We start from the raw sequence: 144,179 nt of genomic DNA on the forward strand, positions 1-144,179 counted from the left end.
AAAAATGTTAGTTTTTATTAAATTAAAACTTATAAACAAATTATGGACAAGGTTTCCTCCTGTGTAATATATGTTCTGTTTGAATGATGTTAGGAAACAAATGGGATAGTAAATATAATAGACTCATATAAATAAAAAGGCTCATCAACTTTTAAAAGGGGGAGAGAAACAACAACAACAAAAATAATAGCACTTAAAACATGCCCTTATACTTAAACCATTAACAAAACTACGCAGGATAAAAGAAAATGCAACCCAGGCTTCTTTAAATACAGGTTACGTTTTTACTATGTTGGGTCACCACTTGATGTCCGATGTAAAACTGGGTCCCAAAGCGAATCCAGTTGAGAACCACTGCTCTAAATAGCCTGATTTGTCATTCTTGCTTGCTCCGCTGCATCATCGTATGAAGTTTCCCCTTCAAGACCACTCATATGCTGCTGACTGTAATGACAGGGGAATAAATAGCAACAGTGAAACAAACACTGTCGGGCATGACTTCATAAAATCAAACAGGAACTGCCAGAAGGGGGAAAAAAATAACTGCTAGGAATCCATGTGAATTCCGTGTGAACTTAAAGGGAACCCCCTCTGAGATATTTCTGTAATTATAGCTACTCTCTTCACACTTTCAGTTTAAACTCTGACCTTTTCTCAACAACATTGATCCGATGTCTTTTGTTGCATACAGAAGAATGTCTTTTGGCCTTCAAAACTCAAATAAATGTAATGGTTAAATGACTATTCTTGATAAAGCCTTGGGCTATGAAACCACTGGAATAGTGATGTAAACAAACTGACAACTCCAAGTTTCTGTGATTTAACCGCCAAGCCTCTCATCCTTTCTCATGGATCAGGGTGGTGCCAATGCCAGTCAGCAATCTACATCTGCAAAGTTTAGGAAATTTTATAGTGTAGTTTAGGGGGAGAAAAAAGCCTGACAATGGAAACCTAATCGTTTTATGTGCTGAAACAAAGTTTTTTGACTTTTGTGATAGATTAATGTGAATCAAAGTGCTTGAAGTCCTAGTTATCTCTTCTCTGTTCAGGTTAAGGAAAGATCTAAAAGGGCTTTTTGTGGTTCACCCAGCCTGGTACGTGAGAGCTTTAATTACCGTCATCAAACCATTTATCAGGTAAGCAATCTTTAATCTATAAAGTATTTTTAAAAATCATTATACAGTGTGCCCAAATGACTGTAAAGGTCATGTAAAAGTCACCCTGGGTTTAATTCAGGAAACATTGGTCAAAAAGTCTGTTGTATAGATCATATTTGTTTAAGGAATATTCCGGATTCAATACAAGTTAAGCTCAGTCGACAGCATTTGTGGCATAATATTGATTACCACAAAAATTAATTTGGACTTTTCCCTCCTTTAAAAAGAATAAAGAAAGAAGCAAAAATCTGGGTTACAGTGAGACACTTACAATGGCAGTCAATGGGGCCAATCCGTAAATGTTAAAATACTCACTGTTTCAAAAGTATAGCCACAAGACATAAACAATATGTGTGTTAACATGATTTTAGTGTGATAAAATTGCTTACTGTCTGTGAGACGTTATAGCAAATTTTACAATTTTCTTTGCAATGACAATGTAATGTCACAAACCATAAAATGACTAAATGTGATTTAAACAACTGTACAGCTCAAATAATACATGAGTATGTAATTGATTTTATAAAATTATAAGCTTCACATTTCTGTCTTTAAACCCTCCAAAAACTGGCCCCATTCATTTCCATTGTAAGTGCCTCACTGTAACTTCGAATTTTGCTTTCTTTTTAAAGAAAAGGACAGACGAGTCAAAAGAATTTTAAGGACAGATGAGTCAAAATTATTTTTTGCGGCAAATGCTTTTGAGCTTAACTTGTACTGAACCCGTAAAATTCCTTTTAATATTGATGTTCAGAATAGTGGTTGATCAATACTTTTTAATTATTTTTTTTACTTATACATTTGGTCCCACCAATCTTGTATAATTGGTCACATCTTTGAAATTCATTAAGTCTATAGGTATTGTCTGTCTAAACCCCCTCAGCCTGACCCCTTTCCTTTCCACTTACAGTGAGAAATTTAGCAGGAAGATGCGCTTCATTCACAGCTTGCAGGAACTGGCTGAGTTTGTTCCTGTGGACCAGCTGCAAATCCCAGACTGCATCAGAGAGTAAGTGTCCACATCAGGCAACACTGATGTACTGTCCTAATATCATTATATCAATCAGATGAATCTGGATTTTTAAAAATATCCATGATGTCAGAGCTGCAGTCTAGATGTAAAGTGAACCATTATAGTGTATTGCCAATGTTTATTTTGCTCTTTATCGCTTTTCATGGTTTTTGCTATAATATAATGCAGCTAAAAAGCCTATACATATACATCTGCCATGATAACAGAGGTGATGACTTCTTGTTTTCTGCAGGTATGATGAGCGGATGAACAGGTGAAGGTGTCCAATGGAAACGCAGAGGTGTACATACTGTACAGATGTTACATTGGGGTGATGTGGGAAACTGAACTGACTGAGGTTAAAGGTCAAGTGTTAGGACACATGCTCTAATGACAGAAAAACTGCTTCCTACCCGAATTAGGTGAAATACAAAAAGACAGTGGTCCTTTTGAGAGGCCCATCTGTGGGTCACTGAGGTGAGTTAGGAGACCTCTGCAAGCAACATGAAAGACTGTTTTACGTCATTGTATTTAAACTGTTATACAAAAACATGTAATGTTTTCCTGGACTGTTGGATATATGACAAAGCACCCTTCATGTATTTTTGTTTTTTTAAGCAATATTATGGCATGTTACTAAAGTTAAACTTATTGTTACATGCATAACCAGGCCAAATAGGAGAGGTATTTCAAGGCTACTATCAAAATAAACATTTTAATTTTGAACTTGGCCACACCAGACTAGCATACTAAAATGGTATGGGTAAAACCCATATAGGTTTTACTTTGTTGTTTCATGCCCTAAAAGGTTTTATTACAATGTCCCATTGTAAGTGCAGTGCTTTATCTGACACTGAATTCATGTGAACCATGATAATAATAATAAAAAAAAGTAAAGCTTACTTTTCGTGATTCTCACGAAACCTGTCAAGAAATGTACCTGGTCCTATTTTACTCTAAAATCAAAAGAAACAAATAAGAAATTATATTTTGCATATAGAAGTCATTACCCTTACTTAATTGAATTTGAACTTAATTGAACTTAATAGATTTTACAAGCAATTTAATTTCATTCAAATTAAGTCAGTTTCGTTCAGCCAACATAATTTAATTGAATTAGGTCAAATCAACGTACTATAGTAGTTTTAACTTAATGTATTTTATTAATCATTTGTATATGCCACTTAAGCACAAGCAGCAATCTTTACCACAATGGTAACCCCCAAAAAACTACAGCCTAACAGGCACTTTTTTAAAATACCAATATAACAGAACATTAAACGTTAAGAAATCTCTTGCTATACGCATTTTAAAAAAGAACTCTTAATTACAACATTTGTTCACGCCATCCAGTCCCAATGTAAATCCCCTGCCCAGTTTCATTAATGCCACAAAAAATATTCATGTAGTCCAAACTCAAATGGATTAAGTAAACTTCAATTTTACAAATTTAATTGGATAGATTTTAATTAAGATTTTTCACCTTGCGAGATTATTTTCATAAAAGTTAAGCACATTTTACCTCCAATATGATATTGTCATAAATTAAATGAAATGTTTTTTACATTGCTGTAAAGTATATAAACATCATAGTAATACTCTGTAGGTACTGCCTATTATTTTCACTGATTTTAAGTAAAAAAAATAATCATACAAAAGCATCTTTTTTACTGTAATACTGTAAAAAATGACTTATAGTAATGAGAATCTTCATTGAAAATAATGGGGATTAACTTATATTAACATACATGACTTTAATGTTAAAATGTAGAAAAAATACATTAATAAATATAAAAAAAGTGCACTTAGTTTTAATGTGAAAAAACGAAACAAAAAAACAATGGCAATAGTAAAAGTTAAATGTCTTGACGTGTTATTGTAATGAGAATCGGGGTAAAATGTGCTTAAGTGTCCTGAAAATAATTTCAAAAGGCTAAAAATCTAAATGGTACTAAATTAAGGCTTCATTTTCTTTATGCAAAATTGTATTTCTTTCTCTTTCTTTTTCTCTTTTTTTTTTTTTTTTTTTTTTTTTTTTTTTTGTTATTGATTTAGGGTTAAATATGACCAGGACATTTAAGAAGTTCCATGAGAATCCCCCAATTCTTCAAAGTACTATCTGTCTTTTGTCTTTGTCTTTTGTATGTCCCTCTTTGCAACTTCTCTGAAAAGTTTTATTGAATTGTTTTGTATATTGCATAATGCAGATTATATTTCATACCTGAGCATTTAATCATCCATGAATGTAGTTATAACCGGTTACCAGCATTTAAAAATAATGTTTTCACACCGGAACAATTGAAAATCACTTCTTTACGGTTTTCGGTTACGTTCTGCCCAAAGTTTTGTTCATTTTCGGTTTTTTGTTCCTTTAACTGTTTTTAGTCCCTGATATTAACATATGAAATATATAATGGGTCAGGGTTTTCTTAGGGAACTTGGCAGGGAAATGTTTTCTTTTACTCAGCTGCTGCTGCCTTTAAAGTGCATTTAACAGACTCTCCTATGTGCAAATATTTAAACAACCTGAACTTTCAAAACAGACATATACTACAGGGATGTCTTGTCTATGATATTTATGTCAATAAATGGTTATTAAACACTTGCTGTGATCGACTATTGCTGCTTACCATATTTCCGTAGAACAAATAAGGGGAGGGGAAATTTTTTTTTAACCATCAAGAACATTTTGTGCCTTTCAGGAAACCAGCTTTGGTGAGTAATTGAGGTAGCTGAGAGGTGAAATTTCTTTCTTCATGCATTCAAGTCATAAACAGGAATCGTGACTTAGCTATGGAGGGTTAATAACACTGCTGATGTAACTCTTTCTGCACCAGGTTTGGGTTAAATAATATTCATAAAACAGAAAGCTGTTATGCGAATAACTACCATATTTCCAGTAGATTGGCCTATATTCTTTCTATATGTTTAGTATTATAAGAAAAAAAAATATAACAAAACTGTTTGTAATAAATAGCTCCTCGTGTTATTAGAAATGGCCACATTCATTACATTGACAGTCTGTTTTGCAGTGTTTCATGCCATTGTTAAGAGGAAGGAAATTAAAGCAACGTTTGGTCTGTACCGGTGTGCGGTAACAAAATAGTCTTTACACCCAAGGTCCATTGTTTTTGTTGGTTTCTTGCGCAACCGTTTTAGGCAGTGTTCCATGCACTGTTTGGGTAGCAGATGATAACGATTCAAGGGCCCCACAACAAATTTGAAACTGTATTAATTTAACAGGTAAGGGGCCCAGAATTCCTTGCTATGGCTCTGCTAATGAATGTCACAATGTAAACATGTTACAATTTGCTTTTGGATTTGAGCTTTGATATCTTCACCCAATATTTTAAACTTGACTTGTGAAGGGCAGGTCAAGACCCAATGTAAATAATATGCAATTTATGTTGTAGAACAAAACCTGAAAGTGTCTTAAAGTAATGTAAACCATGTTTCACTCAAAATCGAAACCCGCCATTATAAAAACTCATCGGAAATTCCAGAGGGAACCTATGGCGAATTAGTAAAGTCATACAAATTGGTGTCTTGACTGAGCAGGGACTACGGATATTGTATAGCCACATAAACTTAAAGGGATATTTCACCCAAAAATGAAAATTCTCATCATTTACTCACCCTCATGCCATCTGCTGAACACAAATGAAGATTTTTAGAACAATATTTCAGCTCTGTAGGTCCATACAATGCAAGTGAATGGTGGCCAGAACTTTCAAGCTCCAAAAATCAAATAAAGGCAGCATAACAGTAATACATATGACTCTAGTGGTTTAATCTATGTCTTCTGAAGTGCTGCAATCGCTTTGGGTGAGAAAAAGATCCATAATTAAATCTTTTTTTACTCTAAATCTCCTCTTTTATTTTTAGAATGTGAAAGTGAAGGTGGAGATTTATAGTAAAAAGTACATATTGATCTGTTTCTCACCCACACCTATCATATCGCTTCTAAAGACATAGATTTAACTACTGGAGTCGTATGGATTACTTTTATGCTGCCTTTATGTGATTTTTGGAGCTTGAAAGTTTTGGTCACCATTCACTTGCATTGTATTGATCTACAGAGCTGAAATATTCTTTTAAAATCTTTGTGTTCAGCAGAAGTAAGTCATACACATCTAGGATGGCATGAGAGGGAGTAAATGATGAGAGAATTTTCATTTTTATGTAAACTATCTCTTGTAAACATATGTATTCACATGATTTAGTATTTAAGTTAATATTACAACTTCATTGCCATGACAACATAACCCAAATAAACATTGTCAACGATTTTATCACATTAAAATTACCTATGTAGGACAGATATTTTGTCACTAAAATATTATTTGTATGCCCCATTCACTTCCATTGTAAGTGCATCACTGTTACTGCGATTTTTGCTTTTCAAAATTAGTCGAAATAATTTTCTAGGTTAATCAACACTGTGCTACAACTGCTGTCGATATAACCAGAACTTTCTTTTAAAAGATCGGCTAATATAAACATGTCAATCCCCCTCAAGTAATTCTTTGGACAGCCAGGCTGGTGTAAATCATGGCAATTAAAGAAAAACTTTTTTCCTTTTTCACCAGACCATATCACTAAAGTGTCTTAATAAAAACCAACAGACCTTTCTTTGTGCAACTGTATTGTTACAAATCAAAGCACAACAAAAAGTTAAAAATTACAAGATACAAACAACACAACGTCATTATATTTGATCACAAAATCAAGAGCTGGACTAATTAACTAAAACAAAATTCATTAAAACAAAATATATAAAAGAAAAAATAAAAAGGGGGCAGAGTGAGTGCTTTGCTCTAAAATATTTTGGCTTTAAAAAGTGAAATGACAGATACTTAAAGATGAGTAAACAATCACATACAAACAAAGCCAAGGTGCAAAAATCTGTTGGCAACATTTATAATCAAGTTAACTGAGATATTGAGGTCTCTGGCTGAGATGAAATCTTCTTTGTTTTCTCTACACTGTCTACCAAAAATGAAAAGTGATTCTACAGCAACGCTGGGCAACTCCTTACTAAAAATACAGTAAAACATTGAATTTCTAAACCAAAACTGACAGTGTTCTTAAGTGTTCACTATGCATGTTTTTTTATACCAAAATATATGATATATCCTAACAAATTACAAAAAACAAGTAAATAACAGTTTGGGATCTTAAAAATAAAACATCACAATTACAAGCAAACATCTGTTTGTCAACATGCAGAATTCAGCCCAACACAAACTTAAAGTACAGAGTAAAGTATACGAGGTATGCAAGTCTGTGTGCACAATGGTGCTGTGTGATTACTGGAAACAGAGCATGTGTTCATGCTAGTCTGAGGTGGAGCTCGACGTGTGAAAGTGAGACAAAATGTGATGTTTAAATGGCAAAGGGCAGTGACTTTATATCCGGTGTTCAAAGTCTCAACTTGGATAAACAGTTAATAGCTACTGGAGGTGAAGTTCAAGAACAAACCCTTTTTCTAATACTTGAGGGTTAATCTTTACCGCTAAAAAAGCCATCCTGCTGCGTTTGTTAATGCAATTATCAGACGTGCTGGCATTAAGAACTAAAAAGAAAAAGAAAAAAATCTCTAAGGGATAGTTCACCCAAAAATGAAAATTCTGTCATGTACTCATCCTCATGTTTTTTTCATGTTAGGGACTGAAAGCCTCAGACACCATTCACATTCATTGCATCTTTTTTCCATACAATGAAAGTGAGGCTGTCAGTACCTCACATTTATCCTCCACAGAATAAAGAAAGTTGTACAGACTTGAAATTACACTTGGAATGAGGGTGTTAATCATAACAGAATTTTCATTTTTGGATGAACTATAATGGCACAATAATTTTATACTATATATATATATATATATATATATAAACACCTGCCTAATATTGTGTAGGCCCCCCTCGTGCCACCAAAACAGCGCAAACCCTGAGATGGTATTCTTCTCACCACAATTGTACAGAGCGGTTATCTGAGTTACCGTAGACTCTGGAGAATGGCCAGACTGGTTCAAACTGACATTGACCTCTCTCATCAACAAGGCGTTTCTGTCCACAGAACTGCCGCTCACTGGATGTTTTTTGTTTTTTGGCACCATTCTGAGTAAATTCTAGAGATTGTTGTGTGTGAAAATCCCAGGAGATCAGCAGTTACAGAAATACTCAAACCAGCCCACCTGGCACCAACAATCATCCATGCCATTATCTAATCAGCCAATCGTGTGGCAGCAGTGCAGTGCATAAAACCATTCAGATACAGGTCGGGAGTTTCAGTTAATGTTCACATCAACCATCAGAATGGGGAAAAAATTTGATCTCACTGATTTGGACCGTGGCATGATTTTTGGTACCAGAGGAACTGGTTTGAGTATTTCTGTAACTGCTGATCTCCTGGGATTTTTCTAGAATTTACTCCGACTGGCCAGACTGGTTCGAACTGACAAAGTCTACGGTAACTCAGATAACCGCTCTGTACAAATGTGGTGAGAAGAATATAATCTCAGAATGCTATTCTGAGATGCAGGTTGGCGCCGTTTTGGTGGCACGAGGAGGACCTACACAATAGATTAGGCAGGTGGTTTTAATGTTGTGGCTGATCGGTGTATATCTACTATACACATACTGGAGAGGAATTGGATCATATGCTAAACAACAACTTTTTTTGTGCAACTGTTAATGGCAAGCAGTTAGAGACACTGTAATGCTATAGGTGAAAATTTATTTCCATTACAAAAGAAAAGCAAACACACATTTGCGCACACCCATATCAATGACAGACTATGACAAACATGCCAGTTATACATGTAGGAAGGCAGTCAAATAGTCCCCTGTTTTACCGTGATAAGAGCCTTTCCTCTTCTACAACAAGCACTGCCAGTGTCTAAACACAGTCAAATGCACATTACACACACACACTTTTTTCCACGCATTCTCATACATTCTGGTCCAAATCTACTAAATAAGTCTTTGGGGGGGGCAAATGTTTCCTCTGAAAAGAGGATCCATAACATAAAAAACCCTGCAGAGGTGACATCCATGTTGGAAGCCACAGAAACATGTTCTGTTGATGTAAAGCCAGTATCTGTCTTCCATTCTGGTAAAGTGCTGCTAGCTGGACCAGTTCTGCTGAGGATCTTGGGGTAAAATCAATAAAGCCTGGGGAACAGATGATGGTCTGTGATCAAACTGACTGACTGTGAGATAGAATTAAAAGAATGAGGAAGGCGTGTGTGTGGTCATACTCACAGTAAAGAGGCTATAACAAGCTGTTTCGTCCATTCGCATGTGGCACTTTGGATCGCATTTGCTCCTGGATCGGGCCAGACTGCAAAAGAAAGGGACATAAGCAGGTTACTGCCATGGAAAAGGTGCATAATTACAAACACTACATCTTATGTCCATAAACAGAGGTGCCTGCCACTAACTTTAACAAAACCATAACTATTAGTTAAAGGGATAGTTCGCCCAAAAATGAAAATTCTCTCATCATTTACTCACTTTCATGCCATTCCAGATGTGTATGACTTTTTCTTCTGCTAAACACAAATGAACATTTTTAGAAGAATATTTCATCTCTGTAGGTCCTTATAATGCAAGTGAATGGTGACCAGAAATTTGAAGCTCCAAAAATCACATAAAGATTTTTTTTACTAAAAATCACTGCTTTCCCTTTCAGTTTCAGAATGTGACTTAAATATTGATCTGTTTCTCACCCACACCTATCATATCACTTCTGTAGATATGGATTAAACCACTGAAGTCGTATGCATTACTTTTATGCTGTCTTTATGTGATTTTTGGAGCTTGAAAGGTCTGGTCACCATTCACTTGCATTGTATGGATTTAAACTTTTTTTCTTTTATATATATATATATATATGTATATAATTAAAACAGAATTGGAAACGTTTTTACCATACCTACATAATTTATTTTTGCTATTTTTCAAATGACTTTTATGTATATATTTTAGGCTTTAGCCTTTTCCTAGACTTTCAAAAATAAACTATGAAAATCCATTATATATATAAAAAAAAAACTACATGTTTAAAACTGTGCTAATCTAAACAAAGAGTCAAATAAACAAACCATTGAAATATTTATCATTTAAAAATAATTTCTATCATTAAAAATAATAATAATAATAATAATAATAATAAATAACGACTTTCCCACAGTGATGTCATTTCTACCACACCAAACAATTGTAAACATAAAAAAAGTTAATGTACATGTTTACCAAGTTAACAAAAGTGTCAATGAAGAGCATAATATGAGACAGTGATGTTTAAAGACAACAAAGAAACCTTTCTTTTGAGCAGAGTGGTTTTATTGGGCTTGATTTCCAATCAAGCTGTAATTTTGCCCAAATTATGCAAAACTATTTTTTATTTGTGTGTACTTATGATACATTAAATGTTAACTATGACATTAGCCTTAGAGAGAAAAAAGAAGCAGACGTTTAAAAACATTAAATATGTAATTTCCATCACCATCATTATCACCACAGAATTCTATTGAACACAATACAGATTTTGAGATGGCACTATGGTGGGAATTTTCATGATTTTCAGAGAAAATGACATAAATCTCCTGTGATGCAAGTACATACAATGTTTGACATTGTTAGCAGACAAAGACTTTACAACAAGACTTTACTGAAATAACAGCGCTAAAAGTGTCCAAAGTTTTAGAAGAAACAACCATATTATATATTATACATTATAGTAATATAATTTTTATGAGCACACAAAATAAATGAAATGAAATTCCTTTTACACAATATTTGCTCAAAACAGGCCTAACAGGTACCGTTGTTGGCCAATGCAGATAGTCTGATTCTGGTCTATTATTATTATTATTATTATTATTATTATTATTATCATCACCATTTTTCCTTTTATTAATGCTGTATTGTGCATAAACATGACAGGAATAAAAAAAGTAGTGCTATTCACATACATTATAAGAATTGGAGCTGAAAAACTACATCTGTCATGGATGAACAAGCCTGTTGCACACACAGAGCTCGTCATTGTGACACACCCATTGTTACATCATATTTTGCAGCAACACTAAATCACACAGCAGAATGAGGAGGAAGCCCTTTCTCACTGGCTATTCAATACATAATTTCCCAGCACAACACAAAAAGAACCACAAGTGAAAATCTAGCGGGTCAATCACCTGTTTTAAATGCTCGGCACATCACATGGACATGAAAGGCTGATAATAACCAATACTGCTTATCGCTGGAAGTTTCAGCTATCTGTATTGTAAACAAGTCCAGACTTTGATAAAACTACTAAAGCCACCATTAAACACCATTTAAGAAATTTGTATTGTTTTCACTCAATACATTTTGAAAATGTCTCCTGAAACAATTTATCGCCGTGGCCACTTAAAAGTCAATAATTTAAGTGAAGTCAAACCCTTTCTGGCTTTCAATGACCACTGCAAATACCTTGACGAACAGTTCCTCATTTAAAGAGCTCTATTCTCTCTGACGGGCCACTTGCCAACATTCCTCTGAGCAAGTTGCAGTCTGCTTTTCATCAGCCCAGGTATTCAGTCCCACTCTCTTGAGCTGCAGGATTAGGTAACTCCAAATTATTTTATTTTTGACAACTCAACAGCCCAATGAGCACACAATTAACACATTACACAAGTCTCACTTCATTAACATGTTCTAGACATTCAGCACATTTAGTTCATTTAAGAAGCAAAACAGCAGGTTCATGATTTAGATTAGATGTAAATAATAATCTACTTTGCTACAGCAATCACAAAGCTGCATGATTCGCATCAGGGCATCAATGCATCGCTCAGCGTCAAATGGTTTCACAGGGTAACTCCGTCACTCTTACTCACCACTTTGGAGGGTGTTGTTTTCAGGGTTTTAAAAATACTGTGAATGTCAGGTGACTAGGGCCGCTCTATTTAACACACCCATCCGTGGGAGGTGAATGAAATGTGGTTTCAAGCGACCACTGCAGCGAACACACGAGCGTGCTCGAGAGACAGTGCAAGAGCTCTGGGACAGCGCAAAGCAGAACTTACCCGAGCCAGTCGAACTTCACGATATCGTGGTGGAGATCACAAAACTTATGTGACCCATTTGAATTCTAAAGAGAATGTTCTACTTTAAAGTGCTTAATGGATAGTAAAATCTCTCAAATGGCTAGACAGCCCCGACATTATAAACAACACTAATGAGGTAAAGAGGAGAGACAAATACACATTATTATTTTTTTCAAATACACATCATCCTTACTAAAATGTTTTTTTTTACTGCAGTTATATTCATATTAAAAATATTATGGCAAATCTATTAAGACTTTATTTTTATAACAACTGTGAAAGTTTCAGTTAAAGGTTGTCTTTATGCTATTAGTTTTTTTTCATAATAGTTTATTTTATAGAAAGACTACAGTGATGTGAAAAAGTATTTGCCCCTTCCTGATTTCTTCTATTTGTGTATTTTTCATACTAAATTGTTTTAGATCTTCAAACGAGATATAACATAAAACAAAGGCAATCTAAGTGAACACAAAACACAGTTTTCAAATATCTATCTATCTATCTATCTCTCTCTCTCTCTCTCTCTCTATATATATATATATATACACATATATATATATATAAGTTATCCAACACTTTTATCACCCATGTGAAAAACGAACTGCCCCCTTAAACTTAATAGCTTGTTGTGCCACCATTAGCAGCAGCAACTGCAACCAAAACGCTTCTGATAACTAAAGATCAGTCTTTCACAATGCTGTGGTGGAATTTTGGCCCACTCTTCTTTGCAAAACTGCTTTAGTTCAGCCACATTGGAGGGTTTTCAAACATGAACTGCCTAGTTTAAGGTCCTGCCACAACATCTCAATCGGGTTCAAGTCAGGACTTTGACTAGGCCACTCAAAAACTTTAATTTAGCTTCTTTTGAGCCATTCAGAGGTGGACTTACCCCTATGCTTTGGATCATTATCTTGCTGCATCATCCAGTTGCGCTTGAGCTTCAACTCACGGACTGATGATTGGACGTTCTCCTTTAGGATTTTCTGGTAGAGAGCAGAATTCATGTTTCCCTCAATTGTTGCAAGTCGCCCTGGCCCTGAAGCACCAAAGCATCCCCACAGCATCACACTACCACCACCATGCTTGACCGTAGGTATGATGTTCTTTTTGTGGAATTCTGTGTTTGATTTACGCAATATGTAACGGGACACCGTCTTCCAACAGTTCCACTTTCGACTCATCAGTCCATAGAACATTCTCCTAACTGGTTTGAGCATCATCAAGGTGTGTTTTGGCAAAATTCAGACAAGCCTTAATGTTCTGCATTTGCAGTGATTTTCGCCTTGCCACTCTTCCATGGATGCCATTTTTGGCCAGTGTCTTTCTGATAGTGGAGTCATTAACAGTGACCTTTATTGATACGAGAGAGGCCTGCAGTTCCTTGGATGTTGTCCTTGGCTTTTTTGTGACTTCCTGGATGAGTCGACGCTGTGCTCTTGGTGGAATTTTGAAAGGTCGGCCATTTCTGGGAAGGTTCACTACTGTGCCAAGTTTTATCCGTTTGGAGAAAATGGCTCTCACTGTGGTTCTTTGGAGTCCCAGAGCCTTTGAAAAAGCTTTGTAACCCTTCCCAGACTGCTGTATTTCAATCACCTTTTTCCTCATAATTTCTGGAATTTCTTTCATCCTTTACATAGTGTGCTACTGGGTGAGACCTTTTAGCCAACTTCATGCTGCTGAAAAAGTTCTATTTAGGTGTTGATTTGATTGAACAGGGCTGGCAGTAATCAGGCCTGGGTGTGTCTAGTCCAGCTGAACCCCATTATGAATGCAGTTTCATAGATTTGGGGATTTAGTAACTAAGGGGGCAAATATTTTATCACACAGGCCCAGCTGGTATTGGATAACTTTTTGCTTAAATAAATAACATGTAATAACTGTATTTTGTGATTACTCAGAATGCCTTTGTTTTTTTTTGTTTTTATAATATGGTATGCGATATACTCAAAAACAGAAGAAATCAGGATAGGGGCAAATACTTTTACACACCACTGTATCTACATTAACCTAACCACAGTAATGAGGAGCCATCCATAGTCTTAATTGTGGTTAAGGTTTTATCATTACAAATGCCACTGTTAAACAATAATAGAACAATAGTAAACTTTCATAAAAGCAAGTACAATTTAGAATGAAGGGTTTTAAAACTTCCATGAGTTATGGACAAATTATTTATTTATTTATTTTATTCATTTATTTGTCAGGGACCATGCACAAAAAACATTAATCTCACAAGAGAAGAGATGCTTTGCACCAGATTTAGCTACTACCTAATTTCCATCTGCAATTGACAAAGTTTCCCTCCTGTTCTATCCTACTCCTGTTCTAACTTGCCTTCAGATATTCTAAAGGTGACTTATATAATTAGGCTTTTGTCCTGCAAAACTAATTTCATTCTTGTTCAAATTATATGTCCAAACAAATGCATGCAGTTCCAGTCTCCAGTTACTTTATGTGGTAATCCCAACCCATCCTACTCTTCGGAATGGCATACCAACCCTAACCCTAACTGCTTCTGTCATATGTATGGCAGAAATAGTAAAAGTAGTATCACACAAACTCAAGAGTTTGTCTAAAACTCCAGCCTGATGACCCTACTGTCTCAGCTCGTATCTCTGCCTGCCTCTCAGACATTTCGACATGGATGAAGGAACGACACCTTAAGTTCAACCTTGCCAAGACAGAATTCCTTGTGATCCCAGCCAACCCATCTGTTGACCACAACCTCACTTTTCATCTTGATTCAACTACACTAACACCAACTAGAACAGCCCGGAACCTGGGAGTGGTGGTAGATGGCCAGCTTAACTTCATTGCACACATCTCATCAACCGCCCAGTCTTGCAGATTTGCGCTTTACAACATCAGGATAATCAGACCTTTCCTGTCTGAATATGCTACACAGCTCCTGGTCCAAGCTCTGGTCATTTCAAGACTGGACTACTGCAATGCTCTGTTGGCTGGCCTTCCAGCTAACACAATTAAGCCACTGCAGATGGTCCAGAATGCAGCAGCGCATCTGGCCTTCAATCAGCCAAAAAGGGCTCAAGTCACCCCACTCTTGATTTCACTCCACTGGCTACCTGTAGCTGCATGGTTTTGACTCTGGCTTTCAGGACAGCCAATGGAACCGCACCCTCTTCAGTTCACTTCTTCAGGTGAATGCTCCAACTCGCTCTCTGCAGTCTATGAACGAGCAATGCCTGGTGGTCCCATCACAAAGAGGCTCAAAGTCTATTTCACGATCGTTCACTTTCCATATGTGCAGATATCAGAACATATAATGCAGAAAACAATGCTTTAGAATTGGTGTCATAATGTAGTTTGTCCAGCAGAGCGTGCTCCGACTCCATTGTTTACAGAGCTGACTCTGAACTGACAGTGGTTCTGCAGACGGGGCGGTGTTAAGCGGAGCGGAGTTAGGGATGGGAAGATCAGATAATTTTACTGACTTGAATCTTTGAGTCTTGTTCAGCAAAATGAACGAATCTTTATTCAAGTCATTTTGTTCATTTGAGCAGAATTAAATTAAAATGTTAAATTTTCAATAGCTAAATCTCCCCCCAACACGTCTACTTACACAAACTTTGATTAAAGTCCCAATGAGGAAAAATTGATAATGCAGCTAAGGAAAATTATGAGAAACAGAAATGATTAGTTCACCTCTGGAATCTTCTTGTCCGAGTCGTTCGTTCTTTTGTCATGTAACAGCCGTATGTGCATAGCGTATACGGCTGTCACATGACAAAAGAACGAACAACTCAGACCAGAAGACTCGAGAGGTGAACTAGTCATTTCTGTTTCCTGTGTGAGCAATGCATAGCGTATACGGCTGTCACGTGACAAAAGAACGAACGACTCGGACCAAAAGAGTTGAAAGGTGAACTAATCATTTCTGTTTCCTGTACAGCGCCTATGCGGTTTTCACGAAACAAACGAACGGAGGTTGAGCAATGCACATGCACAAAATGAAATAATCACTCTCTGAGACTACTCGTTCTTCTGAGTTACATAAAAGATTTGTTCAAAATGAACGAATCGTTCATGAACGACCCATCACTATGCAGAGTTGGTTTGTCAGTGCAGTCAGTAATGTAGCAGATTGAAAAGTAAGCAGAGCATCTACTGCAGCTCAGCAGACAACAGTTTGGTGGTGGATTGTGTCTGTTAAGTGCTGATTTCACGCTACATTGTTACCTAGTTGGTGAGACACAATGCTGGAAAGTAAATAAACAACGTCTTTTACTCTCCGTGACATCGAGCTTATAACTAACTAGCTAATCACCTAGCTACTTTCATAGCTTGTCAGCTGAGTGGAAGCTAATGAGTAAACATGTATTCACCAAACTGTTTTGTTCAGGATTCACAGTTTGGTACCCCCTTCAACCAAACAATTCCAGTCATTGCATTTATAAAATGTAATATTTAAAAGTCTGTTTTCCACTGTTGAAAGATTCCCCTGAACTTGTATAGCAGAATACGGTATAACACCGCTGCCGCTGTTTATCTCTTGATTCGGCAGGTGTAAATGCTTCTTGTTTTGCAACCTGCCTCTAAATGACTGGCAGTATTAAAATAGTCAGCATTTGACTGATACTAAACAGTAATACTGATGTTTATTTAGCTATTTATTTTTATTTTTATTTATTCTTTATTTGAATGGTAAGCATTTGACTGATACTAAACATACAGTACTGATGTATATTTAGCTATTCATTTTATTTGTATTTATTCTTTAATGGTCAGCAATTGACTTATACTAAACAGTACTGATGTTTATTTAGCTATTTATTGTATTTTTATTTATTCTTTATTTTCTCAGTTCATTTCTAGAATTTGTTGACAATGTATAATAATAATGTCAAATATTCTTTGATAAAAATATCTGTTTAAGAAAGCAGCCTTCTGAGTACCTTTGCATAGTCATATCGGTGCAAAATCGGTGAACAATCCACATAGAAAACATCTGTTTTCATTCCAGCTCAAAAATTAACTATATTGGCCACCATATCCCCCTCTGAAATCGGTATCAGTATCGGTCTCAAAAATCCCATATCGGTCGGGCTCTAATAATAATAAAAAAGTATAAACAGCAAAACAGTTTATACTATTTTTACTAATAATAACTTTATAAACAGTTTAATACTGTATAATGAAATACAAAATAAATAAAACTTAAACAGAAAAAAAGATTGTAGTTCAACATGTTCATTTGTGTGAATAATGCCCCGTACACACACGCAACAACAAAGTTCTCATTCATTGTCAATGAGAACTGGAGACTTCCGGCGACACGAGCGACAGTGACGGCTGCATCCGAAACCAGGAAAATGCTGCCTTCGGAGGTTGTATATAGAGGCAAGATGAAAATAAGGAGCTTTTCAAACTGTTCAGAGACCAGTTTCCTTAAGAGTTCCACTAATTCAAAACAGCTGTCAGTTAAGCCATTAACTGATTAGGCAGCAAGGAGCAAGTCAGCTCTCTATGTTTTCGGATGCAGCCGACCTCTGGCGACTAGATGTGGGCATGGCCAGCGACATGACAAAGTTGAGAAAAGTTTAACTTGATGCAAATGAGGACAACCAGTAGGAGTGAAGACTGTGTCAGTGGAGCTCACGTCACCCGTCTCTTTTGAGATAATGGAGTCGAGTGCAGGCAAGACCGAAAAGTTGTTAATGTTTCTGTGAGCAATTTCACTGTTCTATATGATTCGTCTGTGACCACATACATGGATATAATAAAATGTGTGGAAAAGAAATTGTCGGCAGTCTGAGTGAGTTTGATTTGTACATTGATAGTTCGTTTGTCTTATTAATGTTATGATGCAGTGAGCACTGCTGCAGTTCATATAAAAACACTCTTCCTGCAGAATGTGCATTTTTAGGGACAAGAAAACAGATTCCTTGTTAAATTAGAATGAAATCTTAGTTTTAAGAGCAAAATGCCTCATCTGTGATCATGTTTTCAAAAGACATGGCAAGATGTGCAGTCCACCAATAATGTTAGAGCAACAGCAGTAGAAACGCCCACTAGTGACTTCACAGTACAGATTAGCAACATCAAGCGATAAAGTTGCTGCATGTGTGTACAGGCTTAAGATTTAGATTTCTAGTTGGTAATATTAAGAATAATATAAACTGAATACATAGTTATGAACTAAGACTAACATAAAAAACATCTATAGATCATGTAACTTTAATTCATTATGATGAAAATGCTTTACATGAAACTGTGAAGTGTATTAACACTGAATGTCTAGAGCCCAAGGGCTTGGCAGCACAGAGAGACCATTCATTAGCAGAACTCCCACATACATGATATAGGCAGTTACACCAGAGACAACAGGAAATGTTTAAACGACTGTCAGGTGCAGTGGTCGTGTGACCGTGTAAAAGTGAAAGGGAAAGGGAGAAAGAATTGGGGATTTTGATGGGGATCATCAATGGGGATTTTAAAAAGATTTAGTAGTTGGTGTCAGTTGTTCTTGTAAATTCCAGTAACAGTAGCCCTGTTTGAGACAAACGTACAGTCAAGACTACAACCTTCACTGTACTAAAACACTGAAATATATCTTACCGGCTGCATGCCATCTGCCATTTCACCTGAGCCTATGTGTGTCAGATGGACGAAGTTTGTGGGTTCTCCGATCATGCTACGGTCAATTCTCCTCCATTTCTTTTTCTGTGAAGATTAAGCTTATATTAATGAGGGTACAGCATAAAGACCCAATGCACTGGATGGGAAAAATGGTAAACAGCATTATATACACCCCCATGAGTTGAAAACATAAGTATGACACTGCTAACTTTCAGCCAATCCTAAATCTAGTTCACAGACTTAGTAGCTTTAAGCCCAAAGTATACATCGGTCAGACGTGAATGCTAGGCATTCAAGGTTAGCATAGCAATGCATCATGCGCGGTCCCATAGACATTCTATGGGCGGTACACTGACGAGGAGACAAAAGGTTGTTTTTTTTAATGGATGTTAATGTAGGAGATGCTTCGGTCACACTTTATATTAGGTGGCCTTAACTACTATGTACAAATATTTAATACATACAAGACTATGAATTTATTGTGTAACTACATGTTGTTCTGCAACATTCCCACATTTGTTGCTACTGAGGTTGAGGTACGGGTTGGTTTAGGAGTAAGGGTAGGGTTAGGGTTAGAATAATGGGTTAGAGTTAGGTTTTGGGGTAAGCGTTAGTTTGGGTTTAGAGGTAAAGTTAACAGTGTAACTACAAATGTAATTAAATGCAAGTACTTTAAATGTAATTACAATGCAACTACATGTATGTACATAATAAGTACATTGTATCAAATGGTTAAGTACAGATTAGTTAAGGCCACCTAACATAAAGTGGGTCCGATTTTTCTAACAGCATGTACTCTGAACGCGCAGTATGCACCTGGAATAATCTGCACTATTTAGTGTGTCCACAAGGTGGCAACACTCACAATTGAGCCATTGCTGTCACAAAGAAGTGCTAGAAAATAGCCGCTTAATATCAGGAGACAAATGTGGAAACAACAACAGTGGATGTGCATGTCACGAGCGCATGTGTGAGGAGGTCAGGAGATACCTGCATTTGTATAACTCGAGTCTGAAGGAATTTAAAGACGTTTTGTTGAGTCTAAACTCTTCAAGATAAATAGTCCAGTATCTCATAGCAGTCATAGCATGCATGCGTTAACGGCCTGTGTATGCGCGGACAGTCAAATGAAGTATACTTTGAAAGGCAAGCGTTTGACTGTACTCAGACACGAAGAATTGCGTCAAAACCGAAGAATACTTTGGGCTTTTAAAGCACTACTATTCTGTGTGTGAACAATTCTTTATATCCATTGTTAATTTTGGTTTTGTATTGCTGTTTTATGCATATGATGATCTATGCACCTGGCTGCTATTGCACTAATTTTCCCTCATAGTATTAATGAAAGCATCTATCCATCTTGGCACACTCAATGTCACCTTGAAGATGTGAAATTCCCAAGAGTGTGATCCACATTTCCCCGAACTCCCATATTTCCCAGACCTTGACTATGTGGTAGAGTTACTGAAAGATTATATAAATAAATCTAAACAGTACCTAAATAAACAACCAGAATATTTTTGATGAGATCATGTTGCCTTAGTAAGGGAGTTGGCATACTTGCCATTACTTGTCTGCAAACAGTGAATGAAGCACATTTAGCATAATAACAGCATAACATGCAATGCACTGCATTAGTCTCAACAATTATATACCTTTACACTAAGTAATTCTCTATACTGAGATCTTTCATCCTAAAGCTACATCTACACCTTCTAAATGAAAAATGAGTATATTACGTAACTCCAAACATACCACAAAGGTGTTTATTTTCGGAATCTTTGTATATTCAATGGCCCATGTCACAGTAAAATGACAGCACATGCTTGAGTCCTTATCACCTTCTCTGATGTAAAGCAACAGTTAATCTAAACCCTAATCATTTTTATCTAAAATGGCTCATGTGCTGGGAAGCAACATTTGTTACTACAGATGCCCACTGCTGTCTGGCCTCTCCCCCAACCCAACAAGAGAACAAACAAGAACCTAAAAATAAAAAAGAGGAAGGAGGGAGGAAAAGAATGAGCCCTCCCAGCTCAGAGGAGCCAGCTTCCCTTCAGAACTCCCTGTCATTGTTACAGGAGCCCATGGTAAACCTGGGTCAGTCATCATTGGCTCAAAACCACAATCCAGATAAAAACAAACCTGCTCACAAAGAGCCACATAATTTTTCAAATATGCAAGCAATTTTAGAAATATAAACATGATTGTTACATGATTGTTTCTACATGCAGGACAAAAGTAGTTACATTTAAAAATGACATTTATGTCACCATTTATTCACCTTGATGTTGTTCCAAACCTGTATGATTTTCTTTCTTCCATAGAACACAGAAGTTTAGCAGAATGCCTAAGCTTGCTCTTCTATACAAAATCAAAGCAGACAGTGTCTAGATGATGCCATCATCAAAAAAGGACCAAAAATTTCCATAAATAGTAGTCAATATGACTCATGTGCTTTATTCCAAGTGTTCTGAAGCAATACAATAACTTTTCACTTTTCATAATTCATCTTTGATTAACATTCAGTGTCCCAGTCGACTGAAATGCATGCAAGCAGCAGTGACTACGTTTACATGGACATCAGTAAGCGGCTTATTGTGAGAAATCGGCGTATTGCGAAAAAGTAGCGTTCTGGTTTACATGCACTGTATAAGCGGAGTATGCTTTACTCCCTAATACATGTGGCTTGGTCAGTAATCAGCTTTCTACACAGCAACGTCATTTCCCCATGACGCTTGTGTAAATAACAAACATGGTATCCGAGGAAGACTTTACGAGTTGTTGCTTTGTTTGTAACCTTAAATTTCTATCGACCTGCAGTGGAATTACATTACAATACTGGGGTTTTCCGCTTACGTAAAACTCCGGGATTCCCCCCAATATACGGGTGCATATACTGTATGCAAGCGTGAGGGACAGTCTATATTTTATATTGGTGTGTATAAATGGGTATAGTTTATAGTGTATATGCTTTTCTGTACTCCCAGAAATGTTGAATTCTTTCTCTTTGTTGACTTGTTGTCAGGCTCCATCCTATGACCCTTGTTATCCGGTCTGTTCACGTACACGCACGCTCCTCAAAAATCTGTTAAAATGGCGCTTATGTGTTTACATGGCCACATTAAGCCATGATCTCTGTGAGAAACCTGGGTGTGTTAAACCGCTTTCTCTTAATCCCTTAAACAGCGTAAGGAAATTTGCGTTCTTGTTTACATAATGTTTCAGAACACCACTTACTGCAAAAACCCTGGAATAAACTGTTTCATTTTTTAAGTGCATGTAAACGTGGTCAATGACTTTTGATGTCTTTGAGGTCAAACCTGGTGTGGCACCTAAATTAAATTTGCACTAGCACGAAAAATATTTAAGAGCTATAGCAGAAGGAATAATTTCTTGGCGAATAACAACTTAAATTTTGGTCTGCTATCGTATTGCTTCAAAGGGGTTGGAACAATTCATATAGAGTTCTTTTATGGCATTTTCGGTCCTTTTTGTAGCTTGGAGGACTGTGGACTTTGGTCACTATATGCTTTCATCGTACGAAAATGAGCAGTGTCAACATTTTGCTGAACATTTTGAAGACTTCAAGTAAGTCTTAGGGGTTTGCAGCAACATGTGGATGAGTTATTTTGACAGATTCATTTTTGGGTGAACCAACCCTTTATGATTGAATATGATACATTTTCAAATGAGATTCATTAGCTTACTGACACACAAAGTCCTGGAGTCCAAGGCTACCACTAACTCTACACATTTACCCGTGGAGCTTCCTATGACAGATCATTCTTTGTACATCTGTGTTTCACGTCTGGCTTTGCTCCCAAAACACATCTGCCCTCCTGACAAACTCCTTAGGATATCTGGGTCACATTCACATCAGCTGAAAGGTTTCTTTTCTGTCTTAAACTGCCGAACCAGCGTGAGTCACTCTTCACGTGATTAGCGCACACTAAACTCCCATAAGGGCCAAATGACTGAGCCATGGGGTAATTGATGAAATTAGTCCAGATATTGACCAAAAGGGAGCCCAGTACCCGTGATACATGCTAATTCTCACAAGCCAACCATTGCTGTGCAAAAACAGTTTACATTCAAATGTTTTGTTTGTATTGTCTCACTAAGAACTAAATAAACTATAACTCTATCAGACAAATCTAGAACATTGATTCCCAACATGGGTATGTGTAATTAAGCAGGTTCCGGGGGTACTTGGACTATTCTGATTTTGCTTTACTAAACGTAGTGTACAAAATGGAAATAACCTTGAACCTGTACATAAGACATAAAAAAAGTTGGAAAATACTGATCCAAATGAGACACTTACCGGAGGAGGTTTGGCTACCACACAGCAGCCGATCTTATGCCAGAATGCACTCATCTCCGGCATGCACCGGTTCGAATCCCCGCTCTCTCTCGCCACCCTGTAGGCCGTTTAGAGACGAGATGGAGAGAGAATCTAATCCTCAGTACTTAGTGATATAAGCCTTGGCTCATCCAAAAACCTCTGTCCTGATCACTAACAGATTCCTTGTTTGTGTCTTTGTCGTAATTATATACAAGTCCCCTTATTCCAACAGCTATATTATTATCCAGTTGATTGTGTTGTTTATGTGAGGCTCTGCTGTTTCATTAGAATCTGTCGAATAAAATATAAAAGAGAAAGATAGATTTTAGTGAAGCATACATGAATCTGTCGTACATGCATACATTCATTTTCCAATATACAAAACAAAAACTGACACAGACTACAACTAAACAAATCCTTGATTTTTTAAATGAGAAACTGTCATCATGTACAGTCAGGGAAAAAATTAATATTTAAAGAGCCCATATTATGCTCATTTACAGGTTCATAATTTTATTATGGGGGTCTACTAGAATACGTTTACATGCTTTAATGTTCAAAAAACATAATTTTTCACATACTGTACATTGCTGCAGCACCTCTTTTCACCCTCTGTCTGAAATGCTCTGTTTTAGCTCCTGTCTCTTTAAAGCCCCCCTTTCCAAACAGCCCAGACTGCTCTGATTGGTCAGCTGGCCCAGTCTGTTGTGATTGGTCAACCGCTTAGAGTGTGTGTCGGAAACGTAACCCCTCTTACCATAACCGAGTTTCAGCTCCTGAGGCTTCCCGAGCAGCTGTAAACACTATTGTATCTACGGTAACAATGCCGTTGGTTTTGCCGTACCAGTTTGAGCATGAGTCCGATAATGAAAGTTTGGAAGAACAAGCTGATCTACTCGAACCACCTTCGCAAGCACGACTTGAGCAGAACCTTTCACAGTGCTACATTTTTATTTTGTAGCTCTCTTACATTTCAGATGTGATGTTATAACTGTGTAATTTCTCTACATCACGGTAACAACAGTAGTGTAACTCGGGACCAAGTACACTGTTGATTATTGTGAACCAACAAAGCTTCAAGTAAAAGACACGAAGTACATCTAAGTTACTAATCTTTTACTGGAATGGGTGTAGCCAAACTTTTGTCGCCAGAGTTATGAACGGAGAACAGAGGCTTACTCCACAGGCTTATTACCGGGGGTATTAGAGAGTTAGTGAGCAAGTTAGCCGTGGACTACCGTGGATAGCGGCCGTAACATTACAGCTTGTAATTATAAGTAAACCTCCTCACTTTACCACTGATAAAGACTCTTGAGATCGACAATCTCATTTTTTTGGTTGTACTGCTGAGGAGTAGTGGTAAAAATTAATTTTAACCACTGATTCTTCAATTCGTCTGCCTTTGGAAGTCGATACAAAGGGGTTTTGCTTTCGCAGTGAAGAAAACAGTGTCTTCTCGACATGGCAACAACACTACCCAACTCATCCTGGCCTCGGCTAAAACTACCTTTGTTTGAGGGTGGGCCAAAGTAGCCCTTAGGTGGAAATTATGCAAATGTCTTACATAGTGACATAGCTATGACACGGAAGTAATGGCAGGACTGCAAACCAGGCGCTTCAGGCAGTTCAGAAGCAGTGTTTTCTGTGGGAGAGAGTAACTCCCTTTGGTGTGGACTTTGTAATTTGTAACTTTGTTGACCTTTTACATGCAAAAACAGCTATATTACACACTAAAGGAAAGGTAAAATCCCAAAATGCATAGTAGGGCCTCTTTAAATGAAGCAAAGAAAGTTTTGCAGTACCATGGTACTGTTATGTTATCAGATGGTAATACCATGGTCCTTATAGACAGGGCTGGGGAGTAACGGAATACAAGTAACGGGATTACGTATTTAAAATACCAAATATAAGTAAACTTTATTCCACTACAGTTCCAATTTAAATCATTGGTAATCAGAATACAGTTACATTCAAAAAGTATTTTGATTATTGAAGAGATTACTTTGCATTTTATTGTCATTTGTTTCATTTAATATTTAGTCCTTTCAGATGGAAAACATTTATACATATAAATGATGCGATACAAAGTGCGTTTGAACAGCGGCGAAACACTTTCTTATGATGTGTTACCTTCATACGAGCAGACAGAGAAGTAAGTTTGGAGCAGAAGAAATAGAAATAAACCTTGCGTAAATTGTCAGCTTTACGCTAAGCTAAAATGCTATTTCTAGCCATTTTACATGCACATTACCAGGCACGATCATAATTTTTTTATCAAGAAATTTCACGTTGGATTATAATTAATTTTTTTCTAGTAAGACCTTTGATATTAGGGCAAAATCTTATTCTTGTTAATAATTTTTTTATTTTTTTCCTGTAAAAATATTTTTAAAAAAAATCATTAAAACAAGATCAGTTTGATTTATCTTGTTTTAGAATCAACACTGCATAAGATATTCAGAGAATGTATTTTTAACATGTTTATTTTGTCTTACTGTACTGGCAGAGTTTTTATAGTCAAAACAAGTGAAAAAATCTACCAGTGCTGAAGAAGTAATCCAAAGTATTTAGAATACGTTACTGACCTTGAGTAATCTAACAGAAATATGTTACAAATTACATTTTACAGCATGTGTTCTGTAATCTGTAGTGGAATACATTTAAAAAGTAACTCTCCCAACCCTTCTTAAAGATTACCATAGTCATGTACCATGATATTTACATAGTACACCAAATGGCTTCATGACATGGTATTGTCATGGCGCCATGTCCAAAAAAAAAAAAAAAAAAAAAAAAAACATGGTAATTTTTGTGAAAGAAAAGAAAAGACAAGTATAAATGTCAACGTAGTGAACGGTCTACTTAGCATTTTGAACATAACAGGCAGCTTATCTAAGTCTTTTTACACAATATTGGGAGTTTACAAGAATTCACTAATATAACTGTTACAGCCAAGACAGTAATGCATGTAATCCATGAAAAATCAACGTAATGATGAAGCAATAGACACATAGCATGTTATATCCCATCATATTAGTCATATTTCCCTAACCCTAACCAGTAAAAATACAGTTTATAAACTTCACAAACAAAACACCTCAGCTGTAAGCAGTAAACCCCAACAGCTCGGAGTAAGTTTTAATGATAAAACACAAGTGTGTGAAAGTTAATATAAGTATTTGAAATGATTTTTTCCCTCCCATCGACTTGTTTAAACATGAAGACCAGTACATCGATGATGTTGTCAGGGAGTCTTTCGGCTAATCTCGCTTGTCTCACATTTCTTTACTGGCAGTGTATTTTATTCAAATTGAACAATAGCTAAAAGTTTAGCAAAAAAAAAAAAAAAACTCGCTCGATACCAGCCATGTTAGCGACTCAAATGAATTGATAAAGTTTAACCGAGACTCGGAAAAGTTTCCTTTTCTTATATAAATATACACAAAAATACGTTACCTTCAATGTAAAATAGAGTCCCGGGCTGAAAGAGAGGAATGAATCGTCTCTTTTATGGAGAGAGCTGAGAGTGTAAATGACTTGCTGTTTCCCAAATCACCGAGGTGTGGTTGAAATTTCCCCCCTTAATATGAGGAAATACTACAATCTCTCCAAACCAGAGATCACCAGCGCCACCAACGGGCTATATTTAAATTCAAGATTTAACTAGAAGAGTAACTTAAGCTTTACATTTCCAAGGCATTAGTAACATTATACATACACATTTAACCATATATATATATATATATATATATATATATATATATATATATTCACCCATACAGTGTGTGTGTGTGTGTACATACACGGTTGGTGCAGCTATTATTACGAGAACTCTCCATAGACATAATGATTTTTATACAGTACAAAATCCCCTAACCTTAACCCTTCCCCTAAACCTAACCCTCACAAAAAACATTTTTACATTTTCAATAAAACATCGTTTAATATGTTTTTTAAGCGGGACGTAAAGGTCATGAAATGTCCTCATAAACACATTTATAGCATAATACCCTTGTAATTACCAGTTTGTAACCTAAAAAAATGTCCTCGCTGGAACAGTCACTGGATCTGCTCCAGCATACCTAAAATCATTCTGCAGAGCGTTCCCATCTGAAGTCTGTGGTCGGCTAAGGAACGGCGCCTTGTTGTACCAACACAAAGAGGCACCAAAACACTTTCCCGGACTTTCGGTTTCATCGTACCACATTGGTGGAATGACCTTCCCAACTCCATCCGTGAAGCTGACTCACTTTCTATCTTCAAAAAACGACTAAAAACACATCTTTTCCATGAGCACTTAACCAGTAACAAAAAAAAAAAAAAAAAAAAAAAAAAAAAAATTCTTGTTGCACTTTAATCTGTCTTGAATACTACTATTCTGATGCTAGTGAAACTTTGTAATATGGCACTTTTCGTACCACTGTCTCCTTAAGATGATTTGCTTATAATGTATTCCTCTTGTGCAAGTCGCTTTGGATAAAAGAGTCTGCCAAATGAATAAATGTAAATGAAAACATAGTACATGAGGGCATTTTTACTTTTGTGCTGTATACAGTATTATACAATATATGTAATATACTGCTCTATAAAACCACATTATGCATTTTACTAGTTGCTGTGTTCATAAGAAAAATAGCAAAAGCTGGAGTAAATCAGATTATTTGATAATAATGGACAGGACCGGTATGCATGTTAATTTCCTCCAACTTGATATTACTCTGTGATTTTCCATTTAAATTTCTCCCTTCTATTGCTGAACTTTAAAATTAGACTTCCACTTGGACTATGTATGTCCAGTGCTCAAAAGAACTGACGATGACTTAAAACTCAAAAATGAAAATTCTCTCATCATTTACTCAGCCACATGCCATCCCAGACATGTATTACTTTCTTTCTTCTGCTGAACACAAACAAAGATTTTTAGAAAATATGGTGGGCCAGAACTTTGAAGGTCCAAAAAGCACATAAAGGCAGCATAAAAGTAATCTATATGACTCCAATAGTTAAATCTTCATATCTTCAGAAGCGATACGATAGGTGTGGGTGAGAAACAGATCAAATTTAAGTCCTTTTTCCAATAAATCTTCACTTTCACTTTCACTTCCACATTCTTCTTCTATTGGTTTTGGTGATTCACATTCTTCGTGCATATCGCCACCTACTGGGCAGGGAGGAGAATTTATAGTAAAAAAAGGATTTAAATATTGATTTGTTTCTCACCCAAACCTATCATATCACCATTGGATTACATTTATGCTACCTTTATATGCTTTTTGGACCTTCAAAGTTCTGGCCACCATTCACTTGCATTGTATGGACGTAAAGAGCTGAGGTATTTCCTCTAAAAATCTTCTTGTGTGTTCAGTAGAAGAAAGTCATTAACATCTGGGATGGCATAAGGGTGAGTAAATGATGAGAGAATCTTCATTTTGGGGTGAACTATCCCTTTAAGGTTCTGTACATGTTTCTACTATAGTACAAAATATGCATAGACCCACCTTTTTCCCACTCCGGGTTTTGAAAAGTTTACAGGGTAAACTTCGACAGTAGTGAATGGGAGATCACAGCAAATATTATTTTCACAACCATTTACTCCAAGACCAAAAGAAAAAATCCACTATTACGTTTGAATAACTTTCCAGAAGAGTAAAAAAAATAGAGAGCGGTGGATTAAGCCAGTCAGATGGGAAAAGATGCCAAATTTATTGTCACTCTGTCAGCAGCTGTAATCGAAAACATATCGCACCTGAGATAATTCGTTTTTAAAAACTAATTCCAGGGTAATATAACAATAAGCATAATGTTATAAATGTACACTCAATATTTAAAAAATGTATAATATAAAAAAAATTGCGAGATTTACGCTGCCAAATAAGGCGGAAACGCGTCATCACAATCTGTGAAAAAGGACTCTTTGAGCCAATCAGTATCAATATTTTTCATGGAAAAAAGTAGCATACACTAGTTTGTTTCTATTGAAAATTTAGGGGGACCTGGACAAAGACAGAGAACGGAAATTGAGAATGTAGTTACTAAAGGAGTCGTTGTGAAATAGGGGCGCTACATACATTACAACTTTCAACACCGCCAAAGAAGAACTGATCAAATATTTCTGTTTCCGGTACCATTCGTGCGCCATCTTTGACGACAAATAGCCCGTCTATGTTATTTTTGTTTTCAGAAAGTATCGAAAAGTATGATAGAAGACTGGATCTCCTAAAATAACCGAAGCATTCATTTGGTATTTGCCTTATTTTACTTGGTATAATACCGTACAAGTCGTCTGGAGAACATTTTTGGCGAGGTGAGCAGCAGAACTTTTGGTTTATTCTGTTTATTAGCAGCTTACTGCAGGAGTTTGATCAGCTGTCATTAAAATAGATTTTAATTACACCGTTTAATTTACACCGTTTTGGTGATTTTATAACTAGAAACGATAACATGACAAGTTGAGTAATTTTGTAACTTAACAACAACTTAAGCATAACTTAAAACTTGTAGAAGAGTTAGTTTACACTTAAGTCATTGTTCCTCACTTAATGGATTATTTATTATGCGCACAAAAAGGTTTTGTAGTTTGAATTTGAGAAAATGCATTTGTTTAAATTTTAGTGGCTAGTATGATATCAACTTCTCCCGGAACTTGACTGTATTATTAAATGATGACTATCTCCCGTCCTGTCATTGATGATGAATTATGTACATACAGTAATGTGCACATCTGGTTCCTGGTATTTAAAATCACTTAATCCCTGAAGATGTATGGTTATTATTTTAACCACAGTCAGTGTTATGTGTAACTTTGATATTATTCGAACTGAGATGTGTGGATTGTAAAGAGTAATTATTTGGTCGGACTCTTGAGTTCATGTGCTAACAGCTTATAGAATTTACAGTACTGTGCAAAAGTCACAAAAAACATTTGTTTTAAGATTATGTATATCTTCAGCTTTAATGTGTCAATAGGAAATATCAATTTTAGACTGCCAAACATTCCTTTTGCAAATAGAATAGAATATAAGAGCCCTACAACAGATGATATGGGCCCCACAGAGCCCGGATCTCAACATCATTGAGTCAGTCTGGGATTACATGAAGAGATGGAAACAATTGAGACAGCAGAAATAGATAGAAGAACTGTGGAAAGTTCTCCAAGAAGCTTGGAACATCCTGTCTGCCAACAACCAAGAAAAACTGTGTCCAGGTGTACCTAGGAGAATTGGTGCTGTTTTAAAGGCAAAGGTTGTCACAACAAACATTGATTTAGCTTTTTAATGTTTACTGGACTTTGTATGGCATTAATTGATAAATGAAAACTATTTATGTCATTATTTTTGAAGACATCCTCACTATGTAACATTTTTCACAAGTGCCTAAAACTTTTGCACAGTACTGTATATTCTGTATCCTTTTTCTACCCATCATTAGATGTCGCTTGTAGATTTGGGAAAGCGGTTGTTGGAGGCAGCTCGTAAAGGACAGGATGATGAAGTGAGGTCGCTAATGGCCAATGGAGCTCCTTTTACAACAGACTGGGTGAGTCCAATTTAATTCTGCTTAAGCACACTACTAATTCAGGTCATTTATCATTTGAAATCTGCCATGTACTGACAGTGGTTTCATGTTCTTATGTTGTAGCTGGGGACCTCACCACTGCATTTAGCAGCACAATATGGGCATTACTCCACTGCTGAGGTTCTTCTCCGTGCTGGGGTGAGTAGAGATGCTCGCACTAAAGTCGATCGGACCCCTCTCCACATGGCTGCTGCAGAGGGCCACTCAAGCATCGTTGAATTACTGGTCAAGGTAAGAACACATGATCTCTCAGCATAGTATTGGATTGTTTTGGCAGAGAAAGAGAATAGTTACATACTATTGTGTCACTCATCTTTTGATCTTTGTTATATTCTGACATGTTTTGTTATATTGTTATACCTCATTTTGGATATCACTGGGTATAGAGTGGAGCAGACATCAGTGCCAAAGACATGTTGAAAATGACTGCCCTACACTGGGCTACAGAACATGGGCACAGAGCGGTCGTAGAGCTGTTGATCAAATACGGTGCTGATACTCACGCCCTGAGCAAGTTTGACAAGACGCCTTTCAACATCGCCGTGGACAGAGGAAACACTGAGTTGATGCTCTTGTTGCAGGTAAAATTAAATTGCAACCATTTTTGATTGTCGATGAGATATTAAGACATGACCTTTACATCCCAGCTGTTGTGCATTTAACATGTTCAACTCTGCGGACCCTCTGGCGGGTCCAAAAGGGGGTGCTCTATCACGAAAAAAGTTTACTCTTAAAATGTTCAAGTCTTCGAATACATAAGTCTGCCGTATGTGGTATTGTTTGAAAGCTTAGAATCTCAACAGAGATAAATCACTTCTGCATTTATGTTACTCCAAAAAAATAAGGCCTGAAAACATTTGCGTCGCAAATCAGCGACCTAGAGGTCATATGATATACAGTACTGTGCAAAAGTTTTAGGCACTTGTGAAAAATGTTGCATAGTGAGGATTTCATCAAAAATAATGCCATAAGTAGTTTTCGTTTATCAATGAACGTCATACAAAGTCCAGTAAACATAAAAATGCTAAATCAATATTTGGTGTGACCACATTTGCCTTTAAAACAGCACAGATTCTCTTAGGTACACCTGGACACAGTGTTTCTTGGTTGTTGGCAGAAAGGATATTCCAAGCTTCTTGGAGAATTTGCTGTCTATCTATGCTGTCTCAATTGCTTTTGTCTCTTCATGTAATCTCAGACTAACTCAATGTTCAGTGGGGGGCTCTGTGGGAGCCATGCAATATGTTGCAGGGATCCCTGTTCTTCTATTCTATTTTTTTTGCCAAAGAAATGTTTGGAAGTCTGCAGTTTATATTTCCTATTGACACACTAAAGCTGAAGATATACAAATCTTAAGACAAATGTTTTTGTAAAACATTTTATGTGCCTAAAACTTTTGCACAGTACTGTATATATTAATATGAATATAAAGTCTTTCAGATAGCACTTAAATAGACAAATCATATATCAAATGATAGCTTTCATTCTCAGGAATGTGACTTTACAGTTAATTTTGTTGCCCTAATACCAGTTTAAAGGATTTTCAAAAGAATCACAAAGTGAAATATGATTTCTATAAGACATCAAATAAAAATGTCTCAAGTTTCCACTTGGTATTAAGATACGTTTCGGGTGATCCAAACGTATTTGACCAGATCACATTTGAGGTGTAAACGCTAATCCATCCTGTATGTGTCCCGGTAGTAGTGAAGCTCCATTCCTCACCTGTCAATCAACCGCTGCACTTAAACAAGAGTTTAAAGTTTGCCGGTTACGAAAGGCTTTAAAAGGAAATAACTGTCCGATCGGAAAATTGTAAAAAAGCGGATACATACACAATCACGAGTGCTTCATGAATCTTCTTTAGTGTGTCTGATATCAACACAGATAACAAGCACGAACACCTGAAGCTCCTTTAATATATGTTGACATGTTGCATTTGTGCTTACATTAAATTTCAATTTGGGAGAAACATCGTGCCGTTTTTTTCGTACTCTTTGCCTTTTCTGACTTTATTGCGCTTTATCATCATGCAGTAGCGCACTGACATAGTAATTGATGTATGTTGTCTTTTGGGATACTCCGATCGATCGGCCACCAATCGGTATCGGCCGATATTCACATTCTATGACTCGATCGGTGATCAGTAATTTGGCCGTTTGCAGAAACCGATTGCTCATGTTGCAAAAGACACGCGGATCCTTTAGTACTTCAGCAGCACTATTATGGCATCATGGAGTGTGGGTAATACTTGCATAGTGTTGTAAGACAACAAACTTGATTCAGCAGTTAAGAACGATGCAGTGGGAGAGGTATGGCGAATATGAAACTTTTGTGTACTGTACTGTTAATGTGCTGTTTCACACGTGACAAGGCAAAGGGAAAACGCGAGCTGTGAACCGGTCCTTATTATCGTACATGGCGGCAGCTTCTCAGTCTCCGCCGGGCATAGGCATCTCAATAATAACGCGAGTTGCAAGATGTGGTGTAATTCAAACATCTTTATTAAATATCTCCCGATTAAACGGCATTAACAATAGTAGCACACGTTGAGTCCAGAAACATGCGCTCTTTCTGCGTTTTCCTTTCATCTCTTGCTCTTATGAGAGAGTGCATGTTCCCCTCATTAAATTTCAAGCAGCAACAAGTGAAAAATTATCATTCAACTAAATGAAAAGGCAGGTAAGGAATTTATAAATATAATAATTCTTTATACAATATTAAGTTACCCTTTTATAATGTATTAAATTGCAAAAATAAAATAGAAATAAAATAAGGAATTATAATAATTATATGAAACAATGAAAATAAATCAGTAATCAAAAATGTCACATTAAGTTTAATTGCACTTCTGAGTTATCAGTTTGTCTTCAGTTTGACACTAAGCTTCATTTTTTACAGGGCTATCTATTTTAATATAGAGAATATTTTGTTAGCGTACACTTATTTTAAAGTCTTATTAAAAAAGCTTTTTTAATAAGCCTTTTAAACTTTTTTTTTTCAGCAAAATATAGGCAAAGAGATATTAAAGGGAAGAAGAAAATTCAATTAAGAGTGACAGTGTGTAGAAAGCTTACATATAGCCAGCTATGACAGAGATCCTGATAAAAGGTGAAATGATCGGGATTGGGATCGGTATTGGTATCGGCCGATCAGGTGACAAGAAGATCGGTATCGGCTGTAAAAATTCTGATCGGAGCATCCCTAGTTGTCATGAAACAGAGACCCTCCCCTCCAAATCCAAACACAAGTAATCACAGGAGACGCATTTAAATGACCAGGTGTAAACAGCGATGTTTCTCACCTGACCACATGTGATCGGATTACCCGAGATGAATCGTAATAACAGGTGGAAATGGGGCCTTTTATGTGCCGATCACTGCTGCTGTAAGCACCAAATAGCAAACATTTTTGTATCTGCATTAACCTTAGACCGTTTAAAAAAAGAATTAGCCATACTTGTCTGAGTTTGCTTGTGTGAATAATCCAATGTTATATCTTAGATGTCTAGAACCAAATATGCTGTCCAGCAGGAAAAGCATGCTAAACAAATAATCGAAAATATATGTTATCGACTATTCATAATAAAATGTCATACATTATCGCAAAGAGGAGGATCTCCGCTTTCTAATGACACCTAGATTGAGCTTCTAGTCTACTTCTAGGCCTAGATATTCAATTAAATAGTGGGGGTGGTGCATGAACTGAAAATTAGACTGAATGTCTATGGACGAGCACGTCTGTGAGGGCTAAAATGCGTTAGAGCGCCATCTCATTTCAGATCGACATTTTGTGACGGAAGGTGATAGAGGGAAAAAACATCTCCAGTACTTGCTGCTATCTAGTGGAATAAAGTAAGACTTTTTAGAGGGAGAGGAGATGAACAGAACCAGAGTTACATGCTTACAAAGTTAGGACGAATTAAAAAAATATATATATTTTTTTTTATATTATTCAATTCATCGTAAGATAGTAAACAAGTACCATACTATCTATGAATATTATTATTTATTTATTGGAGTCTTTGTTTTAATTTTTTAATTATTATTTGGGAGGGTTTCTGAAAAAATGTAATGAATTTTTGGCAATTAGTCCACAGTATGAGCTTTTAAATTTGAATGTGAAAAATTGCAGGTGGCAGCCCAAAAATACACCAGAGATGAAGAGGTTAAACACCTCATCTTTTTCAATGTGATGTTCTAGGATGGAATGCAGAATCAAGTAAACATGAATCCAGAGAGGACTATCCTAAGCAGCCCATCTCCTGCCACTGCCAGCCCTCAGTTCATCATCTCGTCATCAGGAGTGGTTAATCTCTCTGATCTTGTTCTCAGCAATGCTAAAACCAACACAGGTATGAACAGGCATTATAGACACTTGGCAACATACAGTTTTTAGTACTGTTGTTTTTAGGGTAGGGAACCTCATGAGTAATCGGTTTGAATCAGTCAAATGACTCGTTTACAACAGTCGGAGCAGTTCTTGACCTATTCAGTTAACCACAAGGGTCGAACTCGAAATTAACCGAGACCTGTTAATTTGTTACGAGTAAGCCTCTCGAGGCTTGCTAGACCTAAAGTAGTGTTAGTATAATTAATGACTGGTTGTCCTTATAATAAAATGAAGTTACACATTCAGAACAAGTTCTGTTAAATAAATGGTACTTAGGCTATAGGGTTTGTTTCATGTATTTGTTAAGGATATACTAGTTATGACAAATTTTTCCTAATTTTAAAGTATTACAAGAATCGTTAAGCAACCAGAAACATTAAGTGGAATCGGCATCTGAACCTGTATTTGAATTGAATGCAAATAGAAGTTACAGAGCAGGGTTAGATATTTGTATAAAAAAACTGATGCTACATTTCTTTATTTGCTTCAGAGAATGTGATTTCTGCTGACTCGGTGGATTCGGCTATTCAGCATCTTGTAGGGGAAGATGGCCAGAGAGTCATCACCATAGTAACGGACCAACAGGGCAACCTGCAGCCTGGCAACCTTGGACAAAAATTCTTCGTCACAATGCAAGGGCAGCAAAGTGAGTAGATTCCTGTGCCACTCATTTATAACTCTTAAAAGCTTTGATGCAGTATTTTTCACACATGCCTGCATATTTAGTAGTTGCTGTGCCGGCTGGTCAGATTTCTGAGGAAATCGTCACAGAGGAAACCAAACCAGTTACATCACGGAAGAGGAAATTTGAATCAACTATCAACCACACTGATACCAAACCTAAGGTCTGAGCAGCAGGAAATTTCACAATTTTCATTCAAATGATGATTTATTGAATGCACAATCAGTATCAGGACTAGGAGTAGATCAAAATAATCGACTAGTTGTCTAACAACTGGCTTGTCGATTAGCAAGGTCTGCAAGTTTATCTACATTTAAAAAATATATATATATTTAAAATGCATTAAGATGTTGTGTCAAGTTAAAAATATTCTAGTCTTAGCTTCAGACAGCATGCCCACGGACCACCCACAGTCCATGCTCTAACGTCTGGTGCAGAAAGCACACAAAACTGGAAAATTCTTTCTGAAGTTAATCAGTCCTAATCTAATTGGCTGGTTGATGGAATGTCCGCAAATGTGGAAGCACACAGGACTTTTTATCAGTCCGCCAGGAAACAAAGTTGTGTTCACAAAGTTATGCGTTGTTACAGTAAGCACTTTCGAGGAAAAAATAATCCCCAGGTTTGCAGAAGTTTGGCATGTTAGTGACATCAAATCTTTAAAAATATTCAGAGTTTCGTTTTAGGCACATTGCAGAAAGTAAAGTTGAAATCCACAAGCAGAGCTGCATATTCTGCTTTGTTTACTTAGTTATGTATGTGAAATTCTCTGTGATGAGGTTTTTTGTGCTGTACTTAGATTTTCTACACATTTTCTGCTATTTTCCTGTGTGTTTTCAGTGCAGTCACTCACAGTTATTGTCGTGCCATTATATAATGATTTATTTCCCCATGCCGGTCTTTTATTATGGTATGATATATCTCCAATAACCCTGCCCCTAAACTGTGCGTAATGGCAAAACCGACTGTGATGGCTTTACATGTCAGTTAGATGTGGGTGGTTCTTGGCCAATCTAAGGTGCTATATGGTTCAGACCTTTGCTGTTTTAGTCAAAGGTCTGGCTACGTGAGACTAAAAATAGTCCAACTTTTAAAAATGCATCTTGAGACTCCTGCATTCTGTGCTTTTCCATTATGCTCTCTTGAGCTGTTTTTGAATCCTGTCTAATTATACAGGGCTTCCTTAAGACTAATAAGTAGACATGTTTGGCTGTTGCATTGCATCTCTTGCTGTTTTTTGAGCATCACGCAACAAGCGTTGCGTCATTAATATGGCGGGTCAAATTAAAAATAGTCCAACTTCTTTAATGTTTCTTGAGACTATTGCATTCTCTACCACTCTGTAATTGCACTCTGTTAAAGGTATAGATGACCCAAAAATGAAAATTCTCTCATCATTTACTCACCTTCATGCCATCCCAGATGTGTATGACTTTCTTCTTCTGAACACAAACAAAGGTTTTGAAAAGAATATCTCAGCTCTGTAGAAAAGACTAAAATATAACTCCTTTTTTACTATACATGTTGACAGCAGTCTCCTTGGTGATCATGATTTCAAGCTTGATTACACTTCCTACAGCTCCATCTAGAGCTCTGCGCATGCGTCAAGCACTAGGAAGTGTAATCGAGCTTGAAATCATGATCGTGCCTAGAGACCGCAATGACAAGATGTAAAAAGAAAAATGAGTTATATTTTCTCATCCAAAAGCAACAGGATCGCTTCAGAAGACATTGATTAAACCACTGGAGTCTTTCTCCGTATGCCCACCTATCTTTCTTAGGATTTCGCGTATGCCCACCTGAAATAATTGATGATACATATGGCCGCCAGAACAATGAGTAGGCTTTTGACCCGGAACTTTCAATCTACTAATTCGATGCCGCAGCACCATTGAGTGAATTGTGTGTGTATATATCTCCTGTCCTGTGTGTGTGTATGTATGTGTATGTATGTGTGTATGTATTTTTTTTTAAGTGTACAGAGATTCTCTCTAAACGCACACAGAGCTGCGGGAGCGCAACTGATGGCACTGGCAAGACGGACTAAGCTGATCCACCAATTAGAATGGATATTTGCTAATCAATCATATTTTCCGTTTCAGTAAGGGGGCGGGACATTTCCAGCGTCTGATGCACAAGCTTCCGTGGAGTAACCATAATTTGCACTGTAAATTTATTTCCCTGCTAAACGTAAATATATATATACACTACCGGTCAAAAGTTTTGAAACACTTACTCATTCTTTATTATTATTATTTTTTTTTCATATTTTAGAATAATAGTAAAGTCATCAAAACTATGGAATAACATAAGTGGAACTATGGGAATTATGTTGTGACTAAACAAAATCCAAAATAAATCAAAACTGTGTTATATTTTAGCATCTTCAAAGTACTCTCACCCTTTGCCTAGAATTTGCAGACATTTACTCTTGACATTTTCTCAACCAACTTCTTGAGGTATCACCCTGGGATGCTTTTTAAACAGTGTTGAAGGAGTTCCCATCTATGTTGGGCACTTGCTTTTCTTTATTATTTGGTCCAAGTCATCAACTTCAAAAACGTTTTTTTAAATTTTTTTTTAATTTTATTTTTTTTATAATTATAATGTTTTTTTATTTTTTTATAAAATTTTAGTTTTATAATGAAATAAATTAATATGGTGGCACAATTATATTTTTGTCTACAGAACTAATTTCAAACATTTAAGCATACGCCTTCAGATCAAAAGATTTTTAAGATCATGAGAAACATTTCAGTCAGGTGTTTCAAAACTTTTGACCAGTAGTGTATATACACACATTTAAATTTAACTTATGCAATAAAACTTTGTGAAAATACTACATGTTATTGCACCCCTGCTAGTTTTTGATGCTCTTTTTGTTTTATGCCTTTTACTGCTGTCAGTGGTGCCTTTTTCTCGTGATATCAAATAATTTCCATTTATATTTCTAAGTAGGAAAACAATTTCACTATACACAGAAAAGCACATTATAGTACACATATAAAACAAATAACCATTCATTTATGTTGGCTATATATGGTAATACAAGATAATGTGTTAACGTGAACATTACTACCCTTATATTAGCTTCAATGCTTAACAGTTTATTGCATATTATGAATTAGTTTATTAGTTAGAGTAATAATAAAGTATTAACAATATTCATAGTAGCCTAATAAAAGGAACATTAATGACACCTATTAATTTAAATACATATTTAACATCAAGTTATCATCAAGTTCTTAGCAGTGTACTCTACACCATGCCAGCAAGAAACTTACCCTGATCTACATTTTTTAAGTTTATGTGGGACTATAATTACAAGTCTTTTTTTTTTTTTTTTTTTTTTTTTATATGGAAAAAAAATTCTTACACATTTTACACAAGTATTGTATATGAATGTAAATGAATTTTAGAGATCGAGTGCATGTTTTTTTTTAAATATTTTTTTATATGGGGGGGGTCTTTCATAAATTCACAGTATGCCCACCTCTTCAGACACTACTACACCACTGATCTTATGGATCACCTTTATGCTGACTTTATCTCACTTTTGGAGCTTTTGGTGTCCTGTTCACCATTCACTTGCATTGTATGGACCTACAGAGATGAGATATACAAAAAATCTTCATTTGTGTTCAGCAGAAGAAAGAAAGTCATACACATCTAGAAAGTCATGAGGGTGAGTAAATGATGAGAGAATTTTCATTTTTGGGTGAACTATCCCTTTAAGCTGTTGAGGTGTCTTGTGTAAACACCCCCTAAGAAACATGTCCAGTCGGGGGAAAAAGTGAACTTGAAATCTGCCTAATTACACAGGGCTTTCTTAAGATCGTTTAGTCGTCTTAAGTTCAAGCAACCATCAATGTAGTTTTGCACATCCCAAATCAAGACTTACTCTGTGGTGCTTTCTATAGGAGCTGACTGAGAAGGACAGTCGGGAACAATTGGAGCAGCAGCTGAAGGAGGCAAACAGAAAAGCCCAGGAGTACTGGCAGCAGTTACTCCGGAAGGAGCAGGAAGCTGAGCAGTACAGGCTTAAACTGGAGGCCATTGCCAACGGGCAGACAAATGGCACCAGCGAAGAGCCCCAAGAGGAAGTGGTGTTTCAGGAAGAGGAGGAGGAGGAGGTGGTTGGTGGAGAGGAAGTTGTCGTGTTGCCAGAGGGAGCGATCATCATTAAGGAGGAGGCCATTGACTCCGGTTTGTCAGGAGAAACTGTGGCATTAGTAGATGCAGAAGATACAACAGGCATCTCTGAGGCCACACCGTAGCAGTGAACTCAAAGACTCAAACACTCAGGAATTAGATACACTCTTCTAGTCTGTTTACCTGGAGTGTCATGTTTTATTTATTTTAAATAACCTTTTTTACTCCTAGACATACTTACAGACATTTAGGTGGCCACAACAATGCTGAACTGTTTAGATTGATAGAATAGGGAGAGCAGAAGTGATGAGTCATTTTAAAAAGGGTTTGTTCACCCAAAAAGGAAAATTCTGTCCTCATTTACTCACCCTCATGTCGTTGCAAACCTGTATGACTTTCCTCAGTGGATAACTTGAAGAGATTTTATTGAAGAATGTTGATGCTGCACTGTTTTTCCCATACAATGAAACTGAATAGTGACTGAGGATGTCAGTCCCTAACATTCTACCAAACATAATATTTTTTGTTTCATAGAGTCATATGGAACAACATAAGAGTGAGTTAATAATGACAGAATTTTCATTTTGGAGTGAACTATCCCTGTAGTGCTTTTTAATGAAGACACATTATGAACCTTTAATACTTCAGTTCAGTACAAAATGGGTACTGACTACATCATATTGTACATAAGTGGAATATGACACTTTGATGGAGTGTTCCAGAGGGTTAACAGACTGTTAAGATGCCCTTAAAGAGACAGTCAAGTTAACTAAATGGAGGAACACTGAGCATTCTTCAAAGATAAGTCAACTGTTAACGTTGAACAGTAGTTTGTTAGTTGGCATTGGGTGGTGGAATTGGTTCTAAGTAGCTATGCATTTACTTAGTAAAAAAAAAAAAAAAACTTTTATAATACTTTTAATTGTTGCTAATCATAACTGTTACTCCTTTCAGAGTATAAAATGAGCATTGGCTGTTTCATCTGTATTTTATTTTACTTTGTTCTTTTGAATACACTAAATCAAGATTTTCATTGAATTGTTTTGTGCTCTAAATATTATGCAATGTTTTTGGTCATGTGACAGTTTTGTCTGTCCTCTTAATATTGTGAAATGCTGCTGTGTTTCAAAAGTTAGCAGCTTTTACAGTTAAAGGGTTAGTTCATCTTAAAATGAAACTCAATCAGCATTTACTCACCCTCATGTTTTTCAGGTTTGGAACAAAATGAAGGTGAGTAAATGATAACAAAATGTTCAACTTTGGCTAAACCACCCCTTTAATCTTTCAGTGAAGTTATATCATCAGTTGTGTTTTTTTGGGAAGTAACCTCTCTTAGCAGGTTTAAAAATGTGAATTAATACAGCATATCATTTTTCAGATCTAGACCTCAAATTTGAATTTTAAGGGCTTGCATTAACTGTATTGTACATGCTTTATTCCTCTTTTATGCTCTGTACATATGCAAATATGTAGTTTTCTTCCTTCTTAACCCACAAACATTAAGTCTCTAGTTATTTGTTTGGGCAAGACAATGCTTTTCCTTAAGCTATTTTTCTGCGTATGCACAGAATTTAAGATGCATAGGATGTCATCAGCAGTGATATATCAGTAAAAATAACAATCTTACATTAACATTATGTCATTGGTAATCACTTTAAAAATGTGTTTGTCAGACACAGCAAATTTTGTTTTACGCCTTTACATTGGGCTTCACTTTTTGAATTTTAATGTGATGGAAAAAAATTATTTTGTGGCTTGGACTTCTGCTGGCTTTTTAGGCAGATGCACACAAAGATCAACAGTTTGTCCGTCAGTTTTATTGTTTGTATATTTTTACATATATATTTTTGTAATGAAACAATTGGGGACTGTCTTCAGTGCACTTGCAGTAACATTTTTATTATCTTTACGGTCAAAATAAATGTTTCTGAGGTTTGTTATATCTACTATTTATTTATATATATATATATATATATATATATATATATATATATATATATATATATAAAATATTAAGGTATTTATTTAATATTATTTACTTAAAATATCTAATTTATTCATATTGGCCTTCATGCTCATGTTTGAGAGACAGAGGAAACTTCTACTACACTGTATTGAAATCGGAGCAAGAATGTCCGCGTGCGGCATCCGTACCCACGTTGGTTCGTTCAACTGACGAATGTAACAACATGGGATTTTGAGCTTCATATTTATTTCTACTCAATTATTAGGTGATATTCTGTCAATTCAAAATAGTGCAGGTAGGTAACATCTCATTTAAGCTACGTTGTCTGTAAAACCTGTATTTTAGTCATCTGTTTGTTTACAATCGTATTTGCTCATTTTATCGCTAGCAAAATAAAAACTAAGGATGTGGTTCTGTTGAAGTTAAAGAAGGTATTATTATTTTACAGAGATGTTTCCAGAACTGAACAGTATTCTTAATTTCAGTCCAGACAGTTTCAAATCGGTAACTAATTATTATATCACATCTCTTGACACCCTTAATGCAACTCACTTAAATCATGTATACACTAACTGATGTCTGTACTTGCAGAGCGACTTTATCTTGCTGTCTGACAGACAAACTGATGCATCATTCCTCATTCATCATTATCTGTCTTTCTATTTACGAGGTAGGTTACCCGGATAGTGAGGAAAATATGGTTCAGAATATATTAATATCTAAAGAGACTTTAATTTTGAAACCTGTATGCTTCTAGCTGGTTGTAAGGTGTGCTTTCTGGGTTTTGTGCAGTCCTTCAGCCATTACAATGCTGTCAGTCAAAGACTGGTAAGTTTTGTTAAAGGAACATTTCCGGGTTCAGTTCAAGTTAATCTTAATCGACAGAATTTGTGGCATTATGTGGATTAGAACGACAGTTATTTTCAATTTGTCCCTCCTTAAAGGTGCCCTCAGTAATTTTTCCTTATTAAAAAAGTTTTACTCTTAAAGAAATGAATTGTAATTTTGAAACATGTATAAAATCATGACCACCCACATGAGATGAAGACTTCAGTCATATCAGTAACCTTATAAAAGCTGTTTTATTCTACATGGGGAGGGTCCCCCTCATGGGGGCTGCCATTTTAGAATCACATGACCAGTTGATTACCACTCACCTAATCTCAGTAACCACCCTGTTATTGGACACTTTTGGATTCAATTAATAACGGCCGATTGTGAATAGGGAGTTTCTACAAAGGCATCTGTAACTAAAAACTTTATTTTGAATGATGCTGCATCCACACCGCTAGGTGTCACTGTAAATCCAAGATGACACTAACAAAAAAGTTGCTGAGTGCACCTTTAAAAGAAAATCGTGGTTACTGTGAGGCACTTACAATGGAAGTGAATGGGTCCCGCTCGTGCTGCCAAAACAGCGCCAACCCACATCTCAGAATAACATTCCGAGATACTATTCTCACCACGGTTGTACAGATCGGTTATCTTAGTTACCTTAGACTTTGTCAGTTCGAACCAGTCTGGCCATTCTCTGTTGACCTCTCTCATCAACAAGGCATTTCCATCCGCAGAACTGCTGCTCACTTGATGTTTTTGGCACCATTTGGAGTAAATTCTAGAGACTGTAGTGTGTGAAAATCCCAGGAGAGTTACAGAAATACTCAAACCAGCCCATCTGGCACCAACAATCATCAATGCAATTATCTAATCAGCCAATCATGCATAAAATCATGCAGATACGGGTCAGGAGCATCAGTTAATTTTCACAAAAACCATCAGAATGGGGAAAAAATGTGATCTCAGTGATTTAGACCGTGGCATGATTGTTGGTGCCAGATGGGCTGGTTTGAGTATTACTGTAACTGTTGATCTCCTGGGATTTTCATAAAAAACCATCTCAAAGGCTACGGTAACTCAGATAACCACTTTGTACAATTGTAGTGAGCAGAACAGCATCTCAGAATGCTATTCTGAGATGTGGGTTGGCGCTGTTTTGGCAGCACGAGGGGGACCTACACAATATTAGGCAGGTGGTTTAAATGTTGTGGCTGATCGGTGTATATGCAATTTTACAACCTTGTTGCCATGGCGACTTAACGCCATAAATCGTAATACCCAAAACAACTGGAAAAATGACAATTTAAAACCATTTTACAGCTCAAATAATACACAAGTAGTAACAGAAGAATTCATATATATGTGCTTTAATTCAGTTATAAGCTTCACATATCTAACTTTAAACCCTCCAAAAATTGGCCCCATTCACTTCCATTTGTAAGTGCCTAACTGTAATCTCGATTTTTTTCGTCTTTTTTTTTTTTTTAAGATAAGGAGTGACAAGTCTAAATAATTTTTTGTGGTAATCAACATTATACCACAAATGCTGTCGATTGAGCTTAACTTGTATGAAACCCAGAATATTCCTTTAAATGTACTTAGTATGTTTTTTGTTTTTCAGAGATGATGGCAAATGTATGTTTTGGTCTCATGATGTTTCTGTATAGGGTGTGAGTCTGACCCAGGCAAGGGACAAGGGTCAGCTAGTGTTTCTTGAAGGACTAAAGGAGTCTCTTGGAGTTATATTACAGGAGGACGCCAGTCAAGGGACACAACCTTTAAATTATCTGAGGCATGTATAGCACATCAAGCATATGTCATACTTCTAAATGGTGCTTGCTAAGACAAGTGTCAGTATTATTATTGCTCATATTGTTAAGGATATGAACAAACCTCTAACCCTACATGTTAAACTTTCACGGCTTGTTGAGAAGTTCAGCCCTGACTCAGCCCCTGACTTTTGCATGGGGGAGCATTTTCCTCAAGAAAATGTACAAATGTAGTTTGAATTTAATTAATCCAAAGCCTCCCTTCCTTTTATTATGTAAAGTCAGATATATAAGGAAAACAAAGAGTTGTGTTGCCAATGCCATAGCTATTTGTTTTTCTAGGTTGCCAGGCGCTGGCCTGGAATGTCTGTTCAAATTTGTGGAAAGTTCTATGCGTCAGAGTTGGAATCGTGATGATGGTGAAACAAGGGGTCCTCCAGTATTACTCATAGATGATCTAAGCGTCCTCCTAAGTTTAGGAGTTAGTGTTAAAGCAATACTAGACTTTACCCTCTACTGCCAAGCCACCATCTGTTTGGAGTTAAAGGTGAGTCAGAATGTTTGTGAGCTTTGCTTTTTGGATCAGTCCTTAAAGAATTGCCTATTGATCTATTGCTTGAACTATTGATTTATTGCTCCATTTCTAACATTTGGGTGAATATCATGAAAACTTGTCCAGGTCACATTTCACCCTAAAAATCAAAAGTACAAATTAATGTTACTTTATGTAACATTGTGTAACTCATGTACTGCAGCTCTCACACTGTATTATGATTATTACTGTAAATATTGTCTGTTAATATCCAGGGAAATATGGTAATTCTGGTGAGATGTGAGGAGGAGGATGCAGATGATGATGAAGGATCAGACCTGCTTCACAGGGGACTCGTTCACCAGTGCAGCTTGGCTCTCCATGTAGAGGGGCTTCCCACGGGCTACTGCAGGGACATACATGGACAGGTGCAGTTTCATGTTAAAGGTCAATAGTACTTTGAAATGTATGGCTTTGAACTGATCTGAAATTTCTATGGTACTTTCAGATGGAGGTTTGGTGGAGACGGAGGGAAGATGCCATGTACAACCAAAGAAAGATTTTTCATTTTAAAGTCCATGATAAAGGAGCATTGTTTTTCGCTCGAGGGACTTCCAGTGCTGTACTTTAACTGTTTACAAATGAAAACATTTTCCCCTCTTCCTATCACTTTCTAAAATAATGTCTTTATTTACTGATAGCTTCTTTTAAATAAATACATATTCAGTATGTAAAACTTTTAAAAGTATCAGTTGTTTTGTCCACTTTTTTCTTTGCTTGCCACGTTAATTTGGTTTAGCTCAATGAAACGGGTCCTTGTAAAGGTAACAACATACAATGGCAGTTATTGTCTCAACTGTTTCATGTTTACGTGACCTTTCTGTGCCAAATTTACTCTCTCCCAGTAATCCTTTAAAAGAGTCTATGACTGCATCTTGTTTGATCATATTGTCCCATGTCTTGTAAGTGTTACTCTGCATTACTCAATTTTATGAATCACTCATTCATCTTTACTTTTGAAGTCCAAGCTCCGTAAACAAATACGACTTATCTGTTTTCAGTGGAAGATGAAACTTTTTTTCTGCAGATTTCTTCATTTCTGAAGTTAAATCACCAATTTTGCACCAATCTTTAAACATCAGCTCATTTGATTATATTGTTTATTCAGTACTCCAGCATCTCAATGTGCTTATTTTTGTCAAAAGGTTGTTTTTAAAGCTCGATAATCCTTTGTGGCTTATTTTGCAATGAACACAAACTTAAAACCAGTGGGTCCCATCTTTAAAGGAATATTCCAGTTTCAATACAAGTTTAGCTTAATCAACAGCAAATGTGTCTTAATGTTGATCACCACAAAACATTATTTTGACACGTCCCTCCTCTTCTAAAAATAAGCAACAATTGAGGTTACAATGAGGCACTTACAATGGAAATGATTTGGGGCAAATTTTTGGAGGGTTTAAAAATGCAGAAATATTAAGCTTATAGTTTTATTAAAGCCTGAATTCTTCTCTTAAAACTCATGAATTATTTGAGCTGTAAAGTCATGGACATTTTAGAGTGTACCTTATGTTGTCATGGCAACAAAGTTGATAAAGTGGATATAACTTTACACAGATGCAGTTAGTAAGTGGTTTTATCACACTAAAATCATGTTAACACATATTGTTTACGTCTTGTGGCTATACTTTAGAAACAGTATTTTAATGTTTACTGATTGGCCCCATTCACTTCTATTGTAAGTGCCTCACTTTAACCCAGATTTTTGCTGTTTTTAAAGAAAAGGTGGGGCAAATCCAAATTAATTTTTGTAATAATCAGCATTAAAGAAGATTGGGTAAGATGAGCCAATTGTTAAATATGTTTTCTCCTATACAAGGAATAAATAGAGGCCTTTTAAAAAAAAAAAAAACATTGGCTTAACTTTCTGGTCAGGTGGGTAAGATGAGCCATCTGTAGGTAAGCTGATCAATTGAATTTTTCCAGTGAAACACTGAATAAAAGTACACAAATGAATTTTTAATGTATAATTTCTAAACTATAATCTATGTATTTATTAATTATAATCTCCCATTTTCCCCTTATTTCCTTTAAAGGGATAGTTCACCCAGAAATTTAAATGATCTTATTTACTCCGCTCATGCCATCCCAGATGTGTATGACTTTATTTATTTATTTTTTCTGCTGAACACAAACATTTTTAGAGGAATATCTCAGATCTAGGTTCATACAATGCAAGTGAATGGTGGCCAGAACTTTGAAGGTCCTAAAAGCACATAAAAGCAGTATAAAAGTAATCTGTGTGACTCCAGTGGTTCAATCCAAGTCTTCAGAAGTGATATAAGAGGGGTGGGTGAGAAACAGATACATATTTAAGTCCTTTTTTACTATAAATTCTCCTCCCTGCCCAGTAGGTGGCGATATGCACAAAGAATGCGAATCACCAAAACCAAAAGAAGGAACATGTGAAAGTGGAGATTTAGGGCCTCTTTTAACTCCAAACATTATAAACAGAACAGTTAGATATAAGAACAAATTTATTTCAGTCAAAAAAACAGTGGCTCAACTTTACCCAGACTGTTCGGTTCAGTTTGCCCCATAGTAACCTTTTTGGAAAAAAGTACATAGCTTAATACTTCAGGGCTAATACTGTGCTAATCAAATCATGGGTATTTATTTTATACTAGATATACACCAAAATGCACAATATGTAATTTTGTACCTGAATAAATTTGCTTTGGCACAACAGTCAGTAACATTTGAGGTTTCAAATGTTAAAAATCAGATAGAAATGATGGATACTTACTGCTTACAAGGTCACATAAAAAATATGGACAGTTGCCTAAATACAGGGTGTGGGTCAACTTACCCACAGGCTCATCTTACCCCACTCTCCTCTATGCCACAAATGCTGTTGATTGCACTTATGTTGCAGTGAACCCAGAATATTCCTTTGGCAAAACTTGAGTGGGCTAATATTATTTGTGTGGTTTGTAAATACAACATTCATTGCCATGCAGAAAAGGGAAGATAAAGGAAAGAATGTCTCAAGGAAAATCCTTGGTAAGGGTAGCGATATTTCAACATATTTATGTGTTCAGCTTGATTTTTCACTCAAAGTTGTTTCATTGCCACCCGCCTTACAAGTGTAAATACAATAAGGAGCATCAATAATCATGCATGAAATCATGACTTTTTAAAAAAGGTATTGTTCACTGGGTTGATGTGGCTCTGGGTTATATAGAAAAGTATATTTTAGCCTCTGTGTCTCTCTCCCAAACTTGAATGTTTAACATTTGGAGGAAATGCAGCTAGTGCCCTACACAAAACCTGAAGTTACAATGATACAGTAACCCCAAATTTAACACAAGAGGGCGCTGTTGTTCTTAATGTAAATCATAACGAGCCAGTGTCAAGATTAAACCCGCCCCTGTTATTGTGCTACGCATTTGCACTATGTTGCTGTGAGCGAATTGCAGTTGCACATGCAACCTATACATGCAATCTAATGCACAAATTACCTTATAATTAAGTTTTAAAACTCTATATTTTAAAAAAGCTTTTTTATTTTGTATAAAGGCAGCTAGGGAAAATAAGATATCTAACTACTGAAAGCAGAATGTAAATAAGGAATAATTGTTATAAGACCATGCAATCACGTGTTTAATACGACCGCCCTCTCTTGACTGGACTGAGCAGGTTACTGGCCTGAACCTGCAGACAGACAGTGGTATAGACGTTTTCTCGTACGTAGTCTTACTAGAACAACACCTGTGTCAGTACTTGCAATGGGGAGTTTGTACCTCTCAAGATGCCGGTGTATTGTTCGACAGGTCTACTCAGGCCTTCCCAGCATGTTGCAGCGCCGGTACAGCCTCGATATCTCCCCGCAGCTCCTCCGGACTGAAGGCTTCATAGACGGCCGCTGGGTGTCTGCTGCATCCACCTTCCCTGTGTTTGATCCAGCGACGGGAGAAGAGATCGCAAAGGTGTCAGACTGCAGTACGAAAGAAGCTCAAGATGCTGTCAATGCTGCATACAAAGCGTTTCACGTCTGGAAGAGTCGCACAGCTAAAGTGAGCTAATTATGCGAAATATAAGGATTTTCATTAATAACTCTCCTTTATTATAATTATAGTCAGCCTTGCAATTAAGATCTGATGTCACTTGTGGTGGTACCATGGTATTTATTTGCAGGGTTGGGAGGGTTACTTTTGAAATGTAATCCACTACAGATTACATGCTGTAAAATGTAATTTGTAACGTACTCCGTTAGATTACTCAAGGTCAGTAACGTAATCTGAATACTTTGGATTACTTCAGCTCTGTCAGATTTTTCTTCCCCACTTGTTTTGACTATAAACAAGTTAATAACAAGTGAAAGAAACATCTGCCAGTACAGTAAGACAAAACACACTTGTATTAAAAATATATTTTCTGAAAAAAAGCCTAAATATTTTAGTTAAGTAAATGTATCTTGTTTAACCCATTTTATTTTTATTTATTTATTTTTATATATATATTTTTTTATAGGAAAACAATTAAAAAAAAATCATCAAGAATAAGATTTTTGCAGTAGGCTATATCTTTACCCTAAAATCAACAGTCTTTCTAGAGATTTTTTTTTATTTTATTTTTTTATATGTATGATTGAACATGCATTTTCTTTTTTTTTTTTGGATTTTTTTCTCCTTTTTCTCCCAATTTGGAATGCCCAATTCCCAATGTGCTTTTAAGTCCTCGTGGTCGCGAAATCCGGGTGGCAGAGGACGAATCCCAGCTGCCTCCGCGTCTGAGACCGTCAACCCGCGCATCTTATCACTGGCTTGTTGAGCGCGTTACCGTGGAGACATGACGCGTGTGGAGGCTTCACGCCATCCACCGCTGCATCCACGCTCAACTCACCACCCGCCCCACCGAGAACGAACCACATTATAGCCACCATGAGGAGGTTACCCCATGTGACTCTACCCTCCCTATAAACCGGGCCAATTTGGTTGCTTTAGGAGACCTGGCTGGAGTCACGCAGCACACCCTGGGATTCGAACTAGGGAACTCCAGTGGTGGTGGCCAGCGTCTTTTACCACTGAGCTACCCAAGCCCCCTGAACATGCATTTTCTTGATTAAAAAAAAAAAAAAAAAAAATGTAAACATGGCGGGTAACGTGCATGTAAAAGGGATTGAAAAAGCATTTTAGCTTAGCATAAAGCTAAATATTCATAACTAGCTAAATTTACACAAAGTTAACTATTTATGCTGCTCCACTTCAAAACCCCACACAAACACATCTGTTTCCTCAATGACGTCATATCCACCTTTTCACTCATAACAGTGTAAAAGCATCCTGTGTCTGCTCGTATGGATGTAATTCATCTTAAGAAAGTGTTTCACCGCTGTTCAAACTTCCTCAGATCGCATCAATTATATGTATAAATGTTTTCCAACTGAATAGTCTAAATATTAAATTAAACAAATGACAATAAAATGCAAAGTAATCTCTTCAGTAATCAAAATACATTTTGAATGTAACTGTATTCTGATTACCAACTATTTAAATTGTAACTGTAGTGGAATACAGTTACTTAAAATTTTGTATTTTAAATATGTAATCCCGTTACATGTATTCAGTTACTTCCCAACCCTGTTTACTTGGTACGCAGAGGTACCTCACAGAATATGGTATTACCATAGTAAGTAATTGTCATAAAAATAGCAAGGTGCCTTTTGGTACTTGTTTGTTCGTGGTTTCTATCAGGGTTCTATCTATCAGTCATAAAAATTAGACAGATTCTGAGAGCTTCTTAGACTGAAAGAAATCCCATAAAAATGACTTGTGGTTTTATAGTATTGACATTAACTGTAGTAGAGACTATTTTGCATTAGAGATTTTTTGCAAGGCAGTTACTAGTTACACTCCAAACTCACGCCATTGGGTGAGCCGCCTCCACACTTTCTGATTGGCTAACACGCACAGGCCGTGGTCAGATTCTTTTTTGCCATTTTCTGAGCCTTGGGCTGTCACAGTGACAAGTGTCATTCCTCAATATACCTATTTTAGTTATATCATTCAGATAGTTGGGACAAAAACCAGTACTATCTGGAAATTATTTCTTGTCAGAATGCATATGAAGTATTAAGTATGGGCTGCGTAAAGGTTCACAACCTAACCTTTGCTCCTACAACCTAAACGACCATGTATTCTGGTGAACATATGCTTATATTAAAGCTGAAGTGTGTCATTTCTGCTCCACCAATTGCAAATCTAAACATTGTTTTCAAAACAGCTTCTGAATATCCCGTCTGTCATTGGTCAAAAAAGGAGATAGTCCCATCCCAAGGCCCCAACTCAAGGCATCGGTTTAGTAATGTTGTTGGGGCGGGTCTTTCAAAACAAACAGAGCTATTTTGTTTATAGCGCCACAGAAACACAGTGGCTTACTAATAGTTGTCTCCACATATTAAGCTGGTATAAAATAAAGTTACATATTTCAGCTTTAACCTGTCTGTGTCATTATGCTTCCACTGAAATATATATATTATGAATACATCTGCATGCTTTTGCAGGAGAGGAGCATTTTGTTGCGGAAATGGTTTGATCTTGTCACTCAACACAAGGATGATCTTGCCAAGTTGATCACAGCAGAATGTGTAAGTATACTAATCCATTACATAAAGGTTATAATTTTTCAATGTTTACATTTACAAGGAATCACTTATTAGAAGATGTTTGGAGACTTTTTAATCTAGTATGTTTTTAAATGTTATTTATAAATTATATCAAGTTATTGATATTGATAAAATAAATGTCATGGACAGCTGATACAATATCCTTTATACATTATGGGCACACAGTATATATTGACTTTCTCCTGCACACTTCCAATTTAATAAGCTGCTAGTTAATTTACTCATATTTCTTCATTTGTTCTGTCACATTTTTCCAAAATATGAAGTCAGAAGTCCTGAACAATCTAGGTCTGTTCAATTTAGTTCTGAGCTGAATAACATCATTTTTTTACTAGCCACTAACAGACAACAAACTCGCATATGAAATCGGAACCAATGGAAAATTCAGATGCCACTTACAGTCTTCAAATCCTCATGCAATCAAAACTTAACTTGCAAAACATGTTTCTTTAATTAGGCCAGACAGAGTCATGAAGGTTTAGAGTTTTTTGCATGATGTGTACTTAGGGGAAACCCATGATGGAGTCTCTTGGGGAGATTGCATATTCGGCCTCCTTTCTGGAGTGGTTTTCTGAGGAGGCCCGACGTGTGTATGGAGATATTGTTGCTCCGCCAGCCAAGGACCGCAAGATCCTATTACTCAAACAACCAGTGGGAGTGGCTTCCATCATCACACCTGTAAGAGCCCCTCCTTTCTGATAGGATAACACCAGTGGTTAGATTAGTAAGCTAAAACAGCAAGATTGCTAGCCATGGATTTGCTGTTGTGATTATTACTTCTCCCTCTTCACAGTGGAATTTCCCCAGTGCCATGATAACCCGGAAGGTGGGTGCAGCGCTGGCAGTGGGTTGCACTGTAGTGGTGAAGCCGGCTGAGGACACGCCTCTCTCTGCCCTGGCCCTTGCTGAGGTCTTTCTGTCTGTTTCCATAAAAAAATATATAGTTTGATTATCTAATGTGCTAGTGTGTTATTTTGAATTATTATTTTTTATTTTATTTTTTTTAATTTCTGTAATTGTCCAGTCTGTATAATTGGAAAATATTATTAACATGATAATGCATAATCCACATAATTTATATCTAGCTGTCAGTTCAGGCTGGCATTCCTCCTGGGGTGATTAACGTGGTGCCCTGCTCAAGAGAAAAGACGCCTGCTGTGGGCGAACTGCTCTGCACTGACTCTCTGGTGGCCAAAATCTCATTTACTGGCTCCACAGCCACTGGCAAAGTAAAGATCCACCCAGCATTTTAGGACCTAGTATCTCTGTTTTGATTTACTTTTGCAATTAATATTTAATGTTAACCGTGAACAGTGATTGCTAATGTGCAACATTTCAAATGCTTTTGCAGACACTACTAAGACATGCTGCAGGAACTGTCAAAAAGGTATCCATGGAGTTGGGAGGACATGCCCCTTTCATTGTATTTGACAGTGCTGATGTAGACAAAGCTGTTGCAGGAGTAATGGGTTCTAAATTCAGGAATTCCGGCCAGGTGAGTGTCCTTTCAATATTCCTAAAACGAAAAGTTGGATTGATTAGAAAGAGAGAGGCGTGTCCGAGGCACATTTTGATTAGAGAAAAGTAAAATGAAGAAACCTTAAGAATATTTCTTAATACATTTCTTTTCTAAAGTTTTAAATTTTGGACCAATTCTAGATATTGCAGAAATGGCAACATCCTCTTAAACTAAAGTAGTGAAATTTAAAATTCACCTCTATGTTCACTTAATTATGGTATTGTGACAAAAGAAAGCTAGTATGATTTCCCTTTTTAAAAATGGTGAGTTGAGTATTTTAACCAATATATTAACACATACAATATATGATGGAGACATAAAAATATTCTTTATGTTAGAAAAGACCCAGATACTGTACTGTATCTTGTACTCATCTCTGTCATAGACCTGCGTGTGCTCCAACCGCTTTCTGGTTCAGGCTGGTATCCATGATGCATTCGTGGAGAAGCTGGCAAAGGCTATGGACGCAGAGCTGAAACTTGGCCATGGCTCAGAGCCCACCACCACACAGGGACCTCTCATCAACACCCGTGCCGCAGAGAAGGTACTTTTATGGGAAAAGTAGACACAGGAACTGATGAATATATTGAATGCAAACGCACTCTTACATCACTGTCAACATGCACATACAAAGACCATGTATATGGAATGAGTTCTGATAAATCGAATCCTCAGTTGAATGATAATCAGCTTCTGTTTCTTTCAGGTGGAGAACCAGGTTGTAGATGCTGTGGCTCAGGGGGCAATCATAGTTAGAGGTGGCAAGAGACTGGAGGGGTCCTTTATGCAGCCCACACTACTGTCCAACGTCACCACTGACATGCTCTGTATGCAGGAGGAGACTTTCGGACCCCTTGTTCCTGTTGTTAAGTGAGGATTCATTTATTCTGTGGTTATGTTTTGTTTTATTAATTTATTTCTTGATTATATGACTTTATAATAACATTACGCTAAGGACAGACTTATCTGCAAGTAATCCTTTTGTGTTTAGAGATGCAGAAATTACACACCTCACATTTAAGTCGTATTATTCTGTCAAGTTCTAAAACTGAACACATGAACTAAGACCATACCCTGTAGTCTGTTAATGTCATGATATTGGGATATTTTGTATGTAATTGGCACTAACATTTAACCCCAAAAATAGCTGACTCAGTGTTTTGTTTTCACCAGGTTCAGTACTGAACAGGAGGCACTTGCCATTGCCAATGCTTCTCCTGTTGGTTTAGCAGGTTTGTCCATCTGTGCAAATTAATCATATTTTTCTGAATGTAGTCTCTGATTTCTGAAGCATTTTTTTTAATTTTTTATTATTGTTCATATTGAAAATCTAATTTAAAATTTGGAGATAAACAAAGTTGTAGGTTTTTGAAAAATGCTATGATAATAATAATAATAGCAAATTTGTGATTCTGAGTACATTAACTTCTTAGTACAAAAGGTCAGATTTCCTTGCTTCCATTGAAGCACACATGATGCTTGTTGGAACATTCTCAAATCATGATTGTTGACATGAATCATCAGGTTTGCACAAACTTGTGGAATCCATACCAGCTCAAATACATGTTTTCATTAAAGCAAAAGAGGGACATACCAAATACTAAGAAATTTATGTTGTTATTTCAATTTAACTTTTCTCAAAAATGATGCTGATACTATAATTTTCACAAGTGGACACAACTGTTCCCTTTCAACAGGTTACTTTTACTCTCGAGACATTAGTCAGATCTGGCGAGTGGCGGAACACATGGAGGTGGGCATGGTCGGGGTCAATGAAGGTCTGATCTCCACCACAGAAGCTGCTTTTGGTGGAGTCAAACAATCTGGACTGGGCAGAGAAGGATCCAAATACGGCATTGATGAGTACCTGGAAGTGAAGTACATGTGTTTTGGGGGACTCACTCCTTAAAAAACCCAGACAATAATTACTACCAGTTACAGCAGATATTACAGTGCAGTGGTATTAATAATATACTTGAACCAGACGGTAGACCATTGCAGAAACATTAAAGGAATAGTTCACCCAAAAATGAGAATTCTCTCATCATTTACTCGCCCTCATGCCATCTCAAACACGTATGACTTTGTCTTCTAAGGAACACAAACAAAGATATTTTGATGGATATACTGTATGATGCCTGTTTGTCCATGCAGTGTAAGTCAGTGGAGTCCACTAATTCATATGACGAGAGTGGTTTAATCCATGTCTTCTGAAGGGATACTATTGGTTTTGGGTAAGAACAGACCAAAATGTAACTCCTTTTTCACTGTAAATCTTGACATCTGCAGTCTCCTTGGCACATGAATGAGAGAAGCTTGATTACACTCCCTAGCATTTGATGAATGCGTAGAGCACGTGTACAGCACATTTCTTCAAAATATCTTCGTGAGTAAATGATGAGAGAATTATCATTTTTGGGTGAACTTTCCATTTAATCTTCAAAACACTGAACCAAACTACTCTCTCTGTCAATAAGATGTAACTGAATATGGACTAAATGGATTGAGGTTCTTAGTGAACAAAGTCCTTTCAATGAGCTCGTTTACATGGACACCAGAAAGCCATCTATTGTGAGAAAACGGCATTCCTGTTAACATGCAATGTGTTTGGGGGGCCTGGGTAGCTCAGTGGTAAAAGACGCTGGCTACCACCCCTGGAGTTCGCTAGTTCGAATCCCAGGGTGTGCTGAGTGACTCCAGCCAGGTCTCCTAAGCAACCAAATTGGCCTGGTTGCTAGGGAGGGTAGAGTCACATGGGGTAACCTCCTCGTGGTCGCTATAATGTGGTACGTTCTCAGTGGGGCGCGTGGTGAGTTGGGTGCAGATGCCGCGGTGGATGGCGTGAAGCCTCCACATGCGCTATGTCTCCGTGTCAACGCGCTTAACAAGCCACGTGATAAGATGCGTGGGTTGATGGTCTCAGACGTGGAGGCAACTGGGATTCATCCTCCGCCACCCGGATTGAGGCAAACCACGAGGACTTAAAAGCGCACTGGGAATTGGGCATTCCAAATTGTGTGAAAAAGAAAAAAAAAAAACATGCACTGTGTTTGCAGCTTTCTCTTTACCCACGTATACATGCGGCTAGGTCAGTAAGCAGCTTTCTCCCCTTTAACTGCACTAACACTTGTGTAAATAACAAACATGATATCCGAAGACTTCTCTATTTTATTCTCTGTTGCTTCACTTTATTTCCAGGTATTCCAGAGTTGTTGCCATGTTTGTTTCCTTGACTTTCTATCGCAACCTGCAGCGGAATTGCACTGCAATAGAGCGCAACAGTTTTTGCCTTTTCAGCCATACGTGTTCCAGAAGTATTTTTCCCATTCATTTTTTACATTGGCTTTTCATAAAAATCCTTCATAAAAGAGTTCTAAGCCATGAACCAAACCAACCAGCTCTAAGGTGAATTACAATACACACTTTAATTTGAAGCAGAAAAGTATTTGAAAATCGTTTAATAAGATAAAGGTACAAGACTGTATACTTACTGTCGTTCACGAGGGTATGAACTACAATCCCATGAAGCATTGTGAATGATGTAATCGAATAAAAAACCATGGAAATATACAAAACTATTGATTTTAGGTTGTTTTTTATAAGTATAGAAACAGTGTATTTTAAAGTTACTGCAAAGTATTCTGATATATACAAATATAAATTTTAGGGTGTAATGAGACCGACTCAAATGGAAGTGGGCACTCGCTGCTTGACTTGTTTGATGGGCTATGTTGGCCGTGGTTCTCTGATTTGTGGATCTTTCTCTGCTGGACCATGGGTAATGTAGTTGTTCACCTGGAATTCCGCTATTAAACAATTTTTAAACAATAAAGTTGAAATAACATGGACTGATGGTTTCAACAAGGCACATACCGTCGATGAACAACCTCTGAGTTTATGGTAGGTCTGTCTTTAAAAGTTTATAAGTTATCGTTGAAAATCAGTTAGTCTATGGAAAAAATGAATGGGGTTTTACTTCCGGAACCAGACTGTTGCGCACTATAGTGGAATTTCCCTCTTACGTAAAACACAGAGATTCCCCCAGTGTACTTTAGCGCATATACACAGACGTGAGGTACAGTAGTCGATATTTTTAATCTGTGTGTATAAATGGGTTTATTTTATAGTGGATGTGCTTTTCCTTTTTCCCAACTGTTCTCCCAAAAATGTTGAATACAAAACACCGCCTTCTGCAAAAACCCTGGAATAAACCGTTTTCTTGTGCATGTAAATGTGGTCAATGAAGGGATATTTGTTGTCAAAATGAGTTGTACAAAAATTGACCTCCTTGAGGTCATGTCCGTCATCCATCATAGTTGATTTATGTAACCATGTAGCTCTGAAATAAGATTGACCTGATTCATGCAGGCACTGAAATAAGCAAAATATACTTGCGCGGGAAATGATACTGTAGGTTTTTAAAAATAGTTAACAAGCTCCTATAGAGCCCTAAATGTAATCCTTAACCTACCCCTTTTCTTATTCCTGAATCTGATTGGTTAATAGGAATGTTGTTCCTGGACCAAAAAGGTTGGTACCATTTTAAACATAGATCCAGAGACCATTTTTGATAGCAGTACCACATTTCAACTGAAGCTGAACTTAACTAGCGCAGCCAGATCATTCACTAAACCTATTTCTACATTTACTCTTAACAATAGACACAATGCTTGAAAGGGTATTTTAAAAATGATGCTAGCAACAGTACATCTCAGGCTGATGCCTGTAAATGTATAGATGAAAAAGTTAAACTTGATATGGGTTTATTTTGCTAAGTGCTCTATTTTTGTAATTCTACAAAAAAGGTGTTGGTAAGACTGTTAAACATGAAACATTGACTGTGATGGGATATATTTGGGTGCTTATGCTGCTGGATAGAAAAAGTTTTGTTTCAAGGTATTGTCTAGCAAGTTATTAATTGTCTAAAAACAATGTCTTTTAAGGCCAAATGTTGTCCCAGTGCCAGTGCAATTTAATTATGTTTGTATTGCTTTAATTGTAAATATTAATTCTCTATTAATATACATTAAGGTATTGTTATTGTGTATTGTAATGTATGTGGAAAAAAAGAAATGTTTTTCTAATCTCCGAAGAATTGAAATTCTGCAGATAAGAGCATAAACGCACAAAAACTAGGCAATAAAGCTAATGGCATCTAAATAATTTGGTAATACTTTGGTCATTTTAACCTTTGTCGTTTAAGTTGTGGCTTTTCATTACTAAGTTAAGACAAAACTTTATAATGTACAGTTGTTGATATTATTTCACAGCAGACACAGTAAAGGGCCACAGGTCTTTATTTTTGCTGCATATTTTATTTTATTTTTTGCATCTCACTGTATTATAACTAAAAGAAAATACAAGCAATGCATCTCCTTTTCAAGATATGCCTGGTATAAATGGCTTTTATTGCAATTCCAGCTGAAGCAGATGTTTTTAGGCTGTAAAACCAGAACACTAAAAAGACACATTTATGACTAGATTTAAACATCATCTTCAATACCAACACATCAAGACAAAAAACAATGGCTGTGAATCAGGCACATTAAAATTCAGTCATAAATAAGGGATTTTAGCTTGCTTTTTGATTTAGCTTTCTATGCATCCATTATTTACCATTTATCTCCTAAAAAAAATGCTTTGAAGCATCATATTAACAACAAAAATAAATGTACAGTAAATTGCTTGCATTGCATCACTGAACATACAAGGAGTATTAAGCACATATTGAGGGACATTGCAATTTTGTGAGTTTTATGCACATGCCTTCTAATATTCAAATGGAATATGGCATTGCCAGTGATTATTCATAATACCAATTTAATTCAGTAGTCGGTCAATTTGGCAGCCAATTCATTCAGCCAGTCTTTGTAAACTGTCACCTGAACTGTCACATCTGCATTTGTGGAATATTCTACCATGCCCACACGTGTAATGTAAACAATGTCCACCATAAACAAAATGTCCATGTGCCCATCTGGGACTCAACCCTCCACAGGACAAAGGCTGAGAGTGTCTCCATTTCTGACCGCTCCATTGGCTCTGTTTCTGGCATTGTCTGTTCTCGCATTGTGAAAAATATTTTCCTGCTCACTGTCCAACTCTGATTCTGACATCATCAGGCTGGAGTTGTGTGCTGTGCTCCTGTGTTTAATGTCTAAAGATTAAAACACAGAAAAGTGAATGCAATAATAGCTATATGTCATTTGTGGCACCAAAAAAGGACCTCGCTTAGGGACAAGCAAAATTTTTGTTTTTACCTACCTTCTGTAAATACTCCTTAAAACAAATAAGCCTCCAAGGCATGCCAATGCAAAGTGTATCTGTCTTTATTGCTTATCACAGTCAGCACTCACTCTCATTAAGTATACTTGCACAAAATGCAGGAAGCAAAAAAATCTGGTCTAAACTTACTGTAATTTGGCCTAAGCTCCATTCTTTCCTGCTCGTCCATGTTGTCCAGTATTGTGTACTTGGTTTTCTTCCTTACCTTTGTGCGTCTCCCTCTAAAACAGACCAAAACAAACATGTGAGTACACTCGTACCACAAGAACAACAGCACACAAAAAGCAGTGTGCACCTCTTTTCACTGGCAAAACTAATATTGGACTTGCAGTACTGACTGTAAATTCCAGACATATATGCAATACCAAATTTTTCAATGGGCAGATTCTCTACATGGAGCAATAGGATCTTTATCACCTTTTACAGCAGCAGATGCAAGCCCAGCTGATGGACAAGAGGAAAATGATTGTCACGAAACAAGAGATTGTGACATACAGCACGCTCCAGTCTACAAGGGGAAGAGACAGAAGATTAGCACACACCCAGAGGTTGCGTTAACTGAAAATTATCCGTCATTTACAGATTTAAAAAAAAAAAATTGATGGATAATTCTAAATGCTGTTTGTCATTTTGACAGATAAAAAGAAACAAGAAATCCATTTTAAGCTAGTGCATCATTTTTTACTTCAGTCTCTCGCTTTCCCGCTGTTTGTGTGTGTGCGCGCCCTGTTTATTGCCTGGTATTAAGATGTGTTTCGGGCGATCCAATCACAAGTGGACAGAGACCATTGCTATACTGTACCTGGTAATATGCGTCACTTTTGACCAATTGTGTTTGGGTTTCAAGGAGAGGGTCTCTGATTTCATGACTGGATACACAATTCATTACGTCAGTGTTACTCAATAATAAAGCGCAAAAAAGTGTCATATTGTTTCTACCAATTATACTTATTAACGTATTTAATCTAAGCGCAGACGTGAAGTTTAGAACATAGTTCTCAGTTATTTTAGTGGAGTACCTGTAACTGAGCTTCAGATGTGTGTTTCTCATCCGTGACACTTTATGTTGATATTAGGCACACTCAGAGTTGGGAAGTAACGGAATACATGTAACGGGATTACGTATTTAAAATACAAAATATAAGTAATTGTATTCCACTACAGTTCCAATTTAAATCATTGGTAATCAGAATACAGTTACATTCAAAAAGTATTTTGATTATTGAAGAGATTACTTTGCAATTTATTGTCATTTGTTTCATTTAATATTTAGTGCTTTCAGATGGAAAACATTTATCCATATATATGATGTGATCCAAAGTGCATTTGAACAGCGGTGAAACACTTTCTTATGATGTGTTACATTCATACGAGCAGACAGAGAAGTAAGTTTGAAGTAAGTTTGGAGCAGAAGAAATAGAAATAAACCTTATGTAAATTGTCAGCTTTACGCTAAGCTAAAATGCTATTTCTAGCCATTTTACATGCACGTTACCAGGCACGATCATATTTTTTTATCAAGAAAATTCACGTTAGATCTTTGTAATCTTTTTTCTAGTAAGACGTTTGATATTAGGACAAAAATCGAATTCTTTTATTTTTTATTTTTTTTATTTGTACCCTTTTTCTCCCCAATTTGGAATGCCCAATTCCCAATGTGCTCTTAGTCCTCATGGTAGCGTAGTGACTCGCCTCAATCCGGGTGGCGGAGGACGAAGCTCAGTTGCCTCTGCGTCCGAGACCGTCAATCACATGGCTTGTTGAGCACGTTACCGCAAGGACATAGTGCGTGTGGAGGCTTCATGCTGTTCTCCGCGGCATCCACGCACAACTCAAAATGCGCCACACCAAGAGCACACCACATTATAGCAACCATGAGGAGGTGACCTTATTGGTTGCATAGGAGAACTGGCTGGAGTCACTCACCCTGGATTCGAACTCGCGACTCCAGGGGTGGTAGTCAGCGTCTTTATACGCTGAGCTACCTAGGCCCCCAAAAATCTTATTCTTGATAATAATTTTTGTATTGTTTTCCTGTAAAAATATCTAAAAATCCTTAAAACAAGATCAATTTGATTTATCTTATTTTAGAAACAACACTGCATAAGATATTTAGGTTTTTCAGAGAATGTATTTTTAACATGTGTATTTTGTCTTACTGTACTGGCAGAGTTTTTATAGTCAAAACAAGTGAAAAAATCTACCAGTGCTGAAGAAGTAATCCAAAGTATTTAGAATACGTTACTGACCTAGAGTAATCTAACGGAATACGTTACAAATTACATTTTACAGCATGTATTCTGTAATCTGTAGTGGAATACATTTAAAAAGTAACCCTCCCAACCCTGGGCACACTGAAAAAGTTCAGTGAACTTGTGCATGTATGTATGCACTTTTTCAAATTTTCGGTCCGGACGAAACCTCGTGCGACCCTGTGTCCACATGCGTGGACGTTGTATTTTCGCTTCGCTATAGGCAATGCATAATTTTAATGAATTTAAACCGAATGCATACTGTTCACAACACTCTAGACTGTCATGTAAGGGTTAAACTTCTGCCGCACCGAGTCACGTGACACAACATGACATTGATTTCCGTGAAGTGCTTCTACAGGCACAGTGCATCTGGTAAGAAATCTCTAAGTATTTTTATTGAAACCTGTTTAGGTGTAAATGGTAGCATCTCTAGTTTCATTTGATATGCCAATTTAAAAATATTTTTGGGACATTATTCCCTCAAAATTTGAAAAAAACATTTTTTAAGCTATTTTAAATAAAAAAATATATTTATAAAATAAAAATATATAAAATATAAATAAAATATTAAATATATATTTTGTCATATTTTATTCTGTTATCACTCCAAAATACGGTTCTATTCATTAACATTAGTAAATACATTCCTATATTCACTGTGCATTATCACATTAAGAATCAATGGGTTCATCCAATAGCTGAAAAATTTTGCTTTCAGAGGCTTTATATGGAGTAAGGATTAAAATGTGCATTTCGAACTGTTCTGAGTCCTGTGCAGACAGACAGCACAATGGAGGTTATGTCATTCACTAAATAGGAAGCAATGGAGCATCCTACAGCTTTCTATGCAGCTAAGTGCATTCACTCCTAAAATCCAATCAAAAGTTCAGTTTCAGGCTGCAGATGATGTTTGGACCACTCAACATGGTTAGCAGACATAGGACAATGGTAATCAGTACATAGATTAATGTTAAATTTTATTTTAACATAGTCAGCAGTGATTGGATGATACTGGCCATTACTTTGAATCAGAATTATTTATTCAGCTTTACAGAAAATCAGCTGTAATGTCTGTAACATCTCAAAAACATAAATAACCAACACTTCTGGAAACATAATAAACAATTTGCTGAAAAATATCTTCTATAGCTTGGTATCATTTAAAATTTCACAACTTAGTCCCGCTGTCCACATACTGTATGTGGACATACATTTTTAGGAAAACTATTTGCTCTAGAAAATGTTTTTTTTTTGCTTGTTTATTAGGTGCTACTAGTTACAAATCAAAAAGGGAAATGGGTCTCAGGAGCTTAAAGCTGCATGTAACCAGCAAAAAGTGATTCTAAGAAAAAAAAGGCAATGGAAGCCTCTGTCACCAAGACAAATTCCTTGTATGTGTAAGCATACTTGGCAATAAAGCTCATTCGGATTCTGAAAAGTTTAAAAATCTTGTTTTAAGGGGGCCTGGGTAGCTATGCAAGTAAAGATGTGAGTTCGAAAAAGTCACGAGTTCGATACCAGGGCATGCTGAGTGACTCCAGCCAGGTCTCCTAAGCAACCAAATTGGCCCGGTTGCTAGGTAGGGTAGAGTCACATGGGGTAACCTCCTCGTGGTCGCTATAATGTGGTTTTCGCTCTCGGTGCGGCCACATGATAAGATGCGCGGATTGAGGGTCTCAGACGCAGAGGCAACTGAGATTCGTCCTCCAGCACCCGGATTGAGGTGAGTCACTACACCACCACGAGGACTTAGAGCGCATTGGGAATTGGGCATTCCAAATTGGGGTTTTTTAAATCTTGTTTTAGCACAGCGGTTGATTGGCATGTAGAACTTTTACCCTATAACTCCTTGAATTCGCTTGTGGAGTCAAAAATCTATTATATATCTACTGTCATGTAAATACCATTATAAAGGATGCTAGGCCCCTGAATGTATCCCTAGTACTTATAAAATTAAAACAAGTATGATGGATGAAGAAGACTATGACGAAAAAATAAAGATTTTTTGTAGCATAACCTTTGCACACACCCTTTCCATCTCTGTCAATCATTCTTGTTACTCACATATTTGCCTTATTCAGTTGGAGATAAAGTGGTGGTGAAAAACAGAGGGGATACACTAACCGCAGTTGCTCTCGCCATCGTCAAAGAAACGCAGAATTGGGTTCTCCATCCAGAGAGGGTCACAGGAACAGCTCTTGGTAATTGGGTCACACTGACCACGTTGAGAGCAGAGCAGTAGACACACTGCATGCATTCAAAACCAAGGTAAAATACCAAAACAAGAAAAAGTGCATTAAACTTTATTCTCAGGAATAATATACAGTATATTCCTTTTATTTTTAGATAGTTTTAATGAAATTAGGTGGAAAAAATATCTTGAAAGCAATTCAAGTCACTCACTGACTGTGTCCACTCGTAGGACCTTAAATAGCAAGAAGTCAGTTTTCTCACTCAACAGCTGGTTTCTCAGGAGACAGGCGAGCTTTGGGCCTGGGATTGTCCCATCAGGACCCTGCACTGAGAACCTAAAAACTGTGCTAAACACAACAAATTCAGGTAACACTTTACAATAAGGTTCCATTTGTTAACATGAGTTAATGCATTAGATATCATGAACTAACAATGAACAATATATTTTTACAGCATTTATTCATCTTGGTTAATATAAGTTTATAAATGTACAATTGTTCATTGTTAGTTAATGTTAGTTATAATGCATTAACTAATGTTAATGTATTCACGTCTTAATTTTAAAAATGTCTTAGTATACACTCACTATGCACTTTACTAGGAACACCTGTACACCTACTTATTCATGCAATTATCTAATCAGCCAATCATCTGGCAGCAGTGCAATGCATAAAATCATGCAGATACGGGTCAGTAGAATAGGATATCAGATTGCACAACACGTCGAACCTTGAGGCAGATGGGCTACAACAGCAGAAGACCACGTCGGGCACTTTATTAGGACCATAGTGTTCCTAATAAAGTGCTCAGTGAGTGTGTTGAAATGAACATTAACCAATATTAATAAATGCTGTACAAATATATTGATCATTGTTAGTTCTTGTTAACTAATGGAACCTTATTGTAAAGTGTTACCCAAATACATTTAGATGTTCAGATGTTAAACCAAACTCAGTGTGCATTTGTGTTCCTGACCTAGCTAAAAAATTCTCTCCATAATGTAAAAATTAAAACAAAAAAAAACAAAAAACAAAAAAAAATACATCCTTTTGTGGAAGTTTTCATAAGAAAAGTGGTTCATAAAGAGGCTAAATGTCTTTATTGATGTATAAATTTTTGGGTAAACTATCCTAAGTCAATGTAAAATCCCCATTTATATATCTGAAACAACATATAATAATTATAATTTTATTTATTTATCACACATTATACATTTGCACATATACAGTGAAATTCTTTTTTTCACATATCCCAGCTAAGCTGGGGTCAGAGTGAGCAGATAGGGTCAAGGGCCTTGCTCAAGGGCCCAACAGTGGCATCTTGGTGGTGCTGGGGCTTGAACCCCCGACCTTCTGATCAGTAACCCTGAGCCTTAACCGCTGAGCTGACATATGCGTAGTACCTGATGTCCGACTGGCCGTGCAGCCCCTTCAGTGCAATGTCGGAGTCCAGAACGTGCAGTAGTGCTGCCAGCTGTCTCACCACTGTGTCCTTCTGCTGCTGACTGACCTGAGCCACGCCCACCTGCAGCTCAAGCTCCACCTCCTCCTGCTCACGTGGATCTGCACACAAATCCACATACAGAATTAAACATGCAGCAAACTCAACATACTTTTCCACATTCCCCTGCCTCCCAAAGGTTTTACGTAATGCAACTTATTAAAGAGACAAATTGAATGAATCTGCAGAAATCAGTTGATTCAATTCTATTTGATACTATCTGAATTATCTAAATGTTTACCTGAAGATAGAGATCTGTTGATAAAGTTACATTCATCACATAACATTTAAAATAAATGATGAATTATGAATATCTGGCAACTGTCTCCTATCTTAAATACATTTGAGGAATATCTTACCAGGGCGCACTTCCACAGTGGCCATTGCCGTGCTTGACCGGCCCTGGGCATCAGCGACCCGGAGCTGGAATAGGTAAGTTCCTTCCACTAGGTTGGCTAGGTAAAGGAAGGCCCCGTGATCTGATCCATATAGAACATCCTACTTCCAAAAGATAGCAAAAACAAGAGAGAGAGACTATCACGTAAACACAGAGTTACTGAAAAGGGTAAACAGAGATATTTAAATAACACTCACCCCTGCAGCAGGGCTCTGTTCATCTCTGACCCAAAGAAAGGACACATTTGTGGCTCCGCTGTTAGACACTGAGCCCCTGAGAACCAGTGAGTTGTTGGGAAGAGTGAGTGTATGGCTGCCGCTGGCATGGGCAATCAGTGGCAGGCTTTTGGCTGTGAATTTAACAAGGCACAGTGTAATCATTTATAAAAGTGGTGGAATTTTCCAACGATGCACCGCTGTCACATTAAAATAAAACTGGGGTGCTGAAACTCAGGGATATACAGTATTTTCTACACATGGGGAAGCAAATTTATGTACTGAGGTTAAATATACAGTGAGGTCCAAAAGTCTGAGACCACTAGTGAAAATGCTTCTATTTTGCATTTTTAGATTTTCAGATTTTTTTTTTCATTACAAATTATACTATCAGCATAACATGATGCCCCCCATTTTTTTTAGTTACAGCATATAAACTCATGCTGGCTTGGGCTCTATTTTCATGAGTGCGCAAAGTGCAAAGCTACACGCAACCACCGTACGCTACCTCATATCCAATTTTCACGAGAGCGCTAATTCTAAGCACAATTTTCGTGCCAGCGCAAAACGCAAGCGAGTGTTGGTTGTGAGTGTTTTCGCTATCTGTTGGTGTATGCGCACAAACTGTGGGTGTACTGTATGTAAATGAAGTGGCTTAAAGCGCAATTTGCTATTTTACTGAGAAATAGGTCACTGCGCTAAGACGTTGGAAAAGCTCGTCTGTTTTCAGTGCAAAGATTGGATTTGGTATGATTTTGTTTAACACTTCGTTATTTGGATATATTTTAGTTTCATTTGAAGTGTATCTGAATTTAGTTATATTTTTGCTTACATTTTTTTGTTTTTTAATTAGTGCTGTCAGTCGCTTACAATTTTTAATCATGATTAATTGCATAACTTTTTTTTGTTATTTGGAAAGTGCTGGAATTTGATACTGTATATACACAGCTTTTCCTGTCAAAATGCATTTATTACCACCTTAGGAAAGGAAACAATATATAACAATATAATGCTTTATTAACATTTTCCAAACAAAGCCTTCCACAGTATAAAGATAGAAATGCACTAAAATAGCACTAACATTAAATGTTTCCCAAAGTCTTATTGGGAAGTTGACTAATTGAAAGAACTAGCCTTCCCATATGTTGCATTTTCATTGCAATGGTCATTAAATCTCAACCACAATACTAACCTGCCAGTAGACTATGGCTATCCGCTTTCCTACTGCAATCATGAAGAACATTCTTCATAATTTATGATTTTGCGTCAGGGTGTCAACGCTAGTGTCAGCACCGCTTTGAACTCTACATGAAAAGCACTTGCAGACGAAAACTCATTCTCATGAAGTCTCATTCTGCATTTTGATGATAGTTCAAACTTGACGTGCTTCTGTGGTAATTAAAATGCACCTTACATAGGCTGAAAAATACTTGATTTCTAACACAACTCTGGCTTGTTTTGTACATCAAATAGCATTAAGAGGTCTTTTCACCATCATTTTATCACTGACACGGAAGTGCTGTTGTGTGTGTGTGTTGTGAAGTGTGCGTCAGTGTAATGACTCGGGGCAGACACATTACAAAGTTTCTGCCCTTCCAACAAGTGTTTATTTTGGTTTATGCTGTATTAATGGTAAATGTATTAATCACGATTTAGAAAAATTAACGCGTTAAACGTTTTTAATTTATTGCATGGTTTAACGCTTTAATTCTGACAGCTTTAAATTGTATAATTTTAATAAATGAAAAAATCTAAATTGACCAGTAGAAGTGCGTGCCGATACAATCACTGTTAATACTAGACATGATTTGTGACAGAAGAGGAAAATAAATGTTTTATTTATTTTTTATCCCCTTTTCTCCCAATGCCCAACTCCCACTACTTAATAGGTCCTCGTGGTGGCATGGTTACGCACCTCAATCCGGGTGGCGAAGGACAAATCTCAGTTGCCTCCGCTTCTGAGACAGTCAATCCGCGCATCTTATCATGTGGCTCGCTGTGCATAACACCGCGGAGACTCACAGCACGTGGAGGCTCATGCTACTCTCCGCGATCTACGCACAACTTACCACGCGCCCCATTGAGAGCAAGAACCCCTAATCATGACCACGAGGAGGTTACCCCATGTAATTCTACCCTCCCTAGCAACCGGGCCAATTTGGTTGCTTAGGAGGCCTGGCTGGAGTCACTCAGCACGCCCTGGATTCGAACTCGCGACTCCAGGGGTGGTAGACAGATGAAAATTATTAATTATACTGACATTCTCTATAATATAATGGAGCTTACATCCAAATCTTGACGAGAACGCATTGCTTACTTATAAAAGGAGTGTGTTACTGTCATAGAAAATGCCTGAAATTCAGGACGCAGTTAATACACAAAAGAACATAAGTCTATATTTCTATTCTTCAAATTTATTGCATGCAGTCCATTTACACTACCAACTTCTTATGAATGTGCTCTATTTATAACACTGGTGCTTGACTGGGAATGGACTATACAGGTGCATCTCAATAAATTAGAATGTCATGGAAAAGTTCATTTATTTCAGTAATTCAGCTCAAATTGTGAAACTCGTGTATTAAATAAATTCAATGCACACAGACTGAAGTAGTTTAAGTCTTTGGTTCTTTTAATTGTGATGATTTTGGCTCACATTTAACAAAAACCCACCAATTCACTATCTCAAAAAATTAAAATACATCAAAAGACCAATAAAAAAAAAACATTTTTAGTGAATTGTTGGCCTTCTGGAAAGTATGTTCATTTACTGTATATGTACTCAATACTTGGTAGGGGCTCCTTTTGCTTTAATTACTACCTCAATTCGGCGTGGCATGGAGGTGTTCAGTTTGTGGCACTGCTGAGGTGGTATGGAAGCCCAGGTTTCTTTGACAGTGGCCTTCAGCTCATCTGCATTTTTTGGTCTCTTGTTTCTCATTTTCCTCTTGACAATACCCCATAGATTCTCTATGGGGTTCAGGTCTGGTGAGTTTGCTGGCCAGTCAAGCACACCAACACCATGGTCATTTAACCAACTTTTGGTGCTTTTGGCAGTGTGGACAAGTGCCAAATCCTGCTGGAAAATGAAATCAGCATCTTTAAAAAGCTGGTCAGCAGAAGGAAGCATGAAGTGCTCCAAAATTTCTTGGTAAACGGGTGCAGTGACTTTGGTTTTCAAAAAACACAATGGACCAACACCAGCAGATGACATTGCACCCCAAATCATCACAGACTGTGGAAACTTAACACTGGACTTCAAGCAACTTGGGCTATGAGCTTCTCCACCCTCCCTCCAGACTCTAGGACCTTGGTTTCCAAATGAAATACAAAACTTGCTCTCATCTGAAAAGAGGACTTTGGACCACTGGGCAACAGTCCAGTTCTTCTTCTCCTTAGCCCAGGTAAGACGCCTCTGACGTTGTCTGTGGTTCAGGAGTGGCTTAACAAGAGGAATACAACAACTGTAGCCAAATTCCTTGACACGTCTGTGTGTGGTGGCTCTTGATGCCTTGACCCCAGCCTCAGTCCATTCCTTGTGAAGTTCACCCAAATTCTTGAATCGATTTAGCTTGACAATCCTCATAAGGGTGCGGTTCTCTCGGTTGGTTGTGCATCTTTTTCTTCCACACTTTTTCCTTCCACTCAACTTTCTGTTAACATGCTTGGATACAGCACTCTGTGAACAGCCAGCTTCTTTGGCAATGAATGTTTGTGGCTTACCCTCCTTGTGAAGGGTGTCAATGATTGTCTTCTGGACAACTGTCAGATCAGCAGTCTTCCCCATGATTGTGCAGCCTAGTGAACCAAACTGAGAGACCATTTTGAAGGCTCAGGAAACCTTTGCAGGTGTTTTGAGTTGATTAGCTGATTGGCATGTCACCATATTCTAATTTTTTGAGATAGTGAATTGGTGGGTTTTTGTTAAATGTGAGCCAAAATCATCACAATTAAAAGAACCAAAGACTTAAACTACTTCAGTCTGTGTGCATTGAATTTATTTAATACACGAGTTTCACAATTTGAGTTGAATTACTGAAATAAATGAACTTTTCCACGACATTCTAATTTATTGAGATGCACCTGTATACAGTATAATAGGACACAGACGGTTGAATAACTGGAGAAGAACCTCAGAATTAAACTGCACTTGACCCAGTCCGTTAGCGCTTTGCACACGCAATTTCACCAAAACCACTTACTTGCGCCTAGACTTAGCGCATGATTGCATGAAAATACAAAAACTTCCTGGCCATGCCCATTGACTTTGCGTGAATGACTTATGGCACAGCACTGGGCTAAACACTAACGCTCTTAAAATATGGCCCTATGAATCAATGTTATTCCAGCATGATTTGAGAATGTTCCACAGAGCATCTTGTGTGCTTGAAAGCAAAGAAATCTGATCTTTTTTTTAAAGGACTTAACATTGTCAGTGTCACAATAATTTTTTTTTGCACTTGATTAGCCATCCCAGATTTTCAATGCGGACTTGGTCAATATCACAAATTTTCTTACATTTTCAATATTCTTCATTTTATTAACCTTTCTTTAATTTTTTTTTTTTTTAAATTTTAATCCAAAAAACTTTATTTCAAGGTGCTCTTTTTTTACATTTGGATGATTCAGCTCACCTTCTTTAACAGTGACAGTCAAGACAGTGCTGTCTGTTGCTCCCTGCTGATCTTTCACAGTCAGCTTGAACTTGTAACTCCCAGCTCTTAGGCCCGTAACTATGGCAACTGGTTTGGTGGCATCCTTTATCTTTGAGCCTGGAGGGCCACTTCACCGTTATATATGAGAAAAAATAAAATGAGAATATATTATATATGAGAGTGGTCAGGGCACATCAATAAGCTTTTCACCAAAATCCTTTACTTAGCCAAATCAGCCTGTGCAACAAAGTGTTCATACATAATACATGCTTTATTGTCGTAGCACCGTATTCACAGCATTGCCGCAAGGGCTTAAAACAAGGTTTTAGGCTGTTAAAGCTGCCGGTTCACCCCACGGTAGTGGCAAACCATGAACTGGTGAGCAGTTTAATTTAATACAATTTTATATTTTTCAATGTTGTGCATTTGACCTCTTGTGCATTTGCACTTAACCTTATGTTTCTCCAGAGCAGAGGCACTCATTAATTTACATGGACATCTAACTACCTGCAAACTTAAGATCCAACTCTAATTAATCAAACCTGAACCAGCTAATCAATGTCTTCTTTTTTCTTTTTTTTTTTTCTTTTTATTTGAGGCAGGTGTGTAAAAAAGGGAATAATGGGGAAAAAAATGGGAACTAAATTCTTTAAGTAGGTAGCTCTTCAGGAGCAGGACCCAAGGGGAATGGATCCTAGTTAGGCCTAGTTTTCCTTGAAGAAAACAGGTCCACATTTGCTTCAGTAATCTTAGGATGCAGTCTTGCCAGTATGCTGGTACCTAAGCATGTCCCATTGGTAGCTGCTGATGGCTTGATCATCAGTGCTGCCACTGCCATTCAATGTAATGCTGGTGACTGGGAGGATGAGCTGCCTGTCTGGTCCTGTTATGGCAATTGGTGCTCTGTTCGCTACCACACAACAAAATTTATATTATACAGAATGTATTGTTATTCTTTAATCAAATCCAAATCATACAGATTGATTGCATTAAAAATACATTTACGTGAGGTATTACATGTAAAATGCTGTTGTAGTGTGCTGCATGGGTATGTGTTTGTAAGTATATATACGTATATACTATATGTTACCAGGTAGCACAGTAACTGAGACAGTATCTGAGTCCTGTTGACCACTGGAGTCAGTCACCGTCAGTTGAAAAGTGTACCGACCCTCCTGGAGATCAGAGAGCTGCAGGGATGGTGACCTTACATCCTGAAACGTGTAGTATCATTACGTGTGGGTAAAAATATTGGTTTTCTGATGCATCACAATCTTCATTTGAACAATCTCGATACTGATATAGATATTTTATTCTATGTGCAACACTCCACTATAACGAAAGGAAATCACTCGTATTTGCAACCAAATTTCACGCTATATGACTAAAATGTATATAATTGGCAACTGGCTGGTAAATGTTTACATTTCACTCACCAGTAATTGTGTAATATGGTGGAGTTTTGAGCAGTGAGATCCTTTCACTGCGTTTTGAGAGTAAAAGTTGTTCCGCGTGTCCAAAGACGAGATCCATGCGACCCATTTGTCATTAAATAATGTCTCATTTAATACCCTTTATGTTCTCTACAGTCAGTTGTTAATCAAAAACAACAAAAAATTTACATTTAATTCTAATCATGCATGGCACAGATGAGATAAAGCCATTAGAGTCTCTCTCGTTAACATGCACTCATCTACAGGTGCTCTTTACAGAAATGCCGGTTTTGTTAAAGAGACAGTACTGGTTTAAGCATGTGTTCAACAAATCAATGTAAATACTTGTAAATAGTATAAATTATGCAATTAAACAATAAACATGTAACAAAAAATAAGATATGAAATATAATATCGTATTTATTGATTGAATACATGGATTTGTTTATTTTTAAAAAGCCAAAATGTGACCAAAGTGATAAAAATGAATAAAATAAACTCAGCAAAAAAGAAACGTCCTCTCACTTTCAACTGCTTTTATTTTCAGCAAACTTAACATGTGTAAATATTTGTATGAACATAAAGATTCAACAACTAAGACATAAACTGAACAAGTTTCACAGACATGTGACTAACAGAAATAGAATAATGTGTAACAGACAGTATCTGGTGTGGCCACCAGCTGCATTAAGTACTGCAGTGCATCTCCTCCTCATGGACTGCACCAGATTTGCCAGTTCTTGCTGTGAGGTGTTACCCCACTCTTCCATCAAGGCACTTGCAAGTTCCCGGACATTTCTGGGGGGAATGGCCCTAGCCCTCACCCTCTGATCCGACAGGTCCTAGACGTGCTCAATGGGATTGAGATCCGGGCTCTTCGCTGGCCATGGCAGAACACTGACATTCCTGTCTTGCAGGAAATCATGCACAGAATGAGCAGTATGGCTGGTGGCATTGTCATGCTGGAGGGTCATGTCAGGATGAGCCTGCAGGAAGGGTACCACATGAGGGAGGAGGATGTCTTCCCTGTAATGCACAGCTTTGAGATTGCCTGCAATGACAACAAGCTCAGTCCGATGATGCTGTGACACACCAACCCAGACCATGATGGGCCCTCCACCTCCAAATCGATCCCGCTCCAGAGTACAGGCCTCGGTGTAACGCTCATTCCTTCGACGATAAACGCGAGTCCGGCCATCACCCCTGGTGAGACAAAACCGCAACTCATCAGTGAAGAGCACTTTTTGCCAGTCCTGTCTGGTCCAGTGAAGGTGGGTTTGAGCCCATAGGTGATGTTGTTGCCGGTGATGTCTGGTAAGGACCTGCCATACAACAGGCCTACAAGCCCTCAGTCCAGCCTCTCTCAGCCAACTGTGGACAGTCTGAGCACTGATGGAGGGATTGTGCATTCCTGGGGTAACTCGGGCAGTTGTTGTTGCCATCCTGTACCTGTCCCGCAGGTGTGATATTCGGATGTACCGATCCTGTGCAGGTGTTGTTACACGTGGTCTGCCACTGTGAGGATGATCAGCTGTCCTTCCTGTCTCCCTGTAGCACTGTCTTAGGCGTCTTACAGTACAGACATTGCAATTTATTGCCCTGGCCACATCTGCAGTCCTCATGCCTCCATGCAGCATGCCTAACGCACGTTCACGCAGATGAGCAGGGACCCTGGGCATCTTTCTTTTGGTGTTTTTCAGAGTCAGTAGAAAGGTCTCTTTAGTGTCCTAAGTTTTTATATATGTGACCTTAATTGCCTACCATCTGTAAGCTGTTAGTATCTTAACAACCGTTCCACAGGTGCATGTTCATTAATTGTTTATGGTTCATTGAACAAGCATGGAAAACATTGTTTAAACCCTTTACAATAAAGATCTGTAAAGTTATTTTGATTATTACAAAATTATCTTTCAAATACAGTGTCCTGAAAAAGGGACATTTCTTTTTTTGCTGAGTTTATAATTAATAAAATTAATATTTTCTTAATGTACCTAGTTAGAAGGTCCCTTGTATAATTAAAAGCATTAGCTGGGAGAGAATTTCTTTCATATGTAAGCAAAAGGGACATTCTAACTGAAATATATCCAAATTAATCGATATCGAATTAAATCGGAAACGAATCGAAAGTTTGTGAATCAGAATCTAATCGGGAAATCTGTATCAATACCCAGCCCTAAGTATCATAGAACATCAAATAACATTTCTACACTCACATCTATTAAGACATTATTGGTCAAACATATTGTAATTAATAGTTGACTGGAAACTGCACACTTATGTATCTATAATATTTTTATCCTAGACAACAACATAAAAGAGCAATAAAAATGTTCCTCTGGATGAAGTTAAGAATTTATTACCTGCATGGTAACCTCTTGGTTCAGGCTGCTGGGATGGAGACTCCAGAGGTAGCTCATAGTGGCATGGTCATCTGTGCTTTGGTTGCCCCACAAGATGAGATGGTTAAGAGGCAGGTTGATGATCTGATCTGTGCCTGCTCTGGCCTGAGGAGGGTCATCCTTTGGACTGCTGACCCTTATGGTGGCATTGCTGGAGTCAGTCAGCCCATCAGAATCAGACACTGTCAGTCTAATGTAGGCCAAGCAAAATCAGGATAGGATAAAGTTAATGAGGTCAATCAAAATTAAAAAAGCCCACCAGAGACATTCCACTCACCAGAGACATACATAGTTTAACAGCTTCTAAGACAGTAAAATGCAGAAGGTGAAGAATGGAAATTAACCACAAGATTTACCGATCTGACATCAGTAGAGTGTTAAGAGAACAATCACCAGCCAATATAGTGTAATCAGACAGCTTTTGCATTAAGCAAAAGTAGTTGATCATGACACTATAAAACTAATTTCTAGTGGAAAAAGTTGCATTTTGCAGACCTATGCAATACCAGCCTTTTCATACATATCTGTAGACTAACATGGAATCAAATGTGCTGGAAAATGAATCATATATTTATATCTGTTTAATATGTACAAGAGAATTTTATGCTGTAGGTCATAATAGGGAAGACAAAGGTTCAGCTATTACATGAAGGTGTATTCTCCTGACAAAAGGTTCTGTAGCTGCAGTACAGGTGTATCAACAGGGCCTTCAGATTTCCAAAGAGGTCCATCCACCTTTTCCCATAGGTAACTGACTATTCCAGCATCATCTGAGCTCTCTGGGAAGGGATGAGGCAAATTAAATAAACCAAACAATTATATTTCTTTAACATGAATCATAGAATAATTTTTTTTTAATGTTTAAAATCTATTTAGAGTTCAAATGAAAATTCTGTCATCATTTACTTACCCCTCATGTTGTTCCAAACTCATATGACTTTCTTTCGTCCGTGAAACACAAAAGATGTTTGGCAGAATGACAGCCTCAGTCACTATTCACTTCCATTGTATCTTTTGTCCATAAAATGAAAGTGAATGGTGACCGAGGCTATCGTTCAGCCTGAGGGTGAATAAATAAAGACAGAATTTTCATATTTGGGTTAACTATCCCTTTAAGAAACAAAGGTATATATACTGTATATATACTGTATATAAAGAGAGAAGAAGAAAATACAAAACATACGACTGCCGTTAATGATGATAATGGAGTCTGCTTGGAGAAGCACATCTTGGCTCTTAGGCAGAGTTACAGCTTTAGGAGGCATGTTTACATTCACTGCTGTAGAATGACAAAGTGAGCCTGTTCATATATAAATCACATGCATGAATAGCTGATAAATAATATTAAATTATGTCTGAAAGACACATACCAGGGTGCACTGTGACATTCAGTTCACTTTCTCCAAACACCTGTTTCCCTTTCACAGTTACTCTGACAGCATAGATACCCACGGACATCTGGAAATGGACAAATGACACAAGCATGATGTTAGAAATGGGCATTGTGTCTCATCTAAATTATCACTTGGCAATCATGGCGAAAGGGACCAGGAGTCAAGCCTCACTTCCGAAAGTTTGACAGACTTGTTGTGCCGCCCTTCCATCACTCCATGATGTCCATCTGGTGAGGTGACCAAAGTCCACTCATATGTGTAAGGAGCCTCTGAGAAAATTTTTTAGCATATAGGCTTTTCACTTAAAGATTAGGTTAATGATTCAAGCAGGCATATAATTCTGAATTTTGTGGCCCTAGAGTTTTGCATTTAAGCATACCTGCAGTGTCTTCTGGAAAAACTGAAGCAGTTAGCTCAATAGTATTTTGAGGCAGTGTTACTTCCATGGGGTCTCTGTTGGACACAATCAGGGTTCTTACTGAACAATGAGAAGACAGTGAGAATTAATCAGTTGAGAAGAACTGAGAGAATTTTGTATTTTTTATTTTTACTATGTATCTTTAAAAACTGCAAAAGTGTATTTTATCAGTATTTTTGTCTCGTTTTCCAGTACGAATATCTATACATCCTTAAAACAAAATAAATTTAATTGAGAAGCAAAATTGTGTAAAATAATATAAAACATTTTACAAAGAATTTCAAGAGGTTTTAAAGGGATAGTTTTGCAAAATGTAAATTTCATCATTATTTAATCAGCATCACGTTATTCCAAACCTGTATAACATTCAGTCTTTCATCGAGCACCGAAGGAGATTTTTTTGCAGAATGTTAGTCACCATTCACTTTCATTGCATCTTTTTTCCATACTATGAACGTAAATGGTGACTGAGGCTAACATTCTCCTTTTGTGTTCCATGAAGGAAAGAAAATCATTCTATTCCTTTACAGAATATATTTTCAAATTGTTTTTTCTTGTTTTTTAACATAAACCTCTGTACAATTTCTTAGATGTCTGCTTAAAACAAGACGTAACCAAATAGCCAATGGGGTAAGAAAAAACTAAATAAAGCGAATGTGTGTGAAATCAGTGTTAAAATTCTTTCTGGTAGCCCAGGATAATATGCAGAGTCAACTATACGTCATTTGGAAGTTGATTTACCTTAAAGTGTAACACAGTGGCGTGGTGCTATTAAAACATTGCTCTGTTTGTTTGAGCAGCCTGTCCCGCCCAACATAGCAACATTGGCTCGTCCAATGGTGTGAGTTTGGGGCAGAACTATCTGTTTATACAACCACTGTAAGACAGGGGGAATTTTCTGGAATCTGTTTGAAAATGTTAAGTATATTTTGCAATTCTGTTTGGTGAAGCTAGTGGAGCAGAAACTGCTTCAAGGATGTTTTACTGGAAAAGAAGGCAAAATACTGATTAATTTTGGGTGAAATATTCCATTAAAAATTTCTCATCAGTTACTCACCCTCATGCCTTCCCAGATGTGTAAGACTTTCTTTCTTCTGCAGAATACAAACAAAGATTTTTAGAAAAATATATTTGTAGGTCCATACAATCCAAATGAATGGTGACAAAACTTTTAAACATAAAAGTAATCCATAAGGTTTAATCCATGTCTTCTGAAGCTATCCAATCAGTTTTGGGTGTAACTAATTTTTCACTGTACATCTTGACATCAGCAGTATCCTTGGTGGTCATGATTTCAAGCTCGATTACACTTCCTAGCGCCATCTAGTGCTCTGCATGTGCACCAAGCAATGTAATCGAGCTTGAAATATTGATCATACCAAGAGACTGCAATGGTAAATGTACAGTGAAAAATGAGTTACATTTTGCTCTATTCTCACCCAAAACCGACTGGATCACTTTAGAAGACATGGACTAAACCACTAGAGTCTTATGGATTACTTTTATGCTGCCTTTGAGTTTTTTGGAGCTTCAAATATTTGGTCACCATTCACTTGCATTGTATGGACCTACAAAGCTGAGATATTCTTCTAAAAATCTTCGTTTGTGTTCTGTAGAAGAAAGAAAGTCACACATCTGGGATGGCATGAGGGTGAGTAAATGATGAGAGATTTTTCATTTTTGGGTGAACTATTCCTTTAAGAACATGATTTTTTTTGCATTTAACCTACACTAAATTAAAATAATGCAATAACACTTTAGCTATACCTGGCTTTTCTGAGATCATTTGTGGTGTGGCTTCAGTGTTGGCTTGAGTAGTAAAGGAACTACTGACTGTGTTAAACTTTGTGGGCTCAGAGTTGTCATCTTGTAAGATGTTTGGCTCCATACGTGTGGATAAAATGTTCTGTGGGTCTTCCTCCACCTGATGAGGAACAGTTATTTTCACACTGTCCAGCTTTATTGTCAACCATGTTAACAAAGTCTGGGGACTAATTAAGGACATCAGGAAATGGCAACTGAATGACTCTAAAAGGGAATAATGATGTCTTATTTGTACAGAGATTTCACACAGCAGCAGATTGTGAGAGACTGATTAAGCACTTGTCCGGTGTGAGAGTAGTACATTTAAAACACTGTGCTTTCTAATGACGTCACACCATTAAAATAGAATCTCATGACATTTCAAGCCATGATAAAACATTTACAAAACACATCAAAGTCAGTACCTTGCATCTCTGATAACTATATTCTGATAACTATATTCATGGCTATAGGTATAGCAATGGATTCGCCATAATGCAGTAACATTATATATATTTATATAATTTAATATATATTTGCATCTACCACCCTGGTCTCTAAATACTAGCATTGCCTATATTGGTCAACAACTACTTTTTTGGAAAAAGGTTTTAGAAGGTCTGGCAGAAGTATGGCAGTAGTAAGTATAAATTTGTAATCAACACTCACCATTTTGTCAAGTACAGTGGTTGCTGGGGGTGTAATGGCAGGTACAGCTTCAAACAGAGATGATTCACTTTCATTTTTCATTTCTGGGAAGCGTCTTGGAGGAAGGGAGCTACTTTTAAGAGGGTCCTGCAGCGTTGTCAATCTTCCCCCAACTTTTTCTGTCTCTGTCTGGTTAAATTCCTCTTTTCCTTGGACAAGTGGCCAGTCATATAGTCCTGGGCCCTCTTCGTGTTCTGCTGTTGCGCCATCCCGGTCTCCAGCACTATCAACTCTTTTGTCTTCCAAATTTCTAAAGCTCTCAGTATACTCAGCATCAGTGTTGTCCAAATCCTGAATGCTTTCTAAGAATGCAAGGTCTTTCATGGGGTCTTCTGAGCCCCTATGCCTGGGCAAAGGTTGCCAGTGGTTAGGATAAGACTCCTCTCGTACCAGAGACTGCAGAACCAACGTTTGTGGGGGCCCACGTTGCAGGAAGGCCAGGAGAGAGTCAGTGCCAGGTCTCTGCATTGGCTTGCAGTTCTCTTTGTGCTGACAACTGAGCACATAGCAGCGGCGCTCAAAAAACCAGGCCAGGTCACAGCCCGGGAGATCACAGCAGGCCCCCACACACTGGTCTAAAGATGACACCTCTGGAACCCGCAAAATGCTGCTGCTCCTCAGCTCTGGAGACACCATACTCTCTGAGTAAGTTGCGGCCTGCCAGCATTGTCCCGATACTGCATTAATAACAAACAGCAAAACACTGCATGATGCTGGGGTTAGTACTGGGGTTGTCATTTAAGAGCCAGTACACTAATACTAAAATAAGTTACATGGGCAACCACAACTCATTATTGACTCAGATTGATGCAGCCCCCTGTGACATATTATAATATTTTCAGGGTTCCCACTCTTTTTTACCAATTCATTTCCATAATGTTTTCATTACTTTTCCATAATTTTTCCAGTAGGTTGCAGCCTGCTAGCATTGTCCCGGTACTGCATTAACAACCAACAACGAATGCTGCATGAGGGATAGTTCCCTCAAAAAGGAAAATTCTCTCATCATTTACTCACCATCCAGATGTGTGACTTTTTTTCTTCTACTGAACAGAATTTCTCAGCTCTGTTGGTCTATACAGTGCAAGTGAATGGTGACCAGAACTTTGAAGGTCCAAAAAGCATAAATGCAGCTTAAACGTAATCCATAAGACTCCAGTGGTTAAATCCATATGATAGGTGTGGGTGAGAGACAGATCAATCTTTAAGTTCTTTTTAACTATTAGTTCTCCTCCCTGCTCAGTAGGTGGCAATATGCATGAAGAATGCAAATAGCCAAAAACAAAAGAAAAGTGTGGAAGTGAAAGTGGAAATTGATAGTTAAAAATTACTTAAATATTGATATATGAATATTGATGGACTTCAGTCTTTTAAACTATAAATCTCCACTTTCATATTCTTCTTTTGTTTTTGGCAATTTGCATTCTTCGTGCATATTGCCACCTACTGGGCAGGGAGTCGAACTTATAGTTAAAAAGAACTTAAATATTGATCTGTTTCTCACCCACACCTATCATATAGTTTCTGGAGATATGGATTTAACCACTGGAGTCGTATGAGTCACTTTTGCTGCCTTTATATGCTTTTTGGATCTTCAAAGTTCTGGACACCATTCATTGCATTGAATGTACCAACAGAGCTGAGATATTCTTAAGAAAATCTGTGTGTTCTGCAGAAGAAAGAAAGTCATACAAATCTTGGATGGCATGAGGGTGAGTAAATAATGAGAGAATTTTCATTTTTGGGTGAACTATACCTTTAATACTAGGGTTGTCATTTTAGAGCCATTTCATGACCATGGGAACCTAGTATATATGCAGTAACCTGTACGTACAAAACATGGCCAAACATATGTGGACACCTGAAACCAAACCCATATACCCATATACAACTATGCTTGTTGAACGTTTAAATTCAAAACCAAAAGGTTGGAAGAACACACTTCTCCACAATTTGTCTTCATTAGAATTACTGGATTTGCCAAACCTGTTAATCAAATATATGTTAATTGAACTGATAATAATTTTGTTCAGGTTTATACATTACTCTAATATTGGGTAAGAAAACAACACTGTAATCTTAATACAAAGAAAATATTTTAATAATGTATTTTTGCTTTAGTATAATGACAATATAAAAGCCAATAATACAATTTTGCAAAAAAACAAAAACAATTTTTTTTTTTTTTTTATAATATCGCACTTTAATTATTTTTCGCTCACTAAATACAGTGTTTCCCCTATCTGCATTTTGCAGCGGTACTGCGCCACTGAATTATGAGTGCCGCTGTTGGGATTTCACGTTCATTTAATATTCCTGACGCAACATAACGCTTGCCAGCCCCAGTCAGCTGTGCGCTTTCTATACTGCGAAAGAGACCCCACCACACACACGCATACTCACAGTGACGTCACCGCATAACAACATGTGTCAAACTCGCTTAATTTCAAGTGGCCCGCGAGCTCATTTCTGAAACATAGGATGGCAGGAGATCGCAACGTTTCACTGAACAATCATTTAGCTCTTTCCTCGTACATATAAATGAGCCTTCCCCTGTCATCTGTATGTTTTGGAGCGCATTTTGCTCACTTCAAAAGTGGAATGAAAAAGCGCTAAACGGGTCAATTATCAACACGGCTTAATCATAGCAGCACAGGGCAGAGCAGGTGTGATAATTCGCAGACAGGTCTCAACCGCACAGACCATTTTAAATGCACTTGTGAACCAGTTAGATGTGCGGTGGGGATTGTGAAACCCGTTTGAATGTGGTACAGAATTGTCTGTTGTAAAACTCCTATGTCTCGGTGATGAAACTAGTTGAAAACTGTGACAAGGAGGAGGGCAGGGCCAGGCCGTGAGTATGCACGCCCGGCCCCCAATCGGGCTAATCAGCCGAGGAGATGGATAAAGGCAGCCGGATGTGGCAGTTTGAGAGAGAGAGAGAGAGCAACATGCAACACGCCCGTGTGCGTATGTGTTCTATCTTTATATTTTAATTTTTCATTAAATATTACTTTGACTGTTCAGCCAGTTCCTGCCTCCTCCTTTCCCATTTTAACTCAAACACAAACAGCCCCCACATTATAAACAGCACTGACAAAGAAAACATAAAGCTTTTCAATTTTCAGATCACAGCGCTTACAAAAATGTACCATGGATACGTGTAGTAACACTAACTGTACTGTATTACCTATGGTAGTTGTGGCAGAAAAACGTTCTTAATGTATTTAGACTGCTGTTTTTTCATTACAAAATGTCATAGTTCTTTATATAGAAACCATAGTTACTAACCATGGTAGTGAGGAGCCATGCTTGGTTTTACATGGTTACCATGAACTATTACAAATAGAGATAGACCGATATTGATTTTTAAAAACCAATACGATAACAATTATTTGTATGTTTACATATCTGATAACCGATATGCAGAACTGATTTTTTAAATTAATATCATTTTTTTTATTTCATCTTTATTTTACAGCTCAGAGAAAAATATGCAAAAATGTTAAATTACAATAATAAGATAAAAAGAGATAATTAATTTCCAAAGCGCTGTAATCCTGTAGATGATGATTCATAGTGAAATAAAGTTTAAGTAAATGTTCATATAATTTAGGGAATTTGAAACAAGTGGATCTTGTTAAAAGCTGCGCTGGCATACGGTGGCCACATTTTCAACGGGCCCTTTGAGGGCACAAATAAACCGTGATTTGGCCCAGGCTGAAATTGAGTTTGACACCCCTGTTTCTTCAACCAACACATCTTAATATGGGTCCAAAGTTGCGGGCTTGTGGACGCACACACAACAGCACCGCTGCTGAAAAAAATCCTAGGGGAAACACTGAAATAAATTCTTTATTCATGAAAATACTATTGCTGCCTTTATATTTAAGACATGGGGGCCCTCATAAGAGGATCATCATATTTGTGGGTTTCTGGCATCAAAACCTTTGAAATCTTCTGGGTTAGAACATTTGCATGTTTATTTTTTACTCTGAATGGCAGTGTGGACTTGTCATGTTCTTTTGCCTTGGTGTTAATATAAATATACATAAATACAGTATATCCTCACTTCTGACACAGAGGAGGGACACAAGTGACAGGATGGGTGAGAAGTTCATGATGATGCCACAACTGTCTTTTCACAGGGGGTGGACACTGAGAATCATCACCTCTTCAAACTGTCTGTAAGATTAAAGACAGGGAGAGAGGACACAGGATAGGTTGAGCACAAACAGACGGTCCAATAAAGTAAAATACAGAAGCATTAATCAAGCAATGTAAATTGTGTGCAATTTTATATCCCCTATTTATGATGTGACAGGGCCTTTGGCGATGACTACATCACTTATAGCAACAGGCCCAGGGCTTACAGACAATACATGTCTCTGGAGAGAGCTTACATGGTGACTGAGCCCAATACATTATATTGTTTACATTATATAATAAGGCCTATCTACTGACAAACCGCTCACAAATACGAGTATTTGTTAAATAAACATACCTGTCATTGAATTACGCTATTTAACCTGAGTACACGTATCCAAACCATTACTATGACTTGCAGCTAAATTGTATTAACCTGCACAGTAAACTCCTTTTCGCGAATCAGCTGGTTATCTGCACACACGTATCGGCAAAATAAATGAAGTACAGCATTAAAACACAATAAAACTACTAAGAAAGCCAAGAATGTGTGTCAGTTGAAGCTGCGTACCGGTGGGATGGGATGTTATTTAAGCATCTGTTTCCATGACATCGCCGATGCGCTTCAGTTCTGCTCCTCCATAGCGAATATGCGCTAGACACATACCGATTGAAACTGCTTATGTAATATTTATATGAAGGTCTGATATTGATGGAGCGATGCTTAAGGTGATTAGATATAGCTGGAGACGAGTGCTGTTGAGATGAAGGTTTGCAGGAGGGAGTGTCACTAGACAGGGACGGACAGGGCGGAGGAGAGACACGTGATCTGTGATGTCTGTGATGTTGCTGTAACAATATTCCAGTTTTAGCATAATTATAACCCCTGAGATCCAGGAAAAAAAAAAAAAAAATGGATATCTATATACACACACACACATACACACACACACACACACACACACTACCGGTCAAACGTTTTGAAACACTTATTCTTTATTATTTTTTTTCACATTTTAGAATAATAGTAAAGTCATCAAAACTATAGAATAACATAAATGAAACTATGGGAATTATGTTGTGACTAAACAAAATCCAAAATAAATCAAAACTGTGTTATATTTTAGCATCTTCAAAGTAGTCTCCCTTTACCTAGAATTTGCAGACATGTTCTCTTGACATTTTCTCAACCAACTTCTTGAGGTATCACCCTGGGATGCTTTTTAAACAGTATTGAAGGAGTTCCCATCTATGTTGGGCACTTATTGGCTGCTTTTCTTTTTTATTTGGTCCAAGTCATCAATTTCAAAAAATTTTTTTATTTTTTTATTACATTTTAGTTTTATAATTAAATAAATTAATGTGGTGGCACAATTATATTTTTGTCTACAAAACTAATTTCAAACATTTAAGCATACAACTTCATGAGAAACATTTCAGTCAAGTGTTTCAAAACTTTTGACCGGTAGTGTGTGTGTGTATATATATATACATACTGTATATAATTGTGCCACCATATTAATTTATTTCATTATAAAACTAAAATTGAATTTGTTTTATTTATTTTTTTATGACTTGGACCAAATAATAAAGAAAAGCAGTCAATAAGTGCCCAACATAGATGGGAACTCCTTCAATACTGTTTAAAAAGCATCCCAGGGTGATACTTCAAGAAGTTGGTTGAGAAAATGTCAAGAGTACATGTCTGCAAATTCTAGGCAAAGGGTGACTACTTTGAAGATACTAAAATATAACACAGTTTTGATTTATTTTGGATTTTTTTTAGTCACAACATAATTCCCATAATTCCCCTATTTATGTTATTCCATAGTTTTGATGACTTTACTATTATTTTAAAATGTGAAACAAAAAATAAAATAAATTATAATAAAGAATGCGTAAGTTTTTCAAAACTTTTGACCGGTAGTGTGTGTGTGTGTGTGTATATATATATATATATATATAGCCTATATATTATGTAAAAAACATATAAAATTCGACATAAATAATAAATTAAAATTATACATTTAAAGCTAAAGTATGTAATTTCCACAACACCGAAATGGAAGTGCAAAAATAAACAATGCTTTCTGAATACACCCTTCATCTGCCATTGGTCAAACAAAGAGATAGTTCCTCCCCCAACTCACGCCATTGGTTGAGTAACGTTGTTGGGTGGAGTCTAAGCAAGCTGCTAAAAAACCCAAAAACTTATATTGCCACAGAGACACAGTGTTTACAGTTTTAGAGAAAATTAACCTATGAATTTCTTACTTATAGTATCTGCATATTAAGTAGGGATAGAAGAACGTTTTTTTTAAAAGGAATATTCCAGGTTAATTAAGCTCAGTCGACAGCATTTGTGGCATAATGCTGATTATGACAAAAGTAATTTCGACTTGTCCATCTTTAAAAAAAGAAGAAGCAAAAATTGCAGTTACAGCGAGGCACTTACATTGGAAGTCAATGGGGCCAATTTTGGGGGGTTTAAAGACAGAAATGTGAAGCTTATAATTTTATAAAAGCACCTACATTAATTCTTCTGTTAAAACTCATGTATTATTTAAGATGTAAAGTTTTTTGAAAAGTTATTGTTACAGCCATTTTATAGGTTTGTTGACATTACATTGTCATGGCCAAAATGGCTATAACTTTACACAGAAAAGGTTAGTAAGTGATTTTATCACACTAAAATCATGTTAACACGCATATTCCATTGTAAGTGCCTCAATGGAACCTAGATTTTTGCTTTTTTTTTTTTTTTTTAAAGAAAAGGAGGGAACAGTCAAAATTATTTATTTCCACATTTATTTATTTCTACATTTCTTTGTCTGTATGGTAATGAGGGGGTGTGCTTTATCCCAGAGGCATAGCAGTCCAACTAAGAGTGCTTCAGAGTGGAGCTTGGAGGCCACAGTGACATCTTGTGGTTGACCAAATTAAATACAATTGAAACAGTCACAGATGGGTGTGGGCTTGCATTAAGAGATTGTAAAATGTATTTGAGCGAGTTTAATGGGAAATGAATATCTGTGTTGATTGAATGACTTAGAGGTCTCATATCAAAATCTTTAACAAAATGTATAAGACGCTTTTAAAAATCCCTGCAGGGATTTCTAAAATGCCAGGAACATTTTGGCCGACAATCTGAACAAAAACTGCGACTCCAACAGATCTGATAACAGACACTTTTACATTGTCGAAAGCAGGGTGTGCACGTGAAATGAGCCAGTGTCATATTTAATGCAAACACGCGGATGTTGGCGATAGGTGCTTGCCGAATATGTAGCCAAACTAGGCTGCTCGGCTCAGCGAGGGTGGCAAAAGGGCGGGGGAGAGAGAGTAATGCACTGTGAAGGCTATTCATTTGGAATGATCACTGCCAGATCAACATGTTATTAACATATTGTTACCTAACTACTCTCTTTCGGTCTTCCCGCCCTCTCCCTCCACTCTACAGTAGGTGTCCACTGGCATATGGAAGAGAAAATCCACTCAATGCCCGAGAGCAGCCGCTTTGGGGCGTGTGTTTGTAATATGTAACGGGAGTGTGTATTGTCTATCATTGCTTTCAGTACACGAGCAAAAAATCATTTTAAATATGCACGTTTACAGTTGGAAAGATGCCAGCGGACAAGTACCGTTAAAGATTTACGCTGCGCATCGCAGTACTGTTGAGAGACAGCTAGTAAACGCACCTGCTCTGCCTTCACGCAACTCTGTCCAGGTAGCACACAACGCTGTTTCACTCCACTTTTGAAGCGTTTGCCGGTTGATATTGCTTTACAGAAAACGGCAGCTCATAAGAGGAGAGCGAGAGAAAGAGAAAGGCCAACACTGAAGTCACACCACAGTGCGACCTATATAATAACATTTAGTGCCACCGATGGGAAAAACGGTCGCAGTCTGGAGCCCTGGAGTATGAGAGGTTGTGTTAGTGTTTCACTGGACACTGTAGGTCTACTGTATGGAGAAGACATGCGCATGCGTGAGATCTGTTCGAATTAAAGACGCTCTCATAATCAGTATCACAGTATACAGTATATTGGAAAAGAATATTGGAAAATACAAATATGCATTGTTTTTTAAGCATTTCAGTTGTTTTGCCTCCTATCGCCTCTCTCCAGTCGAAAATTAATTGGGACTCTCGGTTACTGCGTCCCATGTAAAATGCCCTTAACGGTTCGTGTCCTTGGCGGGCGCATTGCGCATCTTGTTGAATAGAAGCTGTGTGCAACTTCACAGCGCGTGATACGTTAATTACTGTCATTCCTGTGTAAATATATTGATATTCTTTCCCATAATTGTGCATATACATGATGCTTTTATTGACCGTGTAGTATACGGAAAGCAATGTGGTAGACAATACACGCTTGCTGTACATGTTACAGATGCGCCCCAAAGCAGCAGCTGTGTAGCGTTGTGCATGGACATTGAGCGGATTTTCTGTTCCATGCCAGTGGACATCTACTGTAGAGTGTAGAGAGAGGGCGGGTAGACCAAAAGAGAGTAGTTTGGCAACAATAGGTTAATAACATATGTTGATCTGGCAGTGATAATTCCAAATGAATTGCCCACGCCCGCCCACCCTTTTGCCACCCTAGCTGAGCCGAGCTGCATAATTTGGCTATACCTATTTCGGCAAGCTCCTATCGCCAAGACGCCAACATCCGCACGTTTGCATTAATTGTGATACTGGATCATTTCACGTGCACACCCTGCTTTTGACCATGTAAAAAGTCTCTGTTATCAGGTCTGTTGGAGTCGCAGTTTTTGTTCAGACTGGGCCAAAATTTTCAAGGCATTTTAGAAATCCCTGCAGGGATTTTTAAAGAGTCTGTACAGATACTGTATATGCATTTTGTTAAACAGTAGTGATATAAGCTTTTGATATAAGACCTCTAAGTCATTCAATCAACAGAGATATTCATTTCCCATTAAACTCGCTCAAATACATTTTACAATCTCTTAATGCAAACCCACACCCATCTGTGACTGTTTCAATTGTATTTAATTTGGTCAACCACAAGATGTCACTGTGGCCTCCAAGCTCCACTCTGAAGCACTCTTAGTTGGACTGCTATGCCTCTGGGATAAAGCACACCCCCTCATTACCATACAAAGAAATGTAGAAATAAATGAATGTGGAAAGAAATATACATAGAAATTTCTAAATATAGAAATATAAAATATGGAAATATATACATGAATAAATGTAGAAATAAATAATTTAGGGAATAAATTGTGGAAATAAATTAATTTGGAAATAGATGAACACAACTATACATAAATAAGGAATTTAAGTCTAAATGCTTATGTCATATTTTAACATTTATGTATTTATATGTACACTTTTTTAATTTTTTACATTTATTTTTAATAACGGAAGTCCTCGTCTTCCATACAGAAAGGGCCATCCCACAACGTCATGGACAAAGATGAAAATCAAAACCTAAGGAAATTCTATACGAAGAACTTAGGCAAGGTAAAGAATGATGCATTTCTCCAGAATAATAATTTTGTGTGAAACAAGAAGAGTTGACAATAGGTATAAAATGGCTTTTATTATATCTCGTGTTTCCGACTTTGTCTCAATTGTAACTAAACACTCATATTCCGAATATATTTAGCTATAGTAATTACGACTTTATTTAAAATATTTGCATATCTATCTCTTTATTCCAAGTATATTAACTGTATGGTTGTGCACCAAAGGAAAATTAAATTTAAGCTCTATAGAAATGGTAGACCGTTCAACGAGGTAAATTTAATGCTAATTAAAACAAAAGTTTAAGATTTCATATATGGTTGTTCATCAGAGGTAAATTTGTTTTAAGCTATATAAAAGTGTAAGATCACATATGCCTGTTAACATGAGGTAGTTTTATTTCAACTATATGAAAGTGTAAGATCACATATAGTTGTTCACCTGAGGTAAATATGATTCCAGCCATTTAAAAGTGTAGGATAATGTAAATTCACCTGAGCCAAATTAAACTTTAAGTTACATTTAAAGTTTAAATTTAAGTCATAGCTATATAAGAGTATCCTATGTTGCATAAATGTGCATACTACTGGCATTTTGGACATAATGCATGCTGTGACTCACAAGGTGTTGGCTTGTGTTAAATATGCTTTGCAAAAACCATATGCTGAATAAACTCATTCATGTCAGGTTTAACAATTGTATCAGTCACTGCTGAAGAGGACCAAACCCTAGTAAGAATCTCAGAAAGCTAGAAAAGGTGAACACAGTGAGGTGAACTAGTACAGAACTACCTTGGAACATCATTTCCATTAGAGATGGATAAACCAAAGTGTTCACCAAGGTAAGATTCCTGGAATTTTAAGTCACTATTTGGTGTCAGAAAATTGAAAGAAATTAAAGGTCATCCAAGAGGCACAAAGAGTCTTCTTTTGTAAATCAGTTTTAAATGACATTTTTCTGAACAGTCTAGTTCCATTTTCAGCCTTACCTTGCAATTATGTATTTATGACATTCTTTGTTCTGACATAGTCATACCTACCCAGGAGAGCCACCTGTGGGCAGTAATGACAATGCTCCATGCCTTGTCCACCCCAAAGTTGAGGGTAAAACTAGAAAGAGACAAGACACAAGTGGACATGTTGCCTGCCAAATGAAAACACAGGACGAGTACTCTAAGGTAACAGTTAAAGAGCAGTCAACACCCTCACAAGAGGTGTCTGAGCCTATTGTATGCCTATTTCAACTTTAGCTTCTCTTGCAAGCACCTCTCATCAACAGCTCGGTCCACCTGTGACCAGTCAACCCAGATGGAGTCTCCCCCTTCCCAATCTGTCCAAACTGAGTCAACCCAAACCACTCCAATCCAGTGTATGTACTCACCAACAACGGGAGACCAGTTTTTCCTTACACCACGCATACTTTGGAAAAAAAAACTCAGATCAGTCAACTGATGAACAGGCAACCCAATCAAACTCTACAAGCAAACAGCTGACTGTGATCAGTTGGAATATAGATGGCCTGGATACAGAAAATATTTTAGCCCAAACCAAAGGCCTGCTGTCATACTTAGGAAAGAGAGTATCCATCACCAAATGCAGTTAGTTTAGGCAGACATAATAGGATGCACACCTCCTAAGACTAAACATTAAAATGGGTGTTTTTAAAATTTTATAAGGAAGACTAAACTAAGTACCATTGTGATGAATAGTAGATTTTTCAATTAATGATCAGCTTTAGAGAGTCTATATGTTGTGTAAGTGTAACATTCTGGCTGGCTCAGGAGCAGGAACAAGGATGAAGCAGACGAAACGATGGTGAAGTGTAGGACCCAAGTGCAATTTTATTCCAAAAAATCTAAACGTGAAATATTCCAAAACGTGAAAAACAAAACGCTAGACTAGAATACACTATAGAACAGGATTAGACTAAACTTGTCAGTAGCATTACAAACATTACACCAACAGTACTCAAAAGGACTATAGCAAACATGAGGGCTTAAAATACACTGACAAGGGAAACACATGACAAAGACAACCAATGAAAAGACTTAACTAATAACAAGATAACAAGACTACTAAAACAGGAACCAATAAAAATACAAGACCCTACAAGTTCCTTGGGGCAGGGCCAGACATTGACTTTGAGGCAGGGAAACCAGGGGACCAGATGGGGTTAGAAACCACAGGGCGCTGGAGACCATGGCGGAGCACCCAGACACCAGAGTGAACCAGGAGACCAGGGTGTAGCCAGTGGTGGGTTTGGTGAGGCATGGCCTGGCGAGACGGATGAGGCAGCAGGGCCCAACAAGGGCCTCTGGAGGCTCAGGGGTTGTGGCGGCCAAGATGGTGAATTCTGGCTTGGCGGTTTCTGTAGGAAGAATGCTAATTTCCTCATCAGCCACTCCCACAGTGAAGGTCGAACCACTTAGTCCAATCTATTCCCCCTGGCGGCGTCAAGGATTAGATGGGCTCATTCAATCCTGCGTGAAAAAAAACAGCTTCAGGGAGACCTCTTCGAAACTCACCTGGTCGCAGAATCCCACCGCAAATTCCTCTATGGGACGATCCCCTTGATGTAGGCGCATAAATGCCACTGCTGGGTTCATTTTAGGTTGAGTATTCTGTAACGTTCTTGCAGGCTCAGAAGCAGGAATTTCAAAATGTGAAAGAAACAAATGTTAGACTAGAATACACTATAGGACTTGACTATAGCATTTCAAACCACAAACACTGCACCAACAATACTCGACAAAAGGACTATAACAAACATGAAGGCTTGAACAACTGACAAGAGAAACATATGTCAAAGACAACCAATTACAAGACTTAAATAATAACAAGATAACAAGACTACTAAAACATGAACCAATAAAAATACAAGACTGATAACAAGTTAACATACAATAAAACAATGAGAACAAGACACTTGAACATGAGGAAAACAGGATATCATATGACTAAGTCACATGACCAGAAACAGGAAGTAAATTAATTTCAAAATAAAATACATGAAAACAAAACATGAACAAAGACACATTTAACATGACAATAGAAGGGTTTCCCCAAGTTGCTTGTTGAACATCCCACAGTTTTACTAATTTACATTAGAGGTCGACCCATAGGGGATCTTGTTAGGTGGTGGAAAAGGCAGATAACCGATTAATCGTCCAACTGTTTTATTATTCGATTTACAAAATGTTACAACATTTTCTTAGTCGGCACAGACGTAGAGGCCAGAGTACAAAATGAATAAAATCCCAGAGGTAGTTTATTTTTCAACCAAAATAAATGGGTGCATAACTGTAATGACACACCAACACAGGAACTAGAGATGAACCCAGGTGTGGGAGTTTATTAAACAGTACTCAGAGGGAAAAGGTAAGTAGCGTGAGGTGAGTATTCAGGTAATTATACAGTCATATCAACACAGTCTTTCGTCAAACCGGAGAACATAGGCAGAAGGCGATCAACCGATCGCCACTAGGATCCACAGGTCTGTATTTCAGGTACAGTCTTTGCCAAAACAGGAAACATTAACTTCAAACCAGGTTTCAGACTCGCCACATCATAAACTGAGGAGCAGGTCAGTATTAAGAGGTATAATGCAAACTCAGAGATCTCAAAGTCACTTATCTTGCACATCCTGAGCAGATCGTTGATAAACAGGTAAGTTAACACACAGGTAAGTTCTTTTCCTCTGAAGCAGAGCAAGAGTTGAGTCCAAGGAACCTCCTTCTTCTGTTGTTTATATAGCAGTTGGCAAACCAACTAGGTGCATTTCCACCACCTACTGGACTGGAGTATGGAGCGCAACTTGGTTGAAAAACAAAAAAAAAACAAAACAAAACTACTATTAAATCCTATTTACCAATCCTATAACATTCAAAAATCTAAATAATTCCCTATGAATTCTATAATCCGTTTCTTCTCCTAATATATCCTTGAGTGAATAATTACTTACTCCCCAATCTTTCTCTATTGTATGCAGTACATTCTAGCAATACGTGTTTTACTGATTCTGGGTGTCCACACTTTTCACATAAACCAATTTCATGCTTCCCTATTGTAAATACATTTTGATTTAGTGTTGTATGCCCAATTCGCAATCTAGTCATTGTCACATCCTATTTCCTGTTATTAATTGTTCTTCTTTCCACCCCTACATTTCCTTGTATACTGCATTTCCTTGTATACTATACATATGCCTTCCTCTTATTTAATTGTCCCATATTCTCTGCCAATTCTTTTTTACTTCTGTTAAAATCAGTCCCTTAATTTCTGCTTTACTCATCTTTACCCTGATATTAATATCCGGATCCTTCAATGCCTCCTTGGCCAGTTTATCTACTTCCTCATTCCCTTTTACTCCATACGCTGGAACCCACAAAAAAATTGACCCTAACTCCCAATTGCTTAATATTAAATAAACTCTGTAGAATTTCATTTAAAATGTCTTGTCTTGCTGAAGATACTCCACTCGCTAAACTTACTAGTGCTGATTGTGAATCTGTACATATCACATTACTTTCAGGCTGTTTATCTTCCACCCACTGTAATGTCAAGGATAAAGCTATCAGTTCTGTCGTAAATACCAATATATGTTCAGTCACTCTTCTTGCTATTTTAACTTTGTGCTGAGGAATATATATACACTGCTGCTGCTCTACCAGATTTTGGGTCTTTTGATTCATCTGTTTATATTTGAGTCATGTTGTTATATGCTTGATTAATGTATTGATGAACAATTATTTTCAATACCATATTTTGTTCCTTATTGTGTATCTCTTTATGTAAATATAGGTCTGTTTCTGGCATTGGGTATATCCATGGGGGTATAGTTGGAATTATCACAGAAGGAGCTACTTCTATCTCATTCAGCCCCATTTCCTGTGCCTCCTTATTGACTATCCAGCCAAAATTGTTAATCTTCCATATTCATATTCCCAACAGTTTTCCAGTACCTTTTTAACTGGATGACTTACATCATGCCCTTTAACATTGATCCAGTATCTCATTCTCAATTTTCTCTTATGAATTTCTAGAGGCATTTCCCCCATCTCCACTTGAATTGATGACACTGGAGATGTTCTAAATGCTCTGCAACTTATCTTTAGAGTTGTCTAGAGCAGATCTAATCAATGCATTGTAAATTCTTCTTAGTGATTGTCTACTAGCTCCACACTCAGCACCAGCCAAACACCTCATTACATTTATTCCTTTTTTGCATTTGTCTACTAACTTTTGAAAATGTACACCAAATTTAAATTTTGAGTCCATCCACATACCTAAAAATCTTATTTCTGCTGCTTGTTCCAGCTCTTGTCCATACATTTTAATACTCACTTTAGGGTTTTTCCTCTTTTTTGTGAAACAAATGACCTGCGTTTTCGCTACTGAGATCCGAAAAACCCACGCATTTACCCAATTCTCAACCTTGTTTACTGCCCCTTGCAGGCTCTTCACTACATATGTATCATTTCTTCCCCTCTTCCATAATGCACCATCATCTGCATACAACGATCTGCCTACTCCTGTGTCTATTTGTGAATAAATATCATTGATCATTATATTAAACAGTATTGGACTGCATACGCTACCCTGAGGAGTTCCATTTTCTATAGAATATACTTGTGAATATGAAGTCCCAACTCTTACTTGTATGGTCCTATAAAATAAATCTTTGATCCAATCATACATCTTTCCTGAAATTCCCATTTGATCAAGTTTCATTAACAAACCCCCCCTTCCACAACATATCGTATGCCTTTTCTATATCGAAAAATACTCAGACTATTATTCACTTTAGCCTTTCTTATTGCTGCCTCCAAACTAACTGCAGAATCCATTGTGTTCCTCCCTTTCCTGAAACCACTCTGGTATTGGGAAAATAGCCCTTTCTCCTCAATAAAATACATCAGTCTTGACACTACCATTCGTTCCATAAGTTTGCACAAGTTTGAGGTCAGTGCTATAGGCCTATAACTGCTTGGTTGAGACTGATCTTTCCCTGGTTTAACAATCGGCACTATAATCCCATGTTTCCACAGACGGTAATTTAACTGTTTCCCATATTTTATTAAACAAACCCAGTATTGTCTTTAATGATGTTTCCGATAAAATTTGAATCAACACAAATTTAATCTTTTCCTGGAGATGTCTGTCTAACCCCTGCGAGCGCTCTCTTCATTTCATATAATGTAAATTCTGCCTCTATTATACTACCTTCATACCCTCTTTTTTCCAAAATGTTAGGATTTTCTCTTACACATTGTTCCCTATATTTTCTAATTTCTTCAGAAATATTGTCATTACTTTGCACCTTTATAAATGTTTCTGCTAATACTTTTTCACTATCTGAAACTGCTAGTTTATCCTTATTTATTAGTACTGGTATACCGCTATATCTCTGAATCCCACTCATCTTCCTTATCCCCCATATATCATTAATTTCAGTGTCTTCTCCAATGCTTTCACAAAATTCCCTCCAATATTTTCTCTTTGCTATTCTTATTACATGCCTTACTATTGCTTGTGCCCTCTTATAGCTTAAGTCAATATATTTAAGGCTTCTTACTTTCCTAAGAGCTTTATTTCTTTTTGACACTACCTCACTACATTCTTCATTCCACCAAAGAACCACTTTTTTCCTACCTTCTTTTTGCCAATTACTACTTCTGCTGCTCTCCATATCACTTCACTTATTTTTGTATTAAATTCATCTACATCCTCCATTTTATCCAAAAACCCTTCCATGTTATTTTTACAAATCTCCTTAAATTTATCCCAATTAGCCTTTTTAAACTTCCAACTCTCCATTCTCTCTACCTTCCCTTTTTGAATATCAATCCATAATTTTCCAATTTTATGTCAAATATCACTTCCTATATTGCTTCAAGTCAATACTTTCCATGTACTCTTCCTTGCTAAATGATCTGATACCAACGTTAAATCTATCGCAGAAACCTTTCCACGACCTATATATATTCTTGTGCCTGACCCATCGTTTATACACACTAATCCTCTCAAATCTAGCAATTCCTTCACTACCAACCCATTATGATCAGTGTTTTCACTCCCCCACAATGTACTGTGTGCATTAAAATCTCCACACCAAACCATCTTCTGATTACCTTCCCCACCTATCTTTTCCAGATTTTCTTTATTAAGTTTCCCACATGGATTATAAAGGTTTACAATTTTAATACTTTGTGATCCTTCCCATATTTCAACTCACTACCTCTTGTTCCTTATTTAATTCAACAATTCTGTATCCAATACCTTGTTTTATGAAAGTAGCTACTCCACCGCCATTTCCAACTTGCCTATCTCTACATCCAAGGAACCTTCAACAAGGCCAGGCACTGACTGAGTGTGAGTGTGAGGTTAAAGTGCAAGTCCAAACAGGGTGATTATGAGCTGCAGGTGTGCATGATTAAAACTCAGGCGAGTGAGAGCAGGAGACTGATGGAGTGAGGGAGAGGGAGCAGAATGTGGCGTGAGAGAGGGAGTCCGGTGGATCCGTGACAATAACGTGGTACTTAACACTAAACAAGCCTGAAACACACGGGAACTCTTATTTTGAAATGATGGAGACATGGCTCCATTACAATGCTCTATATTTAATATTTACCAGTTGAGGAAGGAGTACTGATTTTTATTTATTTATTTATTTATTTTTTAACAAGTAGAATTACTAAGATGATTCAAGTAAGAGTAAATAAGTAGCTTGCCGAAAAACGACTCAAGTAATTACGTTACAAGTTGCTTATTATGATTAAATTATATTATATATAGTATATACACTTCCATTTTTAGAACACAAAGACATTTTTGTTCTTGAAAGAAACTTATGCTTCCTTTCACCAAGGATGCATTAAATTGATCAGAAATACTGTCAAAATCAAAATACTGTCAAAATCATTAATTGCCAATTATTATTACAGTTTGAAATAATTGTTTTAAGTTATATTTATTTCATTTTTTCTTTACCCATGATGGCAAACATATACTGTGTCACCTATTCCTTACAAAAGCATTCGAAAGTGCTAATTTGGTACTCAAGAAAATGTTCTTATTATAAGAACAATTGAAAATGGTTGTGCTACCATGCAGAAATCACAATACAGTGGGATTTCCCCATTTGCTGAGGTACTGAGTTCTTACAAGTTGATTTGCACTTGCAAGTCAAATTTTGGTTTTATAAATAGGCAAAAAGAAACACATTTCTCCTGAAATTCTATTTTCACCTAAAGTCTATTGCTTGAAAGAGATTAAGGCTATTCCATGCATTACTATTTTGAAAAAAGAATCTCTAACCAGGATAGAGAGGAAAGTTGACGGCCAGAGGTACAACAAAAAGACAAGTAAATCACAGTCTCTTGTTTGAGAAACAGACTCTTCACAGGTCCTAAACTAGCAGCTTCCAAATGCCAAAGACCTGCATTGCTGCAAGAGAATTCTTGGACAAACATACATTTTTAAGAATACAACATTTATTTAAATAGAAATAGCAATTTGTAATATTCTATATATCTCTAAATCATCTCTAAACTACATAATGTGTATTGTGACTGAAACACATTCCTATTCCAGGTTTATTCTCACATGAGTGAGAGTGTTACCCACTAGGACAGTTTATTTTGAACAAGAGGGGCAAACGGTTACAAAATTTAACGCGGGAGTACAATACCGAACTGATGCGGATTGATAGAAGGGAGAGCCCATCTGTGTGCGTGATAGTGTGAGGAACTGGACGGCAGGGAAAAAAATAATGTTCAGTGAAAAGTCAAAAGAAGATCACAATGTATGTAATTGTAACTATATGAGATGTTATTAATAAAACACTGGAACATGTTGCGTAGGCATTTTTTATTTTTTTGCCTCCATATTTTGAATTTCAGGGATATTTTTGTGAATTTCGGTAGCATTTTTGCCTCGAGTCCCCGTTAATTTCTGACACTACTGGAATTGTATCTTTCTAAGGTATGTAAAAAGTTTGTTTTAGACATATAGTATCAAGTAAACTAGATATCCCCACATATATGTCAAACTATATTGTGTTAATGTTTGACACAGTTAAGAAATTGCCTACCTTACAAACAAGTGAAGTTTGATCAGTGGTTAAACGTGTTCAGACTGTTCCCTTGTACCTGAATGAATGGCTCCTTTCCAGAATAAAATGAAATATGCAGAAAATCACAGTATTACAGTTCTTGTATAGTGACAGGGCAGAAAGTCATGAAGAAGCTAGAGAAGAGAGGACACCGGCGGCAGTTTATGCAAGCTACTGCTGTGCTCATGATGCTGTGCCCTGCGGGCTTCTGTTGTGCCATGCACAGTGCGTTTTAGTTCAAGATAAACTGTCCTAGCGGGTAACAGATTTAGTGCTTATAACTTTCTTCTTCCCAAAAATTCAGAAATATTATGTATTTTTTGTACTTTGTAATTGTGGTGAAAAATAATTGTAGTGAAGTTGAATACTTAATTTTTAATCAACTCAAGTAAAAGTAAAAGTACTATTATTTATTTATACTTAAAAAAAAAAAGTTGAAAATGTGAGAAATTGACTCAAAACTGTAACGATAGTAGTTGTAATTTGTGACTTTCCACCCCTGATATTTACCAAATTAAGGTTTATATAGCCTTTATATTATTATTATTCACAATATATGAAGTTGGACACACAATGAATGTGCTGACGAGGGACGTTTCCATTTAGTCGCATTTTTTTTGCATGCCCTCACTTCAATTTAAAAAAACGTAATTATCAAAGGAACATGGAGAAATAAAAAAAAAACTACCTACATACATTTTTGCAGATAATCGATAGTTCCAAAAAGCAGTCCTCAGCAGCGATTAATCGGTAAACCCGATATATCGGTCTACCTCTAATTTACAAATACATTTAAGGCATTTAGCAGACATTCTTATCTATCCACAGTTTTCCTGGGCAGTGCCATGATGATTCTAATTGCCTGTTTTCTGTTTCTGGTCTCGAGACGCAATGTAAAACTAAGCGAAACGAGCAATCTAGATGGATTATAACCATTTAAGTGTTATTTGGAGTAAAAATTTATTTCACGCTCAACTTGTACAGTTGTTGGCTGTCATAACAACTCAAAGTAGTTAATGATATCAAGATAACTAACCTTGGACCATCGCTTCATGTTATCTACATACTCAGGTTAGGCACTGTCAATAAAAAACAGTCATCTCGACACTGTGAATATCGGCGCTATAGAACCACTTGTTTTTTGACAGCTTTTGATAAGAATATATGCAGATTCGAGTGAAAACACAGGAGACCAGAAATTGAAAACAGGCAAATCGTGGAACACTTCCACTTTCAGGAAAACAGTGGACAGCAGAATGTTAGGGACTGACAGCTTCAGTCACCATTCACTTTCACTATATTGAAAAAAAGGAATGCAATGAAAGTGAATGGTGACTGAGGCTGTCTGGTTTGGAACGACATGAGGGTGAGTAAATGACAATTTTATTTTTGGGTGAACTAACCCTTTAATTTATTATTAAAATACTTCTTGTTTTAATGTAGGTACCATGCAGATGTGGTACTGTTGCAAGAGCTGATTCCTCCTTATTTGAAGGTTTTACAGAACGTTATGAAAGATTATGAGTTTTTGCTAGGTATGATTATCTAAAAAGTTGCATTCAAACTCACTTAATAAAATGCTACTGTAGTGGAATGAATATTACATAATTTTGTGTTTTAGCCAATGACGAGGGCTATTTCACTGGCATTTTGCTCAGAAAGGACATAGTGCAATTCCTCCAGAGCAACATTGTGAAGTATCCCACCACAGAGATGGGTAGAAATCTGCTAATAACAAGCGTCTTTTTGTTCAACCCTTGAGATTGTTAATTTGATATGCACTTTTGAACTATATTTTTGCAAACTGAGTTTTATGTGCCGATTTCTAAGTTTTGCTGCAGTTTCCTGGTGAAACTAGTTGAACGATTTAATCAGACCTTAAAGAAAATGATTCGTAAGTCTGTGCACGAAGATGCTCGGAACTGGGATAAGTGGCTCGAACCCCTGTTATTTGCAGTGCGAGATGTCCCGCAAGCCTCCACAGGGTTTTCCCCATTTTAATTGGTATATGGGCGTAAGCCCCATGGTGTGTTAGACGTCATGAGGGAAAATTGGGAGGAGGACCTTCACAGAGCAAAAATGAAATTCAATACGTTTTTGACCTGAGAGCAAAACTCCACACACTGGGGCGACTATCACAGGAGAATTTGTACAGGCGCAAGAACGTCAGTCCCAGCTGTATAACAGGGGAGCTCAGCTATGGGAGTTTGCACAGGGAGATAAAGTACTTGTATTGCTGCCCACATCAAGCTCGAAATTACCTGCGAAATGGCAAGGGCCCTTTAATGTCACACAGCGATTTGGGGAAGTTGACTATGAGGTAGTGCGTACGGATAGGGGCGGGGCATGTCAGATTTACCACCTCAACCTTCTAAAACCATGGAGAGAGGCGGTTCCTATATCCTTGGCGATGGTAGTTTCGGAGAGGGAGGAGCTCGGACCGGAGGTATTTTATTATTTTGTGCATTAATAAAAAGAGACATCCTTGAGTTGGAATCGCCATCTCCCACTTCCTCGTTCCATTGAACTGTTACACCTGTGTTTACGGACATGACGTAATGACACAAGGATGAATGTCATAAGCCAGCGATTTCACGCCAAATCTGACCCGACAGCTCAAAATGCAAATGATAGGCTTATGTATGGGGTACGGTAAGGAGATTGTTTTGAACACAGATTGTTTATGTACTCAATCAATAATGGTAATTTATTCATTTTTAACCAAAAAAACATCCATCTAATATTCACTTTAAAAACCTTGTCTGACTACAATATAATTTAACTCACTTTTGGCACCTCCTGCTGTACATTTCACTGAGAATCTGCAGCAAAACGTGTAATGAAGTATGTAATTTTGGTTTGCAAAAATGTTGCCATTGTCATGTAAATTTCATGCATGCAGAGAACATTCAGCTTACTAACTGTGCTACATTTTGCACATTTGTTTAATTGAGCTTTTTATGCAATCCACTGTGTATTATGACATCTCTCCTTGAAAGCTGTAAATCCAACTCACAAGAACGCTCGAGAAATGGATGAAAGAGGCTCCACAGGACCATGCGATTATTTTTGGAGGAGATACCAACCTTAGGGATTGGGAGGTTGTGTATGATGGCATACTAAGGGCTGTTTAGCCCAAATACACATTTGCAGCTAACGTACAGTCTCGAGACACCTTTTTAAGTTAGTTGAAGTTCTTTTGAACTTAACACAGCATTTAGAAAATGGGGCACTCCTGTGAGAGATGCTGAAAAAACAGCGAAGCGTGGCGCATCGTTCAAAGATGTCTAGTGCATGTTTACATTAAAACCAGCGCAGACGGGTGCAAAAATGCATTCGGTGTGAACAGCCCCTGACATATTTTGCATCTCATCAGAAACAATGGACATAACCACCTCATGATATACCTTAATCCTGTTTTGTGATTTTCTGTGTCTGCATTTGTTATGATAGGTAAAGAAGCTTGGGGGACTCCCAGATGGTATATCTGATGTTTGGGAAATGCTGGGGGAGAAGAAGGAATGCAGATACACCTGGGACATGTCTATCAGTGATAACTATGAAATCCCTAATTCTATATGCCTATGATTTGATCGGGTTTTCTTCAGGACAGACACAGAGGGTGCCCAGCTACAGCCAGAGAGCATGACCTTGATAGGCACATTGTTTTGTGGAGATTAAGTTGAAGTGTGACTATTTCATCAACGATCACTGGGGCATCCTTTGTACATTTTTGGGGGGGACATCATAGGAACACTGTCAATGACTGATTGTCTTTTTTTATGGCCTACATGTGATTTTATAACTAAAATGATAAATAATGAACTTTGAACTATAACTCAACTGTTCATTGACAATCATACTACTCTAAACTGTTGGCATATGAACTCTAATTGTGTGAACTAATTGTATGACTATATATCCACTAACATCTGGAAAAAACTTGTAATAAATAAGAAACCTTCTATAGTACTAACTATTAGGCCTACTAAAATATGAAATATACAGTGTTTTTCCTCTATTTCTCCACTAGAGGGAACTCAAAGAAAAGCCTGTGACTCTCAATCAAGCTGTGACCTTTAAAGAATATCAACTACAGACATCACAGCAAAACCGGGAATCGTATATATTTTGTCAATTTATTTTGTATTCATTATATTTAGAGGTTTGGAACAGAGTAATGTAATTACCTAAAGTGAACTACATTACATATATGATAATTTCTAATGCATGCCTATAGGCTTAAGGGTTTTTATGTTGACATGAATACTGAGAATCCAGTAAAGGTATCAACCACAGATTTATGATTACTGTCTCTTGTAGTTTTTACACCATTTGAATGGTGTAAATTCCACAGATGCATTGAATGTGCAATGATGTGAAGAATATTAGCGTTTGTTTGTCACGAGTACACGGATGCGTCGCAAGAGATGTGAAGACTGTACTGCTCTCTGAAGGTGATTTATTTGGACACAAGCTGGTATGAGAAATGCATAATACTGCAAAGACGTGAATTATATGTCATCAATAAGGGTTCACTTCCACGATTTGGTACGATTGCGTTCATATTAGCAGCAAACTGCACCGGAGTTCACATGAACCCTACCCCAGACAACCTTTTCAAGTGGACTCGGATGCGGTTCGCGGGTGCGCACCCGAGATCGGAAAACCGCGTTCACATCATCCAAACGAACCGAACTTTGACGTCATTCGAACTCGGTGCGCACCAAAAGTGCTAGTGTGAAAGCGATGCAAATTAGGGTGTGTTCACACTTGTAGTTCGGTTCTCTTTGTCCTCTTGGTCCAGACCAAAAAAGAAAATGATACATTTAGTCCTGGTTCGCTTAGCGTTCACACTGGCATTTTTAACACGAACCTAACGATACAAAACCAAAGGCATCAGGGAAAAGTCAACCTGATTGGACAGCTTTTATGACGTATATTTTTTGACGGAACTTGCCAAACATCCAAAACAATGCTGGCTGCTGGGCGAAATGTGCTCGTTATATTTATATATGTATATATGATTGTATTTTTACATGCTGAGAACAAACGAAGAGCTAATAAAATGTGTAAAGGAGTCAAAACAGTGCCAGGAATTCCTCCGTTGCACACACAAACGAAGATATGCTGCAAGGACGGCTGACGGTGGTTCCGACGCCTGTACCGAACTGTAATGGGCAACATAGCTCTTATGATGAGAAGGACCAGGTATGCTTGAGGTCAATATTAGGCAAATTACTTCCTGTTTTTGGTCCGTTTAGACGTCTTTGGTCCATGTTGTGTTCATATATCAATCGAACCGCACCAGAGTTCGTTTGGAAGTGGACCAAGACGCACTTTTCAGGCGGTCTCGGTCCGCTTGTTTGGTGCGCACCAAGGTTCGGGTGACAGTGTTCACACTTGTTCAAATGAACCGCGCTAACAGAGCAATCGCACCAGAGTTCGTTTTAATCGAACCAAACCTGCCAAGTGTGAACACACCCTTAGAGAGATGGCTGGCTAGTGAGGTTAAGATAGTTTTGTTTTCGATATTCCAGACACATTCAGCAATAAATGGCGATACTGTAACTCTTAAACGGCTTAGCACATACTTTCCCAAATAGTATTACTGTAAAACTTGGAAATCTAATAATATTCCACAAGCTTGTTTTCATTATTTTCACTCAGTATTATGAGCATTGGCCTGCAGAAGCCATCGCAATGTGAGTTACCCCGGGAAGAGATCCTCTTTTCGAAGCGATAAGTAAGGGACCATGGAGAAAGTGGATTTTTTTTTTTTTTTTTTTTTGTAATAGCTTGGTGTGTGAACTGCATGTCCAAGATAAACATTCTTTTTGTAATAGCTTTTTTGTTGAAGGAGATAGAGGCACGAAACCAGCGTCATTCAATAGAGGAAGACAGTGTGCAACTTTCAGTACCTTCATTTTCCCTTCAATAGGGAACTGCATGTCCTAAATTAACTTTCTTTTTGTAATAGCTTTTTTGTTGAAGGAAATAGAGGTTGCTTTCTCACTCGTGTGAACCACACCATAGTCCCAGTGCAACCGAACTCAGACCACTTCCTACAGGTAGTCTCGGTTTCGGTACCTTGGTGCGCTTCCCGGTCTGCATGACAGCTTTCACGTTACCAACTTTTCATGTAAACCGTGCTCTGTTTCGGACTAAACAACCAGCGTCATTCAATAGAGGAGGACAGTGCGCAACTTTCACGTCCTTGCATTTTAGCCTTAGTGTTTGAATAGGGAACTGCATGTCCAAAATTAACCTTCTTTTTGTAATAGCTTTTTTGTTGAAGGACATAGAGGCATGAAACCAGCGTCATTCAATAAGGAGGATGGTGTGCAACTTTCACAACCTTTCATTTTACCCCTACTGGTTGAATAGGGAACTCCATGTCCAAAATTAACTTTCTTCCTGTAATAGTTTTTTTGTTGAAGGAGATAGAGGCACAAACAAGCATCATTCAATAGAGGACAGTGCGCAACTTTCAAAACCTTTCATTTTACCCCTACTGGTTGAACAGGGAACTGAATGTCAAAAATTATCCTTCTTTTTGTAATAGCTTTTTTGTTGAAGTAGATAGAGGCATGAAACTAGCGCTATTCATAAGAAAAGGACAGTGGTCATCTTTCACTACATTTCATTTTACCCCTACTGGTTGAATAGAGAACTGCATGTCCAAAATTAACCTTGTTTTTGTAATAGCTTTTTGTTGAAGGACATAGAGGCATGAAACCAGCGTCATTCAATAGAGGAGAACAGTGCGCAACTTTTACAACCTTTCATTTTACCCCTAGTGGTTGAATAGGGAACTGACTGTCCAAAATTAACATTCTTTTTGTAATAGCTTTTTTGTTGAAGGAGATAGAGGCACAAATCCAGCGTCATTCAAAAGAGGAGAACAGTGCGCAACTTTCACAACCTTTCATTTTACCCCTAGTGGTTGAATAGGGAACTGACTGTCCAAAATTAACATTATTTTTGTAATATCTTTTTTGTTGAAGAAAATAGAGGCACCAAACCAGCATCATTCGATAGAGGAGGATGGTGTGCAACTTTCACAACCTTTCATTTTACCCCTACTGGTTGAATAGGGAACTGCGTGTCCAAAATTAGCCTTCTTTTTGTAATAGCTTCTTTGTTGAAGGACATAGAGGCACGAAAGCAGTGTTATTCAATATAGGAGGACGGTGCACAACTTAAAACTGAGGGTAAAAACTGTTCTTGTGCCTGATGTCCTAGTGCTCAGTGCTCTGTAGCGCCGGCCAGAGGGCAACAGTTCAAAGAGGGAGTGGGCAGGGTGTGTTGGGTCCAGAGTGATTCTACCTGCATGTTTCCTCACTCTGAAGACATACAGGTCTTGGAGGGTGGGCAGGGGGTGCACCAATAATATTCTCAGCAGTCCTGACTGTCCGTTGTAATTTCCTTCTGTCTGATTTGGTGGCTGAACCAAACCAGACAGTTATAGATGTACACAGGACAGACTCAATGTCGGCCGAGTAGAACTGTGTCAGCAGCTCCTATGGCAGGTTGAACTTCCTCAACTGGCAAAGGAAGTACAACGTCTGCTGAGACTTCTTCACAACGGAGTCTATGTGGGTGTCCCACTTCATGTCCTGAGAGATGGTAGAGCCCAGGAACCTGAATGACACCACTGCTGCCACAGTGCTGTTCAGGATGGTGGGGGGTGGGGAAGGGGATGGGGTGGGGGGTGGATGTCTCCAGGTCTGTCGAGGTGTTGCAGGATATAATGCAGTCCCATATTGACAGCATCATCCACAGACCTGATTGGTAAGCAAACTGAAGGGGGTCTAGCAGGGGTCCAGTAATGTCCTTCAGGTAGGCCAAAACCAGTCTCTCAAATGACTTTATGACCACAGATTTGAGACCGACAGGTCTGTAGTCATTAAGTCCTGTGATTTGGGGTTTTTTGGGGACCAGAATGATGGTGGAGCATTTGAAGCAGCAGGTAACTTCACACTGCTCCAGTGATCTATTGAAGATCTGTGTGAAGATGGGGCCAGTTGGTCAGTGCAGACTTTTAGACAGGCAGGTGAAACACCATCTAGGCCTGATGCTTTCCTAGTCTTTTGTTTCAGAAAGACCCGGCACACATCCTCCTCACAGATCATAAGTGGAGATTGAGTAGCAGGAGGGGGGAGGACGGGGGTTCCAGGAGGTGCTGGTGTGTGTGTGAAGTGAAGTGAAGATCGGACTTGGGGAGGGGTGCGAGACTGGGTTTTTCAAACCTTTTAAAACTGTTTTTTCAGTTTTTCAGAGTAGCTTCTTTTAGCCACTCTAATCTCCTTAGTCAGTGTATTCCTGGCTGGTTGTACAATATTTTATCCCCACTTCTGTAAGCATCCTCTTTGGCATGACGAAGTTGTCTGAGTTTTCCTGTAAACCATGTGTGAGTGGGGGCTTGGTTGAGCGCCGATTTTTGAATGGAGAGCAAGATGAGGAGATGGGAACGGTAAAGATCATCACCTGTCATTGATTGTATCTAACAGCTGTTTGTCATTGCAGTAAGAGTGGAGACATTTTAAAGAGTGAGCCAGATGCCAGTGGAGGGAGAGAGAAAGATGCACAGAGCAGAGTGTTCATGTGTGCAATTATTATGTTGTGCTGAAAAACATTATTTGAGTTTGTGTGACCCTGAAAAGTGTGGGAAAATAAAGCCCCTTTTGAGTTGGATCCTGCCATCTCCCGCTTCCTCCTTTCCATGAAAACTAAGAACTTTGTTACACTGGTGCTGAAACCCGGGACTGGAGGAAAATCGCCGCCAAGGATGCCTCACCTCTGGAGGACGTAATCAAGACCCTTGCAGCATCCACCAGACACAGCATAAGGCCCTCCTCGAGCTGTGCACAGAGCAAGAGCAGTGGTTCATCGCGCTGCTTGAAGCACAAGCGGAGGATCGGCAGGTGCTCCGGAGCTTGCTGCCCCAGGAGGGGGCTGCCGCCGTGATCCCGGACCACCCCGCACCATGTTCTGCTCAAGATGGGCCCCCAAGATGATCCTGAAGCCTTCCTGGAGCTCTTTGAGCAAACGGCAGGGGCCTGCGGATGGCTGAGCACCCAGTGGGTGGTCCGCCTAATACCACTGCTGTTCGGGGAAGCCCAACTTGCGGCGCAGCAATTACCCACCAAAAACCTCCTGGCCTTCTCAGACTTGAGAGAGCCATCCTGTAATGAGTCAGTCGGACCCCCAAACAATACTGCCAACACTTTGGTTGCTGACCATTGGCGAGCATGACCGCCCATTTGCCTTCACCCAGCAGCTCCTTGACACCTGCCAGAGGTGGTTGCTGGCTGAGCAACGCAACGTTGGGAAAATTTCAGCACATAGTGTTATGGAGGCACTCTTCAGAATAATCTCTTGAGTGGGGATTCTGAAAGAAATCCTCACTGATCAAGGCACTACTTTCATGTCACTTACACTACACGAGCTGTATGAAATATTAGGTATTAAATTGATTTAAATTGAAGCGTGTACCATCCACATATGGATGGCTTGGTTGAACGGTTTAATAAAACCTTGAAAAACATGATTTGTAAGTTCATACACAAAGCTGCTTGGAATTGGGTAGTAGTAGCTTGAGCCCCTGTTATTCACAGTTTGAGAGGTCCCGCAAGCCTCCACGGGGTTCTCCCCATTTGAATTATTCTATGGGCGTAAGCCTCGTGGTTTCTCAGACGCCGTGAGGGAAAACTGGGAAGAGGGACCTTCAAACAGCAAAAACAAAATTCAATACGTTCTTCACCTGAGAGCAAAACTCCACACATTGGAGTAGCTATCACAGGAGAATTTACTACAGGCTCAAGAACGTCTGTCCCGGCTGTATAACGGGGAGCTCGGCTATGGGAACTTGTACAGGGAGATAAATTCCTTGTATTACTACCCACATCAAGCTCTAAATTACTCGCAAAGTGGCAAGGGCCCTTTGAGGTCACACGGCGAGTTGGGGAAGTCGATTATGAGGTTAAACGAATGGATAGGGGGAAGCTCGGGCTGGAGGTGAACTTAAAAGCCAATTGAGGCACCACGGTCACTTGCGAAGACCACCTCTCACTGTCACAAGTCACAGACGTGGCCCGGTTGCAAAGAGAATTCTCTGACATATTCTCACCTCTTCCCAGTTGTACAAACCTCATAAAACACCATATCGAAACAACCCCAGGGGTAGTAGCACGCAGTTGTCCCTACCAGTTACCCGAGCACAAAAAAAGTGGTTCGGGAAGAATTGGACATGCAGTTCCCTATTCAACCAGTAGTGGTAAAATGAAAGGTTGTGAAAGTTGTACATTTTCCTCCTCTATTGAATGACTCTGGTTTCGTGTCTCTATGTCCTTCAACAAAAAAAGCTATTACAAAAAGAGGGGTTATATTGGACATGCTGTTCACACACCAAGCTATTACAAATGTTTTTAATAAATTGCACTTTCTCCACGGTCCCTTACTTACCGCTATGACAAGAGGAACTCTTCCCGGGGTAACTCACATTGCGATGGCTTTTGCAGGCCAATGCTCATAATATCAAGTGAAAATAATAAAAACAAGCTTGTGGAAAATTATTAGCTTTCCATGTTTTACAGTAATACTATTTTGGAAAGTATGTGCCAAGCTGTTTTTTTTTTCACCCAATTTGGAATGCCCAATTCCCAATGCGCTTTTAAGTCCTCGTGGTCGTGTAGTGATTTGCCTCAATCCGGGTGGCGGAGGATGAATCCCAGTTACCTCCATGTCTGAGACCATCAACCCGCGCATCTTATCACATGGCTTGTTGAGCACATTGCCACGGAGACATAGCGCGTGTGGAGGCTTCACGCCATCCACCGCGGCATCCGCGCTCAACTCACCACGTGCCCCACCGAGAACGAACCACATTATAGCGACCACGAGGAGGTTACCCCATGTGACTGTACCCTCCCTAGCAACCGGGCCAATTTGGTTGCTTAGGAGACCTGGCTGGAGTCACTCAGCACGCCCTGGGATTCGAACTAGCGAACTAGCGAACTCCAGGGGTGGTAGTGCCAAGCTGTTTAAGAGTTATTGCCGTTTATCGCTGAATGTGTTTGGCATTTCGAAAACAAAACTATCTTAACATTGCTTGGCAAGGCTGACAACAAGAATTATTATTTGTCATGGTTTCAGGAATTGGATTAACAAAAAACAATTACCAAGAAAGACAATCCTCATTTTTACCAGAAAAGTAAAATTTTTCTTTGTTTTTACTAATTGGATACCAAGGCAAAAACATGTGAAAATGGCTGCTGCCAAAATCTGTCTTTAAAAATGTATGACAATGCCATAAATCAAATATTAAATGCTGTAATGGATCAGCATTCTGTCATGCTAATCTATTTGCTTCATTCCATGAAATAAGATTAATTAATTGCCATATCATTTCCACATAAAGTATTTAATTACTTTTAACATGTTGAAGTATTCTGTCAGCCTAACAAGAAGGCATTATTTAATAAAGATCATCATGAAGGTTGTAAATTATCAGTAGTTTCCACTGTTATAGAAAAAGCCTTAGTCATTTTAGTTCTAAAAATATACTTATTAATCGTCTTGGAAAATGTTATTCTGTGTTAAAGTTGGGCCATATTAAAAGTGTAGTTGAATTTAATTTGTATTCACCCATCTGAAAATAATGCTACGAATTTTCCCTCTCCAGGTGCCACCTCGCATTCTACAGGGGTTTGGTTACAATTATTCTTCAGATTTAATCCCTCTCTCAGAGCCAGTCTTATGGGTCTCCAAATGGCAGTAAAATGATAAAACAAAGTGACTGGCAATTGACGTTTTGGAGAAATGTGGTTTAATGTGGTTTTGTGTATCCAAAATTACTTTAGTTATCATCTTTAGTGATTTTATACCTTTCCCTTTCCCTTTTTTCTCATTTTGCTACCATTTGTATAACTTATGCTCCTGTTCCCTATCTGTCACTCACTCGACGTTGTGTCGATGTAGTGACACTAGGGGTCACTCTTGGGAGCCCCAAACACCTCTGCTTTTTGAAAAAAGGCCAATGGGAATGAGTGGAATTTGCATGCCACTCCCCCGGACATACGGGTATAATAGGAGCTGGTATGCAACCACTCATTCAGATTTTCTCTACGGAGCTGAGCGGTTCTATTCATTGAGCTGAATTCACCTGCCGAGTTAATTCACCTCATCTGCTGGATTTTACGGTGCATTTCAGCGGCTTCTCCCCCTCTGCACCCATGGAGTGCAGAGATTGCCCCTGGGCGCTTCGGCAGAACATCAAAAAGAGTATGTTTTCAAATTCTAAAAGAGCGGCACACACAGAACGTCTTTTTAAAGATGACTTTCCGTTTGTGTGTTATTCCTGGTTGTGGTCGTTATCTCTCCACTTCTGATGGCCACGATCGCTGTCTTACATGTCTGGGCGCTGCCCACGTGGAGACTTTGTTCATGGTTCATGGTTCCCCCTCGCCCGGAGTTTGGACACGTGGCTCGCGCTTTCCAACCCGTCGCGATGGCTGACCCGGACTGTCCGACTCGGCTACGTGATTCAGTTTGCCAGGCGCCCGCCCAGGTTCAGCGGCATCCGCTTCACCTTGGTGAAGAATGCCGCTACCTTGCGTGCGGAGATCGCTACCCTTCTACGGAAGAGCCTGTCCCTCCAGCCGAGATAAAGAAAGGGTTTTACAGCCCCTACTTCATTGTAGGGTGATCTCCCGGGTGATCTCAACACTGCAGCGGATGCACTGTCATGACAGATTATGCAGTCTTCTTTAGTGGACAGCGGAAAGGAAGTGCTGTCTCCAACTGGGTCGTTGACGCCATCATGATGGCTTATCATGCCCAGGACGTGCCGCTACGAGCCCACTCTACTAGGAGTGTAGCGGCCTCCTGGGCCCTGACCAGTGGCACCTCTTTGGCAGACATCTGCAGAGCAGCGGGCTGGGTGACACCCAACACCTTTGCGAGGTTCTATAATCTCTGGGTTGAGCCGGTTTCGTCCCGTGTGTTGTCAGGTCCAAACAGGTAAGTTCTGGGACAGCTGGCCCGGTGTACCACTTTCGCATAGCGCCCTTCCCCTCCCATGAGGTGAAGACGTGCACTTTTGACTCCCAGACGTGTTCACATGTTGTGATCCCTGGATGACTTTCCTCCTTAGCCCTGTGGGAGACAAGTTTGTGGAGAAACTCGCTGCTGGCCCAGTACGTGTGCTTACTAGGCCCTGTACTGAGGTAGGTGCTCCACATGTGGTGGTTCCCCATAGGTGATTCCCCATGTGATATCTTCTGCTAAATCATTTCCCTGTCGGTAAACTGCATCTTCCTTGGGCAGAGGCCCCTCTGCCCCCGGTCACCATGTTTGTAGAAACTTCTCCCCCCTCGGGTAGGACCTACTATGGCACTTCTCCACATGACATACTTCCGACAAGACTCGGTAAGACCATGTGACGTATTTCCACTCAAAATACTGTGGTCTCGGTGGTGTCTTCCCCTTGGGAGTGACACCCCCCTGACGTAGACATTTATGGCCCCCAGTCAGTTAACAAATTCCACTCTTTTTGGGGAGAAAAAAGAGGAAAAGAGGCCACGGCTGGGCTAGCCTGTCCCTATTTTTTGGGCAGTTGTCTTGTTCCCGAAGGACCGTTCGACGCTCATAAGAGTGTTGGGGGAGGTTACCTGACGGCCTGGTGTGCTGGCTACGAGGCACACAGCGGTCTGCCCGTCTTGCACCGCCAGTCCACGTAACACAGTTCAGCTAGTTGTAGCATATTGTATAGGGACCCCTAATATCACTACATCGACACAACATCGAGTGAGTGACAGATAGGGAATATCCTGGTTACTTTCGTAACCCCCGTTGCCTGATGGAGGGAACGAGACATTGTGTCCCTCTTGCCACAACGCTGAACTACCCGCTGAAATGGCCGGGACCTTGTCTCGGCTCCTCAGCACAAAACCTGAATGAGTGGTTGCATACCAGCTCCTTTTATACCCGTATGCCCAGGGGAGTGGCATGCAAATTCCACTCACCAATTCCCATTGACCTTTTTTCAAACTTTGGGGCTCCCAAGAGTGACCCCTAGTGTCACTACATTGACACAACGTCTCGTTCCCTCTATCAGGGAACGGGGGTTACAAAAGTAACCAGGACATTTTGGCACAATGGCAGTGTCCAAAATATCATGTTTAGCTCAGTTCATTTAAATAAAGGCCCTTTATGCATTTTTTTTACATGTTCACTGACACAGCAGTTGAACATTACAAGCCTGGTATCAATAGACATACACTCACTGAGCACTTTATTAGGAACACCTGTACACCTACTTATTCGTGCGATTATCTAATCAGCCAGTCACGTGGCGGCATTGCAATGTACAAAATCATACAGATACGGGTCAAGAGCTTCAGTCAATGTTCACATCAACCCTCAGAATAGGGAAAAAATTTGATCTCAGTGATTTTGATTGTGGCATGATTGTTGGTGCCAGACAGGCTGGTTTGAGTATTTCTGTAACTGCTGATCTCCTGGAATTTTCAAGCACAACATTCTCAAGAGTTTACTCAGAATGGTGCCAAAAACAAAAACATCCAGTGAGTGGCAGTTCTGCGGACGGAAATGCCTTGTTGATGAGAGAGGTCAATGGAGAATGGCCAGAATGGTTTGAGCTGACAGAAAGGCTATGGTAACTCGCATAAACATACTGTACAATTGTAGTGAGCAGAATAGCACCTCTGAATGCACAACACGTTGAACAGAAAGCTGAGGCTGCAGTAGGCACAGGCTCACCAAAACTGGACAGTTGAAGACTGAAAAAACATAGCCTGGTCTGATGAGTCTTGATTTCTGCTGAGGCATACAGTTAGTAGGGTCGTAATTTGGCACCAACAGCATAAATCAATGGACCCAACCTGTATTGTGTCAACATTCCAGGCTGCTGCTGGTGGTGTAATGGTGTGGGGAATGTTTTCTTGGCACACTTTGGGCCCGTTAATACCAGTCAATCATCACTTAAATGCCACAGCCTATTTGAGTATTGTTGCTGACCATGTGCATCCCTTCATGGCCACAATTTACCCATCTTTAATGGCTACTTCCAGCATGATAATGCACCATGTCACAAAGCAAAAGTCGTCTCAAACTGGTTTCATTAACATGTCAATGAGTTCACTGTTCTTCAGTGGCCTTCCCAGTAATGGGTTCTGAATCCAATAGAACACCTTTAGGATGTGGTACAACCTGAGATTCGCAGCATGAATGTGCAACAGAAAAATCTGATGAAACTGTGTGATGCAAGTATGTCAACATGAACCAGAATCTCAAAGGAATGTTTCCAACATATTGTGGAATCCATGCCACGAAGATTTGAGGCTATTCTGAGAGCAAAGTGAGGCCCTACCCAGTATAAGTATAGTGTTCCTTGGTATGAGAAAAGTACGACAGCAATTCCTGTTGAATGCCAGTGCTACATTAAATTCTTGCTCACATTGAACTGTATCATTAATAGCACAAACAACAACAACAACAACAACAACAACAACTCTTTTCATTGTCCACAACTGAAACCCTAGTTCTCATGACTTCTGTTCTTCAGTGCATTTTATTAAACCAATAAATCAATATGCACCAGCTTAGATACATGGCATGTGAATGTGAGGCAAAATATAGCCTAATGTTTTTTCAAGGTCACATCCTAGCCACTCTACTTCACTCCTGAAGCGACAGCCACCTTTGCTTTTCATACAGGGTTGGAAATTAAATTGATGTGTTATGGTATAGAAGTGCTGTATGGAGTAAAACCATGCCATTAGCAGTGATTTTAATTTCTATAGTTAACAGATGTGCTTTCAGCATTAATTAAGCTATGATCATGGAGGATTATGTCCACATCCCAGAAGACTATTATCTGGAGCTGGTTCCCTACTTAAATGATTTTCACCATGTTAAAATATGCTGTTACATAAACATGACACAACCCATCCCTCCCTAATGTACACACAAAGGATTCCCCCTTATTTATCAAGCTGAACCCCATTAGACTGATTTCATGAAAGGAACACTGAGATGTATTTTACAGAAGAATGCAAAGCTTTTTCCTTTACCAGCTCCATTTGATTAAGCTTTCCAGCTAATAATAATATTTATATTTTTAAAAATAGAGATAATTAATAATGTCTATATACCAATGTTGATGCCATCAAAAACATAATACAAAGCTGATTCAGATGATTGCTACACTATCTTGGAGCCCTGCACACCACCCACTAAAAATTTTAGCCTGAGATCAACTGATGATGTCATGGCATTTTCCAGTCCACCTGTTCCTGTTCAGATTAGCAGGGGAAATAATAATATCAGAAGGCTTCCTCCACTTTCACTTTACACTGGACATATTTCAGATTTGATAAACCTGAGCTGTCAAAAAGGATAAGTGCAGGGCAGGCAGATGATACACAAAATGGAGGAGCAGGTTTACAGATAGACAGGATATTTAGATAAACAATGATTTGAAAATGTAATCTAGAAGATATTAGTCACTTGATTAGTGACATACCTGTACCATAAGAGATAATCACCTCTATACGCAGTTGATTATGTTGTATTACTCCTCTTATGTTGTATTATTCCTCTTGTTGTATTATCCAAAGTCCCTTTGGATAAAAGTGTCTGCCAAATGAACAAATGTAAATGTAAACAATAAATTACCTTAAATTTGATAATTTCAGTTTAGAATGAAAATCAAAAATTCAGATGGTCTGAAATCTGAATTGGCAACCCTGATCTGAATGTTTTATTGTAACTAAAGCAATGCTTACATATACAGAGTTTTATTCAATATGACTGAGATCAGGTAGTATATTGGAATACATAGACAGATTATAGTGATTGTGTAATCCAGAGCAGGTGGCAACAAATGTGCTAATATGTAATAATATGGAATTATGTAATAATGTGCAAAGAGCTTAAATGGGTGACTATTCCTGGTTTTTCATTTTATATAAATGCATGTCATTTACATATTAAAAAGTAGCTCAAGAGCTTAGGCACCTAGATAATAATTCTATTGCAAAATATTAGCCGCAGTCACCATTCACTTCCATTGCATCTTTTAACATACAATGAAAGTGAATGGTAACTTAGGCCTAACAACTTACTTTTGTAGTCTATGGAAGAAAGTCATATGAGTTTGGAGTGACATTAAGTGTTTAAATAATGACAGAATTTTCATTTTTGGGTGAACTATCACAACAGTGATAACTCCCGTTCTCTCTCTTGTACATATCACAAACAGCCATTCCTTCCTAGTAGTATGACATTGTAATGGAGACAATTGTAAGTTGTATCATTAGTCAGGTAACAGGTTGATGATTAAGGAGGCTCTTGATGAAGTGTGGCAGCTCAATTATTTGACATGCTGGACACAGTAAACCCACATGTTTTTGCCTCAGCCCGTAGCTCAAACAGAAGCCTGATGTATCAGTTTGGACTGCTTTATTTAATTCTCCTCTTTTCGTCCAGCTTGATTTTTTTATAATTATGCCCAAAGGGCTCTCCATCCCTCATGCTGTCTTTCAAACCTTATTTGGCTATGTGTCAAATGAACATCCACTTTTTGAAGGGTCAATGATTTAGGTTTAAAAGGATACACAAACAGTTAATGGCTAATGGCAGGCTATTTTAAAAGTGATCCACTGTGCACTGTGGCACTTTTGTTCTTCTGCTGGGTCGTGGTTGCCATGAACACCATGTTGGTGGTGTCTGACATAGCTGTGACCTGTGGAGAACGGTTGGCGATTGGCCTCACACTCACTTGCTGCTTTTGGCATTGTGCACATGATTGTCTGGTGCTTCAAACCACATCACTATAACCATTTCTCATTCTTAGGATTAGGGATTTACACAAAACCCCAAATTTAAAGGGATAGTTCAGCCAAAATTAACATTTATGTCATAATTTCCTCACCCTCATGTTGTTCCAAACCTGTATGACTTTCTTTTGTGGAACATTAAAGGAAATATTAGGCAAATTGCTAGGGACCAGCAGTCTCCATTCATTTTCATTGCATCTTTTTTACATACAGTGAAAGTGAATGCTGACTGATGCTGTCAACCCCTAACATTCAGCCTAACATCTCCTTTCATGTTCCAAGGAAGAAAGAAACACATGCAGGTTTGGAACAACATGAGGGGGAGGAAATTGTGGCAGAACATTCTAGTAACCACCCAGTACACCTTAAAGGTGCAGTAAGCGATTTAACCGAGACTGAGCTGTTGAATTAGACACTTGAATTAGGTGGGGGGGGGGGGGTCGCTGTCCTTTTCTGCATATCACGGCCCCCTCTGGCATATTGTGGCACCGTTTTGTGGGCTCTTCTGCCAGTCGCGGCCTGTTTGGCTTTCGCGGCCAGCCCACCGGAAACGTCCCAATTCTCCCTATGGCCATTCCGCCACTGACTACACTATGAGAACGTGCAAAATTATTGACATGCAGAAAGCACATTAAAGTCTTCTGATTGGCTGATTAAAGAATGTGTCTGCGTCCCGTCATTTTTTATTGTTGTTTACACAGTCTAGTGCTCTCACAGAGACAGGTTTGATATCTCAGGACAGAATATCTCTGCATTGTAATGCCAGTTTCTCAAAAAAGTAATTCACTACAAATACTTATTACTTCTCAATAGCTCTAATCAGATTAATTTACTGATTACTTCATTGAAAAGTAATCACATTGCTAATTACTTTAAAGTTACTTTCTAAAACACTTTTCCCAGAAACATTTTTGTTTTTCTGTTAATGAATTCAAAATAATGTCTATCATCTATCCTCCACAACACCAGCACCACAACTTTCTTCCTTACAGTAGCTGGATTTCCATCCAACTATTTTTATGTGCATTTTGAAATTGCGCATAAGAAATTCTGAATGGAAACACTTGACAGGCAGATAAACTCTCAATATTCACTTAAAATGCAATGTGCTAGGAGGAGGTGGATTTTCTAGACTTTCGCATTAGTTAAAATGCTCATTAAGGTGATAGAAACAGTTTATTCGCAAAACGATGACTTGTTTTGATCATTTGTGCAAGTGTTATGAGTGTGCGATAGCTTGATGCTACTGGCCCAACACAGGCCAGACCTTGGCACACATTTCTTTGAACATAGCCCTTGACGTGTACGTTTTTAACTCTCAGCTGGTCTTTAAAGGGAGCCCTCATAAGTCGCCAAAACAGTTTTGAATGCGGGCACTCCCAGGTATGTGGAGGCTGGCGGCGTTTGGGCATTGCAGCCAATTCAACCCTCATTATATCAAATATTATTTCATAAAAAAAGGTCCAATTGCTCCAATCCTGCAAATAAAACTCTCCCCAAAGCAAGGAGGTCACTCAGCTGTTTCATCATAACAAGGCGGCTGCCTTAAGATAATGCGCATAACATAGTGGATGGAAACACGCAACGATTCGCATTTCCTTTAGTCAGATTTGTAGCGTAAAAACTGCAAAATATTTAAATGGAAACCAAGCTAATGACTCATTATGGGGTGCATTCATTTCAGCTTTTACAGAAAAAGTATGAGCTTAATTCATATACTAAATTCTTTGTATAAAATACTATTTTAGAAACACTGTATGTGTAACCAAAATGATTTACTTAAAATAAACTTAATTGAAAGTTAGTGACTGTAATGTGATGACAAGAATTTAAAATGTAATGCATTGCACTTTTGTTTTTGACTAAAAGTAATTAGATTACATTACTATTTAATCAGATTACACCCAACAATGCCCACTACACATTGTGGTGTTGAGTTTTCCACAGGTAAACACCACTCACATTTTCTTCAGAAAACATAAAAATCTAGTTTCTACCTTTGAAAAGCATTCTCTTTCTTTCTTTCTTTCTTTTTATTTTTCAGGATGTTGCTCCAAAGAAAATTAGTAAATGTACTCTTCAATCAGCTTGGTGTGGCCATGAAGACAATGCATTTGATTGGTAAAGCAAAATTGCCTTTTATCTCAGATTTGAACTTATTATAAAAAAATAAAATAAAAACTGCTTGATTTTGATTACCCAAAGACACTTTCAGAGTACTCTGAGTATGATTGCTTACCAATTAGAATTTACCAGAGGGGAAGATTTTTCATGGCCCATCAAAAAAGAAGGCAGAAATGTTGCACATAAATAACATTATTTTATCATATACTGGGAACATTTAATAAAAAACATGCAGTTGTTATCACCATTATCTGGATCTGTCATCCCCCCCCCCACCATCTCTCAGACTCTGATTAGAGCCTCAGGGAAACACAACACTGATTTGAATATTTGCCTTCCTATTGTCATGGCTTCCCGAAAAATAAACAAAGTCTCTGTGCGACAGGATGATGGTGATTGTGAAAAACACAGATTATGAATACTTCTGCTAACCTCTACACATCCTGAATGGAATATGCTGAGAATCTGTGGTGCCTATAGCGTTGATGATTAGTTTTTTCTTTAGTTGAGTGAATCCAAGTCCAAATGTCATGTTAAAATGTGTTCATGTCAAAAAATTTAAATTCTGCCATTATTTACTCACCTTCATGTCTTTCCAAACCAGTGACTTTCTTTCTTTGCAGATTGTTCATGATGTTCTTTTCCATACAGTGAAAGCATACAGTGCCCAGGGGATGTCAAGGAATAAAACGAGGCTGTGTAAATGAAGACTTTTCTTTTTTGGATTAATTATTCCACTCTGGTGGTTGGTTTTGAGGCTATGTAGGCCATCACACATGACCCATGATTACTGCATTGACTGGTGATTGCACAGAAATACAAAAGACAACTGAGCCACATAAACAGCATCCACAGTAATGATTCATCTTCACAAGGCCAGGACAATAAATGTGTGTGTTGTGTAGTGTGTGCATGCATGCATGTGTGTGTCAACACCTTTTATCTTGAGTGTGCTTGTCTGCACATATCGATTTGCATGTGGACACTCTATTCATCACTGTGAAGGAGGCTAGTCATTAAGTTTGACTCTCTGTATCAACTGAAATTACTATAACCCTATAACCCATAAACACAGCTGCCACCTCACTGGCTCTTTAGGTGACAAGACATCCGTGAAGACTGTCAGGGTTTGGCTGGTTAGTATGAGCCAGTTAGTCTCTGCTGGTAGATGTTGTAACTACACCATTATGTTGCCAAAAGTAATCTTTCTCTATTGACAGCCAAGTAGCCATGCATTCAGACAAAATGTTTGCAACATATAAACCACAAATATTTAATTTTACATTAAATTATCATCAGCACATAGTGGAATTTTCCTGCAGCTCCAGGGTGATTAGTCACATGGCATTAATGGCTCAGGTGATTGGCTTGAAAATGTTTGCGGAACTGAGTTTGTTTCCACTCATGAGCAAAAATGGCAGTAAACCAAAGTAAAGTGCCAGCCGAGAAATTGGCATTGAGATTATTTATTTAGCTTCGTCCACCATCTTGGATGTGATGCTGCCTTACAATATGGCCAAAATAATGTGGGTTATTCCATGTCAAATCAACCAAATTTTAAAAACTAAATATGGGTATTGCACTAACTGAAGAGCCATATATGTTGCTTATTCTAATGATGTAAAAAATACTGGTACTTCGGTACGAAGTCGATACTAAAATAAAAAAGATGTAACGATACCAGTGTTTCTACAGTACCAGTTGTACCGAGCACAGACTCAATTCGTCTGAATGAAAGACAACAACTTATAAATGCTCACATGCACATTTGAGCGTGAGTTTTGTAAGTCATTTACACTGAAATGGACAGTTAATCAAATTAAAATTGTGATATGTCCTAGTGTGATATTAAACCACAAATGGATGTGATTTAATTAAATAAATATACAGTCTGTATGTACTGCATGCTGCAAAGTAAAGTTGTAAAGCACCAAATATTTTGAGCATCTGTACTTATTGTAGTGGATGGCAGAACGCTCATTTAATGTGACACGTGCAGTGCCTGAAGACTATATACAGTGTTTATATAATGAAATCGCAGCATTTTGTGCTTTAATAATCACACTGGGTCATATAGCCAATGTCTTATCAGGGAGTGTGAAAATACCATCATAAATACAGAACCAGAAAAGCCTTTACGTAAAAATAAAAGTTTGATTCAAAATTAAAGCTCGACATGTAAAATTTAAGAAATTACGACAGAAATATATTACTAGTGTTTAGTAAAATGTATTATTACTACTATTTTTATTATGTTAAACCCATATCTCACAAGCAAGAGCGTTGTCGTACTAAATAGAAGATTTTTTATCAATTTTTCATTTATAATGTCATGCTCTGTTGTGCAGCACTTTATTTCACAAAAATAAGACCAGTGTTGTGTTTTAGATTATGTTGTGAATTCATGTTGTATTTTAATTTGAATAAAGTTTGGATTCATTTGAATAGACACAATTTTGATGATGAAAGTGATTTTAACTTTAAAACATGGAATTCAAAAAAATGTGGAAATGTGGGGGAAAAAATTTAACAGAATTTAGAAAAAATAAAACTAATTTCATAGGGCCCTACTTAAAAAAGTTGAAGCACTGTTTACTTAATTGAGAAACACTCAAAAGAAACATGCTGTTGAAATTTAACATTGTAATAGGTTAAAGGAGTGTGTTCAATAGCATACTACCTATTTTTTCTGTGGTATCGAAAATCGTGAAATTTTACTGGTATCGGTACCGACTGAAATTTTGATATCGTGACAACACTAGCTTATTCACAAAAATTGTGTTTTTGACCCTCAGAAAACTAGATTATGACATTATTGTTTTTATGTGAATCAATAAAGGTACATTTCTAGTTTCAACAGACCTTTGTTTTATTGGATGAGAAAAACTAGCTTCTTACCATGTGACCCACATCTGGTTTTCAACCACTGAAAATGAGTAATATTTTATAATTTACAAATGGAGCCACACTGAGGAACCCATATATTTTTAACCATATAGAGTCTTTAATAAGAATTATGAAATTTTGTTCTGAACCAAAAATCTAAAAGGATATTAAGATATCTTTAATACTTTTGGAGCTAGGCTCTTCAACTTTGAAAAAACAGAAAAATTGTGTGTGGTGGGGGGTGGTTTTGGGGGGGCTTCTTAGACTCACCATTGGTATACAATGCAACAAGGGGTGCTGAAGTCAACTGATTTTAGTAATAGACCCACCTACCTCTATGTAAAAATAAAATAATGATGCTACTGCCTTTCTAAGGTTGTTTTGTTTTTTTAACCTGTAGTTTTGCTTTAAATCATCAGTGAAAATTGTCATTTTGACTCCCCTCTACAAAATAAAGAATTACTCAGAATAAATTGAAAATATGTTGGTTTTCATCTTGATTTATGTATTTCTTTTACCAGAAATAAACAAACAAAAAAATCATCAAACACAACATTTTGAGCAAGGGACCTCACTTGTTTTTAGAACAGAGAGAATATCTCTCGTTACTCCCAATGAGGATTAGTCTGTACTGGTTGTTGGGAATTCTGCTGGCAGTGCTATGAAGTGCAGAAGGTTGGAACAATTGAGCAATACATTCAAAGGTGTTCCACATATTTAAGCTCTTCAAAGGACAGGCTAACATAAACTGGTATTGATCCATTTGTAGTGTGCTTAACATTGACTCAAGTCAATTCCAACTATTCCATTTCTAACAACTGAGAAGTATTAAATCTGCTAAATGACTCTCTTGTTTTCTCTCTGCCCTTTCTTGTTTCCATTTTTTTCCCCAACAAAATGTGACTTTGTTTTCTACAGATAACATTAACAAAACCCTATTACACTGGTTCTTTGCAGCAATTCACTTTCAAAAATAAGGTTCTCAATGTCAAAAGGCAGGCCAAAAAGGAAATGGAATAGATTTTCTCCAAGTTCACTCTACTGACACTTGTGATTTAGTGGACAAAGCTTTTTGGTCTAAAGATGAAATGGAGAGCACATGAAAAGCAAGAGTGCTGCCAGCTTTAGTGTGAACAAAGTGCCACCAGGAGCCCGGCTCTCATTATCACCTGCCTATAGATGATAGCAGTGGCCACATTTGTATTCATATAGCATGACCACACACCAGACCTTTGGGATTGAATGTTTACAGAGGTGATAATAAAAATCATGCATGCTGACACATGGAAAAGGAATGGAATTTCAGGGATGTTGATTGGCAAACATTTTATGCACACTAATATGATTTTTTTTAGCCTTCTTGACCTGAACTGAAAATTGTGTCCATACAGTACTGGATTTGGAAAACTGCATTTTGGCTTCAATAAGTAGCTTACCATATACTGTATGGCCACTTAGGCCACACTTCAGATAACACAAAACAAGTGACACATTAATAACGCTGTATCTTTTCACTTTTTTTCCAGTTTTGCAATTGCATTTAACAAATGGTCCTAGGTCATTTTTAGTTAATGTATCAAGTCAGTTTCCCTCAATTTTACGCAGGTGTCCTATACAGTAATATGGATATGTTCAATTTAGTATGACAACCAAAAAATTGTCAGTAATTTGTCATTTTGAACAGTATATCTATTATTTTATAATTTACAACAAACCTCTTTTTGTGAAATGTTTTGCTAGAAAAGTCTGCTTATTCTATCCTTATTTAAAATAAATGCCACTTGGTTTGACATTTTGTAATGTAATTTTTTTTATTTAATGACATTTATACATTTTTTATGTTTTAGGGCCACATACATAGAAAATATAAATCTAAATTTATCATAAATGTATATATATATATTTTATATTCAGATGTCAGTGTTAGTTTAAGAGCTGACAAGGCCAACCTGACAAAAAAAAACAAAACAAAAAAAAAAAAAAACACATGAAGCGGTAACACTTTACAATAAGGTTCCATTGGTTAACATTAGTTAACAACATTAGTTAACATGAACTAACTATGAACAATACTTTTACAGCATTTATTAATCTTGGTTAATGTTTACTTCAACATATAGAAATACATTTTAAAAATCAAAAGCTGTATATGTTACATTAGTGAATGCACTATGAACTAACATTAACTAATATTGAACAATTGTATTTTATTAACTTACATTAAAAAAGATGAATAAATGCTGTACAAAATATATTGTTCACTGTTAGATCATGATACTTAATGCATTAACTAATGTTAAGTTTTACCCATGAAGCACCACTTATTAAATGTTGTGAGGTCTTTCTTTATGTTGTTTGTTCATATATGCATGCAATTGCTTCCACATTGTAAAAAATTTCCATAATTTTAATGATAAAAGACTGTAAAAATGCTGAAGTAAAAAAAAAAAAAAATTGGTTAACAGTAAAATATACAGTAAAAAAAATAATAATACATTTAACAAGACAATACATGTAATTTGATGGTAAAATGTTGGAAAAACTATGTTTTTTAGATTTAAAAAGTATAATTGTACCATATAATTAACAGTAAAAATATATATAATGTTTAACAAGAGAGTACATGTACTTTTTACGGTGAATTATTGTTAACATTATGGTAAAAAACAATAATCTGGCATTCCCAGAATTCTCTGCGTGACCCATCACATTTCATTATATTTTATGGGAATAGTTATGTTTGTCTTATTTTTAATATTAGTTATGTACTTTGGGGTTTTTCGTGTTATATTTGATGTAGTTTAGTTTATGTTTATTGCATTATTTTAATTTCACATGTGTTACCCTGATGGTGTTTTGTTTTTGTGTAAGTGAAACTATGCACACTGTCTCTACATGTTTATTGGTCATTGCTCCTGAAAGGGCCACTATTGATGAACTTTATGTCATCCGGTGCCTTTCTGTAATTATTACAGTGACTAACAGTACATTATAAAGTGAAAAGTAGATTTTTATAGTTCCTGAATGTTAGTGTATCAAGTTTATATTATTTAATAACATAAACGGTTATTTGCTGATTATTCTCCAAGTACAAAAATACAAATAAAAAATGTAAATGAAAATTGAGTTGACATAATTGATGTCTCTGGGTGAGAATCCTGCAGGAACAAAGATAATTACAGACTCGTTTTTACCCTCCATCACCCCCCTCTTTGTGTTCTAGGGTTTCATTCAGTTCAATTCTACAGAGATTGTTGCAGATAAACAAACGTTCCAATCTCACAAGACTAGCAACCTGCATTATTGTGGAACCAATGGACTATAAAAAGCAGTTTGAACAAGGGGACAAGATTATAACATTGTAATGGCCTTTTCACCTTGGAAATTAGTTGTTCATTGTAACACAAGACTGGGAAGGCAGATGGCAAAATGTGCATGAGATTTATATGTCATAAGGTTCAAAAACTCTGCAAGAGTGAGGGGAACCATCACTGATACAAATACTTGAAAGGATAGTTCACCAAAAAATATTTTTTTGTCATTATTTACTCAGCCTCATGTCGCTCCAAACCCATATGATTTTCTTTCTTCTGTTAAACACAAAATGAAATATTTTAATGAACACTGGCTGAATTTCGGAAGCAGGTAAATGTATGTAAACCCATTGGAATTAGCTGGTGTATAGACAAACATAATGTGCTTAAGCTAATAACACAAACAATTATAATCTTTCATGTCTTTATTGAGCACATCCCATTAAACATTCACAGTGCTGTGGAAAAAGTAAGTGAAGCCTTGGATTTAATAACTGGTCGATCCTCCTTTGGCAGCAATAACCTCAACCAAGCATTTCCAATAGCTGCGGATTAGACCTGCACAACGTTCAGCAGGAATTTTGGATAATTCATCCTTACAGAACTGCTTCAGCTCAGCCATATTCTTAGGATGTCTGGTGTGAACAGCTCTCTTGAGGTCATTCCACAGCATCTCTATTGGGTTATGGTCTGGGCTCTGACTTGGCCACTCCAAAAGGTGGATTTTCTCTTTTTGTAGACACTCTGTAGTGGATTTACTTCAGTGTTTAAGGTCATTGTCCTGCTGCATCACCCAACTTCTACTGAGCTTCAGCAGGCGCACAGCCACCTTGACATTATCCTGTAGGACATCTTGATAAACTTGGGAATACATTTTCCCCTCGATGATGGCAAGCGGTCCAGACCCCGAAGCAGCAAAGCAGCCCTAAATCATGATATTCCCTCCACCATACTTCACCACTGGGATGATGTTTTCATGTTGGTATGTGGTGCCCTCTTTATGCCATGCGTTGTGTTGTGTGTTCCTCTCAAACAATTTAACCTTAGTTTCATCAGTCCACAAAACATTTTCCCAGTAGCGTTGTGGAGTGTCAAGGTGGTCTTTGGCAAACTTCAGGCATGCAGCAATATTTTTGTTGGGGGAAAAAAACGGCTTCCTTCGTGGTGTCCTGGACACTATGCCTGTTTAATGTTTTCTGTATAGTAGAATCATGAACAGAGATGTTAACCAGTTCCAATGATTCCTTCAAGTCTTTAGCTGTCCCTCAAGGGTGTTTTTTTTTACCTCATTGAGCATTCTGCAGTGTGCCTTTTGAGTCATCTTGGCTGGACGGCCACTTCTAGGGAGAGTAGCTACAGTACTAAATCGTCTCCATTTAGCTATAGATGGTTTGTCGAACTATGGAAAGATAAACATCTAAGCTCTTCGAGATAACTTTGTAACCCTTTCCATCATTATGTAAAGCAAAAATTCTTGATTTTAGGTCTTCTGAGATCTCTTTTTTGCGAGGCATGGTCCACATCAGCAGATGCTTCTTGTGAATAGCTATGTCAGGGATTTTGCAGGAATGAGGACCCAAACGCAGGAATGAGATAAATGATTTTATTAAACAAAAGAAAAACAAACAGGAAACACAAAACTCTCACAAGGGAGAAAACTGATAAGAAAACAAAAGGAACAAAACACGATAACCAACTGATAACTAGGGCTGGGTGATATCTCTTAAAAAAAATTATATCTTGATATTTTTCAGCCTATTGACAATATTCGATATAAACTCAGCAAAAAAAGAAACCCCTTTTTCAGGACACTGTATTTTAAAGATAATTTTGTAAAAATACAAATAACTTTACAAATCTTTATTGTAAAGGGTTTAAACAATGTTTTCCATGCTTGTTCAATGAACCATAAACAATTAATGAACATGCACCTGTGGAACGGTCGTTAAGACACTAACAGCTTACAGACAGTAGGCAATTTAGGTCACAGTTATAAAAACTTAGGACACTAAAGAGACCTTTCTACTGACTCTGAAAAACACCAAACGAAAGATGCCCAGGGTCCATGCTCATCTGCCTGAACATGCCTTAGGCATGCTGCATGGAGACATGAGGACTGCAGATGTGGCCAGGGCAATAAATTGCAATGTCCATACTGTGAGACGCCTAAGACAGCGCTACAGGGAGACAGGAAGGACAGCTGATCGTCCTCGCAGTGGCAGACCACGTGTAACAACACCTGCACAGGATCAGTACATCCGAATATCACACCTGCGGGACAGGTACAGGATGGCAACAACAACTGCCCGAGTTACACCAGAAACACACAATCCCTCCATCAGTGCTCAGACAGTCCGCAATAGGCTGAGAGAGGATGACCTGGGGGCTTGTAGGCCTGTTGTAAGGCAGGTCCTTACCAGACATCACCGGCAACAATGTTGCCTATGCGCACAAACCCACCTTCGCTGGACCAGACAGGACTGGCAAAAAGTGCTCTTCACTGACGAGTCATGGTTTTGCCTCACCAGGGGTGATGGTCGGACTCGTGTTTATTGTCAAAGGAATGAGCATTACACCGAGGCCTGTACTCTGGAGCGGGATCGATTTGGAGGTGGAGGGTCCATCATGGTCTGGGGCGGTGTGTCAGCATCATCGGACTGAGCTTGTTGTCATAACAGGCAATCTCAACGCTGTGCGTTACAGTTATATCCTCCTCCCTCATGTGGTACCCTTCCTGCAGGCTCATCCTGATATGACCCTCCAGCATGACAATGCCACCAGCCATACTGCTCGTTCTGTGCGTGATTTCCTGCAAGACAGGAATGTCAGTGTTCTGCCATGGACATTTTAGAAACCCCAGTTGAACATGCATAATACTAAATTATTACTGTGGGACACGTCAGGTTGATTATTATAATATAATGCTGAATTATCATTATTATTCTGATTATTAGATTTGCATTATACAAAAGTAATATATTTCTGTCCTATTTAGTTCATCTTCACCTAGGGGCTTTTATTTTGACACCGAAAGTGCTGTAGTTTTAGTGACACAGAAAAGGCAATGTGTATTTGACAGTTTACAATGTTCTGAATTTCCTGAAACGCTGTAATCTCCTCCTTTTCTGAGCCGCGTTTGTAGATATGTATAATAACTTGTAACTGTTACTAATGTTTGGAATTGCATGAATGCTTGAACCTGCATTACTTTGATTTCACAATGCACGTGAACTGATCTGAGAGCACCGCCATGCGCGTGCACACAGATCAGCGCATCACTGGTTTGTTCTGAATCACACACAGGCCATGTTTATCTGTCTTTTGTGGATTTATAATCACTTATGAACAACTTGCCATTTTGATGTTATTTTGTTTAATTGTGCAGCCCTGAAGGATCATGAAGTTAGTCTACTGATGTGCTCTTTATGAAACTTAATGGCCAAATGAGAGCACATTAAAATCATCACGATATTCACGATACTGGTCAATTTTACATCGTCAACAAAATTATCTTGATTATATTGTTAATATTCAATATAATGGCCAGCCCTACTAATAACCAAGATAACACATCAGACAGAGTACCCACAAACCCTGGTAACAGACATGGGGAAAAAAAAATGATCCAACATACACAAGGTGAAAGGGAGCACAATATATACAGGTAGAGCACATGAAGAACAGGTGGAGACAATCAACATAACAAGGACTAGACTAGGGGTGAGGCTAGAGGGAACAAAGGGGTGGAGTTGGGAGAGCACATGGCAACCATAAACACTTGACTCAGCCATGTGCTCATACACAGTACAAACTCTCACAGACGAACAACAGACAAAGACAAAAGGGCAGACAGAGCGGGATCATGACAAGCAAACTAAAAATGTTTGAGTGCTTTTTATAAGTCAAAGTAGCTCTAACCCACACCTAACCCCCACAATAATTAGCTTTTGTTGATGTCATTAGCCTTGGGGTTCACATTAGTTTTCCAGTTACCTACACTGTGAATTAGGGGTGTAATGGTATGAAATGTTCACGATATGATAACCTTTACAAAAAACACAGCGGTATTACAGTATCACAGTATTAAGGTGCCTTGCTGAAAATGTTAACAATTTAATATTTATTTATGATGTACCGTATTTTCTGGAAATAAAGTCGCACCTGAATGTAAGTCGCACCTGGTCAAAATCGCGTTGGTCAGAGAAAAAAAAGATAAGTCACATCTCTGTATAAGTCGCACTGACAGAGATTGTATAGAGCAGGCACTAGGACCCAGTTCACGTCTGTGGCTTTTGAAATGAGTGACGGTTGAGTGAAACAGGAGGATGTTAGAGATTTATTTCATCAAATTTATCCACCTTATTTTGCAACGCGGAAGAAAGCAGCAGCTGCATTTCCGGTGAATGTGAAAGTTCCACTGGCATTGACCACAGTGTAAATAACTAGAAGGTTATAATACCAGAATTTAGTGATATGGGCTTACAAACTATAACAGGATGTACAGCAGAATTATGTGCCAACGTCTGATAATATTTTAATGTCAGCATTTATAGTAAAAGAGTAAGTAAATCATTCACTTGTTGCTGTGTTGTTGTATTGAAGAGACGGTAATAAAATCTGCTTCTTTCTTTACCGAGATCGTGTCGATGCAGTCTTTCCTGTCTCCATGTAAACAAGAGTTATGTAACTGTGGCTCTGATTTCTGGATGACCGCCAGAGGCAGTGCTTCACACTGGATATTATCTCTCTTCGCTCATGCTCAGGTTGAGTCTTATATCAACAAAGTTACCTCGTGACCCAGGATGACATGGGTCCTCCCCTATTTAACCCCGTGACTTCCAGCAAAATGTCCCTATGGAATCTTCTCGTCCAGACTCCGAGTGACAGAGAACACTGGCGGTCATCCAGAACTTATAGAACCACAGTTACATACGTAACTCTCATTCTATTTAATTCTTACTGACCACCAGAGGCAGTGCTTCACACTGGATGACTCATAACAATAAGGTCACGAGGAGGCATGCTCACCCCTAAGAGGAAGTTGAAGGCCCCAATAGGACGGCTGTTTCAATAGTGCCCGGGGCAGCCACATTAACTGTATAATATCTGGAGAAAGTATCTGTAGATGACCAATTAGCAGCCGCACAAATGTCACTTAGGGGGACGCCCCTAGGTGCTGCCCAAGACATGGAGATACCTCTAGTCAAGTGGCATCTTACACCAGTTGGCACTGGATGGTTGTTGATCTAATAAGCCTAGGTGATTACCTCCACCACCCAGTGCGACAACCTCTGCTTCGAAAGAGGCTGACCCTTTTTGACCCACTGTAGCAGATAAAGAGTTGGTCTGATAGCCGCAAGCTTTCTGTGGCTCTAAGGTAGCCATGAAGGGCTCGCACTGGGCATAATAGTTAGATTTGACTGCTCTCCTTTGTCTTTGACATAGGAGAATTAAACACTACCAACACGATTGCCTGGTTCCTAAATAAGGTCGGGAGCCTCTTGGGGAGGAATGTCAGGTTGGGCCACAATGTCACTACTGAGCCATCTGTATTCCAGTGCATGCAATATACATTAACTGATAATGCATGGAGCTCACTTACGCGTTTAGCTGAAGTAATAGCTAGGAGAAATGTAGTCTTTAATGAAAGCCACTTCAAGTTACTTTGCTCCATTGGCTCAAAAGGGTGCTGTGTAAGCGACCTTAAAACCAGACTCAGATCCCATGAGGGCACCCGAATGGTCTGAGTGGGACACAATCGCTGAGCACCTCTAAGAAAACGAGTAATTAAAATGTGAGACCCTAATGGTTGACCATCTACCTTTATGTGTTGTGCTGAAATTGCAGCCACATATACTCTTAGGGTAGAGGCGCCCTGTTGCTTTCTAGCAGAGACTGCAGAAAACTAAATGTACGGAGCAGCATTCTGGGACCATTGTTCATTCCCTACACCAATCAGAGAACAGCTTCCACCGACAAGTGTATACACTTCTGGTGGAGGGTGCTTTTAGAGTTCAAGATTGTATTTTGCACCTCTTGTTTACAAGCCCTCAGTAGTGATTCTGGCTCCTCAGAGGCCAAACACGGAGCTGCAGACGGTCTGGGTCTGGGTGCCAAATCTGCCCTTCTAACTGGTGGGGGAGATCCTGCCTCCTGGGAAGGCTCCAGGGTTCCCCCTCGAGGAGCTTGAACACTACAGGAAACCATGGCCTCCAGGGCCAATTTGGTGCCACAAGGAGCAGCCTGTGGTGCCCTTGATGGATCCTGTGAAGAGTCGCCAGGATTAAGGGGGTTGGAGGAAAGGCTTAAAGTAACAGGTCTGGCCAGGCATGTGCTAGGGCATCCTTACCCAGAGGGCTGGACTCCTTTGTCAGAGAGAACCAGAGGGGACAGTGGGTTGAGTACGCTGAGACGAAGAGGTCCACCTCCGCTCTGCCAAATCGTTGCCATATAATTTCAACTATCTCCGGGTTGAGTCTCCATTCTCCTGGGAGAGGTCTGTGGTGAGACAAAAAATCCAGCACCAGGTTTGACATACCTGGGAGGTGCATCATTTTGATGCTCGCGAACCGAGGGAAGGCCCAAGTCAGGAGGTCCTGTGCCATCTTCAGGGATTGACTGGACCTGGTGCCACCCTGATGGTTGATGCGATAGACCACCAATGTGTTGTCCATCCTGATAAGGACATGCCTGCCCTCGAAGACTAGTCCAAAGTACCTCAAAGCTAGTAGTACTGCTTGTAACTCCAAGGTATTTTTACTTTCGAAGGCTTGCCTGTTTCCAGTGTCCCCAAATCATTCTGTGCTGCCAGACCGCCCCCCAGCCAGTAAGTGAAGCATTGGTTTGAATTATTTCCTGGCGAGAGGGAATCACGCCCAGGGCCACACCCTTGGTCAGGAATGATCTCCTCCTCCATGGTTTCAAGGTAAGGAGGCACCATTCTGTAACTTTGATCAGCCTGTTCCTGTGCCATATGGGGTTCAGATGGAGACTGTTCACCCATATCTGGAAAGGGTGCAATGCAAGAATAGAAGCCTGACCTGTTTCTGAAATCATTGAAGGAGGAGCAAGATACTGTCCACCCGCTGTGGTGATGGTGATGCCTTCATTGACCGCGAGTCCAGAGTGATGCCTATAAACTTCACAGACTGACTCAGAGTTAGCAGACTTTTGCTGAAATTTATAGTGATGCCCAGCTGGGTAACATGGGAAATCAGCAGGTTGCTTTTTTCTGCTGCCAGCTCTTGAGATGGAGAGCAGAAGAGCCAGTCGTCCAGGTACAGAAGAAACTGCACCCCTCTGGTTTGGAACAGAGACAGTGCTACAGCCATACTCCTGATGAAGACCCGAGGGGATAGGGGAAGGCCGAATGGGAGGACACGAATCTGATAGATCTGATCCTGGAAAGCAAAGCAGAGGAACTGCCTGTGTTGAGGAGCGATTGGGACATGAAAGTAAGCGTCCTTCAGATCTATCGTAGTGAACCACTGCTACTGCCCGACTGCCTGAAGAACATCGGTTGTGCACAGCATATGAAATGGCAACAGCTTGGGGAACTGATTGAGGCCACGAAGGTCGAGTATGGGCCGTACACCCCGTCTTTTTTTGGAATTATGTAGTATACTGAATAAAACACATTTAGCCTTGCTGACTGTTTTACTGGTTCTATAGCATCATTTTCTAGGAGCATGACTATTTGTTGTGCTAGGGCAATTGAACTGCTGGGGTCTCTGACTGTGGTCATCTTTACCCCATTGAAAGCAGTGGGCCATCGTTGGAACTGCGGCTTGTACCCTTGAGATAGCGGTGCTTTGACCCAAGGGTCTGAGGTGGTTGTTCTCCAGTAACTGAGCTGCTGATGTGAAAAGCATCCAGCGGCCGGCCCAGACCTTCAAGTCCTGCAGCCCTGGCCTTTAACCTCCCTGGGGGGTGGTCGCTGGCCAGGCGCTCTACCCCTTGATGTTTTAATTAATTGTTGTCCCCATGCCCGAGGGCATTGAACGTATTGGTCTAAGTACTGTGGCTGGCTCCTGTGAACAGCACCTGAGCATGTTAAAGGCTGAGAGTGAGTCAGATGCCGCCATCCAGGGGGCTGTCGATATTGAAATTGAGACGATGGAACTCCTCTTAAGTCAGCAAACTGCTGCCTGGTCTGGTTCATCTGAACACTGCATTCAAGTGTTTGTTGTACTGCTGGACCAAACAGTTGGACTGGAGCTACTGGGAGGTCGCGAAGTGTCCTCCTACAATTTCAGACAGTGGTGACTGTGCAAGCCAGACTTGACGGCGTGTCTGTGTTTTCTGTCCTCACAATGCGTTGCCTTGCAAAGCTAGACAGTAAGATAACATATGGAATGGAACTCCAATAACTGTCTCAAAGCGTAACTTTTCTTGATTTTAATTTAAAGGAATTTCAAACTATTTTCCACTTTTTCCATTTTTTCCATTTTTCTTATAAAACTGCAAATACAGAAAAAAAACACAAATACACATATATCAATACACTTGCATACAAGCTATTTGCAATGCTTAACACAAATGAAAACAATTGCTAATTCCCATGCTAATGTAAAATTATCAACTTTATATTACTTACAGATGAATAGTGTCTCAGGAAAAGCATAAAGAAAAGATTTGAGGCACCATACATGCAGCCATGTGCTCTGGACTACTCCCTGCTTGAACTGAACAAAATGTCAGAACAACCACGAGATGGCAGTATGACTAATCAAGTAATTATTTCAAAATAAGAATCCTCATTAGAAGGCAGCACACTGTGTAAGTGTTGACATAAGTCTACCAAGCTCTCTTGACATGAATGCGAATGCCTGCAGTGAAGCATCACTTAGGTTTTGGACTAAAGAATCACCCCTCAGGGACTGGAGAGAGTGAGATAGCACTAACATAATATGGGAGAGTGAATTCCCAATACGACCCATGCACACTGCTGTGTTGTATGCCTGGTTGAGAAGATCATCTGTAATTCAGCATTGAGGTCGTGGGCAGCGAGCATTAGGCTTCAAGCCCTCCTCTGGCAAGAGAACAAAAGAGGCAATAAGCGGGTCAACTTTAGGCATCTGTCCCAAGCCATAAGAATCTGCCTCCTGCTTTGTAACAAAGGTCCTGCTCATGCTGGTATGGTGTGTAAGAGACTTGGGATTCGCCCAGCAATTCTGTAGCTCCCCTATGTAGTCCTTGGATGGGGGAACACTAAGAGCAGAAGGTTGCGAGGCTGTTCTGAAAAAGGCACTGGTGGGAGCTGCCACCATAGTGGCTGTGTCTAGGCTTAAACGTGCCAATGCATTACCGATAGGTTGCTTTACTACGTCCTGATCCGACTCTAGTCCTTCAGTAGACACGTGCATGGTGTCCTGGGAACCATCATGGGAGAGGTGAGAGTGAAGTTCAGATAAGACCTCCTTCCTTTCCTCCTCATGAAACTGGCTATGAGAGGCCACCATTGATAGGAAATCATTCTTCGAGATGGAGGGTTCCATGGTGGGGTTTTCCATTGTATATGCTAGTGCATCGCCTGGTTGCAGATTTAATATCAGAGACTTAATCTGAGCAAACTCCGAAGTCAGCGCATCAACTTTCTTGGTTAAGGGGACCTTCTTAAGTCTCTTGCTAGTGAAGGCACTGATTGCTTCCGCCCTCCTGCACTTATTCACTGCTTTATGCAGCAGGGGTAATGCTTCTGTCAAGAGTCCTTCTACTGAAGCTAACCAGGAAGCCCTATGCTCCCATGACATGGTGCTACAGTTCATGCAGGCCTCTTCTGTGAGGCCCTATTTCAGGTGCTCCAAGTCTAAGCATGAGGGACAGTAGTCATGTCCATCATCCTTCTTGAGAGTGGCCCTGCACACGGTGCAGTCATGGATTAATTGTTCCATCCTGACACATACAGCACTTCCTGGAGGCCGAGCGAAAACACTCTGGTTATCACTGTGACTCCTTGTACAATCCCGAAATCAGGCTGTCGTATAAAAATATATAATCGAAATAGCTAATGTAGTAATAGTATAAATTAATGAAATGAGTGAAAGTTTTTTTTTCCAGTGCAAACTAATATGCTACTTACATAACTGTTCACTGAGTTAAGTCACACAAGCTTAACAAACATAGACCGCTACACAGAGCGCAAACACTCTACATCATTTTTGTACAGCTGAATTATCAGGTATGCTAGCAAACAGGCTTCTAGCAAACACAGTTTGGCTGTTCCACAGAGTGAAAACACTCTCAATAGCCACTACAATACTATTCCAGAAGAATGAGAATGAACCTTGAATATATATAAACCACACTCACCAGCCAAGCCGTTGTTTCCTGTATACCGTCTCTGGAATACACACAGATGAAGGTAGCATGGTTACTCACTTGGTTTCCCAGCTGTATCCAATCACTAACCATTGACAAGTTGTTTCCAATTAACTCAGTTTGCAATCCGCCGCAGCTTCTGGAGGATGCGTTTGCCGCGTGACTCCAACAAAATATTGGTTACAAGGCTTTGAAGGACGGAATCCAAAGTTTTTTGAACTAAAGATTTTTTTTTTTATCGACCTGCAATCCTTGCATGTATACGAGAAGATTATAGGGACAGTTTGCTGGAAGTCACGGGGTTAAATAGAGGAGGACCCCATGTCATCCTGGGTCAAATTATTGAATTAATAATAATGATAATAATATGTTACCATTTATTGCCATCCTGTAATATAAAGCAGCATAATTTAGTATTTTTGTATAGCTAAAATAGCTGGAAGTGGCTTGTACCAGAAGTGGTCCACATTCAAGGTTGATAATGGCGGTGCCTTAGTTTCGCTGAAAAATAAGGTGGATATGATTCTGTGTAAATGTAGCTGATTCTCTCTTAATTCAACTGATATTTACAATAGAAATGTAACAGATCTCTTAGCTCAGGCAATGGAGGAGTCAGGAGACAATGAAGCAGGTTCAAGGTCAGTCCTTTTATTCTCTCTTACACACAATCGACGGTAACCGACGATAATAAAGAAAAACGTTTTAAATAAATGAAAAGCACTCTAGCTAACACTCTCTCAGTTCAGGGCTGTCGTGCTTCCTGGTCACTCTCTCTCTCTCTCTCTCTCTCTCTGATGCTCTGGCGTGCCTTTTCAAGTCTCCCTCCGCCATCACTATAATGAGAGACAGGTGTTAGAGATAATTATGAACCAGGTGACGAGCCTTACCAGTCTCTCAGACCGACACATGACCATGCCCCCCATGCCACAGGAAACTTTCATTCCTTTACTTGGATTTTAGAAGAAAAAAAATCTAAATAATACAGTGAATGCAATACAATGAATTATAAATGACAACGGTTTGATAACTGTCTTTGTTTAAAACTGTGGTATACTGTGAAACCGTGATACCGTTACATCCCTACTGTGAATGTTTGAATGATGTATTCAAAATGTACAATAACAATACAATAATTTGTACTAGATAAAACAGATTGTGTTTGTTCATTATCAAATACAATTTTAAGACAAATTAATACATAAATGCAGGCATTCCAAAGGGTTCACATACTTTTTCATGCCACTGTAAATACAATGCCATTACATAGAGACTTACTTTAACACTTAATAAAGCACCCACAAGTGTCACAAAAGTAGTCCATGTGACTTGTGTGTCATATACCAAGTTTTTTGAAGGCATACAACCACTTTTTATGATGAACAGACCATAATTTAAATCATAATTCATTCTCAAATCAAATGATTAATAAAGTCCATAAACAATGTAGAAATCCAATATGGCGACTACAACGATAACATCAAACCTCAGTGATTCTTGCGCATCTCATGACCAAACATCCAAAACAATGGTTATTATTCTTTCAATTCCTTTTGGAGGAGGCACAGTAGTGACACAGCAATTACGCACTTCACCTCTAAGGATTTTGTCTAAACACAAACATAGTTTCATGTTTAGTGAGAAAATGGGTTGAAGAGGGGATAATATGGAAATGTTTGACATTCTGACTTGGCTTTAAATCTCACATAAAAACATTTAGCTATAAGCAAATGAATGTGAGTTTGACAGTGTAAACACCATAAGTTATTACTCAGCAAATGAGTACTGACTCTAGCAGAATGTTGATTGCCAAGCAATTAAGACCAGCAATGCACACAGTAAAAACTTCAAGCTGACAACTACTCACTGTAGTCCATTTACTGCAACTTATGAAACACACATTTATACTAATACGGTTTGTTTCATTTTTGTGGTGCTGGTCCAAATTATCTTACTTCATATATAACATCTATGGAATGTTCTAGCCAGGGGCGTAGCAGTCATTTTAAGACTGGCATGTGTTAAGGTCAATTTTAGGTCAAAAATGGCAACAAAAAAAAAAAAAAAAAAAAAAAGAAAGAAAGAGAAACAGCTTTTTCTAGAAACTCATCAATCAATCATTGTTTTGAGGAATGAAGGCTATACAATGCTTGAAATTGCCAAAAAACTGAAGATTTCATACAAAGGTGTACACTATAGTCTTCAAAGACAAAGGACAACTGGCTCTAACAAGGACAGAAAGAGATGTGGAAGGCCCAGATTCAACTAAACAAGAGGATAAGTACATCAGAGTCTAGTTTAAGAAATAGACGTCTCACATGTCCTCAGCTGACAGCTTCATTGAATTCTACCCACTCAACACCAGTTTCATGTACAACAATAAAGAGAAGAGTCAGGGGTGCAGGCCTTATGGTAAGAATTGCAAAGAAAAAGCCACTTTTAAAACAGAAAAACAAAGGTTCGAGTGGGCAAAGAAACACAGACACTGGACAACAGATAATTTTGTGGGATCAGCTAGACTATAAGGTGCGTGAGAAGTGCTCGACAAGGCAGCCACATCTATGGCAAGTGCTACAGGAAGCGTGGGGTGAAATGTCACCTGAGTATCTGGACAAACTGACAGCTAGAATGCTAAGGATCTGCAAAGCTTTCATTGCTGCATGTGGAGGATTTTTTGATGAGAACTCTTTGAAGTAGTTTGAATTTTTTTCAAATTGTAATAGTAATTTTTCACGTTATTAATGTCCTGGCTATACATTGTGATCAGTTGAATGCCACTTTGGTGAATAAAAGTACCAATTTTTTCCATAAGAGCAAGATCTTTTTTTTTTTTTTTTTTTTGGACTCAAGATGGCGCCGAGTATGACTGCTGCGTTGCGAGCTCCGACACAACATGGTAGTGTTTTGTTTGTTTTGTTTACAGTTCTTATGTTTTTTTGTCTTGGATGTTGTCTGCCTTATTGTCTACGACAGATAAACACTTTTGGACATTGGTTCAGCAATTACACACCGTAAACCGGACTTCAAATTCCTGAATGCCGACCCGCTGTTTACAAACACGCAAGCGGACCCCTTTGTCTGTGCTGTACAGTCGCGGAAACGCAGGAGGAAAAGGGGAAACAGAGCCGGCGTTCTCATCAGAGTAAGACGCAGTGCAAATCGACCCCCGCTACCCAGTATTCTACTGGCAAATGTTCAGTCTCTGAATAACAAGCTCTGCGAGCTGAAAGCACGGATCTCTTTCCAACGAGAGACGAGGGACTGCTGCATTATCTGCCTTATGGAAACTTGGATGTCTGCGGAGATTCCAGACTCAGCCATTGAACCCGCGGGGTTCTCCATGCACCGAGCGGACAGAGCGAAAGACCTCTCAGGTAAAAGCAGAGGTGGTGGTGTATGTTTTATGATTAACAAATCCTGGTTTGATCAGAGGAACGTACATTCTATCAAGTCTTTCTGCTCTCCTGATCTGGAATTTCTCATGCTTCTGTGTTGACCATTCTGGCTACCGAGGGAATTCACAGCGGTCATTATCACTGTTGTGTACATCGCGCCACAAGCCGACACAGACTGGGCACTCAAGGAACTGTATGGGATTATAAAAAAGCAGGAAACCGCGCACCCTGAGGCCACGTGCATTGTGACCGGGGACTTTAATAAAGCCAGTTTCAAATCAGTCGCACCAAAATACCACCAGCACATTAGTTTCAACACACGAGGGGACCGGGTTTCGGACCATTGCTACTCTCCCTTCCGGGATGGCTACAAATCCCTCCCCCACCCACCATTTGGCAAATCGGACCACTCTTCCATTCTGCTTCTGCCCGCTTACAGGCAGAAACTGAAACAGGAAGCACCCACTCTCAGAACGATCCAGTGCTGGTCAGACCAATCAGACTCTACGCTACAGGACTGTTTTGATCACACGGACTGGGAGATGTTCCGATCCGCCTCTGATGACGACATTGAGCTTTACGCTGAAAGCGTAATGTGTTTCATCAGAAAGTGCGTAGAGGACGTCGTTCTGACCAGAACAACACGGATCTATCCGAACCAGAAGCCATGGGTTAATAGCGATGTTCGCGCGGCACTTAATGTGCGGACCTCCGCTTTTAATTCCGGGAACGCGGAGGAGCATAAACAAGCCAGTTATGCCCTCCGAAAAACTATCAGAACAGCAAAACGCCAGTACAGGAACAAGATTGAAGGACAGTTTAACACCACCAACTCTAGAAGCATGTGGCAGGGAATTAACATCATCATGGACTTTAAAGGGAATAAAAACTCCACCATGAACACCGCCGCCTCTCTCCCGGATGAGCTAAATACTTTTTATGCTCGTTTTGAGGGAAATAACACCGCCCTCGTGGAGAGAGCTCTCACGGCCGAAGCTACAGAGGTTAGTTCACTCTCCTTCTCTGTAGCGGATGTAACCCGATCCTTCCGACGGGTAAATATCCGCAAAGCCGCGGGCCCAGACGGCATTCCGGGCCGTGTCATCAGAGTGTGCGTGAACCAGCTGGCTGGTGTTTTTACGGACATTTTCAACCTTTCCTTCTCTTTGTCTGTAGTCCCCACATGCTTTAAAACATCCACCATTGTGCCTGTTCCAAAGCAATCAAAAATCACTTGCTTAAATGACTGGCGTCCTGTTGCTCTGACCCCCATCATTAGCGAATGCTTTGAGAGACTAATCAGAGATTACATCTGCTCTGTGCTGCCTCTCTCTCTAGACCAATTGCAGTTTGCTTACCGCAACAACTGCTCCACTGATGATGCCATTGCATCTACAATACACACTGCTCTCACCCACCTGGAAAAAAAGAACTTCCTGTCAAGCAGACGCCAGGTGGTTAGAATAGGCAGCAACATCTCCTCATCACTGACCCTCAACACTGGAGCCCCACAGGGCTGTGTTCTCAGCCCACTCTTGTATTCCTTGTACACACATGACTGTGTGGCAACACATAGCTTCAATGCCATCATTAAGTTTGCTGATGACACGACGGTGGTAGGTCTGATCACTGACAATGATGAAACAGCCTACAGAGAGGAGGTGCACACTCTGACACACTGGTGTCAGGAGCACAACCTCTCCCTCAATGTCAGTAAGACAAAGGAGCTTGTGGTGGACTTCAGAAGAAAAGACAGAGAACACAGCCCCATCACCATCAATGGAGCACCAGTGGAGAGAGTCAGCAGCTTCAAGTTCCTTGGTGTCCACATCACAGAGGAACTCACATGGTCCATCCACACTGAAGTCGTTGTGAATAAGGCTCATCAGCGCCTCTTCTTCCTGAGATGGCTGAGGAAGTTTGGAATGAACCGCCACATCCTCACATGGTTCTACACCTGCACTGTAGAGAGCATCCTGACTGGCTGCATCTCCGCCTGGTACGGCAATAGCACAGCCCACAACCACAAAGCACTGCAAAGGGTGGTGCGAACTGCTAGACATATCATTGGAGGTGAGCTTCCCTCCCTCCAGGACATATATACCAGGCGGTGTGTGAAAAAAGCTCGGAGGATCATCAGAGACTCCAGCCACCCGAGCCATGGGCTGTTCTCACTGCTACCATCACGCAGGCGGTATCGCAGCATCAGGACCCGCACCAGCTGACTCCATGATAGCTTCTTCCCCCAAGCAATCAGACTTTTGAACTCTTGATCTCCCACGATCAAAATACATCAGCACTGCACTTTATTACCCTTACTCTTATATCTCACACCGGACTGTCATAAATTATATTATTATTATATTATATTTTCTCTTAACAACTTACTATCAACTGACAGTGTCAATACAGTACAACCTACTGTACATTCGATATATACTACATATACTTTTTTATTGAATAATGTGTATCTATATTGTGTGCATTGTATGCTATTATTTGTATATTGTGTTGTGTGTAATTATGTGTATATTAGACTTTAATTGTGTTGTGTTAATTTGATGTTATTGTAAATTGGTATATGTCTCATCACTGTCACGACTATGTTGATCGGAACTGCACCCAAGAATTTCACACACCATTGCACTTGTGTATATGGCTGTGTGACAATAAAAGTGATTTGATTTGATCTGTACATTATTCCATATTCCATTAATACATATATATTAATATACACACAAAATTTGTATGTCTACAGACTAGGGCTGTCACGATTTTGAAATGTGGCTGATGATTAATTGTCAAAAAAATAATAAAGGGCTGTGACAATTAATTGTCTTGTTAAGGGCTTTTTTGGGGGGGGATTTTCTCCCCTTTTCGGCATGTCCAATTCCCAATGCGCTCTAGGTCCTCATGGTGGCGTAGTGACTCGCCTCAATCTGGGTGGCGGAGGACAAATCTCAGTTGCCTCTGCGTTTGAGACAGTCAATCCACGCATCTTATCACGTGGCTTGTTTAGCGTGTTACCATGGAGACCTAGCGCGTGTGGAGGCTTCACGCGATTGTCTGCACATCCACGCACAACTCGCCACACACCCCACCGAGAGCGAGAACCACATTATAGTGACCATGAGGAGGTTAACCCAACGTGACTCTACCCACCCTAGCAACCGGGCCAATTGGTTGCTTAGGAAGCCTGACTGGAGTCACTATTTTTTACTATTAATTATCATATAAATTGTCATATTTTTTAAGGTGTGACTTTTTTTATGCTTTTTGCTTTACACCTTAAGAAGTCATTACATATTTACCTTCAAATATATAAATCAAATAATAAAATAGTGATAAACTATGATTTCATTTTAAAGCTATAAAAACTTATGAATGACATGAAAAATAAAATAAGTATCAAAATATTTCTAAATTAAAATATGTCTCTCTTTTTTGTCAACTTTACTTTTGGTCAATTTTAAATTTACACTTGTTTTTTGAACTCATATTTTATAATAAAATATCTATTATACATACATACATACATACATATATATATATATATATATATATATATATATATATATATATATATATATATATATATATATTCTATTTGTATTATATTATACAATAGTAAAATATTTATTTCCTAATTTCTTCACCTTCACACATTATTTTAATGCTCTGATTAAACCCACAAGCCCTTATTTGTCATGAAGTAAAACCTTTGTGATTTTGTTTCATCATTTAATCACTCCACAGAAATAGAGTTAGCGTGTGTCTCCTCTTTGTCACTGCATGTCATTAACACAGCGTGTATGAACCAGAAACATTTGCCATTACACAATCGTTTAAAGTGAAACCGGAGCTCTTTGCGTTCACTATCAAAGTTTATTATTGTTCATTTATATTTTCGAGGGAGTTTGGTGCAAGCCTCTGCTGACAGTGCGCGCATCAGAGCGCTTCATGCACTCTTCAGGACAGGAGCTGGTTGACCTCCGCTGTGCGGCTCAGTGATGCTCGGAAGCAGAGTTCAACTGAATGACACACAAACGCGCCGTTCAAGTCATTTATACAGTATATTACCAGTATCTTAAAATTCCCTTATTTGCGCATTAAAATGTGACTGGAATTTGAATGCCCAATAATCACGGTTGTCTCAAATAACCACGGTTAGATCAAATAACCACAATCAGATGGTTATTTAATAATCGCAACAGGCCTACTACAGACCTACAAAGAGACTTTAGTAGAGGTTTTAAGCATTATAAGAACAAAGAAAATCTATAATTTCCATACAGTTTGTGAGCTGCTGAGCATGACTTTTATCAAAAGACAACAATAATAGTCTTATAATAATTATGAGTTTCAATAAAGTCCTTACGATTTCATGTATAAAAAAGCATGTCTACATATCTATTCACTTTAGTAAAATATTGAAGTGTTCTAAGAACACAGCAGATCTATCTTTTTTCCTACAAATTTTCGACTGCACAACAACATACGACAACAACAACAAGGTAAAAAAAACAGGAGCTGATATTAAAAATAGCTTTACATATTTAACACAGATTTAGTAATCTGCTTAAATTGGCAAAAACAACCAAACTATTACCTCACAAATATAATGTAAAAAGCATGACTTAATGAAGACTCATGCGCTGATATAAACTCCACTAACAATGTGTGCTTAAAAGAAGGATGGTCCTTTATTTTTTTTCTGCAGTGCATTTCACGTGATGCTACCAATCAAGAACGATATGCCGATAAACAACTCTCATTTGCGTGTTCCTCATCTCTAGATTATTAATTTAGATCAACATCAATGCTGATAAAAAACATGGATAAATGAGCATCGTTGAAAGCAACTTCGTAGAAATGAATGAAGCTGCGTTGATTAGACTGTCTGACTGACAGCCTATTATGTAAGGGTTGTTTTGGCTAATGAAACTTACCTGTGATTGGCTGGATGGTTGCTCCATCAGCCCAAAGTAACAAAACACAAAGAATACTGTATACAAATCCACCATTTGGACTCGGTTTAGCTTGGAAAAGTGCGGGGGACAAAAATCACCTTTTTAAAGAGTGCGGGGGATGTGGCTGCTATGCTCTTGGTTCTAGCCATAACAGCAATATGGAGGTTCAGTTCATTTGCTTATTTACCATAGGATGTTCTCTGATCATTTAGTAATTCTGTCAGCCACCCAATAGTGTCCTCTTCTCTTTCTGATCTTGTCTGACCTCTGTCTCATTTTATTTTCGTTTGAGACCTGATCTCTGCCTGAGGAAGCGGCGCTTTAGAGCTCACGTGTTAAGTGTTTTGCATTTGATGAACAAAAGGCCTTCACGTCCTGAATTTAGCCATGGAACAGCATAAAACAAGCCCTGTCACTAATGGGCCCTAATGAATTCAAAGATAAGCAAACCCACGTGGGCCTCCCATTCAGATAAGGTGAAACGGAATGGATCACATTCCTGAAATACACAACCATTGACCTTTCTTCTTTTGTCAGGCATGAGAGGACTGACACTTCTCGCTTTCTCTGGTGTCAAACGCACAAAAGATCAACATGTGCCTTTTAGGGACTTCTTATATAAAAGGCTGGTGCCAAAACTACTGGCTTTTGCTTTCACCTGAGAATGAAATACTCTTTTGTGGGCAAAGTTTTCTTGAAACTTAAAAGTGAAGTCTGCTATTAAATATACTTTCTCTATGCTAGTATAAAACATTGCTCTGTTTGTTTAAGCATCCCAATCAGCCTGACAGAGCAACACTGACTGCGTTTACATGGACACCAGAAAGCGGCTTATTGTGAGGAAGCAGCGTTCCCGTTTACATGCACTATATTAGCGTCGTACAGTTAGCAGCTTTTTCTACAGCAATATAATTTCCCCACGACACTTATGTAAATAACAAACATGGCATCCAAGGAAGACTTTGCTATTTTATTCTCTGTTGATTCAATTTACTTCCAGATATTCCACAGTTGTGTCTGTGTTTGTTTCCTTAACTTTCCATCATGACCTGCAGTGGAATTGTGCTGCAATAGTGGAGTTTCCCTCTTACATAAAACTCTGGGATTACCCCAATGTAGGAGTGCATATAAGCGAACATAAGGGACAGTCAATATTTTACATTGGTGTGTATAAATGGGTATAGTTTATTGTGTATGTGCTTTTCTGTACTCCAAGTAATGTTGAATTCTTTCCGCTGTGTTGACTTGCTGGGCTCCATTCTGTGATGTTTGTTATCTGGTCTGTTCACGCACATGCGCACTCCTCAAAAACCTGTAAGAACACAGCTTATGCATTTACATGGCCACATTAAGCTGCATTCTCCGGGAGATACCTGGGTGTGTTAAATCGCTTTCTCTTAATTCCTTAAACGGCTTAAGGAAAAATGCATTCTCCTTTAAATGATGTTTCAGAATGCCGCTTTCTGCAAAAACCGTGGAATAAACCATGTTCTTAAGTGCATGTAAACGTGGTCAATGTCTTTAACAATGGTGTGAGTTTGGGGTGGGGAGAAAACAATAGTTTGAAAACAATTGTTATTATTGCA

General features: G+C 38.3%; 6 protein-coding genes across 16 annotated transcripts in view; 4 read left to right on the plus strand and 2 right to left on the minus strand.

Moving 5' to 3' along the window:
* The window catches only part of LOC127454001 (BCL2/adenovirus E1B 19 kDa protein-interacting protein 2-like), a 28,271-nt gene extending 23,500 nt beyond the window's left edge, over window positions 1-4,771 (plus strand). For all 4 annotated transcript variants that reach the window (XM_051720897.1, XM_051720896.1, XM_051720895.1 and 1 more), the window contains 3 exons: window positions 1,050-1,136; window positions 2,068-2,166; window positions 2,423-4,771. In XM_051720897.1, coding sequence (XP_051576857.1) covers window positions 1,050-1,136; window positions 2,068-2,166; window positions 2,423-2,447 — 211 coding nt within the window. In that variant the 3' untranslated portion in view covers window positions 2,448-4,771. The remainder of the gene's footprint in view (window positions 1-1,049; window positions 1,137-2,067; window positions 2,167-2,422) is intronic.
* Window positions 4,772-6,797: 2,026 nt separating this feature from the next.
* On the minus strand, window positions 6,798-26,786 carry LOC127454010 (CDC42 small effector protein 1-like). Its single transcript, XM_051720913.1, has 5 exons — window positions 26,668-26,786; window positions 23,191-23,502; window positions 18,843-18,947; window positions 9,433-9,511; window positions 6,798-9,342 (listed from the first exon to the last, which is right to left on the minus strand). Exons 2-4 carry the CDS (start codon window positions 23,251-23,253, stop codon window positions 9,443-9,445), a joined length of 237 nt encoding a protein of 78 aa, XP_051576873.1. The 5' UTR covers window positions 23,254-23,502; window positions 26,668-26,786; the 3' UTR covers window positions 6,798-9,342; window positions 9,433-9,442.
* Window positions 26,787-29,186: 2,400 nt separating this feature from the next.
* On the plus strand, window positions 29,187-41,050 carry LOC127453998 (GA-binding protein subunit beta-2-like). 3 transcript variants are annotated; one of them, XM_051720887.1, is made up of 9 exons: window positions 29,190-29,515; window positions 30,221-30,453; window positions 30,640-30,747; window positions 30,850-31,017; window positions 31,173-31,367; window positions 34,990-35,140; window positions 35,669-35,824; window positions 35,905-36,023; window positions 39,781-41,050. In XM_051720887.1, exons 3-9 carry the CDS (start codon window positions 30,640-30,642, stop codon window positions 40,135-40,137), a joined length of 1,254 nt encoding a protein of 417 aa, XP_051576847.1. In that variant the 5' UTR covers window positions 29,190-29,515; window positions 30,221-30,453; the 3' UTR covers window positions 40,138-41,050. The 3 variants fall into 3 exon arrangements, with proteins under 3 accessions (XP_051576848.1, XP_051576847.1, XP_051576846.1); XM_051720888.1 differs by lacking the exon at window positions 30,221-30,453 and having other exon boundaries at window positions 29,187-29,515; window positions 35,908-36,023; XM_051720886.1 differs by lacking the exon at window positions 30,221-30,453 and having other exon boundaries at window positions 29,191-29,515.
* A 59-nt stretch (window positions 41,051-41,109) lies between these two features.
* LOC127454005 (elongator complex protein 6-like) lies at window positions 41,110-46,008 on the plus strand. 4 transcript variants are annotated; one of them, XM_051720908.1, is made up of 8 exons: window positions 41,110-41,242; window positions 42,427-42,482; window positions 42,570-42,648; window positions 42,736-42,806; window positions 44,483-44,607; window positions 44,927-45,131; window positions 45,392-45,544; window positions 45,625-46,007. In XM_051720908.1, exons 2-8 carry the CDS (start codon window positions 42,429-42,431, stop codon window positions 45,745-45,747), a joined length of 810 nt encoding a protein of 269 aa, XP_051576868.1. In that variant the 5' UTR covers window positions 41,110-41,242; window positions 42,427-42,428; the 3' UTR covers window positions 45,748-46,007. The 4 variants fall into 4 exon arrangements, with proteins under 4 accessions (XP_051576868.1, XP_051576869.1, XP_051576866.1 ...); XM_051720906.1 differs by lacking the exon at window positions 41,110-41,242 and adding an exon at window positions 42,105-42,273 and having other exon boundaries at window positions 45,625-46,006; XM_051720909.1 differs by lacking the exon at window positions 42,427-42,482 and having other exon boundaries at window positions 45,625-46,008.
* Window positions 46,009-48,580: 2,572 nt separating this feature from the next.
* On the plus strand, window positions 48,581-58,486 carry LOC127453991 (succinate-semialdehyde dehydrogenase, mitochondrial-like). Of its 3 annotated transcripts, XM_051720872.1 has the most exons (11): window positions 48,581-48,862; window positions 48,950-49,192; window positions 51,682-51,765; window positions 52,312-52,482; window positions 52,598-52,714; window positions 52,890-53,033; window positions 53,156-53,299; window positions 53,709-53,867; window positions 54,030-54,193; window positions 54,497-54,555; window positions 55,021-58,486. In XM_051720872.1, exons 2-11 carry the CDS (start codon window positions 48,971-48,973, stop codon window positions 55,230-55,232), a joined length of 1,476 nt encoding a protein of 491 aa, XP_051576832.1. In that variant the 5' UTR covers window positions 48,581-48,862; window positions 48,950-48,970; the 3' UTR covers window positions 55,233-58,486. The 3 variants fall into 3 exon arrangements, with proteins under 3 accessions (XP_051576832.1, XP_051576831.1, XP_051576833.1); XM_051720871.1 differs by having other exon boundaries at window positions 48,581-49,192; XM_051720873.1 differs by lacking the exon at window positions 52,312-52,482 and having other exon boundaries at window positions 48,581-49,192.
* kiaa0319 (KIAA0319 ortholog) lies at window positions 56,345-83,889 on the minus strand. Its single transcript, XM_051720855.1, has 21 exons — window positions 83,696-83,889; window positions 83,051-83,163; window positions 78,940-79,655; window positions 78,235-78,391; window positions 76,429-76,527; window positions 76,221-76,318; window positions 76,026-76,113; window positions 75,839-75,934; window positions 75,302-75,434; window positions 74,617-74,845; window positions 71,914-72,037; window positions 71,604-71,733; window positions 70,803-70,951; window positions 66,151-66,302; window positions 65,916-66,054; window positions 65,459-65,618; window positions 64,267-64,403; window positions 63,988-64,110; window positions 60,026-60,116; window positions 59,738-59,829; window positions 56,345-59,480 (listed from the first exon to the last, which is right to left on the minus strand). Exons 2-21 carry the CDS (start codon window positions 83,097-83,099, stop codon window positions 59,308-59,310), a joined length of 3,135 nt encoding a protein of 1,044 aa, XP_051576815.1. The 5' UTR covers window positions 83,100-83,163; window positions 83,696-83,889; the 3' UTR covers window positions 56,345-59,307.
* Window positions 83,890-144,179: the final 60,290 nt, after the last annotated feature.

The sequence above is a fragment of the Myxocyprinus asiaticus genome, chromosome 16 (genome assembly GCF_019703515.2).
Source record: "Myxocyprinus asiaticus isolate MX2 ecotype Aquarium Trade chromosome 16, UBuf_Myxa_2, whole genome shotgun sequence".
Lineage (NCBI taxonomy): Eukaryota > Metazoa > Chordata > Actinopteri > Cypriniformes > Catostomidae > Myxocyprinus > Myxocyprinus asiaticus.

Bases quoted from the DNA above. Each gene is read 5' to 3' on its own strand.
- LOC127454010 (XM_051720913.1), bottom strand. From the start codon at position 23,253: ATGCCGGAGATGAGTGCATTCTGGCATAAGATCGGCTGCTGTGTGGTA. The intron at 18,948-23,190 runs GTAAGTGTCTCA...TAATCTTCACAG, and splicing joins TGGTAGCCAAACCTCCTCCG to AAAAAGAAATGGAGGAGAAT. The intron at 9,512-18,842 runs GTAAGATATATT...TTTCTTTTGCAG, and splicing joins TGGCAGATGGCATGCAGCCG to TCTGGCCCGATCCAGGAGCA.
- LOC127453998 (XM_051720887.1), top strand. From the start codon at position 30,640: ATGTCGCTTGTAGATTTGGGAAAGCGGTTGTTGGAGGCAGCTCGTAAA. The intron at 31,018-31,172 runs GTAAGAACACAT...CACTGGGTATAG, and splicing joins TCGTTGAATTACTGGTCAAG to AGTGGAGCAGACATCAGTGC. The intron at 35,141-35,668 runs GTATGAACAGGC...TATTTGCTTCAG, and splicing joins CAATGCTAAAACCAACACAG to AGAATGTGATTTCTGCTGAC.
- LOC127454005 (XM_051720908.1), top strand. From the start codon at position 42,429: ATGTTTCCAGAACTGAACAGTATTCTTAATTTCAGTCCAGACAGTTTC. The intron at 42,807-44,482 runs GTAAGTTTTGTT...GTTTCTGTATAG, and splicing joins ATGCTGTCAGTCAAAGACTG to GGTGTGAGTCTGACCCAGGC. The intron at 45,132-45,391 runs GTGAGTCAGAAT...GTTAATATCCAG, and splicing joins CCATCTGTTTGGAGTTAAAG to GGAAATATGGTAATTCTGGT.
- LOC127453991 (XM_051720871.1), top strand. From the start codon at position 48,905: ATGGGGAGTTTGTACCTCTCAAGATGCCGGTGTATTGTTCGACAGGTC. The intron at 49,193-51,681 runs GTGAGCTAATTA...ATGCTTTTGCAG, and splicing joins GGAAGAGTCGCACAGCTAAA to GAGAGGAGCATTTTGTTGCG. The intron at 52,715-52,889 runs GTCTTTCTGTCT...ATTTATATCTAG, and splicing joins CTGCCCTGGCCCTTGCTGAG to CTGTCAGTTCAGGCTGGCAT.
- kiaa0319 (XM_051720855.1), bottom strand. From the start codon at position 83,099: ATGAACTTCTCACCCATCCTGTCACTTGTGTCCCTCCTCTGTGTCAGA. The intron at 76,114-76,220 runs GTGAGGCTTGAC...GTCCATTTCCAG, and splicing joins AGTCTGTCAAACTTTCGGAA to ATGTCCGTGGGTATCTATGC. The intron at 71,734-71,913 runs GTAACATATAGT...GTTGTGTGGTAG, and splicing joins CTCAGTTACTGTGCTACCTG to CGAACAGAGCACCAATTGCC.